This window comes from Ranitomeya variabilis, chromosome 2 (assembly GCF_051348905.1).
Source record: "Ranitomeya variabilis isolate aRanVar5 chromosome 2, aRanVar5.hap1, whole genome shotgun sequence".
Lineage (NCBI taxonomy): Eukaryota > Metazoa > Chordata > Amphibia > Anura > Dendrobatidae > Ranitomeya > Ranitomeya variabilis.
The window spans coordinates 113,041,400-113,185,578 of NC_135233.1; positions in this window are offsets into that span (position 1 = coordinate 113,041,400).

Sequence of the window (144,179 nt, forward strand, 5' to 3'; positions counted from 1 at the left end):
TTTGTGCCTATTTCAGCTGAAAGGTGAACATTAGAGATAAATCTTTGTTAATACACATTTGGCAATTTTAACAATTATTTAAAAAAAAATTTGACTTACAGAAAATCGGCTTGCTACAAATCCTAAGTATTGCAAAGCCTCCAAAGGCCCAGAAAAGATTTGTAACATTCTGAGTTCTCTTGGGGCTGTATCAAACCTCTGAAAAGATTTTTTTTTTTTTTAATTCTTTATTTAAGTTTTCAAGTACCAAGACAAATATAAAAAAAGAAACATATACTCACAAACAGATCTCAAATGTGTACTGAATTCAGTAGATAGAGACTAAAATGTACTTGAGAACAAATGTTATCGATACAGGCTTAGCTGAGAGAAAACTAGTGAGTATAATAACATTAGCAACATATTCAGGTCTAGAGAAAATAGCCTTAAATTCCAACAGCTACCAAAGAGAAAAAAGAAAGGCCAGGAGATGTGACGGTAGGACTTCAAGTAGGCAATTATTTGTTGCTGAGGATTGAGGAAGGATATGAGGCTCATATAGATGGTTAATCGGGCTAATCTCTGAAAAGATTTTTTTGCAACCAAGGGACTTCATTATGTGTAGAAATGATAAATGGATGGTAACTGGTAGTAACAAACAGATTCTTCCTCACACACTAATCTTCTTCACTGCTGTGCTGTCACATATTTTCTGCTCATTTTTTCCACTGCTTCATTGTTTTCTCTCCCCATCTCTGTGGTTAAGCTGTGAAGTTCTCTTACTGTCCAGATTCACCACAAAATGGCAGCTGCATTCTCTGCTTTTATACATAGAGGCAATTGCAGTCCTTCTAGATTAGTTGTGCAATACCATATGATGTGATAATTACGCACAGCCACAAGCAGTATACGCTCTTCACAGTGCAGTGATCTGAAGCATATCCCTCTGCAATCTGAGTTTAAAAAAGACCCATGTGTTAGGGTCAAAACGTTACACATTTTTGTTGGATTGCATCACAATCAAAGCATTTCTTCTGACATATTTGAGTGCCGAGTACTTTGCATTACTTCAAACAGAGACATATCATTCTTTTTTTTCATTTGTTGTATGATGCCAAATAGAAGCACCACATGGATAAACAATGACTCTACATGTCTGATGGTATTCACATAACACTCGTGGTGTAAGTACCGCGAAAAAAGGTGAGGCTCCATTAGTAAATGCATTGTGGTATTGCTGCCTCAGAAGTGAAGATCTATGCAGAAAACTTTTACATTTATGATGTTTAAACCAAAATGCAAAATATGACATGTATTCCGTGTGTCGTATACATAACTGGTATGTGTGCATTTCAAGTCTCTGATAAGGAAGAGGTATGCGTGCAATGTGCAATGTGCAGTGACCTCCGAGGCCTTGCCGTGACTGACCAAGCTAGAGCTATGATGGCAGAAAGAAGAGGCCCCGAGGGTCAGACGGCTTACTATTCGGTCCTCTTCTATCCACTAGTGCATCTTCAACCTGTTCATTTTAGGCTTCAGAGATCACTGTGCATTGCACATCAATGATGTTATGATGTGCCATGTGCAGTGACCTCTAAGATATGGTGGCGATCAGAAGCTCTGACCCAAAATCACAAATTTGTGTGTGGGTGGACACAAAGTCCTGATGCTGGTGAAGTACTGGAAGTCAAGAAAACTTATTAGAGGGTTTGGTTTCAACTTTGAATGAATAACGAGATCTAAATTAATATTACCAGATGGTGCTGCTGGATGCGTGTGACCAAAGATACACCAGCTGCACAATTTTGTGTCAGTCATGCAGCTATTGGCCTGTCATGGGTGGGTGATGAATCAACTGCACTGTTACCAGATCACAGACGCACCGCCTGATCTTACTCCTATTTTTTTTTACTGCATCTACTTCTCTCTCTCTTTCTCTCTCTCTCTCTATATATATATATATTTGCTATATAAGCCCAAGAAAATCCTAATGGCTGACTTGGCTGTGTGCATGAGGCCTTGCGGTGTTTTTCACACATATTTGTAAGCTAGAGATGAAAATATTAATACGCATACACCAACTGTCACTAAATTGGTCCTTTTGTTACCATACACAGTTTAATAGGAATTACGTAGTTGCTATATCAGATTAGATAAACAAGAGCAAATGTGTTAGCTTCATTTTATAAAGTGTTTTTCTTTTTTACATTTTTTTTGTATTAAAAATTATCACAAAATTCGGGCCTTGAAACCACTTGGTCATTTTATCTCCATGTTCTGCACAGAGATCATTTCCATAGTTCATTCTACCATCTCAGGTGCATAAAGGGATTCTGATTTCCCTTCAACAACGTTTAGCATAAAGTTCATTAAGTGGATACTTTCTACGATGCACAGAAGGCGAAAACACATCAACAAGATTTCCCTTTTATCTTGATGAGCTCACATGCTCCTGAGTCACTGGCTTCATCACTCTAATCCTGTAAACTGTGCATTATAAATAGTCAGGAGGTGGCCCAGAGGCTGCTGTGTGCATCTGTTTAGCAATGTGGTGATAATGTGAACTCATTATTTTATTTTCTGCTTTCCTTTATTAATATTATTTTTCTCACTTCTTAGAGTCTTGCAAATATGGCGCTCACTATCCAAGCACTAATAAATTAGAAAATATCTTAAACTTGTCCATACTGCATATAGTTGTTTACATAGTGCCAGCATTATCCCAGCACTAGGCAAAGATTGTCATCACCTACATTGGTTTTATCTACATCAGGGCTAACAATCTAAATTCCTAATAATTTACTTATTTTAATGGATATTTCTGAGCACATGGGGGAAACCACACAAACATGGCAGAGTGTACAAACTCCACGCAGACTCAAGATTAGGACTGAAGGGCAACAATGCTAAACACTGAGCTTCAACAACACCAGTTTGTTCTGTAAGTTCAACTCAAATTGGAGACCAAATATGTATATACAGTTATGTGAATATGTTTATGTCCCCTTCCTGAATTTCTATTCTTTAGCATGTTTGTCACACTTAAATGTTTCAGATCTCAAAACAAATTTAAAAATTAGACAAAGATAGCACAAGTAAACACAAAATGCAGTTTTTAAATGAAAGTCTTTATTATTAAGGGAAAAAGAAATCCAAACCTACAGGGCCCTGTGTGAAAAAGTGATTGCTTTCCCCCTTAAAACATGAATTAACTGTGGTTTATCACATCTTTGGGAAGCTGAGTTCAAATTCTCTAGCCACACCCAGGCCTGATTATGTCCACACCTGTTTTTAATCAAGAAATTACTTAAATAGGACTTGTCTGACAAAGTGAAGTAGACCAAAGGGTCCTCAAAAGCTAGACATCATACCACGATCCAAAGAAATTCTGGAACATATGAGAAACAAAGTAATTGAGATCTATCAGACTGGAAAAGGTTATAAAGCCATTCCTAAAGCTTTGTGACTCCAGAAAACCACAGTGAGAGCCATTATGCACAAATGGCAAAAACATGGAACAGTGGTGAACCTTCCCCGGAGTGGTCAGCTGATTAAAAAATTACCCCAAGAGCACAGCAATGACTCATCCAAGATGTCACAAAAGACCCCACAACAACATCCAAAGCTCTGCAGACCTCACTTGCCCCAGTTAAGGTTAGTGTTCATGACTCCACCATGAGAAAGAGACCTGGGCAAAAATGGCCTTCATGACCAAGTTCTGAGACAAAAACCACTCCTGATTAATAAGAACATAAAGGCTCGTCTCAGTTTTGCCAGAAAACATCTTGATGATCCCCAAGACTTTTGGGAGGATACTCTGTGAATTGACAAGAGAAAAGTTGAACTTTTCAAAGGTGTATGTCCTATTACATCTGATGCAAAAGTAACACAGCATTTCAGAAAAGGAATAGCATAACAACAGTAAAATATGGTGGTGATGCACCGGCGTGGGTTCAGATTAAATGCCATTCATAATAAACTATTAATGAGACTCAGCTGAGTAACTTACTTGGAGCTGTGGTCACATCGGATGCGCTGCTCACGTCGGACCGGAAGTGACATGACACCACTATGTACATCGTTTTCCAAGAGAGCAATAGAATCACACATGCACAAGAGGACCTTTCTTTCGCTATCAGGTTAGTGGTAGGTTGGTGGTACAGGAGTTTGAATGCTAGCTGTCGACTGAAAAGATAGACATCCTTCACCAAGATAAATTTGTCTAGTCTATTCATTCTATTTACTTGGTGATCTGAAGCATTTAAGTGTGACAAACATGCAAAAGAATAGGAAATCAGGAAGGGGCAAACACTTTTCACACAACTGTATATGCATTAAAATGACAATAAAAGAAAATATCTCCTAATAAAATGGGCATATTAAGTCTGACGATGGAGTAAGATGATATGCAACAGTAGGAACTTTGCACGGGAAGATTTCATCCTTTCATCTATGTATGTTATTTTATTAGGAGTTAGAATTATGTGGAGTGGGGATATGGAGTCTTAGCTGACACCTTGGATCTTGAATGAAAGTTGGCACAACATATCCCTGTGTAAGAAATAAGACGACCAGGACTTTAAATAACATGTCGTACTTAGGTGCTCTACAGTATTTTACATCGAAGGCCAAGAGTTTCAAGTTGCAAATTCTTGCAAAAATATTTGTATGGATCAGCTGACAGACTATTGTTTTAATGCTTATGGCATTCTATTTTATTTTTCATTAGTTACCCCTTAATGACACAGCCATTTGTTGCACTTTAGCTTTTTCTCCCTCTGCTCACTTTATTCAATTATTTTTTATAGCCATAGTCATAACATGGCTTGTTTGTTTAGAAGATGAGTTTGAATGACGTTTTTCACCCTTTCACACTCCATGATTAGGAACTTTGAAGGGGGATCAACAAAAGTCAGATACCAGCTATAGTATGGATCCCTGTGAGATGTCTCTCACTCAGCCAAACCAGATCTCCACTTTGCACTGACGAGGGGCAGTACCCCAAAACACAGTGTCTGCAAATTGAGATTCTAGTTTGGCTTTTATCCTAAGTCATGTGACAAGGCTCGTTAAAGGGTCGACATCGACTATTGGGATTGCTACTTCCAATAGGTGGCACTAGAGTTCTAGTTCTCTTCCTCTCTGAAGAGACAATTTGCAAAAAATATTATAAAATATAAACATTTGACTCTCACTGCTTTTCATTAAAAAATGTTTATATTTTATATTTTACAATTCTTTATTGCTATCACTCTGTCCAGTAAAGTCAAATCTATCAAACTATACATTAAATTAAGCCAATTTGGTAAATGCTGTAAATAGGAAAAAAAAAAGTCAAAACACCTGAATTGTGGTTTTAAAATTGCTTCAATATCGTAAAATAAAGTGAAATAATAAGCAATCAAAACATTGTTTTGAATGCCAAAATTATGAAAAAACACCAGCTCACCATGCAAAAAACAAATACCTACACAGCTCTATTGATGGTAATAGAAATACGTTATAGAAAGTCATAAAAAAAGGCAACAGAAAATAACTTTTTTAGCTAATAGAATAATAAAAAAATATAACCTTGATGTCTCAATTATCGTAATGACCTGATGAATCATGATTGCAGGTCATTTTACTGCACAATTAAAGCCGAAAAAAGAAACATCCAAAAAACAACTGCGGAATTGCAGGTTTTTTTTCCCCATTTCACCACACTTGGAATTTTTTTACCATTTTCCCTTACTTTATTTCGTAAAATGAATTTTTTCATTTAAAACTACAACCCTTTCAACAAAAAAACAAATCCTCACACATCTATGTCAGTGCAAATATAAAAAAAGTTACAGCTAATCGAAAAAGGAGAGGAAAAAAATGAAAAGGCATAAAAAAATTGGCTGCATCCTTAAAGGGCCACTGTCACCCCCTCCAGCCGTTATAAACTACAAGAGCCACCTTGTGCAGCAGTAATGCTGCATTCTAACAAGGTGGCTCTTTTAGTTTTTGATTCATTTATTACCTCAATAAAGCGTTTTAAAAATTGGCCACACATACCAGATATTGTCCCAGGAGGCGGTCCGAGGCGTCCTGTATGAATCCCCCAACTGCCGTCACTCTTCTCTTCAGGGCCGATGGTACCCGCCCCCTTCGCGTTGTTGCTTCTTAAATCCGGTGCCTGCGCTGTGCGTGCCTGCCTGGGGCCTGCGCAGTGTTCTTTGTCAGTCACATCTCAGATGCCGGGTGCCTGACTGCACCCTGTTACTGAATCCCCGCCCCGCACTGTGTTATTCATTATGCACAGTGTGGGGCTGGGGTTCCTGGGAAGGCGGGGGAGCGTCAGAGATGGGAGAGCGCCTGAACAGCGCAGTGTGCATGCCCAGGAATGCCAGCCCTGCACTGCGCATAATGAATAACACAGTGCGGGGCGGGGATTCAGTAACAGGGCGGCCGCACTGCCCGCACAGGCGCAGTCAGGCACCCGGCATCTGAGATGTGACTGACAAAGAATACTGCACAGGCCCCAGGCAGGCACGCACAGCGCAGGTGTTTGGAATGTGGGAGGAAACTGGAGTACCCGGAGGAAACCCACGCAAACACGGAGAGAACATACAAACTCTTTGCAGATGTTGTCCTTAGTGGGGCTTGAACCCAGGACTCCAGCGCTGCAAGGCTGCTGTGCTATCCACTGTGCCACTGTGTTAAACTATAACTGCACACAGCCTGCAGGATGCAGTGGAGAGAAATAGCTGACTTGATGCCAGAACTAGGCAGGGAAAAGTTAACCCTTGACATGGTCAGACCAGGAAAGAGAGACAGGATACAAAACCCGGTCTGGATCATGACAGTTTGTTAATGTAGAAGAAAAATATATAACCTAGTCTCATGATTCTTTAGGTCTGCACATTATCAAACTTGTATAGTTCTCTTATTATTTTGGTGTCTTATAAAAATTCTGAACTTTGGGAAAAAAAAATAACAATTGGTCTGCGTCTCCATTTTCTGAGAGCCATAAGATTTTATTTTTATTTTAATGGAATCGTGTTTGGGCCTATTTCTTGCAAAGCAAACTGAGAGCTTAACTGATACCCTTTTGGGTTACAATGTTTACATTTCATTTTTATTGCATTTTTTGGTATGCTGTAGTGACTGAAAATTGACAATTCTAGCATTCCTGATTTTTCTTCTTTACGATGTTTACGAGTTCGATTGCTGTTGTTAGTCTCAGATGCTGGCGCAGAGAGCATTGGTAACTATCATGCTCACTGAGTTTCTGACATTACTTACCAACATCTCTTTTTCATTTATTAAATACATCTATTTTCAATTTACTGTTTTTAAAATAATGTACTAGAGTCGTATACTTGAACATGATGCGGATCCTTAAATTAATTGGATTTATGTAAATGGGTAAGTATCTACCACTGAATTACTGCACCCAGCTAGAATAATATAAAGCTATTTCTTAATGCAACATTTTATGTTGCTGAAAATACATGGGAAAATAAAATATGCAATAAAACAAAATGTTCTTTTTCCCCGAATTTATGATTCCAAATCTTGTTTGCATCATGTATAATTCATTCAACAAAGCTTGTAATAAAAAGGGCACCTTGCAGTAAAACCAATAAATGATTTTAAAGGGAAGATGCGGTATCTAGTTGGATATCATATAAGCTTTTCCCAAGTGGCTACAATAAATGGAGAGATACTGATTTATTTGTATTGGCAGTCATGAGTCAATACATTTTATCTTCCTTTTGAAATGTTCTGTATCTGCCATGAAAGTGCCAAACCTTGGATGTCTCTGCTAATCTAAAACAAAAGAGAGGGCTAGCAAATTGAATTGTTTGTGCTTATATATATCATCCCTTTGTGATCCTTTGTTTTACTACAGGAAACAATTGAAAATCAGTTATTACTAGAGATGAGTGAATAAATGCGAGCAGAATTGAATATTGTACTTGAATCTTCCAAAAAAGTTTTTTGCAATTTGCTTCCACAAGGATTCAACAAACTGCCATTTTTCTGAGTCGTTAAAAGTCATCAAAATATTTTTTTTAAAAAGCAAAAAACCTATTACTCAACTCTCCAACACCTCTGCTTCTTACCATTCGGTCCTCATCGCATCTTTGAATCAGTGTCAGCAGTGGTGAATTCCGGGGATTTCACCGCTGCCGACATCGATCCAAAAAAATAAAGTTTATGTGAGTATAACAATTTTTTTTTTTTTTACATATTACATTTAGTGGGGATTGGAGAAAACCCACATAAAAAGGGACAGTAAATTAGGGGGAAGTTATTTTAAATTTTTTTTAGGAAGAACTGCGTGAACAGGTGAATTTGAATTTTACCTAGTCCACTCAACTCTAGTTTTGCCATCTTCATAGTAACAAAAGCAAGAGCAAAAAACACAGTTTGGAACAAAATTTAGGAAACGGCCTAGCTTGTTACTTAAAGACACAGCATGTTTCTTTTTATTTTTTGCTTTGTCATCTCTACATTTCGAAAGCCATTTTTTTAACATTTTCCGCCAACATAGCTGTAAAGCGGCTTATTTTTTGAAGAATACATTACTTTGTTAATGGAGCCATGTTGCACACAAGACATGTCATGCAAATATTTATTTATGTATTAACAGTTGTATATGCTTTTTTTCAGTTTTGCATATGAAAAACACTTTCTTTTACAGAACAATTCAAAACAGTATTAGATTTTCTAGCTTGGAGGTTTGCTTTTTAACTTGTGTTTTGCAGGATTACTTGTAGATTTTTATTATTATCATTTTAGAATTTGTAGTTAATTTCTATTTTTGCATGGTTCTTCTAGTCTAGTGCAGGGAGAAGCGAATAAAATAGGAATGCAAACAATAGGAAAAAGAACACCTGTAATGCCTCAAACGGACCATTTTGCATAGCATGCCGGATCATATTTATTAATTTGTTGTCCTGTCTGGCCATTTTTATCATTTTAGTGGCATCCTTTTTTCTCACATGCAAAAAAAAAATTGTAAGCTTTTCCTACCTGTTAAACAATAATTTACAGAATTTGGATGATATACAGATGGCATTCAAGTACTATCCTTTTTTTAACTGAACCGTACAATTGGATTTTGGGGTGTTTGATTCATAAACCGGATAATAAATGGACAGTCATTGCCTTTTGGGCTGAAAATAAGTCGATAAAAATGGTCATGTAAACATGACTCATAGACTACAAAGAGTATGCATTCTATCCATATAAAACATGAAAAGAACATGTACGTGAAACAAGTCATCTGAACAAGGCTTTGTACGCTGCCTTCTCAGAACTGGCACAGTTTTTAAGATGTGTCCAGTATTTTATTTGCTGTTAAAATTTTGCTGTTCATGACTTAAAAGTGCATTCATTGCATATTTTAAGAACATATGAGATGATTCACAAAGTTTAAGATTTGCAATAAATTAGAGTGATCCCTATTCTGGAAAATGGATGGATAGAAATCGAACATTGTTATTTAACCCCTTTCTGACATTGGACGTACTATCCCGTCGAGGTGGGGTGGGCCCGTATGACCACCGACGGGATAGTACGTCCAGCGCGATCGGCCGCGCTCACGGGGGGAGCGCGGCCGATCGCGGCCGGGTGTCAGCTGACTATCGCAGCTGACATCCGGCACTATGTGCCAAGAGCGGTCACGGACCGCCCCTGGCACATTAACCCCTGGCACACCGCGATCAAACATGACACGCTCCCTGCGTGCTTCCCCGAGACCCCCGGAGCAACGCGATGTGATTGCGTTGCTCCGAGGGTCTCTTACCTTCTCTCCCTGCAGTCCCCGGATCCAAAATGGCCGCGGGGCTGCATCGGGGTCCTGCAGGGAGTGGCTTACCAAGTGCCTGCTCAGAGCAGGCGCTTGGTAAGCCTGCAGAACTGAAAGTCAGATCGCTGATCTGACAGAGTGCTGTGCAAACTGTCAGATCAGCGATCTGTGATGTCCCCCCTGGGACAAAGTAAAAATTAAAAAAAAAAAATTTCCACATGTGTATAAAAAATAATAATTAAAAAAAAATCCTAAATAAAGAAAAAAAAAATATTATTCCCATAAATACATTTCTTTAAATAAATAAAAGAAAACAATAAAAGTACACATATTTAGTATCGCCGCGTCCGTAACGACCCAACCTATAAAACTGTCCCACTAGTTAACCCCTTCAGTGAACACCGTAGGAAAAAAAAAAAAAGAGGCAAAAAACGCTTTATTATCATACCGCCGAACAAAAAGTGGAATAACACGCGATCAAAAAGACGGATATAAATAACCATGATAACGCTGAAAACGAGCTGCCATACAGCGTCATCAAAGAAAAAATAAAAAAGTTATAGTCCTCAGAATAAAGCGATGCCAAAATAATTATTTATTCTATTAAATAGTTTTTATCGTATAAAAGCGCCAAAACATAAAAAAAAGATATAAATGAGGTATCGCTGTAATCGTACTGACCCGAAGAATAAAAATGCTTTATCAATTTTACCAAACGTGGAACGGTATAAACGCCCCCCCCAAAAAGAAATTCATGAATAGCTGTTTTTTGTCATTCTGTCTCACAAAAATCGGAATAAAAAGCGATCAAAAATGGTCACGTGTCCGAAAATGTTACCAAAAAAACATCAACTCGTCCCGCAAAAAACAAGACCTAACATGACTGTGTGGACCAAAATATGGAAAAATTATAGCTCTCAAAATGTGGAGACGCGAAAACTTTTTTGCTATAAAAAGCGTCTTTTAATGTGTGACAGCTGCCAATCATAAAAATCCGCTATAAAAAAATGCTATAAAAGTAAATCAAACCCCCCTTCATCACCGCCTTAGTTAGGGAAAAATAATAAAATTTAAAAAATTTATTTATTTCCATTTTCCCATTAGGGTTAGGGTTAGGGCTAGGGTTAGGGTTAGGGCTAGGGTTAGGGCTAGGGTTAGGGCTAGGGTTAGGGCTAGGGTTAGGGTTAGGGTTGGGGCTAGCATTGGAGCTAAAGTTAGGGTTAGGGTTGGGGCTAAAGTTAGGGTTAGGGTTTGGATTAAATTTACTGTTGGGATTAGGGTTGGGATTAGAGTTATGGGTGTGTCAGGGTTAAGGATGTGGTTAGGGTGACCATTGGGATTAGGGTTAGGGGTGTGTTTGGATTAGGGTTTCAGTTAGAATTAGGGAGTTTCCACTGTTTAGGCACATCAGGGGCTCTCCAAACGCGACATGGCGTCCGATCTCAATTCCAGCCAATTCTGCATTGAAAAAATAAAACAGTGCTCCTTACCTTCCGAGATTTCCCGTGCACCCAAACAGGGGTTTACCTCAACATATGGGGCATCAGCGTACTTGGGACAAATTGGACAACAACTTTTGGGGTCCAAGTTCTCTTGTTACCCTTGGGAAAATATAAATTTGGGGGGCTAAAAATCATTTTTGTGGAAAAAAAAGGATTTTTTTTATTTTCAAGGCTCTGCATTGTAAACTGTAGTGAAACACTTGGGGGTTCAAAGTTCTCACAACACATCTAGATAAGTTCCTTGGGAGGTCTAGTTTCCAATATGGGGTCACTTGTGGGGGGTTTCTACTGTTTGGGTACATCAGGGGCTCTGCAAATGCAATGTGACGCCTGCAGACCAATCCATCTAAGTCTGCATTCCAAATGGCGCTCCTTCCCTCCCAAGCTCTGCCATGCGCCCAAACAGTGGTTCCCCCCACTGGTTGAGTGGTTGAGTGGTTCTCTCAAAACACATCTAGATAAGTTCCTTAGGGGGTCTACTTTCCAAAATGGTGTCACTTGTGTGGGGGTTTAATGTTTAGGCACATCAGGGGCTCTCCAAATGCGACATGGTGTCCCATCTCAATTCCAGTCAATTTTGCATTGAAAAGTCAAACGGCGCTCCTTCCCTTCCGAGCTCTGCTATGCGCCCAAACAGTGGTTTACTCCCACATATGGGGTATCGGCGAACTCAGGAAAAATTGCACAAAAACTTTAGGGGTCCAATTTCTTCTCTTACCCTTGGGAAAATAAAAAATTGGTTGGCGAAAAGATCATTTTTTGTGAAAAAATATGATTTTTTATTTTTACGGCTCTGCATTATAAACTTCTGTGAAGCACTTGTTGGGTCAAAGTGCTCACCACACATCTAGATAAGTTCCTTAAGGGGTCTACTTTCCAAAATGGTGTCACTTGTGGGGAGTTTCAATGTTTAGGCACATCAGGGGCTCTCCAAACGCAACATGGCGTCCCATCTTAATTCGTCAATTTTGCATTGAAAAGTCAAATGGCACTCCTTCCCTTCCGAGCTCTGCTATGCACCCAAACAGTGGTTTACCCCCACATATGGGGCATCGGCGTACTCAGGACAAATTGCACAACAACTTTTGCGGTCCAATTTCTTCTCTTACCCTTGGGAAAATAAAAAATTGGGGGCAAAAAAATATGATTTTTTTATTTTTACAGCTCTTCATTATAAACTTCTGTGAAGCACTTGGTGGGTCAAAGTGCTCATCACACATCTAGATAAGTTCCTTAGGGGGTCTACTTTCCAAAATGGTGTCACGTGTGGGGGGTTTCAATGTTTAGGCACATCAGGGGCTCTCCAAATGCAACATGGCTTCCCATCTCAATTCCAGTCAATTTTGCATTGAAAAGTCAAATGGCACTCCTTCTCTTCCGAGCTCTGCCATGCGCCCAAACAGTGGTTTACCCCCACATATGGGGTATCAACTTACTCAGCACAAATTGTACAATAACGTTTAGGGTCAATTTTCTCCTGTTACCCTTGGTAAAATAAAACAAATTGGAGCTGAAATAAATTTTGTGTAAAAAAAAGTTAAATGTTCATTTTTAATTAAACATTCCAAAAATTCCTGTGAAACACCTGAAGGGTTAATAAACTTCTTGAATGTGGTTTTGAGCACCTTGAGGGGTGCAGTTTTTAGAATGGTGTCACACTTGGGTATTTTCTATCATATAGACCTCTCAAAATGACTTCAAATGAGATGTGGTCCTTAAAAAAAAATGGTGTTGTAAAAATGAGAAATTGCTGGTCAACTTTTAACCCTTATAACTCCCTAACAAAAAGAAATTTTGGTTCCCAAATTGTGCTGATGTAAAGTAGACATGTGGGAAATGTTACCTATTAAGTATATTGGGTGCCATATCTCTGTGATTTAAGGGCATAAAAATTCAAAGTTGGAAAATTGTGAAATTTTCAGAATTTTCGCCAAATTTTTGTTTTTTTCACAAATAAATGCAAGTTATATCGAAGACATTTTACCACTATCATGAAGTACAATATGTCATGAGAAAACACTGTCACAATCGCCAAGATCCGTTTAAGAGTTCCAGAGTTATAACCTCATAAAAGAACAGTGGTCCGAATTGTAAAAATTGGCCCGGTCATTAACGTGCAAACCACCCTTGGGGGTAAAGGGGTTAAAGATTCCCATCTTGAGAAATCTATCACATAATTGATCACTTTATTGTCTGATTCCTGTCTACACTCCCTTTAAATTTATAGGGTTAATGGTTTTCTACCAATTCGCAATTTATTTTTCAGCAAATTGAGATGTGGTATGAAAATAGGCAGGCTAGAACTAGCCTATAGGGGACCAGGTTAATTACCGAGGGGGCTCTGTTCAGTAGTGGTCTCCACACAAGCATATATGAGTAGCACTTGTCACAATACACTTGATTCACTATGCGCAGACAAGAGAAGCATCTTATCATTCATTTAACAAACTACTAGTTTATTATCATATAGAAGCATAGGCTAATTTGTGGTTGAGGGCAATGCAATATTTTAATGTAGCTGAACAGTGGCCCCCAGAGTCAATGTTACTGGTGGGCCCTTGACACTCTAATCCCCCGAGAGTAAATGTTACTGGTGGGCCCTTGACACTCTAATCCGACATTGAAAGTTGGATACATGATTCAATAGAGTAGGCCAACTTTTAAATCTATCTATCTCTCCATCTATCTATCCATCTATCTATCTTTAGGCCTTTTAGAGATCATATCATCTTCAACTTGCTTAACTGTTCACAATAACAGTTATTTTGACCACAGATGCGCAAACTTTTTCATCCCACTGTAACTATCTATCTAAGAGAAAAAGAATTAGAGGAGCACAAAGAAAGAGTCCAGGTGCAGAGCCCCCCAGGCAAATACCAAACCTCAATTATAAAAATTCAGAAAAATTGGAGAAAGCTTTCTTGGCTGATTAAATATCTCCTTTTCACTACAAACTGGTGTGCTGCCTCCAATTTTTCTGGATTTTTATCTATCTATCTATCTATCTATCTATCTATCTATCTATCTATCTATCTATCTATCTATCTATCTATCTATCTATCTATCTATTACCGATCTACTGTATCTATCTATGTACATATACCCTGTTTTTCCAGATTATAAGATGCACTTTTTTCCTCCAAAAATGTGGAGGAAAATGGGGGGTGCATCTTACAGTCCGGATATATTGGCTCTGGCTGTGGTGGGGAGGTGGGCGAGCGGTATTGGAGGAGCAGCAGGTCACAGAGGCAGGAGCCGGCAGCTCCGGCTAACTCCTGTGCCCGCTGCTAAAGAGAAATGAATATGCACTGCATTCCATGCCCATGGGCGTGGAGTACAATGAATATTCATTTCTTCCTGGCATCCTGGTATGATTGATTGGCCCCATCCCTTTGCTGGTATGATTGGCCCCATCCCCTTGTCGGTATGATTGACCCCATCCCAGTTCTGGTATCCATGGCCCCATCAGAAAAGATTAAAAAAAAAAAAACCTTTACTCATAGCGTCCTGCTCCGCTGCCAGCAGCTGCTTAATGCTTGTAAGCAGCGCATGGCAGGGACATCATGCGCTGCTCACAAGCAGAGCATAGCTGCCGGAATTCTCACCAGGTGTTCATAAGCGATCGTGGTGAGTATCCATTCCTCTTCAGTAGCGCGCACTGTCAGCCGCCTGCTGCCTGCTGCAGCTGGCGGTCACGTGTGCCGATACCTAAGAGAAATTAATATTTTGAAAATTCATTTCTCTTAAGTATCGGCTCACGTGACCAATCATACCAGCAAGGGGATGGGGCCAATCAATCATACCAGGAACTGGATGGGGCCAATCAATCATACCCGGAACTGGATGGGGCCAATCAATCATACCAGGAACGGGATGGGGCCAATCAATCATACCAGGGATGGGATGGGGCCAATCAATCATACCAGGACTGGGATGAGGCCAATCATACCAGAATAAGGATCATCCATACCAGAATAAGGATTGGGCCATGCATACCAGGATGGGGATGAGGGCCATGCATACCAGGATAGGGATGAGGGTACCATATTTACCAGGATAGGTGATCTTAAGCACAGAATTGGACACATTTTTTGCTTCAGTTTGTTTTCCCTAATTTTCTCCTCTGAAATCTAGGTGCGTTTTATGGTCCAGTGCCTCTTAGGGTACCGTTTCACAGTGGCACTTTTGTCGCTACGACGGCACGATCCGTGACGTTCCAGCGATATCCATATGATATCGCTGTGTCTGACACGCAGCAGTGATCAGGGACCCCGCTGAGAATCATACATCATAGCAGATCGTTTGGAACTTTATTTCGTCGCTGGATCTCCCGCTGTCATCGCTGAATCGGTGTGTTTGCCACCGATCCAGCGATGCATTCGCTTGTAACCAGGGTAAACATCGGGTTACTAAGCGCAGGGCCGTGCTTAGTAACCCAATGTTTACCCTGGTTACCATCGTAAATGTAAAAAAAAAAAAACAGTACATACTCACATTCCGGTGTCCGTCAGGTCCCTCGCCGTCCGCTTCCTGCACTGACTGACTGCCGGCCATAAAGTAAAAGCACAGCACAGCGGTGACTTCACCGCTGTGCTCTGCTTTCACTTTACGGCCGGCACTCAGTCAGTGGATGGCTTTGTACGTCATGGTTAGGGTTTTGTAGTGGAGTCTCTGGGCAATGGGGAGCAAGTGAAAGGATTGACAGAGGGGAGAGGCCGGGGAATAGCGGGGGGACAGGTGGATTAGTCGGGCAGCAGCGTTCAGAATAGATTGGAGGGGTGCAAGAGTGTTAGAGGGGAGGCCACAGAGCAAGAGGTTGCAGTAGTCAAGGCGAGAGATGATGAGGGCATGGACTAGGGTTTTTGCAGATTCATGGTTGAGGAATGTACGGATTTGTGAAATATTTTTGAGTTGAAGTTGGCAGGAAGTGGAAAGGGCTTGGATATGTGGTTTGAAGGAGAGATCAGCATCAAGGTTTACCCCAAGGCAGCGAGCTTGTGGGACTGGGGAGAGTGGGCAGCCGTTTACTGTAATGGATAGGTTCATTGGGGGGGTCGCGTGAGATGGGGGAAAGATGATGAATTCTGTTTTGTCCATGTTAAGTTTCAGACATCTAGCGGAGAAGAAGGATGAAATAGTGGACAGACATTGAGGGATTATGGTTAGTAGGGAGGTGATATCTGGTCCAGAGATGTAGATCTGTGTGTCGTCAGCATAGAGGTGATACTGAAAGCCATGAGATTCTATGAGCTGTCCCAGGCCAAAGGTGTAAATGGAGAAGAGCAGGGGCCCAAGGACTGAACCTTGCGGGACTCCAACAGATAGGGGGCGAGGTGAGGAGGTGGTGTGTGAGTGGGAGATGCTGAATGTCCGGTCTGTTAGGTATGATGAGATCCAGGATAGGGCCAAGTCTGTGATGCCAAGGGATGAGAGGATCTGTAATAATAGGGAATGGTCCACTGTGTCAAAGGCAGCCGACAGGTCGAGGAGGAGAACAGAGTAGTGTCGCTTGCTCTTGGCGGTTAAGAGGTCGTTGGTGACCTTAGTTAGGGCAGTTTCAGTGGAGTGGTGTGACCGGAAGCCAGATTGTAAGCGGTCAAAGAGGGAGCAAGAAGAGAGATGGGAGGACAGTTCAAGGTAGACGTGTTGTTCCAGTAGTTTGGAGGCATAAGGGAGAAGTGATATAGGGCGATAGCTAGATACAGAGGATGGGTCAAGAGAGGGCTTTTTGAGGATAGGTGTGATGGAGGCATGTTTAAAGCTTGAGGGGAAAACACCAGTTGTTAGTGATAGGTTGAAGAGATGGGTTAGGCTTGGGATGAAGACTGTGGTGAGGTTTAGGATGAAGTGGGATGGGAGCGGGTCAAGTGCACAGGTGGTGAGATGCGATTTTGAGAGTAGAGTGGAGAGTTGATCTTCTGTAATGGTGGAGAAGTTGGTTATATCAGGCCAGAAACCAACCCTGGTAGCATGGAGAGTTAAACTGAGGAAATAGACATGTGGATTTATGACTTGAGATAAAAGAGCAGCCCAAGGTTAAATAATATATTTAATTGCCTTCAGGTCACACTAGACAATACACTATATACACGATATTATTATTATTTATCATTATAGCTCCATTTATTCCATGGCGCTTTACATGTGAGGAGGGGTATACATAATAAAACCAAGTACAATAATCTTAAACAATACAGGTAACAACTGGTACAGGAGGAGAGAGGACCCTGCCCACGAGGGCTCACAATCTACAAGGGATGGGTGAAGATACAGTAGGCGAGGGTAGAGCTGGTCGTGCAGCGGTTTGGTCGATCGGTTGTTACTGCAGGTTGTAGGCTTGTCGGAAGAGGTGGGTCTTCAGGTTCTTTTGAAGGTTTTGATGGTAGGCAAGAGTCTGGTATGTTGTGGTAGAGAGTTCCAGAGTAGGGGTGATGCGCAAGAGAAATCTTGTATGCGATTGTGGGAAGAGGAGATAAAAGGGAGTAGAGAAGGAGATCTTGTGAGTAGGGTTGAGTGAAACGGATCGTTCATTTTCATAAGTCGCCGACTTTTGGCAAAGTCGGCGTCTCATGAAACCCGACCCGATCCCTGTGTGGGGTCTGCCATGCGGTACGCGACTTTCGCGCCAAAGTCGCGTTTCAATGATGCTAAAAGTGCCATTTCTCAGCCAATGAAGGTGGACGCAGAGTGTGGGCAGCGTGATGACATAGATCTCAGTCCCCACCATCTTGGAGAAGGGCATTGCAGTGATTGGCTTGCTTTCTGCCGCCTCACAGGGGCTATAAAGGGGCGTTCCCGCCGACCGCCATCTTACTGCTGCTGATCTGAGCGTAGGGAGAGGTTGCTGCCGCTTCTTCAGAAGCAGGGATAGTGATAGGCAGGGTACATAAAGCCACAAACCGCTTGTGCTGTAGCGATTTCCACTGTCCAACACCACCTTTTGTTTGCAGGGACAGTGGAAGCTACATTTTTTTTCCTCAGCGCTGTAGCTCATTGGGCTGTCCTAGAAGGCTCCCTGATAGCTGCGTTGCTTTGTGTGTGCGCCGCTGTGCAAACCAACTTCTTTTTTCAAAGCACAAATCCTGTTGTTCCTTCCTTTCTGCACAGCTATCTTGTGTGTTTGTCCCCACTTTTGTGTGCAGTCCTTTTTATAGCTGCCTGCCATACTTTCCTGAGATTACTACAGGGAGATAAAGATTGGCAAGTCTGCCTCTGTGCCAGTCCTGTGTGTGGCATCTGTCTCTCATTGTGTGCCACTGAAAACCACTGTGTAATACTGGGACTTTTTTTTTTTTTCTAAATTCTCCCTTTAAAAAAAAAATAATAATTAGTGGGAGATAAAGATTGGCAAGTCTGCCTCTGTGCCAGTCCTGTGTGTGGCATCTGTCTCTCATTGTGTGCCACCGAAAACCACTGTGTAATACTTGGCCATTTTTTTGGGGGGGGGTAAATTCTCCCTGTAAAAAAAAAATAATTAGTGGGAGATAAAGATTGGCAAGTCTGCCTCTATGCCAGTCCTGTGTGTGGGATCTGTCTCTCATTGTGTGCCACCGAAAACCACTGTGTAATACTGGGCCTTTTTTTTTTTTTTCTAAATTCTCCCTTTAAAAAAAAAAATAATTAGTGGGAGATAAAGATTGGCAAGTCTGCCTCTGTGCCAGTCCTGTGTGTGGCATCTGTCTCTCATTGTGTGCCACCAAAAAGCACTGTGTAATACTTGGCCATTTTTTTGGGGGGGGTAAATTCTCCCTGTAAAAGAAAAAAATTAGTGGGAGATAAAGATTGGCAAGTCTGCCTCTGTGCCAGTCCTGTGTGTGGCATCTGTCTCTCATTGTGTGCCACCGAAAACCACTGTGTAATACTGGGCCTTTTTTTTTTTTTCTAAATTCTCCCTTTTAAAAAAAAAATAATTAGTGGGAGATAAAGATTGGCAAGTCTGCCTCTGTGCCAGTCCTGTGTGTGGCATCTGTCTCTCATTGTGTGCCACCGAAAACCACTGTGTAATACTTGGCCATTTTTTTGGGGGGGTAAATTCTCCCTGTAAAAAAAAAAATAATTAGTGGGAGATAAAGATTGGCAAGTCTGCCTCTATGCCAGTCCTGTGTGTGGGATCTGTCTCTCATTGTGTGCCACCGAAAACCACTGTGTAATACTGGGCCTTTTTTTTTTTTTTCTAAATTCTCCCTTTAAAAAAAAAAATAATTAGTGGGAGATAAAGATTGGCAAGTCTGCCTCTGTGCCAGTCCTGTGTGTGGCATCTGTCTCTCATTGTGTGCCACCAAAAAGCACTGTGTAATACTTGGCCATTTTTTTGGGGGGGGTAAATTCTCCCTGTAAAAGAAAAAAATTAGTGGGAGATAAAGATTGGCAAGTCTGCCTCTGTGCCAGTCCTGTGTGTGGCATCTGTCTCTCATTGTGTGCCACCGAAAACCACTGTGTAATACTGGGCCTTTTTTTTTTTTTCTAAATTCTCCCTTTTAAAAAAAAAATAATTAGTGGGAGATAAAGATTGGCAAGTCTGCCTCTGTGCCAGTCCTGTGTGTGGCATCTGTCTCTCATTGTGTGCCACCGAAAACCACTGTGTAATACTTGGCCATTTTTTTGGGGGGGTAAATTCTCCCTGTAAAAAAAAAAATAATTAGTGGGAGATAAAGATTGGCAAGTCTGCCTCTGTGCCAGTCCTATGTGTGGCATCTGTCTCTCATTGTGTGCCACCGAAAACCACTGTGTAATACTTGGCCATTTTTTTGGGGGGGGTAAATTCTCCCTGTAAAAAAAAATAATAATTAGTGGGAGATAAAGATTGGCAAGTCTGCCTCTGTGCCAGTCCTGTGTGTGGCATCTGTCTCTCATTGTGTGCCACTGAAAACCACTGTGTAATACTGGGCCTCTTTTTTTTTTTTTTCTAAATTCTCCCTTTAAAAAAAAAAATAATTAGTGGGAGATAAAGATTGGCAAGTCTGCCTCTGTGCCAGTCCTGTGTGTGGCATCTGTCTCTCATTGTGTGCCACCGAAAACCACTGTGTAATACTTGGCCATTTTTTTTGGGGGGGTAAATTCTCCCTTTTAAAAAAAAAAAAATAGTGGGAGATAAAGATTGGCAAGTCTGCCTCTGTGCCAGTCCTGTGTGTGGCATCTGTCTCTCATTGTGTGCCACCGAAAACCACTGTGTAATACTGGGCCTTTTTTTTTTTTTTTTTTCAAAATTCTCCCTTTTAAAAAAAAAATAATTAGTGGGAGATAAAGATTGGCAAGTCTGCCTCTGTGCCAGTCCTGTCTGTGGCATCTGTCTCTCATTGTGTGCCACAGAAAACTTAGTGTGTAATATTGTTTTTTTGTTTGTTTGTTTGTTTTTTTAATTCTCCCAGAAAAAAAAAATAAAATAGTGGGAGATTAAGATTGGCATTTCTGCTTGAGTGCTGGTCCTGTGTGTGCCATCTGTCTCAAATTATTGGGGCACAGAAAACCTAGTGTGTAACAATGGGCCTGATTTTCCTTTCAGTGTCAGGCACCTATAAAGGTATATATAAATCCTACAGAAGTTTGAGTTCACCTTATAAGTTGTTTTACAGTAACAAATACTGTTACTTTGGTTACGTTTTGCAAACAATGAGGAAGTCTAGTGGAAGAGGTCGTGGCCGTGGGCGGTCATTGTCAGCTGGTAATGATGGTAGTGGTGGTGGAGCATCAGGTGGTCGTGGTAAAAGCAGTACAGCACCTAAGTCTCGAGTTGTTGAGCCAGGTTCGTCGTCTGGCTACACAAGGCCTCGAACGTTCTCTTTTCTGGGAGTAGGAAAACCACTTTTCAAGCCGGAGCAGGAGGAACAAGTATTGGCTTTCATTGCTGACTCTGCCTCTAGCTCTTTCGTCTCCTCCTCGGAAAGTGCCAAATGTCAGAGCAGTGCATCGTCAGTGGATGCTCCCAGTCAGGAACAAGTCGCTTCCTTGTGTCCTTCACCCAGAACAACAGTGAAGGATGTGTCAGTCGACAGAACAGGTTACTCCATGGAGCTCTTTACACATACCGTTCCTGGGTTAGACAGTGAAACAGCTAACAGGCCATGCCCATTAGAAGTTGAATCGGACATGGAGTGCACAGATGCACAGCCACAGCCAGATTACTATGCTGTTCCTTTGACTCAGACCAGAACATTGCCATCGCAGTGTACTGAGGCAGAATCAAACCCAGCGGAGACTATGGTGCCCCGTCACGAACGCTATACCACCGGCTTACACGGTGACACAGACGAAGTTGCACAAGACATAGAAGAGGAGGTCATAGATGACCCAGTTGTTGACCCCGATTGGCAGCCATTGGGGGAACAGGGTGCAGGCGGCAGTAGTTCTGAAGCGGAGGAGGAGGAGCCGCAGCAGGCATCAACATCACAACAGGTTCCATCTGCCGGGCCCGTATCTGGCCAAAAACGCGTGGCAAAACCAAAACCAGTTGGAGGACAGTGTGGCCATCCGGTTAAAGAAGCTCAGTCTGCAATGCCTGAAAAGGTATCCGATAGTAGAAAGAGTGCAGTCTGGCATTTTTTTAAACAACATCCAAATGATCAGCGCAAAGTCATCTGTCAGAAATGTTCAAGTACCTTAAGCAGAGGTCAGAATCTTAAAAGTCTAAATACAAGTTGCATGCATAGACATTTATCCACCATGCATTTGCAAGCCTGGACTAACTACCAAACGTCCCTAAAGGTTGCAGCACCCTCGGCCAATGAAGCTAGTCAGCAATGCTACATCCCTTCCCTCCCTGTAAGCCCACCATTTCCCGCGCCACCTGCAGTATCTGTGCAGCTTTCGTCGCCAGGCCAAAGCAGTCAGGGAATCACCAGGTTAGTAGTAGGAAACACTGCATGTAGGGCACCGGCAAGAATACCATCTCCAACCCTCTCTCAGTCACCCATGTCCATCGGCACCACCGCTAGTTCCACGATCTCCAGCTCTCCAGTCCAGCTCACCCTACATTAGACTCTTGTTAGGAAAAGGAAGTACTCATCCTCGCATCTGCGTACACAGGGTTTGAACGCCCACATTGCTAGACTAATCTCATTAGAGATGATGCCCTACCGGTTAGTTGAAAGCGAAGCTTTCAAAGCGCTGATGGACTACGCTGTACCACGCTACGAGCTACCCAGTCGGCACTTATTTTCTAGAAAAGCCATCCCAGCCCTCCAACAGCATGTTAAAGACCGCATCGTCCATGCACTCAGGCAGTCTGTGACTACAAAGGTGCACCTGACAACAGAGGCATGGACCAGTAGGCATGGCCAGGGACGTTACGTGTCCATCACGGCACACTGGGTGAATGTGGTGGATGCAGGGTCCACAGGGGACAGCAATATTGGGACAGTTCTGCCTAGCCCACGGTCAAGGAAAGAGTTGGCTGTAGGCGTTCGCCCCCCCTCCTCCTCTTCCTCCTCCTCCTGCAGAAGCGAGAGCTCGTCCACAGACCGCAGTCGCACATCCACTCCATCCGCAGCTGCCACTGTTGCACACCAGGTGTGCCATTATGGGACAGCTAGTGGCAAGCGTCAGCAGGCTGTATTGGCAATGAAGTGTTTGGGCGACAACAGACACACCGCGGAAGTTCTGTCCAAGTTCTTGCAGAAAGAAACTCAGTCATGGCTGGGCACTGTACATCTTGAGGCAGGCAAGGTAGTGAGTGATAACGGAAGGAATTTCATGGCTGCCATAGCCCTTTCCCAACTGAAACACATTCCTTGCCTGGCTCACACCTTAAACCTGGTGGTGCAGTGCTTCCTGAAAAGTTATCCGGGGTTACCCGACCTGCTCCTCAAAGTGCGCAGACTTTGCTCGCATATCCGCCGTTCGCCCGTACACTCCAGCCGTATGCAGAACTATCAGCGTTCTTTGAACCTTCCTCAGCATCGCCTAATCATCGACGTTGCAACAAGGTGGAACTCCACACTGCACATGCTTCAGAGAGTGTGCGAACAGAGGCGTGCTGTTATGTATTTGTGGGAAGATACACGGGCAGGCAGTTGGATGGCAGACATGGAGTTGTCAGGTGTGCAGTGGTCGAAGCTACAAGACCTGTGTCAAGTCCTTCAGTGTTTTGAGGAATGCACACGGCTGGTTAGTGCAGACAACGCCATAATAAGCGTGAGCATCCACCTAATGCGTCTGCTGATGCAAAGTTTGACGCACATAAAGGAGCAGGCGTCTGCAGCCGAGGAAGAGGAAAGCCTTGATGACAGTCAGCCATTGTCTGGTCAGGGCCGTGTAGAGGACGCGGTAGCGGGCGAAGAGGAGGAGGAGGACGAGGAGGATGATGGGGATGAGTACTTTATTAATGAGGAAGCTTCTCCTGGGCCAACAGAAATTAGTGGCGTTGCAAGGCCGGGTTCTGTTTTTTTAAGGGAGACAAGTGACGTAGATTTGCCTGTAACTGCCCCTCCAACCAGCACAACCGCAGATTTGACAACTGGAACTTTGGCCCACATGGCGGATTATGCCTTACGTATCCTCAAAAGGAACCCGCGCATTAGTAAAATGATGAGCGATGACGATTACTGGTTGGCCTGCATCCTTGACCCTCGCTATAAAGGCAAATTGCAAAATATTATGCCACATCAGAACCTCGAAGAAATATTAGCAACCAAACAAGCTACTCTTGTAGACCGTTTGATTCAGGCATTCCCAGCACACAGCGCCGGTGATGGTTCTCACACAAGCTGCAGGGGGCTACAGGGCAGAGGTGTTAGAGGTGCACAGATCAGAAGTGGCGTTGGACAGAGGGGTTTTCTGACCAGGTTGTGGAGTGATGTCGCAATGACCACAGACAGGACAGGTACTTCAGCATCAATTCAAAGTGACAGGAGACAGCATTTGTCCAGTATGGTTACTAACTATTTTTCATCCCTTATCGATGTTCTCCCTTGCCCAGCAGCTAGTGTGCTATCAGAAAGAGTATTCAGTGCTGCTGGTTCAATATTAACCGAAAAAAGGACTCGTCTGGCTACCCAAAATGTGGATGATCTCACCTTCATTAAAATGAACCACTCCTGGATTTCAAATTATTTTGCCCCACCTTTCCCGGCTGACACCTAGATTTCCTATAAAAAGGTCTTGCTTGTGGACTGGTTTTACTGAGTGTTCCAATCTCTTAATTTGCAGCAGCTGTTTGTCCAGCATACGACATGTTTACACCTCCCTCAATGGGAAAATTCCCCCCACGGGGCCGTGGTCTCGCCACTTGGCGCAAGCACCCGTTACAGTGCTGTTTGTCTGAAGAGGTGGGTGTGCCCGCTTTTGGTCGACGGCACTGGCACTGGGTCCCTCATAGTACAATGAAGTGTCTCTGGCGGTGGTGGTGCGCACCCAACGTCAGACACACTGTTGTAACATGAGGGGCCCTGGGACGGTACCGCCGGCCACAAGAGAGTTCACCCCCCCAGCTCAAACTGTGCTCTACCACGTGCAAAATTATCTCGCACAGCTCCACCAATGTTTAGTCTATGCGCTGACATCATTCAATGCCTGGCACTGACAATACCTATTTGTTGACATCTATGATGCTAGTTAAAGTAGTCTGGGTCAGTGTCCTATATTGACACCAGTAAATACTTACTGCCAAATTACTTTGTCAGAAACTCAGCAGATGAGCCCACCCCTGTACCTAAGTATGCCACACTTTTTTTGTTGTTGTTGTTTTGCGAGACATTAACATCTATTTATTTTTTGTGAGTGAGTACTAACTGTGTCAGACACTCCTTGCAATCCTCCTCCGCTGACCACAATGCTGCCTGTGTATCCATGTAACCGATTTAAAACTGCCTTGAGCCTATTTTTTGTTATTTTAGGCCTTCATTAGCCTGTCTGCGGGCCTTCATTAGCCTGTCTGCGGTCCCTCCTTGCAATACTCCTCCACTGACCACAATGCTGCCTGTGTATCCATGTAACCGATTTAAAACTGCCTTGAGCCTATTTTTTGTTATTTTAGGCCTTCATTAGCCTGTCTGCGGTCCCTCCTTGCAATACTCCTCCACTGACCACAATGCTGCCTGTGTATCCATGTAACCGATTTAAAACTGCCTTGAGCCTATTTTTTGTTATTTTAGGCCTTCATTAGCCTGTCTGTGGTCCCTCCTTGCAATACTCCTCCACTGACCACAATGCTGCCTGTGTATCCATGTAACCGATTTAAAACTGCCTTGAGCCTAATTTTTGTTATTTTAGGCCCTCATTAGCCTGTCTGCGGGCCTTCATTAGCCTGTCTGCGGGCCTTCATTAGCCTGTCTGTGGTCCCTCCTTGCAATACTCCTCCTCCGCTGACCACAATGCTGCCTGTGTATCCATGTAACCAAATTAAAACTGCCTTGAGCCTATTTTTTGTTATTTTAGGCCTTCATTAGCCTGTCTGCGGGCCTTCATTAGCCTGTCTGCGGTCCCTCCTTGCAATACTCCTCCACTGACCACAATGCTGCCTGTGTATCCATGTAACCGATTTAAAACTGCCTTGAGCCTATTTTTTGTTATTTTAGGCCTTCATTAGCCTGTCTGCGGGCCTTCATTAGCCTGTCTGCGGTCCCTCCTTGCAATACTCCTCCACTGACCACAATGCTGCCTGTGTATCCATGTAACCGATTTAAAACTGCCTTGAGCCTATTTTTTTTTATTTTAGGCCTTCATTAGCCTGTCTGCGGGCCTTTATTAGCCTGTCTGCGGTCCCTCCTTGCAATACTCCTCCACTGACCACAATGCTGCCTGTGTATCCATGTAACCTATTTAAAACTGCATTGAGCCTATTTTTTTTTATTTTAGGCCTTCGTTAGCCTGTCTGCGGTCCCTCCTTGCAATCCTCCTCCGCTGACCACACCAATGCTGCCCGTGTACCCCTGGAACCTATTTAAAAGTTCATAGAGCCTATTTATATATTTTATTTAATATTAATAAAGCCATGATGGACTACGCTGTACCACGCTACAAGCTAACCAGTCGACACTTCTTTTGCGAGAAAAGACATCCCAACCCTCCACCAGCATGTAAAAGACCGCATTGTCCATGCACTCTGGCAATCTGTGAGTACAAAGGTGCACCTGACAACAGACGCATGGACCTGTAGGCATGGCCACGGAAGGTTACGTGTCCATTACGGCGCAATGGGTTAATGTGGTGGATGCATGGTCCACAGGGGACAGCCTACTAAGTCTGTCTGCAGTCCCTAATTCAAATTGCCCTCCACTGTCTAAATCTCAGCTTCAACCTTCTGGCTCTCCTTAAGTGCTTTTTTAAAAAAAATTGGTAGTTGGGGCCTAATACCTCTGTTTGCCACTCCCTGGTGTTTGTCCTCAACTGTATGAAGCTGAGCTTCAACCTTCTGGCTTTCGGCCTATAGTATCAGATATTAAACAGCATTTGGCCTTCAACTTTGGTTGCGGCCTACTAACGGTGTCTGCCGCTCCCTGTTGTTTGTCCTCAACTGTATAAAGCTGAGCTTCAACCTTCTGGCTCTCTTTAAGTGCTGTTTTTTAAAAAATTGGTGGTTAGGGCCTACTAACGGTGTCTGCCGCTCCCTGGTGTTCTTCTCAACTGAATAAATCTGAGCTTTAACCTTCTGGCTCTCATTAACTGCTTTTTTTAAAAAAAATTGGTGTTTGGGGCCTAATACCTCTGTTTGCCGCTCACTGGTGTTCTCCTCAACTGAATAAATCTGAGCTTCAACCTTCTGGCTCTCATTAAGTGCTGTTTTTTAAAAAATTGGTGGTTAGGGCCTACTAACGGTGTCTGCCGCTCCCTGGTGTTTGTCCTCAACTGTATAAAGCTGAGCTTCAACCTTCTGGCTCTCATTAAGTGCTGTTTTTTAAAAAATTGGTGGTTAGGGCCTACTAACGGTGTCTGCCGCTCCCTGGTGTTTGTCCTCAACTGTATAAAGCTGAGCTTCAACCTTCTGGCTCTCATTAAGTGCTTTTTTTTAAAAAATTGGTGTTTGGGGCCTAATACCTCTGTTTGCCGCTCACTGGTGTTCTCCTCAACTGAATAAATCTGAGCTTCAACCTTCTGGCTCTCATTTTTTTCTTTTTTAAATTGGTGGTTGGGGCCTAATACCTCTGTTTGCCGCTCCCTGTTGTTTGTCCTCAACTGTATAAAGCTGAGCTTCAACCTTCTGGCTTTCGGCCTATAGTATCAGATATTAAACAGCATTTGGCCTTCAACTTTGGTTGCGACCTACTAACGGTGTCTGCCGCTCCCTGGTGTTTGTCCTCAACTGTATAAAGCTGAGCTTCAACCTTCTGGCTCTCATTAAGTGCTGTTTTTTAAAAAATTGGTGGTTAGGGCCTACTAACGGTGTCTGCCGCTTTCTGGTGTTTGTCCTCAACTGTATAAAGCTAAGCTTCAACCTTCTGGCTCTCATTAAGTGCTGTTTTTAAAAAAATTGGTGGTTAGGGCCTACTAACGGTGTCTGCCGCTCCCTGGTGTTTGTCCTCAACTGTATAAAGCTGAGCTTCAACCTTCTGGCTCTCATTAAGTGCTTTTTTTAAAAAAATTGGTGTTTGGGGCCTAATACCTCTGTTTGCCGCTCCCTGGTGTTCTCCTCAACTGAATAAATCTGAGCTTTAACCTTCTGGCTCTCATTAAGTGCTTTTTTTAAAAAAAATTGGTGTTTGGGGCCTCATACCTCTGTTTGCCGCTCCCTGGTGTTCTCCTCAACTGAATAAATCTGAGCTTTAACCTTCTGGCTCTCATTAAGTGCTTTTTTAAAAAAAAAATTGGTGTTTGGGGCCTAATACCTCTGTTTGCCGCTCCCTGGTGTTCTCCTCAACTGAATAAATCTGAGCTTTAACCTTCTGGCTCTCATTAAGTGCTTTTTTTTAAAAAAAATTGGTGTCTGGGGCCTAATACCTCTGTTTGCCACTCACTGTTGTTTGTCCTCAACTGTATAAAGCTGAGCTTCAACCTTCTGGCTTTCGGCCTATAGTATCAGATATTAAACAGCATTTGGCCTTCAACTTTGGTTGCGGCCTACTAACGGTGTCTGCCGCTCCCTGGTGTTTTCCTCAACTGAATAAAGCTGAGCTTCAACCTTCTGGCTCTCATTAAGTGCTGTTTTTTAAAAAACTTGGTGGTTACGGCCTACTAACGGTGTCTGCCGCTCCCTTGTGTTTGTCCTCAACTGTATAAAGCTGAGCTTCAACCTTCTGGCTCTCATTAAGTGCTGTTTTTTAAAAAACTTGGTGGTTACGGCCTACTAACGGTGTCTGCCGCTCCCTGGTGTTTGTCCTCAACTGTATAAAGCTGAGCTTCAACCTTCTGGCTCTCATTAAGTGCTGTTTTTTTTAAAAACTTGGTTGTTACGGCCTACTAACGGTGTCTGCCGCTCCCTGGTGTTGTCCTCAACTGTATAAAGCTGAGCTTCAGTCTTTAGGCTTTCGGCCTAAAGTATCAGATATTAAACTGCATTTGGCCTTCAACTTTGGTGTCTACCGCTCCATGGTGTTGACCTCAACTGAATAAAGCTGAGCTTCAACCTTCTGGCTCTCTTTAAGTGCTGTTTTTTAAAAAGCTTGGTGGTTACGGCCTACTAACGGGGTCTGCCGCTCCCTGGTGTTGTCCTCCACTGTATAAAGCTGAGCTTCAGTCTTTAGGCTTTTGGCCTATAGTAGCAGATATTAAACTGCATTTGGCCTACTAGTGTGGTTGGGCCCTTAAAACAGTGTCTGCTGCTCCTGGGTTTGCTACTCCACTGAACAAAGCAATGCCGCCTGTTTAGTCCTGTTACCAATTTTATACTGCATTTAGCCTACTTCATTCTTTGGCCCTATATCTGTGTTTCCTCCTCATCCTGCCCATTGCCCAGCCACTGCTAGATGAGTCTGCTGGTACATTGACCTAGACCACTACATTCCCCTTGCACTCTACACAGCCAGAATCTGACCCTGCTGAAAGTAAGGTTCCCTTTCCCGCATGTTATATCACCTTACACAGGGACAAAGAGGAAGGTGCAGATGAAAGTGCAGGTTCCTTCATCAGGTGGGGGGGCATACTCGTTGGCGACATCACTGGCACAGGCCCCTCAGAGGACGCAAAAGTGTCGCTGCTGGTGGGAGGCGCCCCCGCCGTGCAAACACACCGCTGTACTTTGAGGGGCCCTGTGCCAGTGCCAATGCCAACGAGTGGGCCCCCCCTGCTTGCTTAGGATCACAGCACTTGCAAACTTGACATACTTACCTCTCACTGCTCCACCGCCATGACGTAGTCCACGTTTCCTGGGCCCACTAAAACCTTGAACCAGCCCTACCCCCCACAACTTTTGCCAAATGACCCCCAATTTCCAATGCCCAACTATTATTATAAAGTTAATTAAGATTGACAAGCTTCAGAAACAAGAATGGATGTTTTTGGCATTAAAATGGGCACTGTAGGTGTTTTCCTGGCCTCCACTCACTGTCGACTATGCTTCCCCATTGACTTGCATTGGGTTTCATGTTTTGGTCGATCCCCGACTTTTAGCGATAATCGGCCGACTGCACTCGACTCGACTCTGGACAAAGTCGGGTTTCGCAAAACCCGACTCGATCTTAAAAAAATGAAAGTCGCTCAACCCTACTTGTGAGGATCGGAAGTTGCATGCAGGAAAGTACTGGGAGACGAGGTCACAGATGTATGGAGGAGACAGGTTGTGGATGGCTTTGTATGTCATGGTTGGGGTTTTGTACTGGAGTCTCTGGGTAACAGGGAGCCAGTGAAGGGATTGACAGAGGGGAGAGGCCGGGGAATAGTGGGGGGACAGGTGGATTAGTTGGGCAGCAGCAGAGTTTAGAATAGATTGGAGGGGTGTGAGTGTTAGAGGGGGGCCACAGAGCAGGAGATTACAGTAGTCGAAGCGGGAGATAATGAGGGCTTGGATTAGGGTTTTTGCAGATTCTTGGTTTAGGAATGTACCGATCCGTGAAATATTTTTGAGTTGAAGGCAGCAGGAAGTGGAAAGGGCTTGGATATGTGGTTTGAAGGAGAGATCAGTGTCAAGGATTACTGTCATGATTCCCCAATGGCATGGGAACATCAGAAACGCAAAATAACAGACTAGCCCTCGGGTGATGGAAACTCAAGCTGACTGTGACCTAAATCTACCACACAACTAACAGTAGCCAGGAAGCATTCCTACGGCTGCCTAGATGCCATGCGCCAGCCGGAGAACTAACTACGCTTGGAAGAGGAAGGAACAGACCTGGCTTACCTCTAGTGAAATTCCCCAAAGATGATAGTAGCCCCCACATATATTAACGGTGAGTTCAGAGGAAAAGACATACACAGTATGAAGGTAGATTTAGCAAAGCGAGGTCCACTTACTAGATAAAGGAAGGATACAAAAGAGGACTTCACGGTCAGCTGAAAAACCCTTTCAAAAACCCATCCTGAAATTACTTTAAGACTCCTGTGTCAACTCATGACACAGAAGTGGCAATTTCAGTCCACAAGAGCTTCCAGTAACAGGAAATGACAAACTGTAAACTGGACAAAAAATACAAAACAAAAAGGACAAAGTCCACTTAGCTGATCAGCAGACTGGTAGCAGGAACATGCACCTGAAAGACTCAGGTTACAATGATGACCGGCAAGGAAGTGACTGGAGAGCAAGGCTAAATAGGGAACTCCCAAAACTGATGGAAGCAGGTGAGCTGAGGCAGAAAAGAACACACAAGTCTCCAGTACCACCAGCCACCACTAGGGGAGCCCAAAAAGCGGATCACAACAGTACCCCCCCCTTAAGGAGGGGGCACCGAACCCTCACAAGAACCGCCAGGGCGACCTGGATGAGCCCTATGAAAGGCACGAACCAAATCCGAGGCATGAACATCAGAGGCAGTTACCCAAGAATTATCTTCCTGACCATAGCCCTTCCATTTAACCAGATACTGGAGTCTCCGCCTGGAAATACGGGAGTCCAAGATCTTCTCAATAACGTACTCCAATTCACCCTCAACCAGCACAGGAGCAGGAGGCTCAGCAGAAGGAACCACCGGCACCTTGTATCTCCGCAACAACGACCGATGGAACACATTATGGATAGCGAAAGATGCCGGGAGGTCCAAACGAAAGGAAACAGGGTTAATAATCTCCAAAATCCTATAGGGACCGATGAACCGAGGCTTAAATTTAGGAGAAGAAACTCTCATTGGGACAAAACGGGAAGACAACCACACCAAGTCCCCAACACGAAGGCGAGGACCAACCCGACGCTGGCGGTTAGCAAACCGCTGAGTCCTCTCCTGGGACAAATTCAAATTGTCCACCACTTGTTCCCAAATCCGATACAACCGATCCACCACAGCATCTACTCCAGGACAATCCGAAGACTCCGCCTGACCAGAAGAAAAACGGGGATGAAACCCCGAATTGCAAAAGAAAGGGGAAACCAAAGTGGCCGAACTAGCCCGATTATTAAGAGCAAACTCCGCCAACGGCAAAAAGGCAACCCAATCATCCTGATCCGCAGACACAAAACACCTCAAATACGTCTCCAAAGTCTGATTAGTTCGCTCCGTCTGGCCATTAGTCTGAGGATGGAAGGCAGACGAAAAAGACAAATCAATGCCCAACCTGGCACAGAATGCCCGCCAAAATCTAGAAACGAACTGGGTACCCCGATCAGAAACGATATTTTCAGGAATACCATGCAAGCGAACCACATTTTGAAAAAACAAAGGAACCAACTCAGACGAGGAAGGCAACTTCGGCAATGGCACCAAATGAACCATCTTAGAAAAACGGTCACACACCACCCAGATAACAGACATCCTCTGAGAGACAGGAAGATCAGAAATAAAGTCCATCGAGATGTGCGTCCAAGGCCTCTTCGGAATAGGCAAGGGCAACAACAACCCGCTAGCCCTAGAACAACAAGGCTTGGCCCGAGCACACACATCACAAGACTGCACAAAAACACGCACATCTCGAGACAGAGATGGCCACCAGAAGGATCTAGCCACCAAATCCCTGGTACCAAAAATTCCAGGATGACCCGCCAGCGTAGAAGAATGAACCTCCGAGATGACTCTACTGGTCCAATCATCAGGAACAAACAATCTATCAGGTGGGCAGCGATCAGGTCTATCCGCCTGAAACTCTTGCAAAGCACGTCGCAGATCTGGGGAAATAGCGGATAATATCACCCCATCCTTAAGGATACCTGTAGGTTCCGAATCGCCAGGGGAATCAGGCTCAAAACTCCTAGAAAGGGCATCCGCCTTCACATTCTTAGAACCTGGTAGATATGAGACCACAAAATTAAACCGAGAGAAAAACAACGACCAGCGCGCCTGTCTAGGATTCAGGCGCCTGGCAGACTCAAGATAAATCAGATTCTTGTGATCAGTCAAAACCACCACCTGATGTCTAGCACCCTCAAGCCAATGACGCCACTCCTCAAATGCCCACTTCATGGCCAAAAGCTCCCGATTACCGACATCATAATTTCTTTCGGCGGCAGAAAATTTTAGAGAAAAGAACGCGCAAGGTCTCATCACTGAGCAATCGGAACTTTTCTGCGACAAAACCGCCCCCGCTCCGATCTCGGAAGCATCGACCTCAACCTGAAAGGGGAGAGAGACATCAGGCTGGCGCAACACAGGGGCAGACGAAAAGCGGCGCTTAAGTTCCCGAAAGGCCTCCACAGCGGCAGAGGACCAATTGGCAACATCAGCACCCTTCTTAGTCAAATCCGTAAGAGGCTTAGCAACACCAGAAAAACCAGTTATAAATCGACGATAAAAATTAGCAAAGCCCAAGAACTTCTGAAGACCCTTTAGAGAAGTAGGCTGCGTCCAGTCACAAATAGCCCGAACCTTGACAGGGTCCATCTCAACAGAAGAAGGGGAAAAAATGTACCCTAAAAAGGAAATCTTTTGAACCCCAAAAACACACTTAGAACCCTTTACACACAGAGAATTCTCCCGCAAGACCTGAAAAACCCTCCTGACCTTCTGAACATGAGACTCCCAGTCCTCAGAAAAAATCAAAATATCGTCCAAATACACAATCATAAATTTATCCAGATATTCACGGAAAATATCATGCATAAAGGACTGAAAAACTGAAGGTGCATTAGAAAGGCCGAAAGGCATTACTAAATACTCAAAGTGGCCCTCAGGCGTATTAAATGCGGTTTTCCACTCATCCCCTTGCTTAATTCGCACCAAATTATACGCCCCACGGAGATCAATCTTGGAGAACCACTTAGCCCCCCTTATGCGAGCAAACAAATCAGTAAGCAGCGGCAACGGATACTGATATTTGACAGTGATTTTATTCAGGAGTCGATAATCAATACAAGGCCTCAGCGAACCATCCTTTTTAGAGACAAAGAAAAACCCAGCTCCTAAAGGTGATGAAGAAGGACGAATATGTCCCTTTTCCAGGGACTCCTTAACATACTCTCACATGGCAGCATGCTCAGGTACAGATAGGTTAAACAAACGACCCTTTGGAAATTTACTGCCTGGAATCAGATCTATGGCGCAATCACACTCTCTGTGGGGAGGGAGAGAACTAATTTTAGGCTCTTCAAAAATATCCCCAAAATCCGACAAAAATGCCGGAACCTCAGAGGGAATAGATGACGAGATAGAAACCAAAGGTATGTCCCCATGAGCCCCCCGACATCCCCAGCTTAACACAGACATAGTTTTCCAGTCCAGTACTGGGTTATGAGATTGCAACCATGGTAATCCAAGCACTAACACATCATGTAAATTATGCAACACGAGGAAGCGAATCATCTCCTGATGGTCTGGAGTCATACGCATAGTCACTTGCGTCCAGAACTGTGGTCTATTACAAGCCAGAGGTGTAGAATCAATACCCTTCAGAGGTATAGGAACTTCCAGAGGCTCCAAATCAAACCCACAGCGCCTGGCGAAGGACCAATCCATGAGACTCAGAGCGGCGCCAGAGTCCACATAGGCATCCACGGTAATAACTGATAATGAACAAATCAGAGTTACAGACAGAAGAAATTTAGACTGTAAAGTGCCAATAGAAACAGACTTGTCAACCTTCCTAGTACGTTTAGAGCATGCTGATATAACATGCGCGGAATCACCACAGTAGAAGCACAAGCCATTTTTGCGCCTATAATTCTGCCGCTCGCTTCTTGACAGAATTCTGTCACATTGCATTTTCTCTGGCGTCCCTTCAGAAGATACCGCCAAATGGTGCACGGGTTTGCGCTCCCGCAAACGCCGATCAATCTGAATCGCCATTGTGATGGACTCATTCAGACCTGTGGGCGTAGGAAACCCCACCATGACATCCTTAACGGCATCAGAAAGGCCTTCTCTGAAAATTGCCGCTAGGGCACACTCATTCCACTGAGTAAGCACAGACCATTTACAAAATTTTTGGCAGTATATCTCAGCTTCATCTTGCCCTTGAGACAGGGCTATTAAAGCTTTTTCAGCTTGAATCTCCAAATTAGGTTCCTCATACAGCAACCCTAAAGCCAGAAAAAACGCATCCAAGACTCAGGTTACAATGATGACCGGCAAGGAAGTGACTGGAGAGCAAGGCTAAATAGGGAACTCCCAAAACTGATGGAAGCAGGTGAGCCGAGGCAGAAAAGAACACACAAGTCTCCAGTACCACCAGCCACCACTAGGGGAGCCCAAAAAGCGGATCACAACAGATTACCCCGAGACAGCGAGCTTGTGGGACTGGGGAGAGTGGGCAGCCGTTTACCGTAATGGATAGGTTTGTTGGGGGGTCACGTGAGATGGGGGAAAGACGATGAATTCCATGTTAAGTTTTAGAAATCTAGCGGAGAAGAAGGATGAAATAGCAGACAGACATTGAGGGATTCTGGTTAGTAGGGTGGTGATATCTGGTCCAGAGATGTAGATCTGCGTGTCATCAGCATAGAGATGATACTGAAAACTGTGAGATTCTATGAGCTGTCCCAGGCCAAAGGTGTAAATGGAGAAGAGCAGGGGCCCTAGAACTGAACTTTGCGGGACTCCGACAGATAGGGGGCGAGGTGAGGAGGTGGTGTGTGAGTGGGAGGTGCTGAATGTCCGGTCTGTTAGGTATGATGAGATCCAGGATAGGGCCAGGTCTGTGATGCCAAGGGATGAGAGAATCTGTAGTAATAGGGAATGGTCCACTGTGTCAAAGGCAGGGGACAGGTCCAGGAGGAGGAGGACAGAGTAGTGTCGCTTGCTCTTGGCAGTTAATAGGTCATTGGTGACCTTAGTTAGGGCAGTTTCAGTGGAGTGGTGTCACCGGAAGCCAGATTGTAAGTGGTTAAAGAGGGAGCAGGAAGAGAGATGGGAGGACAGTTCAAGATGGACGTGTTGTTACAGTAGTTTTGAGGCATGAGGGAGAAGTGATATAGGGCAAAAGCTAGATACAGAGATGGGTCAAGAGAGGGATTTTTGAGGATAGGTGTGATTGAGGCTTGTTTAAAGCTTGAGGGGAAAACACCAGTTGTTAGTGATAGGTTAAAGAGATTGGTTAGGGTTGGGATGAAGACTGTGGCGAGGTTTGGGATGGAGTGGGATGAGATCGGGTCAAGTGCACATGTGGGGAGATGCGATCTTGAGAGTAGAGTGGAGAGTCAATCTTCTGTAATGGTGGGAAAGTTGGTTTTGGAGGTGGAGGGCTGGGCAGTTGGGATGAAGGGCTCTGGGGGTTGTCAACTAAAACTGTCTGATGTTATCAATCTTCAGCTTGAAAAATGAGGCAAAGTCTTCAGCTGAGATAAGTGGGGAGGGAGGAGGTGCTCGGGGACGGAGGAGAGAATTGAAGGTGTTGAATAACTGTTTGGGGTTGTGAGACAGGGAGGATATTAGAGATGAGAAGTAGGTTTGTTTCGTTGTGGCAAGTGTGGTCTTGAAAGTAGTGAGGGACTGTTTGAATGCAATGAAGAGCTCATTGGAGTGGGATCTTTTCCATCTCCGCTCAGCAGCCCTGGAAGCTTGCCTCAGTTCTTTGGTCAGGCTGGTGTGCCAGGGCTGTCTGCTGATTTTATGAGCTTTGGAATGTGTGAGAGGAGCAAGAGATTCCAAAGCTACAGCTACTGTGGTGTAATATAAAGCGGCAGCATCATCCGCATTGTGTAGGGAACTTATGTCTGTGAGAGGGAGGAGGGATTCAGAGAGTGAGTGTAGATCAAGGTGTTTTCTGTGTGGTGCAATCCCCATTAGGAAATGTGCTCCACTATTATTAATGCCATCCAGTGCACATCTTGCCACATGTATGCAATCCTTGATTAGTCGGTCGAGGGTGCATTCTGCTGTGCGAGATGTGAGCACGTTGAGCATTTGGAAGCCCAGATTCTGGATCTAAATGTGCAGCTGGCAACACTGAGATCTATTGACAACATGGAAAGGAGTCTTCTGCTCACTGAGCAGACGCTCAATGGGATAGATGAGAGGGGGGATGGTAGGATGCGGGCTTTGATGCGGGCTCACCGCGGAGCCCTGCATCAAAGCAGGGGACCTGACGTCGGACGTACTATCCCATCTGACGTCAGGAAGGGGTTAATGGGGATAAATGTAAGGTCATGCACTTGGGTAGAAGTAATAAGATGTATAACTATGTGCTTAATTCTAAAACTCTGGGCAAAACCGTCAATGAAAAAGACCTGGGTGTATGGGTGGATGACAAACTCATATTCAGTGGCCAGTGTCAGGCAGCTGCTACAAAGGCAAATAAAATAATGGGATGCATTAAAAGAGGCATAGATGCTCATGAGGAGAACATAATTTTACCTCTATACAAGTCACTAGTTCGACCACACTTAGAATACTGTGCACAGTTCTGGTCTCCGGTGTATAAGAAAGACATAGCTGAACTGGAGCGGGTGCAGAGAAGAGCGACTAGGGTTATTAGAGGACTGGGGGGTCTGCAATACCAAGATAGGTTATTACACTTGGGGCTATTTAGTTTGGAAAAACGAAGGCTAAGGGGTGATCTTATGTTAATGTATAAATATATGAGGGGACAGTACAAAGACCTTTCTGATGATCTTTTTAATCATAGACCGGTGACAGGGACAAGGGGGCATCCTCTACGTCTGGAGGAAAGAAGGTTTAAGCATAATAACAGATGCGGATTCTTTACTGTAAGAGCAGTGAGACTATGGAACTCTCTGCCGTATGATGTTGTAATGAGTGATTCATTACTTAAATTTAAGAGGGGACTGGATACCTTTCTTGAAAAGTATAATGTTACAGGGTATATACACTAGATTCCTTGATAGGGCGTTGATCCAGGGAACTAGTCTGATTGCCGTATGTGGAGTCGGGAAGGAATTTTTTTACCCAAGGTGGAGCTTACTCTTTGCCACATGTTTTTTTTTTGCCTTCCCTGGATCAACATGTTAGGGCATGTTAGGTTAGGCTATGGGTTGAACTAGATAGACTTAAAGTCTTCCTTCAACCTTAATAACTATGTAACTATGTTTAAGATTTCTGCGAGGGTGTGCAAGTTTGTGGGGTGGGGATTGTAGACAAGGAGTGGAGAGGGAAGAGAATGTAAGTAGATTGTGGTCAGACAGAGGAAGAGGTGAGTTAGAGAGGTTAGATAGGGAGCAGAGGCGGGTGAAGATGTATAGAAAAAGGTGAGGGGAAGAAACCTCCAGCAATGAAATCAAGAAGGAAAGTTATCTTTTTTGTAAAAAAAAATGAAAAACCTTTTATTTGGTACAGTAGTACATTAACCCCTTAACGACCGCTGATACGCCTTTTAACGGCGGCCGCTAAGGGTACTTAAACCACAGCGCCGTTAATTAACGGCTGTGGAAAAAGTGAATAGCGCCCCCCAGAGTCGGATTTTCTCTGGGGTCTCGGTTGCTGGGGGTAGCCGAGACCCCAGAGAACATGATTCGGGGTTTTTTTACCGACCCCCGAGTTGCGATCGCCGGTAATTAACCGTTTACCGGCGGTCGCAAAAAAACCCAAAAACGCGATTTGTCATTTAATTTCTCTGTCCTCCGATGTGATCTCACATCGGAGGACAGAGAAATGTGGTCCCCGATAGCCCCAGATAGCCCCCCAATACTCACCTACCTCCCCCGGAGCTCCTCGTGGCTCCCGATGGGCGCCGCCATCTTTTTCCGGGGAAATAATGGCGGGCGCATGCGCAGTGCGCCCGCCGCCCAGCACCCGGATGTTCTTTGGGGTCTCGGCTGCCGGGGGTAGCCGAGACCCCAAAGAACATGATCGGGGTCGGTTTTTACCGACCCCTGTTTTGCGATCGCCGTTAATTAACTGTTTACCGGCGACCGCAAAAAAAAAAAAAAAAGCGATGTCATTTTTCTGTCCTCTGATGTGATCGCACATCAGAGGACAGAGAAATAGGGGGATTCGGGGACCCTGTTATACTTACCGGTGTCCCTGGGTCCTCCTGCTTCTTCTGCTGGCCGCCGGCTTCTTGCTTCGGTAAGAAAATGGTGGGCGCATGCGCAGTGCGCCCGCCATGATCTGCCGGCCGGCAGAAGAAAATTCTTCCTCTTTTTTTATTTTGGTCACTGTGAGATCCTATCACAGTGATCAAAATAAAAATATAGTAAATAACCCCCCCCCCCCCCTTTATCACCCCCTTAGTAAGAAAAAAGTAATAAAATAAAAAAAATGTATGAATTTCTATTTTCCAAATAGGGTTAGGGTTAGGGGTAGGGTTAGGGGTAGGGTTAGGGTTAGGGTTAGGGTTAGGGGTAGGGTTAGGGGTAGGGGTAGGGTTAGGGTTAGGGGTAGGGTTAGGGTTAGGGGTAGGGTTAGGATATGTGCACACATAGAATGGTTCTCTGCAGATTTTTCCGCAGCGGATTTGATAAATCCGCAGGACCAAAATGCTGCGTTTTTCCTGCAGATTTATCACGGATGTACCGCGGTGTTTGTGCGGATTCCACTGCGGTTTTACACCTGCGGTTTTCTATTATGGAACAGGTGTAAAACCGCTGCGGAATCAGCAGAAAGAATTGACATGCTGCGGAATGTAAACCGCTGCGTTTCCGTGTGTTTTTTTCCGCAGCATGGGCACAGCGTTTTATGTTTCCCATAGGTTTACATTGTACTGTAAACTCATGGGAAACTGCTGCGGACCCACAGCTGCGGAAACGCTGCGGATCCGCAGCAAAATCCGCAACATGTGCACATAGCCTTAGGGTTAGGGTTAGGGCTTGGGTTAGGGTTAGAGCTAGGATTAGGGTTAGAGCTAGGGTTAGGGCTAGGGTTGGGGCTAAAGTTAGGGTTAGGGTTGGGGCTAGGTTTAGGGCTAAAGTTAGGGTTTGGGCTAAAGTTAGGGTTAGAGTTGGGATTAGGATTTGGATTAGGGTTGGCATTAGGGTTACATTTGGGATTAGGGTTAGGTTTGGGATTAGGGTTAAGGCTAGGGTTGGGATTAAGGATAGGGGTGTATTGGGATTAGGGTTAGGTTTTGAGGTTAGGGTTGAGATTAGGATTAGGGGGGTGTTGGGTTTAGGGTTTTGATTAGGGTTATGGTTAGCTTTGGGATTAGGGGTAGGGGTGTTTTGGGGGTTAGGGTTGTGATTAGGATTATGGATTGGGTTGGGATTAGGGTTAAGGGTGTGTTGGGGTTAGGGTTGGAGTTAGAATTGGGGGTTTCCACTGTTTAGGTACATCGGGGGGTCTCTAAACGCCACAGACAATTTTGTGCTCAAAAAGTAAAATGGTGCTCCCTACCTTCTGAGCTCTGCCGTGCGCCCAAACAGTGGTTTACCCCCACATATGGGGCATCAGCGTACTCGGGATAAATTGGACAACAACTTTTGGGGTCCAATTTCTCCTGATACCCTTGTGAAAATAAAAACTTGGGGGCTAAAAAATCTTTTTTTGTGGAAAAAAAAATATTTTTTATTTTCACGACTCTGCATTTTAAACTTCTGTGAAGCACTTGGGCATTCAAAGTTCTCACCACACATCTAGATAAGTTCCTTGGGGGGTCTAGTTTCCAAAATGGGGTCACTTCTGGGGGGTCTCTACTGTTTAGGTATATCTGGGGCTCTGCAAATGCAACATAACGCCCGCAGACCATTCTATCAAAGTCTGCATTCCAAAACGGCACTCCTTCCCTTCCGAGCTCAGCCATGCACCTAAACAGTGGTCCCCCCCACACATGGGGTATCAGTGTACTCAGGACAAATTGGACAACAACTTTTGTGGTCCAATTTCTCTTGTTACCTTTGTGAAAATAAAAATTGGGGGGCTAAAAAAAATCTTTTTTGTGAAAAAAATATATTTTTTTGTTTTCACGACTCTGCATTATAAACATCTGTGAAGCACTTGGGCATTCAAAGTTCTCACAACACATCTAGATAAGTTCCTTGGGGGGTCTAGTTTCCAAAATGAGGTCACTTGTGGGGGGTTTCTACTGTTTAGGTACATCGGGGGCTCTGCAAACGCAACATAATGCCTGCAGACCATTCTATCAAAGTCTGCATTCCAAAACGGCGCTCCTTCCCTTCCAAGCTCTGCCATGCACCCAAACAGTGGTTTATCCCCCACATATGGGGTATCAGCCTACTCAGCATAAATTGCACAATAAATTTTGGGGTCCAATTTCTTCTGTTACCCTTGTGAAAGTAAAAATTTGGGGGTGAGAAGATCATTTTTGTGGAAAAAATATGATTTTTTTTATTTTCATGGCTCTACATTATAAACTTATGTGAAGCAGTTGGGGGTTCCTAGTGCTCACCACACATCTAGATAAGCTCTTTGGGGGGTCTAGTTTCCAAAATGGAGTCACTTGTGGGGGGTTTCTACTGTTTAGGTACATCAGGATCTCTGCAAATGCAACATGACACCTGCACCTCCATCCCATCAAAGTCTGCATTCCAAGCGGCGCTCCTTCCCTTCCGAGCCCTGATGGGTGGCCAAACAGTGCCCTCCCCCCACATATAAGGTATCAGCGTACTCAGGACAAACTGGTCAACAGATTTTGTGGTCCAATGTCTCCTGTTACCCTTGATAAAATAAAAAATTGCAGGCTAAAAAATCATTTTTGAGTGAAAAAAAAGGATTTTTTATTTTCACGGCTCTACGTTCTAAACTTCCGTAAAGCACCTGGGGGTTTAAAGTGCTCACCACACATCTAGATAAGTTCCTTAAGGGGAACTTGTTGTCTAATTTCTCCTGTTACCCTTGTGAAAATAAAAATTTGGGGGCAAAAAGATCATTTTTGTAGAAAAAATGCGACTTTTTTATTTTCACGGCTCTACGTTATAAACTTCCGGGAAGCACCTGGGGGTTTAAAGTGCTCACCACACATCTAGATAAGTTCCTTAAGGGGTCTAGTTTCCAAAATGGTGTGATTTGTGGGGGGTTTAAACTGTTTAGGCACATCAGTGGCTCTCCAAACGCGACATGGCATCCGATCTCAATTCCAGCTAATTCTACATTGAAAAAGTAAAACGGCGCTCCTTCTCTTCCAAGCTCTGCAGTGAGCCCAAACAGTGGTTTACCCCCACATATGGGGTATCAACGTACTCAGGAGAAATTGCACAACAACTTTTGTGGTCTAATTTCTCCTGTTACCCTTGGGAAAATAAAAATTTTGGGGCGAAAAGATCATTTTTGTAGAAAAAATGTGATTTTTTATTTTCACGGCTCTACGTTATAAACTTCCGTGAAGCACCTGGGGGATCAAAGTGCTCACCACACATCTAGTTAAGTTCCTTATGGGGTCTAGTTTACAAAATGGTGTCACTTGTGGGGGATTTCCACTGTTTAGGCACATCAGGGGCTCTCCAAACGCGACATGGCGTCCGATCTCAATTCCAGCCAATTCTACATTGAAAAAGTAAAACGGCACTCCTTCTCTTCCAAGCTCTGCGGTGCGCCCAAACAGTGGTTTACCCCCACATATGGGGTATCGACGTACTCAGGAGAAATTGCACAACAACTTTTGTGGTCTAATTTCTCCTGTTACCCTTGTGAAAATAAGAATTTGTGGGCGAAAATATCATTTTTGTGTAAACAAATGCGATTTTTTATTTTCACGGCTCTACGTTATAAACTTCTGTGAAGCACTTGGGGGCTCAAAGTGCTCACCACAAATCTAGTTAAGTTCCTTAAGGGGTCTAGGTTCCAAAATGGTGTCACTTGTGGAGCGTTTCCACTGTTTAGGCACATCAGGGGCTCTCCAAACGTGACATGGCATCCGATCTCAATTCCAGCCAATTCTGCATTGAAAAAGTCAAACGGCGCTCCTTCTCTTCCAAGCTCTGCGGTGCGCCCAAACAGTGGTTTACCCCCACATATGGGGTATCAGCGTATTCAGGAGAAATTGCACAACAAAATGTATGGTTAAATTTCTGTTTTTACACTTGTGAAAATAAAAAAATATGGTTCTGAATTAAAGTGTTTGCAAAAAAAGTTAAATGTTCATTTTTTCCTTCCACATTGTTTGAGTTCCTGTGAAGCACATAAAGGGTTAATAAACTTCATGAATGTGGTTTTAAGTACCTTGAGGGGTGCAGTTTTTAGAATGGTGTCACACTTGGTTATTTTCTATCATATAGACCCCTCAAAATGACTTCAAATGTGATGTGGTCCCTAAAAAAAAATGGTGTTGTAAAAATGAGAAATTGCTGGTCAAATTTTAACCCTTATAACTCCCTAACAAAAAAAAATTTTGTTTCCAAAATTGTGCTGATGTAAAGTAGACATGTCGGAAATGTTATTTATTAACTATTTTGTGTGACATATCTCTCTGATTTAAGGGCATAAAAATACAAAATTTGAAAATTGCTAAATTTTAAACATTTTCACCATATTTCCATTTTTTTCATAAATAATCGCAAGTAATATCGAAGAAATTTTACCACTATCATGAAGTAAAACATGTCACGAAAAAACATTCTCAGAATCAGCAGGATCCGTTAAAGTGTTCCAGAGTTATAACCTCATAAAGTGACAGTGGTCAGAATTGTAAAAATTGGCTCTGTCATTAAGTACCAAATTGACTCTGTCACTAAGGGGTTAAAAAAGGCATCAATCCTGGTCACCACAACCTGGGATGAGCAACCAACATTTTTCAGCTAAGAGCCTTAATCATGGTATGAAAATCATGGTATTGAAACATGTTGCTTGTTCATCCCAGGCTGTGGTGACCAGGATCCATGTCTTTTTTAATGTACTACTGTACCGTATAAAAAAAGTTTCATTTTTTTACGAAAAAGACAACTTTCCTTCTTTATTTAATCGCTGGAGGTTTCTTCCCCCCACCTTTTTCTATTTCGCAGACGTCCAAGACTGAGACGGCTCCTGGTGATGTTACTTCATCCGGTAAGGTGCTGCAACAGATGGTGAGCTGACTTTTTTCACCTCTATTTTCCCTCCATTGTTTTCAATATATACATGATGTTTACACATAAACAATGGTCAGATATGCAAATACAGATAGTGGTAGAACAAAAGATATAAGCAAAATATATGGGCAAGTCTCTTTAATGTTTAGGGTACTCACAAACAAAAAACAAATGGTATCCTCTGGATTGCTGCAGGGAAACAAGACAATCCGTTGCCTTTGGCGACTGGGCCGCCGATTACGCTGAAGGGTGCCAGGCCTTTTGGCTCTGATTTACTCCATGTTACTTCACACAGGCTGAAGCATTGCAGAGCCACCTACTCTGCAGTTTGCTAAACAAGGTTGACACACTCAAACCCTTTACTGCAGGATTTTCAGCTGGAAAATGTGGCCATGGGCCACTTGTAAGCCTCAGATTGAAGGGAGTGAACTGCCCCACTACCATCCTGTAGTTCACTACAAAAATAAAAGCCTTTAATGGGTTTTCCTAGATCTTCTTTGGGCAAATAGTTTGCCCAAGATCAAACTTACTTTTATTTTGCACTGCAATCACAGCTATATCTGTGACTGCAATGCACTCCAGCGGTCTTAATACGCTTCCATCCTGGGGGACACATAGCGACCCTTGCATATAATACCTACCACTGCCTCATCCATGTCAGACAGGATACAAACAATTGGCATGAAATTATATCTCCAATATTCTTCACAATATGTATTATCTATCTATCTTTTCATATCTTAAAAAAAAAATCTCTTTTGACAGAATTTAATTCTGGCCTGTCATTTTTCTTGATTTAAATTAATTTGGACATAAGGTTTACACATTGTAAAGTTTTCATTTCCTAGCTTTCCAATCCATATTTAATCTCCTATAGTCTATGCGCCAAAAGCAAAACATGTTCCAATCTTATATTCGGCCTTCAAGAAATTATGCATACCCAAGAGCTCAACATTCTGCTGACTCAGCAGAATCATTCTCTGACACCAGCATTACAAAGTACTTTAATATCATATTTTATTGGTATATAATATAGCATTATTCATTTAATATAATTTGTACTCAGGTTTGTATTGTATTTTGGTTTTGTACAAACTTACAAACTGTAATATGGTTTAGTACAATGTGTAAATAATTGTAGCAAGAAATGGCTTCAAGTGATTGGTGAAAGTCTAATTGTGCTGCAGTAACTGCTCAGGTTTTGGATTCATCCATACACCATTATACTGTAACTGAATGTTACCATAATAGAGTGACTACATTGTAAAAGCAGGCCATTATTAAATGATCTGCCATAAAATGATTGAATAATATGTCTATACAGTGTTAATATCAACAAATAATGACTAGCTATTAACACCATAGCAATACAATAATAATCAAATGCAATCATATATAGAATGAGCAATTATATTTCCTAATCCCCATTCTGGTCCTTTCCTTAATAGTCTCATCTTAGTGCACCCCATAATAGTGCAAGCCTGGTACCCTGATACACTGCCTATTGATATTGTTCCCAGTTTTAAGCCATAGATTACATTGTTGCAACCCACATATTACTCCCAGTAAAAGGCACAAATTTTCTTCAGACACATATTAACCCTAATCATATGTCCTTCATAACAGATGCCGATTCATTCAAGTCAGCCCCAATGTCTCAACTGAAAATATGTAAGTCTGAGAACTCTCATCACTTTCTTCTTAATTTCACCTAGAGGAACAAGGAAAAAGAAATCTATTGTTATTACCTGTGTCATGTGCAGAGTGCTGGGAAGAAAGAGGAAGAGCAGGAGATCTGTGGAGTGCAGCTTTAACAATTAGCTGCAGAGGAGGAAGTATGTGGGGTTTAGCTTCAGCCAATAGCTGTGGAGGAGGAAACCTGTGGGGTGCAGTTTCAGCCAATAGCTGCAGAGTAGGAAGTCTCTGGGGTTCAGCTTCCACCTATAGCTGCAAAGCAGGAAGTCTGTGGGGTGCAGCAGCAACCAATAGTTGCAGAGGAGAAAGTCTGTGGAGTTCAACTTTATGAATAGATGTAGAGCAGGAAATAATGTACAAAAAGAAGTGCAAGCCAGCATTCCACAGCACTGGTTGTTATTTCCTATAGTGCACGGAACATTTTGGAAACTTTCATTTAAGGAATTTCAATGAAAGAATTAATGGCCGGATTCATATTATATAAATCCCAATAGTAATAATGTAAATGCTTTTGGGAGACATCAGTATTTAAAAATGCAAGATAAATTAGTAGTCATGGGGAAGGAGGAGTTACCATTTGCCTTGACTAACGTCACATCAACCTGTTCAATGAAAATTCACCGCACACTCTATTTTTGTGGTGATGCCAAAAAATAATATTTATTAACAGTTCGTGGGAACAGAAAAGGTAGAAATAGGTAAATCGCAGGAGAAAATTCTAAAGCGACTATTTATAATATAATTGCTTTAGAATATTCTCCTGCGCTTTACCAATATCTACTTTTTCTGTTCCCACAAACTGCTAATAAATATTATTTTTTGTCATCGCCACAAAAAATACAGAGTGTGCGGTACGGTGAATTTTCATTGAATGGATTAAGGGTCATTTGGCCCATTACACCAGCACCCCGCCTTACAACAGAGCACTGGTTAATACCTTTACTACATCAACCTGTAATAGGCTACAATAGATTACATCTAACTACAGAATAGATACAGGACGCAGAGAGCAATTTCTGAGAATTCACTATATGAACAAATATTATATAATGGATTTTCATGATAATATTGCCACTTAGTGTAACTCTACCTCTTGCTGGCTGTTTCTGAGAACTGTTGAACTGTGTCCTAGCAGGAACGTGGAAAAAGAGTAACACATAATAATGTTGTTGTTCTCTGACTGCTACTGAAATGGGAAGCGGAGCCTTGAATCAGCCATTCAGATTGTTGCTATACGTCAAATAGGTTCTCTGATGTTTCCCCATGTTTGACCATGTTATTATTCTGTATCAGTATGCATCGAATATAGACTGAAACGGAGACAATGCCATCCATCAGACTAAAAGGATCTATTTTATATCGATGTGCATAGAGTACGCTATGTCTATATCAGTAGTAATTAACAATTGGTACAAATTTACTGACAAATATTACATGTAGCCCTTAAATGGGTTGTCCGGACCAAAACTACAAGTCTGCAGTCACTATGTAACTGCAGACTTATGAATCCTCACATCGCATGCTATGAGGATTCTCCAGTGTCTATGCCAGGAATGGCAGTAATGTAACCGCAAGTATGTGATATGCATATTCCCAGCCACAATCTGACTAGAATGTATCCTGACCCCCTTAATATACTTGTGGTGAGCGATGCCCCCTCCATCTAGTAGGGTTGTTGCTAGGAGTTTCATTCCAAGTGTTGACACCAGAGAATCCTCACAATGGACAGTGCACGCAATGTGAGGATTCACAAGTCTGCATTCACATAGAATGACTGCAGACTTGTAGATTTAGACTGGACAACCCCTTCAACTGTGTTTGAAGGTAGAATCCAAGTTATACAATGTAACATTGCCAGCTTCTGCAGTGCCTTAAAGCCATTCATCATAAAACATATCCATTAGTATATTTCACAAACATGCAGTAGGTGCTGTCTAGAGATTAGCAAAGCTACCGAGATTCAAATCTCTTGAGTTTTACAAAGAAATTCAAAGTTCTTCTATGCCATTTGAATATCCCTTATTATGCTCTCCAGATATCAGAGCATAAACAAAATATGATGAAAAAAATGGAATACTTCACTATTCACCTGTCTCGGCAAACCCACCTCCCTGCTGCCCGCGGTCCGATCCTCCATGCGTGTTCTTTTCCCTCATCCCATTATGTGGATTGTTTTCAGCCTGCTTTACTCAGACTAGGCCTGTGACATCACCATACACTGTGCTGTAGTAATGCGCATCGTGACAGCATGATGTGCACCATGACAGCATGCTGCACATTGACTTTCAAAAGTTTACTCGTCGTCGTATAAGGCGGCCAGGGTAGTAGTCATGGCAATGGGCTGTAGTGTTCCCACACCCTGGTGCCCCATACATAAAATACAATGTCCCTTCTGCTGAATGTGCAGCTTGCGCACCAGTACACTCACATTCACCGCTAGAGTTCCCTCAGCTTCTTTTACTCCGGCTCCATATCCGCGAGCTCCAAAATCATTTCAGAGACAATGGCCTTTTTCAACAGTTCAACTGTACTTAGCTGTAGGGTTTCCATCACAAATGCAGCACAGTGTACACAGAGTGACATCTCTCAGGCTTCCCCTGCCTTCCTGGCAACTAGGGTTGAGCGAATTTTCCTTTTTTGGGATCGAGTAGGGTTTTGCGAAACCAGACTTTGTCAAAAGTCGAGTCGAGTGAAATCGGCCGATTATCGCGAAAAGTCGGGGATCGACCAAAACATGAAACCCAATGCAAGTCAATGGGGAAGCATAGTCGGCAGTGAGTGGAGGCCAGGAAAACACCTACAGTGCCCATTTTAATGGCAATAACATCCATTCTTGTTACTGAAGCTTGTCAATCTTAATTTACTTTATAATAATAGATAGGCATTGGAAATTGGGGGTCATTTGGCTAAAGTTGTGGGGGGTAGGGCTGGTTCAAGTTTTTAGTGGGCCCAGGAAACATGGACTATGTCATGGCGGTGGAGCAGTGAGAGGTAAGTATGTCAAGTTTGCAAGTGCTGTGATCCTGAGCAAGCAGGGGGGGGGCACTAGTTGGCATTGGCACTGGCACAGGGCCCCTCAAAGTACAGCGGTGTGTTTGCACGGCAGGGGCGCCTCCCACCGGCAGCGACACTTTTGCGTACTCTGAGGGGCCCTGTGCCAGTGACGTCGCCAACGAGTATGCCCCCCCACCTGATGAAGGAACCTGCACTTTCATCTGCACCTTCCTCTTTGTCCCTGTGTAAGGTGGTATAGCATGCGGGAAGGGGAACCTTACTTTCAGCAGGGTCAGATTCTGGCTGTGTAGAGTGCAAGGGGAATGTAGTGGTCTGGGTCAATGTACCAGCAGACTCATCTAGCAGTGGCTGGGCAGTGGGCAGGATGAGGAGGAAACACAGATATAGGGCCAAAGAATAAAGTAGGCTAAATGCAGTTCAAAATTGGTAACAGGACTAACCAGGCGGCATTGCTTTGTTCAGTGGAGAACAACTGTAATGAGAGGCTGACACAGTTAGTAGGCCCAAGTAATAAAGTGGGCCAAATGAAGTTCAAAATTGGTAACAGGAGTAAACAGGTGGCACTGCTTTGTTCAGTGGAGGAGAACACCAAGGAGCGGCAGACACCGTTACTAGGCCCCAACCAAAGTAGTAGGGCAACTGCAGTGTGACATTAAAAAATACTCAATGAGAGCCTGAAGGTTGAAGCTCAGACAAGGAAACCGGGAGGAGAACACCAAGGAGGAGGAGAACACCAAGGAGCGGCAGACACCGTTACTAGGCCCCAACCAAAGTAGTAGGGCAACTGCAGTGTGACATTAAAAAATACTCAAAGAGAGCCTGAAGGGCGAAGCTCAGGCAAGGAAACCGGGAGGAGAACACTAAGGAGGAGGAGAACACCAAGAAGCGGCAGACACTGTTACTAGGCCCCAACCAAAGTAGTAGGGCAACTGCAGTGTGACATTAAAAAAAACTCAATGAGAGCCTGAAGGTTGAAGCTCAGACAAGGAAACCGGGAGGAGAACACCAAGGAGGAGGAGAACACCAAGGAGCGGCAGACACCGTTACTAGGCCCCAACCAAAGTAGTAGGGCAACTGCAGTGTGACATTAAAAAATACTCAATGAGAGCCTGAAGGTTGAAGCTCAGACAAGGAAACCGGGAGGAGAACACCAAGGAGGAGGAGAACACCAAGGAGCGGCAGACACCGTTACTAGGCCCCAACCAAAGTAGTAGGGCAACTGCAGTGTGACATTAAAAAATACTCAATGAGAGCCTGAAGGTTGAAGCTCAGACAAGGAAACCTGGAGGAGAACACCAAGGAGTGGCAGACACCGTTACTAGGCCCCAACCAAAGTAGTAGGGCAACTGCAGTGTGACATTAAAAAATACTCAATGAGAGCCTGAAGGTTGAAGCTCAGACAAGGAAACCTGGAGGAGAACAGCAAGGAGCGGCAGACACCGTTACTAGGCCCCAACCAAAGTAGTAGGGCAACTGCTGTCTTATATAAACAACTTCTTAATGAGAGCCTGAAGGTTGAAGTTCAGCTTTTCCAGTGGAGAACAGTGTGATTGAGTGGCGCCGCAGACAGACAAAGGTAGTATGTGTTAACTAAAAAAGTTGGCTCTATGCATTTTTACATTAGTTACAGGGGTACACAGGCGGCATTGGTGTGGTCAGTGGAGGACAATTGGAAGGAGGGACCGCAGACAGACTTCCTAGGCCTAAAATAATAAAATAGGCTCTATGTAGCTTCCATTAGGTGGCAGGGGTACACAGGCAGCATTGGTGTGGTCAGTGGAGGACAATTTGAAGGAGGGACCGCAGACAGACTTCCTAGGCCTAAAATAATAAAATAGGCTCTATGCAGCTTCCATTAGGTGGCAGGGGTACACAGGCAGCATTGGTGTGGTCAGTGGAGGACAATTTCAAGGAGGGACCGCAGACAGACTTCCTAGGCCTAAAATAATAAAATAGTCTCTATGCAGCTTCCATTAGGTGGCAGGGGTACACAGGCACCATTGGTGTGGTCAGCGGAGGACAATTGGAAGGAGTGTCTGACACACTAATTACTCCCAAAAACAAAATAGATGTTAATGTCTCCCCAAAAAAACAACCCCCCCCAAAAAAAAGGGTGGCATACTTAGGTACAGGGGTGTGCTCCTATCCTGACTTTCTGACATTGTAATTTGGCGCAAAGTATTTACTGGTGTAAATGTAGGACAGGGCCCCTGACTATTTTAACTAGCATCATACATGTCAACAAATTGTTATTGTCTGTGCCAGCCATTGAAGGATTTCAGCGCATAGACTAAACAGTGGTGGAGCATCGAGAGATAATTTTGCAAGTGGTAGAGCACAGTTTGATCTGGGAGGGGAAACTCTCTCCTGGACGGCGGTACAAGCCCAGGGACCCTCATGTTACAACGGTGTGTCTGACGTTGGGTGCGCGCCACCACCGCCAGAGACACTTCATTGTACTATGAGGGACCCAGTGCCAGTGCCGTCGACCAAAAGTGGGCACACCCACCTCTTCAGACAAATGGCACTCTGACGGGTGCTTGCGCCAAGTGGCGAGACCACGGCCCCGGGGGGGGGGAGTTAGGCCATTAAGGGAGGTGTAAACATGTCGTATGCTGGACAAACAGCAGCAGCAAATTAAGAGATTGGAACAGTCAGTAATACCAGTCCCAAAGCAAGACCTTTTTAGAGGAAAGCTAGGTGTCAGCCGGGAAAGGTGGGGCAAAATAATTAGAAATCCATGTGTGGTTAATTTTAGTGAAGGTTAGATCATCAACATTTTGGGTAGCCAGACGAGTCCTTTTTTTCAGTCAGTATAGAACCAGCAGCACTGAATACTCTTTCTGATAGCACACTAGCTGCTGGGCAAGCAAGCTCCTGCAATGCATATTCGGCCAATTCAGGCCAGGTGTCTATTTTGGATGCCCAGTAATCAAAGGGGAATGACGGTTGAGGGAGAACATTGGTAATGGAGGAAAAATAGTTAGTAACCATACTGGACAAATGCTGTCTCCTGTCACTTTGAAATGATGCTGCAGTACCTGTCGTGTCTGCGGTCATTGCGAAATCACTCCACAACCTGGTCAGAAAACCCCTCTGTCCTACGCCACTTCTAATTTGTGCACCTCTAACACCTCTGCCCTGTTGCCCCCTGCAGCTCGTGTGAGAACCATCACCGGTGCTGTGTGCTGGGAATGCCTGAATCAAACGGTCTACAAGAGTAGCTTGTTTGGTTGCCAATATTTGTTCGAGGTTCTCATGTGGCATGATATTTTGCAATTTGCCTTTATAGCGAGGATCAAGGAGGCAGGCCAACCAGTAATCATCATCGGTCATCATTTTTATAATGTGTGGGTCCCTTTTGAGGATACGCAAGGCATAATCCGCCATGTGGGCCAATGTTCCAGTTGTCAAGTCAGTGCATATGCTGGGTTGAGGAGCACTTTCGGGCAAATCAATGTCACTTGTCTCCCTCAAAAACCCTGAACCCGGCCTTGCACCGCCAGCACTTTCTATTGCCCCCTGAGAAGCTTCCTCATCCAAAAAATACTCATCCCCATCATCCTTCTCGTCCTCCTCCTCTTTGCCTGCCACCTCGTCCTGTACACTTCCCTGAGCAGACAATGGGTGACTGTCATCAAGGCTTCCCTCGTCCTCGGCTGCAGACGCCTGCTCCTTTATGTGCGTCAAACTTTGCATCAGCAGACGCATTAGGGGGATGCTCATGCTTATTACGGCGTTGTCTGCACTAACCAGCTGTGTGCATTCCTCAAAACACTGAAGAACTTGACACAGGTCTTGGAGCTTCGACCACTGCACAGCTGACAACTCCATGTCTGCCATCCAACTGCCTGCCCGTGTATGTGTATCCTCCCACGAATACATAACAGCACGCCTCTGTTCGCACAGTCTATGAAGCATGTGCAGTGTGGAGTTCCACCTTGTTGCAACGTCGATGATTAGGCAATGCTGGGGAAGGTTCAAAGACCGCTGATGGTTCTGCATACGGATGTAGTGTACGGGCGAACGACGGATGTGAGAGCAAAGTCTGCGCACTTTCAGCAGCAGGTCGGGTAACCCCGGATAACTTTTCAGGAAGCACTGCACCACCAGGTTTAAGGTGTGAGCCAGGCAAGGAATGTGTTTCAGTTGTGAAAGGGCTATGGCAGCCATAAAATTCCTTCCGTTGTCACTCACTACCTTGCCTGCCTCAAGATGTACAGTGCCCAGCCATGACTGAGTTTCTTGCTGCAAGAACTCAGACAGAACTTCCGCGGTGTGTCTGTTGTCGCCCAAACACCTCATTGCCAATACAGCCTGCTGATGCTTGCCACAAGCTGTTCCATAATTGGACACCTCGTGTGCAACAGTTGCAGCTGCAGATGGAGTGGTCGTGCGACTGCGGTCTGTGGACGAGCTCTCGCTTCTGCTGGAGGACGAGGAGGAGGAGGGGGGACGAATGCCTACAGCCAACTGTTTCCTACACCATGGGCTAGGCAGAACTGTCCCAATATTTCTGTCCCCTGTGGACCCTGCATCCACCACATTAACCCAGTGTGCCGTGATGGAGACGTAACGCCCCTGGCCATGCCTACTGGTCCATGCATCTGTTGTCAGGTGCACCTTTCTACTCACAGATTGCCTGAGCGCATGGACAATGTGGTCTTTTACATGCTGGTGGAGGGCTGGGATGGCTTTTCTCGAAAAGAAGTGTCGACTGGGTAGCTTGTAGTGTGGTACAGCGTAGTCCATCAGGGCTTTGAAAGCTTTGGTTTCAACTAACCGGTAGGGCATCATCTCTAACGAGATTAGTCTAGCAATGTGGGAGTTCAAACCCTGTGTACGCGGATGCGAGGATGAGTACTTCCTTTTCCTAATGAGAGTCTCATGTAGGGTGAGCTGGACTGGAGAGCTGCATACGGTGGAACTGGGGGGGTGCCGGTGGACATGGGTGACTGAGAGAGGGTTGGTGATGGTATTCTTGATGTTGCCCTACATACAGTTTTTCCGACCACGAACCTGGTGATTCCCTGACTGCTTTGGCCTTGAGACGAAACCCCCACATTACCTGCAGGTGGTGTGGTAAACGGTGGGCTTACAGTGAGGGAAGGGATGTCGCGTTGCTGACTAGCTTCATTGTGAGAGCGTGCTACAACGTTAAGGGACGTTTGGTAGTTTGTCCAGGCTTGCAAGTGCATGGTGGTTAAATGTCTATGCATGCAACTTGTATTTAAATTTTTAACATTCTGACCTCTGCTGAAGGTCCTTGAGCATTTCTTACAGATGACTTTGCGCTGATCATTGGGATCTTGCTTAAAAAAATTCCAGACTGCACTCTTCCTATCGGATACCTTTTCAGGCATTGCACACTGAGCTACTTTAACCTGATGGCCACGCTGTCCTACAACTGGTTTTGGTTTTGCCACACATTTTTGGCCAGATACGGGCCTGCCAGATGGAACCTGTTGCGATGTTGATGCCTGCTGTGGCTCCTCCTCCTCCGCTTCAGAGCTAATGCCGCCTGCACCCTGTTCCCCCAATGACTGCCAATCGGGGTCAACAACTGGGTCATCTATGACCTCCTCTTCTATGTTCTGTGCACCTTCCTCTGGGTCACCGTGTAAGCCGGTGCTATAGCGTTCGTGAGTGACGGAGCTCCATAGTCTCATCGGGGTCAGATTCTGGAACAGTACACTGCGAGGGCAATGTTCTGATCTGAGTCAAAGGAACAGCATAATAACCTGGCTGTGGCTGTGCATCAGTGCACTACATGTCCGATTCACCTTGTAATGGGCATGGCCTGTTAACAATTTCCTTTTCTAACCCAGGCACGGTATGTGTAAAGAGCTCCATGGAGTAACCAGTTGTGTCGCCTGACGCATCCTTCACTGTTGTTCTTGGTGAAGGACACAAGGAAGCGACTTGTTCCTGACCTGGAGCATCCACTGACGACGCACTGCTCTGACATTTGGCACTTTCCGAGGAGGAGGCGAAAGAACTAGAGGCAGAGTCAGCAATAAAAGCCAATACTTGTTCCTGCGGCTCCGGCTTCAAAAGCGGTTTTCCTACTCCCAGAAATGGGAGCCTTCGAGGCCTTGTGGAGCCTGATGATGACGCAGGCTCAACAACTCGAGACTTAGGGGCTATATTGCTTTTCCCACGACCACCTGATGCTCCACGACCACCACCACTACCATCATTACCAGCTGGCAATGAACGCCCATGGCCATGACCTTTTCCACCAGACTTCCTCATTATTTGAAAAATGTAACCTAACTAACAACCGTTAGGTGGTCCTGTAAAACCAGGTAGAAGGTGTACATGAACTTGTTGTGAATGTAAATCTCCCTTTTTTATGTGTGGCAGAATGCAGTGAAAAATCAGGCACACTGTTATACAGTAGGTTTTCTGTGGCAGAAAAAGAAAGACAGATGCCACCCACAGGACTGGCACTAATGCAGATTTGCCAATCTTAATCTCCCACGTTTTTTTTTAATGGGAGAATGAGGAAAAAATCAGGCGCACAGTTATACAGTAGGTTTTCTGTGGCAGAAAAAGAAAGACAGATGCCACACACAGGACTGGCACTAATGCAGATTTGCCAATCTTAATCCCCCATTTTTATTTTTTTTATGGGAGAATTAGGAAAAAATCAGGCCCACAGTTATACAGTAGGTTTTCTGTGGCAGAAAAAGAAAGACAGATGCCACACACAGGACTGGCACTAATGCAGATTTGCAAATCTTAATCTCCCAATTTTTATTTTTTTTTATGGGAGAATGAGGAAAAAATCAGGCACACTGTTATACAGTAGGTTTTCTGTGGCAGAAAAAGAAAGACAGATGCCACACACAGGACTGGCACTAAAGCAGATTTGCCAATTTTAATCTGCCCCTTTTTTTTTTTTTTCAGGGAGACTAGTGAATAAATCTGGGCCACTGTATTACAGTATATTTCTGTGGCAGAAAGTGGCTTGAAGAGATATACCAAAAAAAAAAAAAAAAAAAAAAGGACTGTACTACAATTACTATCTCCCTATAGTAATCTCAGAAAAGTGTGGCAGGCAGCAATAAAAAGGACTGCTGCACACAAAAGTCAAAAGTGTGGACAAACAAACAAGATAGCTGTGCAGAAAGGAAGGAGCAACAGGATTTGTGCTTTGAAAAAAGCAGTTGCTTTGCACAGCGGCATACACACAGCAATGCAGCTATCAGGGAGCCTTATAACCTACAGAGCTGATGAAGAGAAATCTAGCCTCCACTGTCCCTGCAAAGAAAAGGTGGTGTTGGACAGTGGAAATCGCTACAGCACAAGCGGTTTTGGGGTCAATTTACCCTGCCTAATGCTATCCCTGCTTCTGGCGAAGTGGCAGCATCCTCTCCCTACGCTCAGATCAGCAGCAGTAAGATGGCGGTCGGCAGGAACGCCCCTTTATAGCCCCTGTGACGCCGCAGAAAGCAAGCCAATCACTGCCATGCCCTTCTCTAAGATGGTGGGGACCAGGGCCTATGTCATCACGCTGCCCACACTCTGCGTGCACCTTCATTGGCTGAGAAATGGCGCTTTAAGCATCATAGGAAACGCGACTTTGGTGCGAAGATCGTGTACCGCATGGCCGATCCCACGCTGGGATTGGATCGGGTTTCATGAAACCCGACTTTGCCAAAAGTCGGCGACTTATGAAAATGAACGATCCGTTTCGCTCAACCCTACTGGCAACCTCTATTCTTCCTGGCAGTCTCTGCCTCACTTCTGGCAATCACTGCCTTGCTTCTGGCAATCCCTGCCTCGCTTCCCAGACAATCTCTGTCCCATCCTAGCAATCTCTGCTCTTCCCGGACAATCTCTGTCCCATCCTAGCAATCTCTGCTCTTCCCGGAAAATCTTTGTCTCATTTGTGCTAGAGTTGAGCGACTTTTATTTTTTTCGGATCGAGTGGAGGACAACTGTAATGAGTGGCAGACACAGTTAGTAGGCCCAAATAATAAAGTGGGCTAAATGCAGTTCAAAATTGGTAACAGGACTAAACAGGCAGCATTGCTTTGTTCAGTGGAGGACAACAGCAATGAGTGGCAGACACAGTTAGTAAGCCTAAATAATAAAGTAGGCTAAATGCAGTTCAAAATTGGTAACAGGACTAAACAGGCGGCTTTGCTTTGTTCAGTGGAGGACAACTGTAATGAGTGGCAGACACAGTTATGAGGCCCAAATAATAAAGTGGGCTAAATGTCTGCCAAAAAATTGTTCATAAATAAACAGGTGGCATAGCTAGGTGCAGGGGTGGGCTCCTCTGCTGAGTAGCAGGCAGTGGTAGTAGGTGCAAAGTATTAACTGGTCTAAATGGAGGCCAGGGCCCCTGTATATTTTAACTATCATCTATCATTTCAACAAATTTGTATTGGCAGTGCCATTGAAGGATTTAACAGCCCAGACTACACAGTGGTTGAGCAGGGAGAGGTAAGTATTGCAAGTGGTAGAGCACTGCTCGAGCTGGGGGGAACACTCTCTCGAGGGCGGTGGTACTGGCACAGGGCCCCTCATATTACGACAGTGTGTCTGACGTTGGTTGTGCACCACCACCATCAGAGACACTTCATTGTACTATGAGGGACCCTGTGCCAGTGCCGTCGCCCAAGAGTGGGCACACCCACCTGTCCAGGCAAACGGCACTCGCAAGGGTGCTTGCGCCAGGTGGTGACCACGGCCCTGTGGGGCGAGTCAGCCCATTTAGGGAGGTATAAAAATAGCCTATGGTGGACATTCAGCAGCTGCAAATGGAGGAATTGGAGCAGTCAGTAAGAGGAGGCCAAAAGCATTGGATTGGAACAGTCAGTAATACCAGTCCCAAAGCAAGACCTTTTTAGAGGAAAGCTAGGTGTCAGCCGGGAAAGGTGGGGCAAAATAATTAGAAATCCATGAGTGGTTCATTTTAATGAGGGTTAGATCATCAACATTTCGGGTAGCCAGACGTGTCCTTTTTTCGGTCAGTATTGAACCAGCAGCACTGAAGACTCTTTCTGATAGCACACTAGCAGCAGGGCAAGCAAGCTCCTGTAATGCATATTCTGCCAATTCAGGCCAGGTGTCTATTTTGGATCCCAGTAATCAAAGGGGAATGACCTGTGAGGGAGAACATCGATAAGGGAGGAAAAGTAGTTCGTAACCATACTGGAGAAATGCTGTCTCCTGTCATTTTGAATTGATGCAGCAGTACCTGTCGTGTCAGCGGTCATTGTGAAATCACTCCACTATCTGGTCATAAAACCCCTCTGTCCAACGCCACTTTGGATCTGTGCACCTCTAACACCTCTGCCATGTTGCCCCCTACGGCTCGTGTGAGAACCATCACCACCGCAGTGTGAAGGGAATGCCTGAACCAAAAGGTCTACAAGAGTTGCTTGTTTGGTAGCCAATATTTTGTCAAGGTTCTCATGTGGCATGATATTTTTTAATTTTCCTTTTTATCATGGATCCAGATGGCAGGCCAACCAGTAATCGTCATTGGTCATCATTTTGATAATGTGGGGGTCCGTTTTTAGGATACGCAAGGCATACTCAGCCATGTGGGCCAATGTTCCAGGTGTTAATTCACTGCTTGTTTTGGGTTGAGGAGCACTTTCTTGCAAATCAACATCACTTGTGTCCTGCAAAAACCCTGTACCTGACCTTGCAACGCCACCAGTTTCTATTGCCCCATGAGAAGCATCCTCCTCCCATAAATATTCAGCCCCATCATCCTCCTCCTCCTCCTCTTTATCCGCCACCTCGACCAGGACAGTTCCCTGAGCAGACAATGGCTGACTGTCATCAAGGTTTCCCTCCTCCTCGGCTGCAGACGCCTGCTCCTTAATGTGCGTTAAACTTTGCATCAGCAGACGCATTAGTGGGATGCTCATGCTTATGATGGTGTCGTCTGCACTTACCAGCCATGTGCATTCCTCAAAACACTGAAGGACTTGACACAGGTCTTGTAGCTTTGACCACTGCACAACAGACAACTCCATGTCTGCCATCCAAGTGTATCCTCCCACAAATAAATTACAGCACGCCTCTGTTCACACAGCCTCTGAACCATGTGCAGTGTGGAGTTCCACCTTGTTGCAACGTCGATTATTAGGCGGTGCTGGGGAAGATTCAGCGATCGCTGATGGATCAGCATGCGGCTGGAGTGTACGGGCGACCGGCGGATGTGCGAGCAAAGTCTTCGCACCTTCAGGAGCAGGGCTGGTAACCCCAGATAATTTTTCAGGAAGCACTGCACCACCAAGTTCAAGGTGTGAGCCAGGCAAGGTAAGTGTTTCAGTTCTGAAAGGGCTATGGCAGCCATAAAATTCCTTCCGTTATCACTGACTACCTTGCCTGCCTCAAGATGTACACTGCCCAGCCATGACTGAGTTTCTTGCTGCAAGTACTCAGCAGTACTTCCGCGGTGTGTCTGTTGTCACCCAAACACTTTATTTGTAACACAGCCTGCTGAAGCTTACCACTAGCTGTTCGATAATGGGACACCTCCTGTGCAACACTGGCAACTGCGGATGGAGTGGTCATGCGACTGCGCTCTGTGGACGAGCTTTCGCTTCTGGAGGAGGAGGAGGAGGAGGGGTGGCGAACGCCTACATCCAACTGTTTCCTAGACCATGGGCTAGGCAGAACTGTCCCACTATGGCTGTCCCCTGTGGACGCTGCATCCACCACATTAACCCAGTGCGCCGTGATGGACATGTAACATCCCTGGCCATGCCTACTGGTCCATGCATCTGTTGTGAGGTGCACCTTTCCACTGACTGATTGCCTCAGTGCATGGACAATGCGGTCTTTGACATGCTGGTGGAGGGCTGAGATGGCTTTTCTCGCAAAGAAGTGCTGATTGGGTAGGTCATAGCGTGGTACTGTGTAGGCCATCAGGTCTTTGAAAGCTTCACTTTCAACCAACCGGTAGGGCATCATCTCTAACGAGATTAGTATAGCAATGTGGGCGTTCAAACCCTGTGTACGCGGATGAGAGGATGAGTACTTTCTTTTCCTAACGAGAGTCTCTTGTAGGGTGAGCTGGACTGGAGAGCTGCATATGGTGGAACTAGCGGTGGTGGTGGTGGTGGACATGGCGGATTGAGAGAGGGTTGGTGATGGTATTCTTGATGTTGGCCTAAAAGTATTTCCTACCAAAAACCTTGTGATTCCCTGACTGCTTTGGCCTTGCGACGATACCTCCACATTTGCTGCTGGTGGTGTCCTAACCAGTGGGCTTACAGTGAGGGAAGCAATGTGGCATTGCTGACTACCTTCATTCTGAGCAGGTGCACCAACGGTACAGGAAATTTGGTAGTTAGTCCAGGCTTGCAAGTGCATGCTGGTTAAATGTCTAAGCATGCACGTTGTATTTAAATTTTGAAGATTCTTCCCTCTGCTAAAGGTCTTGAGCATTTCTTACAGATAACTTTTGACTGATCATTCGGATCTTGGTTAAAAAATTGCCACACTGGACTCTTCCTACTATGGAATACCTTTTCAGGCATTGCACGCTGTGCTACTTTCACCGGATGGCCACACTGTCCTATAACTGTTTTTGTTTTTGACAACCGTTTTTGGCCTGATACGGGCCTGCCAGATGACAGCTGTTGCGATGTAGATGACTGCTGCGGATCATCCTCTTCCACTTCTGAGCTACTGTCAGCGGCACCCTCTTCTCCCAATGGCTGCCAATCTGGGTCAACAACTGGGTCATCTATCACCTCCTCTTCAATGTCATGTGCACCTTCCTCTGTGTCACCGTGTAAGGTGCTATAGCATTCGGGACGGGGCACCATAGTCTCATCAGATTCAGATTCAGGCTCAGTACACTGCGAGAGCAATGTAGTGATCTGAGTCAATGGAACAGCATAATAATCTAGCTTTGGCTGTGCATCAGTGCACTCCATGACTGATTCATCTTGTATTGGGCAGTAAACAATTTCCCTTTCTAACCCAGGCACTGTATGTGTAAAGAGCTCCATGGAGTAACCTGTAGTGTCGCCTGACGCATCCTTCACTTTTGGTTTGGGTGAAGGACACAAGGAAACGTCTTGTTCCTGACAGGGTGCATCCACTGACGACTCACTGCTTTTATATTTGGAACTTTCTGAAGAGAAGGCGAAAGAACTAGAGGCTGAGTCAGCAAGGAAAGCCAAAACTTTTTCCTGCTGCTTTGGCTTTAAAAGCTGTTTTCCTACTCCCAGATAAGGGAGCCTTCGAGGTCTTGTGTAGCCAGATGATGATGCTGGCTCAACACCTCCAGCCTTAGGTGCTATTGTGCTTTTGCCACTACCACCAGATGCACCACCATCACCACCACCATCAGTACCAGCTGGCAACGACTGCCCATGGGCTCTTCCACCAGACTTCCTCATTTTTTGGAAAATCTAACCAAAATAACAACCGTTATATGGTACTGTAAAACAAGGTAGAAGGTGTATATAAACTTGTTGAGAATTTAAATCTCCCTTTTTTTTGGGAGACTGAACCAAAACTCAGGCCCTGTGCATAAAACAACACAATGTAAGTGGCAGAAAGTGGCTGGCTGATATACGACAAACTAACAGGACTGTAGTATATCCACTTTGTGAGAATTTGAATCTCCCTTTTTTTGGGGGGAGACTGAACCAAAACTCAGGCCCAGTGTATAAAACAACACAATGTAAGTGGCAGAAAGTGGCTGGCTGATGTACGACAAACTAACAGGACTGTAGTATATCCACTTTGTGAGAATTTAAATCTCCCTTTTTTTTGGGAGACTGAACCAAAACTCAGGCCCAGTGTATAAAACAACACAATGTAAGTGGCAGAAAGTGGCTGGCTGATATATGACAAACTAACAGGACTGTAGTATATCCACTTTGTGAGAATTTGAATCTCCCTTTTTTTTGGGAAGACTGAACCAAAACTCAGGCCCAGTGTATAAAACAACACAATGTAAGTGGCAGAAAGTGGCTGGCTGATATACGACAAACTAACAGGACTGTAGTATATCCACTTTGTGAGAATTTGAATCTCCCTATTTTTGGGGGGGAGACTGAACCAAAACTCAGGCCCAGTGTATAAAACAACACAGTGTAAGTGGCAGAAAGTGGCTGGCTGATATACGACAAACTATCAGGACTGTAGTATATCCACTTTGTGAGAATTTGAATCTCACTTTTTTGGGGGGGAGACTGAACCAAAACTCAGGCCCAGTGTATAAAACAACACAATGTAAGTGGCTGGCTGATATACGACAAACTTACAGGACAGAAGTTTATCCACTTTGTGAGAATTTGAATCTCACTTTTTTGGGGGGGAGACTGAACCAAAACTCAGGCCCAGTGTATAAAACAACACAATGTAAGTGGCTGGCTGATATACGACAAACTAACAGGACAGAAGTTTATCCACTTTGTGAGAATTTGAATCTCCCTTTTTTGGGGGGGAGACTGAACCAAAACTCAGGCCCAGTGTATAAAACAACACAATGTAAGTGGCAGAAAGTGGCTGGAAGATATATGAAAAAATACAAGGACTGTAGTACAATTTCAATCTCCCGACAATGATCTCAGGACAAGTATGGCGGCAATAAAAAGGACTGCTGCACACAAAAGTGTGGACAAATAAACAAGATAACTGTGCAGAAAGGAGCAACAGGATTTTTGCTTTTAAAAAAGCAGTTGGTTTGCACAGCAGTGTGCTAACAGCAATGCAGCTATCAGGGAGCCTTATAAGGCAGCCTAATAAGCTACAGAGCTGATGCACAAAAATATAGCCTCCACTGTCCCTGCAAAAAAAAGGTGGTGTTGGACAGTGGAAATCGCTACAGCACAAGCAGTTTTGGGGTTAATCTTCCCTCCCTAGCTATATCCCTTCTTCTGATGAAGCTGCAGCATCCTCTCCCTATGCTAAGATCGGCAGAAGTAAGATGGCGGTCGGCATGCACGCCCCTTTATACCCCCCCGTGACGCCGCAGAAAGCAAGCCAATCACTGTCATGCCCTTCTCTAAGATGGTGGGGACCGAGACCTATGTCATCACGCTGCCCACACTCTGCATCCTCCTTCATTGGCTGAAAAATGGCAGTGAAAGTTTCATATGAAACGCGACCTTGGCGCGGAGATCGCCAACCTCATGGCCGATCCCACACTAGGATCGGGTCGGGTTTCATGAAACCCGACTTTGCCGAAAGTTGGCGATTTTTTAATTTGTCCGATCCGTTTTGCTCAACCCTAGTTTGTGCTTTTAGGCCCACCAGCTTTCTGCCATTCAGCTGGTCTGGCTTCAAATTATAGGGTAACAGGCTAGCTGTCTCAGCTTCACCTAATCCCTGCTGTAAGCTTCGGATCCTCTTTAGAACGGTCCTGATTAAGCTGATGACCACCTGAACGACACTCAGCCAGGGACCCCTTCTTGCGGCAGCAACCTTATACCCATGGCGGTCAGACTGTCTCAGTCCCCTGCTGCTACTCAACTGCTTCTTGCCCTGGGCAAGGCAGCCCGGGCTCTGCTGCCTAACCAGGAAGTTTCTTCTCTATATCCCACTGCTCTATGCTGCACTCACTGTGACTCCTCCCCATCTGGAAAACCCCTATGCTGCCTATACCTAAGCTAATGTTCCTTTTCCTTATCTCTAGTATACCCCCTCTATTCTAATCCTACTATTGTCCTATACTATTACCCTACACTATCCTTAATCTTTTAAACACTACATATCAAATACATACACAACACATCAAAATTACATGAATATATTAACATTAGTAACAAGGTACCGCATGTGATACATGTGAACAGTGTCCAAAGAAGGGAAGGCATGTGATGGCCTTGGTCACTTCCTTACAGTCAGACAACCAGGCACCAAGTGAACAGGCTGAAAAGGATGCACTCAACATGGTAAGATAAAAAGAAAAGGTACAGAGGATCAGCTGGCAGACTGTGGAGGTGCAGGGACATAAGAGTATTCCTTTTTTTACCTTCTGGCAGCCCTCTAAAATTGAGCAAAATGGCAATTATCTAGCCACTAGATTGTAGAATTTGCAGAGCAAATTGCAAAAAAAATGAGGAGAATTAAATTCTACTTGAACAAATTCCCTCATCTCTATTCAGTTAGATACATTGACATTAAGCAAACTCTGCTGAAGCAGCTCTTGTCCCACCAACTATACATTCCCCTGAGCAAAAATCATTTCATAAAAAGAGAAAAGTCTGTTTTTTTTCTCCAAGAAATAGTGCTATACTTAAATATGGGCTGTGCAAGGTGTTATAGAATTCTGGGGATGGCACCAAACTAGTCTTGTCGACTCTTATAGTCCCCTATGCAGCCATCTTGTGGTTCATGCTGCCTGTGGTTTGGCCAGCATAAAACAGTTGTTCCTTTTAAGCATCTACTGAGACATGTAGTCTTAAGAGTATGTTTGGACATAATTTGTTACGTAAATTTTTCTGGCTGATTGATCCACATTTAAAAAAACAAAAATGAAAGACACATTTTTTTTATTGCTTTGTAAGAGTATAACATTTTTGATGCAACTTTGGTGCTTTATTGGAAATGTTTCCTGGTTTTCCATGAGTTTTTAATTGTAATATGGAGTGAAGCAATATTGTGTGCTTTTTGGTATGTTTCTAGTGCAAAAACGCTGAAAAGTAAAACATAAAATATCACGATATAAAAGCACCAAAGATATGACATGACATTTTTTTTAACCCACGTTAATACTGTAAATGTGACGTGCACTATATGGCTTTCTTAGTTTTCATATTGGCACTTTATTATGATTTTATATGCACTTTATTACCTATATTTTATGGGAAATCATTTATTTATAAACCTTTTAGTGATGCAGATTTCTCCCTTTATGTGATATTGTGGATAAGTATTACGTTATTAGATAATGGTGAATATGTATAATTTGAGGTCTCCATTACCTATTGGATCTTTGTTCTGGCTTGGTGGAATCACATGAATTTTGGTGTGAAGCCCTTAATTTTCAAAATGTTAAACATTTTTATCTGACTTTATATTCACTGTTTCTAATAAAGAATGCATTACTTATGTGTGCATAAATCTTTATTTGTAGCTGTGTTTCTTTTTAAGTCTTAACAGCAGACACAGCCTATGGCCTCCTTCACTTGCCGGTGTTTCCAGTATGTTTGATAGTATTATTATTTATTATTATAGCATAATTTACTCCATGGCACTTTACAAGTGAAAAGGGGTTTACACAATAAAAACGAGTACAATAATCTTAAACAATACAAGTGACCGACTGGTACAGGAGGAGAGAGGATCCTGCCCGCGAGGGCTCACAATCTACAATATATGCATTTTATAAACACAGATACCACATGTACCCATAATAACCTATGGTGCTACTCATCCATCATCTGGATGAAACAATGATGAAAAACAATGATGGTGCTGGTACCATTTTTTCAAGTACGTGTTTAAAAACGGATGTCAGAATGAGGCCTAATATTCAGATCTAAGAAAAACTATGTAAACATATGACCCAAACCCATTACCTCACACTCTGGATGGGTAACCCTCTATACAAACTATAAACATACTGACCAACTATGCACTTATTAAACTGCGTGTTGAATCAAAGAGTGTTGTTTCTTTTTTTTATAAATGTTATAACTTTATTGACACAGACAATACACACATTTAATTAAAATAATGCCTCTAAGCCGTAGAAAAATTGTAATAACAGGTAAGCGTAGAGAAAGTTTACAATAATAGCAGGTAAGCACTAAATAACATTACAAAACAGCTTGATTTGTTAGTATTAATGATAGAGCATGCTGAGATAATATCTCAATTCAATTAAAGCATACTAAGAAAATATCTCAATTAGATTAGAGCATGCTGAGAAAATATCTCAATTCAGGTAAGCATTAGATAAGGTAAGCACTAAATAACATTACAAAATAGCTTGACTTGTTCGTATTGATGATAGAGCATGCTGAGATAATATCTCAATTCAATTAAAGCATGCTGAGGAGATATCTCAATTAAATTAGAGCATGCTGACAAAATATCTCAATTAAGGTAAGCACTAAATAAGATAAGCACTAAATAACATAATATCTCAATTCAATTAAAGCATGCTGAGAAAATATCTCAATTAAATCAGAGCATGCTGAGAAAATCTCTTAATTACGGTAAGCACTGAATAAGATAAACACTAAATAACATTACAAAACAGCTTAATTTGTTAGTATTGATGATAGAGCATGCTGAGATAATATCTCAATTCAATTAAAGCATGCTAAGAAAATATCTCAATTAAGATTCCCTGTCTGGAAACATTGCACCATTTTTGTAAAAAGCATGCTAAGAAAATATCTCAAACATTTTTAAAGCGATTGTGTTTTGTTATTGGTTGTCAAAAGAGCATGCTGAGAAAATTCTCAATTGTGCTGAGGGCAACTTTGCTGATACCATGGACATAATTTATAAAGAATGCAGAAAGCTGCATATCAAAACACAGTATATTAATGCAAAGAGTGTTAAGCGCTCAGTCAAAAGATCAATACCTTCATTTCATAATATGCGCTGCATAAATTTTAATGTGCAAACCCCATATATCAAAACATAAATAAAGCTATTATACTGGCTCAAATGACCTATCAAAAACTGGACAATAAGATCTCCACAAGAATTTATGCCGACTCAATTACCCTATCAAAAATGAGCAATAAAGCCGCAGCTATATTTAATGCTACTCACAGCCATGCAAGGATTATATCCATTTCATTGCCCAGTCGGAGTAAATACTATGACCGCACCTATATTTAGTGCAGATAGAAACCATGGATTCCAAGAGCCCTATATACCAGCTTTAACCAGATCAATGCGCTCCAAGAGCTACTGCTAGCCTGGATCCACTTATATCAAAATACATCAACTGTAAAAACTGAAAATGTACGTATTACCTAAATAGGTGGTGCTCCCTGCTTACTGCCACACATGGCCGAACCCCAACGCGCGTTTCGTGACAGCTTCTTCCTGGGGGCGTGTCTATAGCGAGGCATCATAGAGTATTTAAGCAACCATGAACCAATCTAAACACAGTGGGGTGGGACTTTCTGTCTCTACATCATTCAATCCAGCTTGCTGGTTGCCATAGTGGCAATAAACACTACCACTACGTTCTCATGTGTATATTAGTGATCCCCATGGCAACCATACCAGATGAGACTCTAGCAGTGTATATTTAGAGGGTTCTCATTTTCTTAACAGCAAGGGACCCCGCAGACTCCTCAAAAACATGACCGCTTTTAGATCCATATATATACCACAACACATACTTTAAGATGGTCAAAGCTATTGTGGAGTAGCTCTCCCTAGAGCTGCGTAACCCTATACAACCAAGCAATTTAAGGTAGTGGGAAAAAAAAAAAAAAGTGATTCCACTAAAATATGTGCACATATAAACACAATATCCTAATAACGTATAATACCACAATAATCAAAATAATATGAAAACAGTGTTATACACAAAATTTATTATATTAACACCATACTATAATCTTACTTGATAAAGTGCAATTACAGAGACTAGCCAAATAGATTATAAGTGTTGAAAACTATCTGTAGAACTTATACTATACTTGAATAAGAATAGTGAAAAACATTATTATACCATAAGCAGGATAGGTAAGGAGTGACTGGGAACTCCCCCTGCAGGTTGGGGCCACCAGCCACAACCCTAAGCTCCGCCCAGGTGTGATAGATGACTAAATAGGACAGTAAAGTCCGGAAAATGTGAAAAGAAAAAGGAAATGTGCCCAAAGGAAATGTGATGGGTATACAAATGTCCAGTTACTAACAAGAATAAAAGCAGAAAATACACACATATATATATATATATATATATACATACACACATATACATATACATGCATATAACAGATCATAACCAAGAGTAGCCAGGACCAACAGAGGGCTCACCTGCAGGATGAGACCATCTGCCGATACCTGCACCACCAGCATGATCAGTGTAATATACTAAAGTGAAAAATAAAGGAATGCAAGAAAAAGATTCAAACAGTGAAGACTATTTTTAATCGTGTTATAAAAACAGGTGGAAATTCTATATTAATGTATTTCTCAATATATATAGAAAGATTTTAACCCTACGAAAATATGAATGACCCATGTATCTCTATTTTGGCTAGCCTAAGTTTAAAAAAAAAAAAAAATTATATATATATAAATTTGAATTATCTCACTATAACACAGAAGTATGCTATATAACTTAGAATCCATATTAGATCTTTATTAGTCCACTTAAAGATCATTTGAATGGATTGACGGGTCACCTAACGAACACCAATGGAAGTGAGGAGTCTCTTGCTGTCAATGTAAATAGATCTAGTCTTGAAAAAACCACAATCAAGGTCCCAACGTAACTTCTGAACATTTCCAGATCAGTTCTTGTATAGAAAGGATCTTTATTTGATAGGAATCCACCATCACAGAAAATATTTTTGTATCTTGCCAAAATAAATTGGAATCCTTCTCGCAGATGGCTACATATATGATGCCTTGCTAAACAAGTCCTTTTTGATAAAAAAAATCTTCAGGCTCTGAATTCGAAGATGGCAAATTAAATTGCCTCCAAACCCCAACATAAACCGGAGTCCTAATGGACAGGATTTAGACATGTAACACGCTTCACCCAATGGTTAGATGGAATAAAGATTTTGGCAATAGAGTGTTGAAGTCATCTCATATCTGAAGTATGAACCAAAATTTCAAAGGTGAACAGATAAACACGTGGCACACATCATCTCATGGTTGGATGGAACAAAAACTCTATGAGAAAATAAAACTGAATTAAAACATGTTAAAAATACAAATACAAAATAACCCCAAAGACACAAAAACTAAAAAAACTGAATAAATGACCGATGTAAATGATTAAATATTAAAGGAGAATCATGTAAGTCACAAAAAGGCCCCAAATCCCAAGTTCTCATTAAGGACCTGAGGTGCTAGGGTCCCTAGGCAATAGATCCATCTACTTTCAACCTGAGCCAATCTTTTGGCTAGATCCATCATTAATACTAACAAATCAAGCTGTTTTGTAATGTTATTTAGTGCTTACCTGCTATTATTGTAAACTTTCTCTACGCTTACCTGTTATTACAATTTTTCTACGGCTTAGAGGCATTATTTTAATTAAATGTGTGTATTGTCTGTGTTAATAAAGTTATAACTTTTTATAAAAAAAAGAAACAACACTCTTTGATTCAACACGCAGTTTAATAAGTGCATAGTTGGTCAGTATGTTCTAAGAAAAACTATACCTGAACGCAGGTTGGACTGGGTCATCCTGCAGCTCCATGGATAGCTCCATGCTAAGATATATGCAAACATTGAATATCTGAAATTTGGACTACTTTACTGTTATATAGAATAAACTTCTAAAAATGAAGGTACTTAGAGCAGTGACCACTTCATGAGACCCAAGCAGTCGCAAAAAGATATACGGTACCTTTCTTTGAGGGGACCCTAACCTAAAATGTATCAAATGTAAAGTTAAATTTATTAAATTTAAAGTTAAAGGGATATTGCCATCTCAAAGATCCTATTTCAATATGTACAAGCTGTAATATTAATAATATTAGTAATTATCTCCACTTAGGTATGCTGTGTAGTTTTTTTGTTATTGTATTGCTTACCCCATATGCAGGGTATTGCAGTCACACAGGTATCCATGTGTACCACCACTATGGTACTCCTGGCAATGCTTGTTAGTAATAAGTTTATAATTATCACTGGCCGGGTTCTCGCTAGCACACGTAGTTAAAGCCTGTGCAGTAGCTACCTGTCCGGCCACCTCACTCCCACTGCACATTATTAGAGATGGGCCAACCCGAACAGTAAAGTTCTACGTCCGTATCGAACAGGTACTGTTTGGGCACGGACACCGAACACGCATTTCAACAGGAAGTCTGAGTCTTAATGTTTGGGTTCGGTCCCCCGAACACCGGGTGTTTGTCGCTCTGTCATGTGCATGACAGCGCAGCAAACACTGCTTCTGTTTGGCAGGTAAACTTTTTACCTCTGATCACAGCTGCGGGCTCATGATGTCATTTGACAGCGCCCATCTCTACACATTATCAATGACCGGGTTCTTGGTAGCATGCATAATAATGTTAATATTAATTATTTTGAAAGACCACTGCGGGTCATTACCTGTTTGAATACTATATAACAACACCCAATGTTTAGTTACTTATGCCATACTATGACTAAGAACGCATAGTTCGAAACGCATCAATTTGGTGCACTTCCCAGAGACCTGGATTTTTTAAACATCATGAAACTTTTACAATTATTTTTTAATTAATATTTTGTTTTTAATATAACCCTACCAGACTTGCTGCTGGACACCTTCTCCCATTAAATATTTAATTCAAGTATTCTAGAAAATAGTTTAGATTATGCACTAATCAGATAGGGATTTAGGAGAAAAATTACTTTTGACTCGGACCAGCCCTTTAATGCAAACTATTTTCTAAGTCACTCACCTTTTCATGTAGCTTCTATGCAGTATATTGACTACCTGTTTTATAATGCTTTTTTTATGTCAATTATTCTTTCAAGAGATGAAAGCAGCAGCATCATTCACATATTCTTCTTTGGTTTTCATATAAACATAACCTGATTAGCTATTAATCTTCTCAGAGTCTTGCATTTATATTTATTCAATTCAAGGTTTAAAGTTTGACTTACAAAACTTTACACAAAGTAATAACCCTACATATGAAATATAGGTTGATATTTATCTTGACATGTCCACGAAACCGTTAACGCATGGAAAGTTCTATGTAATGCAAAATTTAACTGCATCTTAATATGAAAGAGGGATTGGTTTGAGTTGGTTGTGGAAGATTAACAATGGTTCAGTAGGTTTTTTAGTGCTGCATAGCAATTTTATTTACTTTGGATAGCAGGTTATTTTGATGTTATATGACTCACCTTGCCTACAGCAAAATATCAGTAGGATGCATTTTTATTGCCTTGAACATATCAATTGAAGAGCTGTGGGAGCACGTTAAGTGGCAAATTCTATTCACATTTCAGATTTATGTTATTCTAATAACATACCAAGTTGTTCGCACACCATGTATTACTACAGAAACAGGGTTAGAAAGCTAATTAAAATAGAAATTACAGTTCCATGTCAAGGCATTTCTCATGCATGGCATGACATTAAAGTTGGCACAGAGTTTGGGTGATGAATGGCAAATAAGAATGACTGACCTTAACTAAACTGATTTAAGCACCCTCATTTTTTTTTCCACAAAGCATGTGGGAAAAATTCTGAAAATTCATATGTCTTATTTTAAAAAATAAATGACAAGTTAAAAATATATTCTTGCCAGGGGCTAAAAATGAAATGAACACACTTCTACATAATGTAACGTTTTCCATTAGAAATTGATTTAAAGGGACCGAAAACTTAGAAATGATTGCAAAAAGGAAAAACACATTTTTTTGTGTTGCAGAACATAGGAGATAAAAACAATGTCATGTCATCCCAATCCAATTCCTTTCTGACAAGGGCCAAGTAGGACATAATGATAATATAAGAAACTTTCTAGACCAATTTCCATCAACATCTAATAAGATGTTCTGATGACGTCTCTTAGCAGAGTGATTGGTTACCAAGGACGTGTTAGGTGCTACAATGAAAATTCAGAAATCAAATGAAAATCCAGAATCTAGAAACAAGCAGATCTTTTGAAATTCAAAGTGGCTGGCTTTGCCAAATTTTCACCAAAAATTGAATTTGAGATGAGTAAATCCAAGTGGATCTCAATACTGGAAAGCTTGTAATTGTTCGGAAAATGCACATGAGGGACAGAGAGTGTCCCTCTGACCACAAGAGTATACACGACTAAAGAGAGAGTATTACCCACTGACTCTGACGATGAAAAACGTACAAACTGTGATACACTTGGAACCCCTGAATGTGATAACTCAGGTACTGACTACCACTGTGAGCAGCTACAGACAGCCATATTATCGGTCCGAGTGTGATCCGACAAAACATTGGATTGCACCCAAACCAATGTTATGATATGGGGTTGTGCATATGTCCAATTTTGTTTCTCGGCCAGAGTTAGTCAAACAAAAAAATTAATTGCTGCATGTACAAGTTTGATCTAATATTCGGATGACACATGGCCATGCAAGTCAGCGAGTGCGTGGAAGTGATCAGACTGGATTCAGATGACATCTGAGTGCAATCTTATTTCCACGCACTGACACAATTGAGAATATGGAGAAATTTTGTTCTCCATCTTCTCCTTACAGTGTCCTCCAATTCTTTTATCCAACAGAATAGGATCATACTATGCTCACAATGTGATAGAGTTTGATCAAAGTGTCATTAACATAATTAGCCTAGTTCTAATGGAGGATAAAATCTGTAAGGGTCCTTAGAGGAATGATAATCCGCTAGATGTCATAGTTGAAAGGCATTATGGGAAAGTCCGCACAGCCACATAAAAAAACATTAGCCCGCTCTCTGATGCTTCAGCAGTGTGGAAAATGGTGCCATGCAAATGTGGCGTTTTTTTTTTGCAAACTTAGAATTGAATCTCAAAGTATTTGAATTAGTGTGGAACCACAAATTTCAGCAAATTCAACTCAAACTCAATCCTCCGCATATTGATTCACTCAACTCTACCAGAAGCCTTTATTTGCACTTTATTAGCTATGTTAGTGACAAATTTGCAGATTTGTGTTGGTCAGTCTGGAGCCCAGCGTAGATTTTCAACTATTTGCAATGGTAAGTGTTGAAAAAAATATTTTGAACACAGATACATATTTCAGTGCATGTTTCCTCAAAGTGGAAAATTCATCACTGCTCACATAACCTTTACAGTACTCAGACAGTGGGAGGTCTGCAGTATACAGTACAGACCAAAAGTTTGGACACACCTTCTCATTTAAAGATTTTTTTGTATGTTCATGACTATGAAAATTGTACATTCACACTGAAGGCATCAAAACTATGAATTAACATATGTGGAATTATATACTTAACACAAAAGTGTGAAACAACTGAAATTATGTCTTATATTCTAGGTTCTTCAAAGTAGCCACCTTTGGCTTTGATGACTGCTTTGCACACTCTTGGCATTCTCTTGATGAGCTTCAAGAGGTAGTCACCGGGAATGCTTTTCACTTCACAGGTGTGCCCTGTCAGGTTTAATAAGTGGGATTTCTTGCCTTATAAAGGGGGTTGGGACCATCAGTTGTGTTGTGCAGAAGTCTGGTGGATACACAGCTGACAGTCCTACTGAATAGACTGTTAGAATTTGTATTATGGCAAGAAAAGAGCAGCTAAGTAAAGAAAAACGAGTATCCATCATTACTTTAAGAAACTAAGGTCAGCCAGTCCGAAAAATTGGGAAAACTTTGAAAGTGTTCCCAAGTGCAGTGGCAAAACCATCAAGTGCTACAAAGAAACTGGCTCACATGAGGACCACCCCAGGAAAGGAAGACCAAGAGTCACTTCTGTTTCTGAGAATAAGTTTATGCGAGTCACCAACCTCAGAAATCGCAAGTTAACAGCAGCTCAGATTAGAGACCAGGTCAATGCCACACAAAGTTCTAGCAGCAGACACATCTCTACAACAACTTTTAAGAGGAGACTTTGTGCAGCAGGCCTTCATGGTAAAATAGGTGCTAGGAAACCACTGCTAAGGACAGGCAACAAGTATAAGAGACTTGTTTGGGCTAAAGAACACAAGGAATGGACATTAGACCAGTGGAAATCTATGCTTTGGTCTGATGAGTACAAATTTGAGATCTTTGGTTCCAACCACCGTGTCTTTGTGCGACGCAGAAAAGGTGAACAGATGGACTCTACATGCCTGGTTCCCACCGTGAAGCATGGAGGAGGAGGTGTGATGGTGTGGGGGTGCTTTGCTGGTGACACTGTTGGAGATTTATTCGAAATTGAAGGCATATTGAACCAGCATGGCTACCACAGCATCTTGCAGCAGCATGCTATTCCATCAGGTTTGAGTTTAGTTGGACCATCATTTATTTTTCAACAGGACAATGACCCCAAACACACCTCCAGGCTGTGTAAGAGCTATTTGACCAAGAAGGAGAGTGGTGGGGTGATACGCCAGATGACCTCCACAGTCACCAGACCTGAACCCAATCGAGATGGTTTGGGGTGAGCTGGATCGCAGAGTGAAGGCAAAAGGGCCAACAAGTGCTAAGCATCTCTGGGAACTCCTTCAAGATGGTTGGAAGACCATTCTCGGTGACTACCTCTTGATGCTCATCAAGAGAATGCCAAGAGTGTGCAAAGCAGTCATCAAAGCAAAAGGTGGCTACTTTGAAGAACCTAGAATGTAAGACATATTTTCAGTTGATTCACACTTTTTTGTTAAGTATATAATTCCACATGTGTTAATTCATAGTTTTGATGCCTTCAGTGTGAATGTACAATTTTCATAGTCATGAAAATACAGAAAAATCTTGAAATGAGAAGGTGTGTCCAAACTTTTGGTCTGTACTGTATATCACATAGGAGATACCAAGATTGCTGTAAATGCATCGAATAAGATACACTGATACTGCGGTACAAGTTACATAGGAGACATTGCAACTGCTGTATACATCACATAGGACAGAATGATATTCTACTGTTTACATCACATGAGACACAGACTGCTGTGTACATGACATAGTAGATACTGAGACTCTGCCACATACATCACATAGGATACACTAAGACTGCTTTGTAGATCAAATAAGATATATTGATACTGCTTTATACATCGCATAGAAGACACTGCGATGGCTGTATAATCATTTAGGAAACACTGACACTGCTGTTACATTACATAGGATACACTGAAATTCTGCTATATACATCACATAGGGGACACTGAAACTGATGTATGCATTACATAGGAGACACTTCAACTGCTAAATACATCACATGACATAAAAGCACAGGAGCACATAGTGTACTAACTCAACTCACAAGAATGTCCTGACAGTGGCATGATCCAGAGATGGATTAATGCAGCACTGCATGTGCTATGGTGGTTTTCAGTAGTCAACGTGTTTGTATGCACTCTGCAGAGGCATTAAAAGGTCACAGATTGAAAAATTTAGCCGGTTGCCAAAGCACTGTGGTCCCCCTGAAATCTGCTTAAAGGCTGTAACAAATAAAATTCCCTACCCCTGGTTTAGAGCAATATAAGTAACATAACAAATCATCATCCATATTATAAACAGTAGTACAGTTGCAATCAAACCTATTCTACCCCCATTACAAATTAAATATATTAGAAAAATTTACAAACTTTCGGGTGTTTGCAATAAACCAATCTATTCAAAATGCAACTTTTAATGACTACTGCAGCTTAATAAGTTTCAACCCCTTTATGGCAAGTGTAACCGTTATGACTTGTTGCAAACGTAATGCATAGCCAGACACAAGATTCTGGCAGTGTTCCTGAGTAAAGATGGGCAAACCCGAACAGTAAAGTTCGGTGTCCGTACCGAACGCCTACTATTCGGGCACAGACACTGAACACGGACGTCACCAGGAAGTCTGTGTTACTGTTCAGGTTCGGCCCCTGAATACCGGGTGTTTGTCACTCTGTCATGACAGTGTGGCAAACACTGCTTCTAATCGGCGGTAAAATCATTAGCAGCGGTTCCCACTCTGTCATTTGACAGCGTGAGCCTGCAGCTGTGATTGTAGGTGAAAAGTTTACTTGCGGTCACTGGCATTGGCTGAAGGGACTACTGCTCCATTCAGCCGATGTCTGCTGCCGTTAACAGTGAGAGCAGGTGGTGGCTGATGGGAGTATTCATCAGCTGGCACTGTAAATAAATAATAAAAAAAACAGCTTGGGTTCACCTGTATTTTTGATAACTAGCCAGGCAAAGTTCACAGCTGGGGGCTGCAACCCTCAGCTGTCAGCTTAGCAAGGTTGGTTATCAAGAATAGAGGGGTAACCAGGCTAAATTTATTTAAATAAATCATTTACAAAAATGACTTGGGGTCCCCCCATTTTTAACAACCAACCTAGACTGCTTTGTGCTGGTATTCTTAGGCTGGTAAGAGGCCATTGATATTGTGCCCCCAACCTAAAAACAGCAGCCCGCAACCACTTTTCCCACTTTCCCTGTAGAGGTAGCAAGTGGGGTTCATATTTGTGGGGTTGATGTCACCTTTGTATTGTCCAGTGACATCAAGCCAAAGGCTTAGTAATGGAGAGGCTTCTATAAGACACCCATCCATTACTAATCCTACATTTCTATTGTAAATAAACACTCAGCCAGAATAAAGTCCTTTAACTGAAAGAATGACACAGACTCCTTTAATTATTCTAAATTAAACCATACTCACGTCATAGCCCATTCCATTGAAAGGCTTGTCTCCTGCTATAAAACAAAAATAAAAAACAACCATATCCCTAACCTGTCTGTCGTTCTGTCCCACACCGTAATTCATGTCTGGGGGATAAATCATTTTCAACCTGGACGGTGCCAAGATGTGACCATCCAGGCTGACAACCACTGGGAGAATGAGCTTCTGCAGCATCAGTGACTAGCGGTGACTTCATAGAGGTTACCACCAGTCACTGAGACTGCATTCTTAGTGCCTGGGTTCGAGTTCGGGTCCAGGTATTGTTCCGGTACCTGAACCCTAAATTTTTTAACCGTTCTGCCAAACCTGCCGGACCCGAACATCCAGGCGTCTGCCAATCTCTAGTAGTGAGTCCACCGGTAAGTCGTCACCCTTTTGTGACGCGTATGGTTACCATCCACAATTCTGTACCTTCAGTAAAGTTGAGTCCTCTGGGGTTCCTAGGGAGAAACAATTGTCTTCTTTGTTCTCATCTGTGTGGGAAGGGGTTCAGAGTAATTTAAAGATCGTGGGTGACGAATACAGATGTACGGCTGATAAGAAACAATTGTCAGGTCTGGACCTGTGTGTGAATAATTTAGTGAGACTATCCACATTGATTAAACTGAAAGTTTCTTCTTGGAAATTAGGTCCTAGGTTAATTGGTCCTTAAAAGGTGGTCACCATGATCAACCCTGTAGCTTTTTGTCTCAAGCTTCCGCTGACACTCCAGATCCATAATGTTTTTCACAGGTCTTTGCGCAAAAAATTTGTCAGGGCCGTGAAATCTTGTCTTTACTGCCACCACCGATTATTGTGGATGTCAATTTAGAATTTCAGGTAGCGAAAATCATAGGTTAATAGGTAATTGCTTTGTACAGTACCTGGTACATTGGAAAGGATATGATGCGGAGGAGCGGATGTGTGTGCCGGCATCTGAGGCAAATGCCAGTAGATTGATGTGTTCCTTTCATTTGATTCTTCCAGGTAAACCTGACCTCAAGGGTCTTGGGGCCCCTTGTAGTAGGAGGGGTACTGTCACAAGTGTGTCACGCCAACCTGGGAGATCTGTGGGTAGAAGATCACAGTGTATTGTGAATCACAGACATTCCATTTAGCCTGTGTGCTTAGCTCCAATATTAAATTAATTTGGTATCCTTTGGTGCTGAGAAGGTTAATGACCCTTCTATGCTGGTCAGAAACATGCAGCTCCATTTCAGCAGATTCTGATCTGGTGGTTAACTCTTCCTATAAAACCTGGCCAGACTCTCTCTGCCTTTCCAGTGAAAGCTCTGCTTCCTTGCCCTTAGGAGACGCTGTGCTGAATAGGAGTTCATTGTTGCTATTGGAGATTTGACCTCATTCCTTAACTATTCTGACTCATGGCTTGTCCATGACAAGTGACTCAGCATCACAACCCTTATATACCCAACCCGGCTTAGCATACCTCTTCCCCTAATCCCCATGGGAGCATGCAGTCCGGACTGTTGCTTGACTTCTGTAAGGAACCTAAAGCTTTGGTATAATTTGACTTTCTAACAGGACAATAATCCTAAGCTTACCTAAAAGTCCACTAAATTGCCTGTTTGTGGCCGCAGGGACTCATTATGCGAGCATGCCCAAGATACTCAGGTAACACCCGAGCATGCTCAGATAATATATTATGTGAGCATGTTCGCTCATCACTACTAAACACGCATGTCATGAAAGGATTGAATAATTGTGAGACTGTAAGGGAGCAGTTAACTGGCTGTATTGATCAGAACGTGATCGGACCACAATGTTCACACTTGCCAATGGCTTCCCCTATCCAAGCATGACAGCTTTATATATTTCTGTGCAGCTGTCATGCTTAGGTAAAGAGAACCATGCCAGTCCAAGCATTGCGGTCTGATCTCGGTCCGGTTTAGGCTACTTTCACACTAGTGTCGGGCTCGGCCCATCGCGGTGCGTCGGGCCGAGGTTCCCGACGCTAGCGTTGTCTCCGCCGCACAACGGGGGCAGCGGATGCATTTTTCCAGCGCATCCGCTGCCCCATTGTGAGGTGCGGGGGAGTGCGGGGAGGTGGGGGCGGAGTTCCGGACGCGCATGCGCAGTCGGAAAAAGCGGACCGTCGTGAGCAAAAAACGTTACATGTAGCGTTTTTTGGTCCAGACGGTCCGCCACAACACGACGGTTGCGACGTGTGTCAATCCGACTCAATACGTCGCTTAATGTTAGTCTATGGGGAAAAAACGCATCCTGCAAGCACTTTTGCAGGATGCGTTTTTTTGGCAAAACGATGCATTGTGGCGGATTGCAGTTAACGCTAGTGTGAAAGTAGCCTTATACCACTGTCTGACTGTGCCCTAATAGTCATAAAAAGAGGCATTTTGGGTTGATTTTGAAACCACTTGTTATATTAGTTGTGTTGGGCTATATGAAATGTTTGTTTTTTATTTATTGCAAAAATAAGAATGTTTGCAAGTTTTGCTAATAAACCTAACTTGCAATTAGGGGTTGTATAGTTTTTATTGCAGTTGTAGGTATGAATGGTGACTGAAGGAAAAACACTGACATACAGAAAAGGTCATTGTACATAGCAAATGACATTTTAATGAATTAGAGAGACAGAACTGTTAGTTTCTCTTTTCGCCTCATGCAGTCAGGTGACAGAAAAAGCTAAATAATTTAAGGCAGCAGATTGCCTCAGAACTAGGACCTTACAATTTATAATCAGGAATGGCAGTTGTTGGCACAGATTCACAATGGTCAAAAAACTAAAACCCCTCTTCTGTTTGCAGGGCTGCCACTAGGAAGTTTGCGTCCCCATTCTGGCAAAATTTTCGGGCCCCCTTGAGACTCCGCCCAGGCTCCACCGCAGCTCAGCTTCTACCCTTCAAACCTTCCACAGTCCCATGCCCACTCTTGGAAAAGCTCAACTTCTGCACCACATCCTCATTAATTAGATATTAACAGTTCCCATCAAACACCAGATCACATACATAGCCAGCAGCTTTTGTTCTGGCCAAAATAATTTTTAAACCGCCACTACGACACGGTAGACTCTTTTGGCCGGGCCCTACTCTACTCTAACCTAGTAAATATAAATATATTTATATGTATTTTTCTTTGAGGGAATGAGTCACATATATTTTTTTTTTAAATGACCATTAATGCAACATACAAGGGACAAATAGTGATTGAATAATTCCCCATACAAGGAACAAATACCACCATACCATGACCAGACCACATATTACCTTCACACAGTGACTGAATACTACAATACTGATCATTAATAAAAAAAAACAAACACAATACTAAGTGACATTATACACAGGAACTCTGTATATAGAGTAAGTGTACAGGTAACACAGCGATCACCAATGACATTGTACACAGAAGCTTTGTACATAGTATACAGTGTCAGTGTACAGGTACAGGTAATACAGTGATCACTGGTGACATTATACACAGGAGCTCTGTATATAGTGTACAGGTAATACAGTGTTCTGTACATAGTGTACAGTTATTACAGGGATCACCAATAACTAGTATTGAGCATTCCGATACCGCAAGTATCGGCCGATATTTCCGGTATCGGAATTCCGATAACGAGTTCCGATATTTTCCGCATATCGGATACCGGAATCGGAAGTTCCCAGAATTCAAACTGCCCGAATTCAGCCAATGAGGACTGATTAGAATTGTGGGCACATCCTGTTCTGCATGGTGGGCATGGAAGTACTGGCATGGCTGTGATTGGCTGCTGAAATGATGTCATGATGCACTATAAAAGTCGCTGCCACCATTTAGGGCTCACTCTGCTGTGAATTCAGTTAGGGACAGGATGCTGTGTTCTGACTGAGGGCCAGTTTAGAGATAGCGATTTGCTTCATTGTGCTTTACCCAGGCAAATTTAGCAACCGCTGTGTGAGAACCTTGCTTTTGCCTTGCAGCGCTGTTCACAGCTGTCTGCAAGGTCTCTGTGTGAGTGCACATCGCTCTGTAGTCTGTGTGCAGCCACAGCCGGTTGTATTCAGCTCAGGGTGCGTCACTGCCTCATACCATTCTATCCATTGTCCTTTTTTGCTATTAGTGCAGCCTGCTGCACTTTTTTTCAAATATTTCCTATTAGTGGCTTTCCACCCATATCCAGCTACATTGTGAAAAACAATACATAGGATAACATAGAGGAGGTTTTTTGGCCTTGCAGCGCAGTTTACGGATGTCTGCACGGTCTCTGTGTGAGTGCACATCGCTCTGTAGTCTGTGTGCAGCCACAGCCGGTTGTATTCACCTCAGGGTGCGTCACTGCCTCATACCGTTCAATTCATTGTCCTTTTTTGCTATTAGTGCAGCCTGCTGCACTTTTTTTCAAATATTTCCTATTAGTGGCTTTCCACCCATATCCAGCTACATTGTGAAAAACAATACATAGGATAACATAGAGGAGGTTTTTTGGCCTTGCAGCGCTGTTCACAGCTGTCTGCAAGGTCTCTGTGTGAGTGCACATCGCTCTGTAGTCTGTGTGCAGCCACAGCCGGTTGTATTCACCTCAGGGTGCGTCACTGCCTCATACCGTTCAATTCATTGTCCTTTTTTGCAATTAGTGCAGCCTGCTGCACATTTTTTTAAATATTTCCTATTACTGGCTTTCCACCCCTATCCAGCTAAATTGTGGAAAAACACTACATAGGATTACATTGAGGAGCTTTTTTTGGCCTTGCAGAGCCGTTTACGGCTGTCTGCACGGTCTCTGTGTGAGTGCACATCGCTCTGTAGTCATTTCTGCAAAAAATAAAAAATAAATAAATAATAAAGTTCACCAAACACACCACTTTACAGTTGTGTAGGCCACATTAGCTCTTATTAAAGTCTAGTCCACACTTTAGAAAATTAGTGTTTCTTATACCTGTTAGGAGCTGTTCAGGAATAAGCACACTAAGCCCTTAGTACTTTTCTGCTTATCTTTATCAGTCAACCAAGATGAAGAGGGCAGGGAGTAAGGCACGTGGGCATGGGCGTGGGCGCGGAGCAGGGAGAGGACGTGGGGATTCTGTGCCTGCTGCGGGCACCGGTGACTCATCATCACCCAGTTTCAGGAGGGAACAGTCCTTCATGCGCAGCTTTGTCGGAGAGCGCCGTACACCGCTGCTGCGTGAAGACCAAATTGAAGCCGTTGTCAGTTGGATGGCAGCTAACGCATCGACTTCAATTAGTGCCACATGCTCTCAGGCACAGAGCACTGGAGAGCACCCATCTGTCTCTTCACCACCTGTCAAATTGCCCAGGCAGTCAGAGAGCCCAGGACAGGAGCCATCTCTACTTCTGTTCTCTGAATCTCTTGGCTTGGAAACAGGGGGCCAGCCAAGCAGCATTGGAGAAATGGAAGAAGAGGCAGTGTGCAATGATGCCCAACAGCTTTGTCTCTCTGACTCTGAAGAGGCGGGTGGGCCAGTGCCTCCGGTCACCACACCGCAGTACGCATCTGATGATGAGACTCAGGTGCCACTTTCTGGTGCGTACTGTGCTGCCGAAACTACCCAAGAGGAGCAGTTGGTGGCAGAGGGTAGTGTAGATGATGAGGTCCTTGACCCATCGTGGCGTGAGGTACAGGAAGGTGTTGGGAGCAGCTCTGAAGAAGAGATTCTCTGAACGGGCCAAAGAGGGAGGGGGAAGACTGCAGTTCCTGTAGCCTCCACTTCGACATCCGTTAGGAGCATGCCTCTTCCAAAAGCCAAAACGGGCACTCCCAAGACTTGCAGTGCCTGGTCCTTTTTTGACACAGTTGCAGATGACATTTGCTTTGTCAAATGCAAGGTGTGTCATCAGAAAGTCAAAAGAGGGAACAATGTCAGCAACCTCAATACCACAAATATGTGGAAACATGTGCGGACCAAGCACGCGGTGGAGTTACAAAAACACACTGAAGACCTAGGTCAACCAACAGCGGCACCTACCACCTCTTCAGCTCATGTTGTTGCCTCTTCCTCCAGCTCACACACAGCTGGTTAGGTTCGGCTTCCTCACAGGATCACCATGGAAGAACCTCTGGCACTGTTGTCCAGAGACCCACAGTAATTCCACCCGCAGCACCACATTCCCAGTCATCCTCACACTCCCAGCCCAGTCTACAGCCATCGGTAGCACAGGCATGGGAGAAAAGGAGGCCATTCTCGGCAAACCACCCCCGAGCACAGGCTCTGAATGCTGGCATTGCAAAACTACTGTCCCTTGAAATGCTCTCATTCAGGCTGGTGGAGACTGACAGCTTCCGTAACTTGATGGCATTGGCAGTCCCACAGTACAATGTGCCCAGCCGCTTTTATTTCAGCAGGCAAGCCGTCCCTGCCCTGCACAAGCATGTGGAGGGACACATAAAACAAGCGCTACTGAACGCCATCAGTAGCAAGGTCCACCTCACCACCAATGCATGGACCAGTCACCATGGACAGGGACGATACCTTTCCCTCACTGCCCATTGGGTTAATGTTGTTGAGCCGGGTACAGATCGTGCGAGTGGCACAGGACGTGTCCTGCCCACTCCAAGGATTGCAGGAATCCAGTCTGTACGCATTGACTCCTCCTCATACACAAGTTCCTCAGAATCATCTCTGCAGGAGCCGTCACAGTCCACCTCCACATGGACCCGTGAACATTTACCTGTTATGACCGACGTGAGCACAGCTGTGGCTAAACGTCAACAGGCCGTCTTGAAATTAATTTCTTTGGGGAATCGAAGCCACACAGCGCAGGAGCTCTGGAATGCCATCACGCAGGAGAGCGACGTGTGGTTTGTGCCAGCGAATCTCCAGCCAGTCATGGTAGTGTGTGACAATGGCTGAAATCTGGTGGCAGCTCTGGCCTTAGGCAACCTCACTCACATCCCATGTCTGGCACATGTGCTCAACTTGGTCGTGCAGAGTTTTTTGAGGGACTATCCAGATCTTGATGCACTGCTGCACAAGGTCCGCCTAGAGTGTGCTCACTTGCGGCGTTCCAGCATGGCAAGATCTCGCATTGCAGCTCTGCAGTGCCGATTCCGCCTTCCGGAACATCGCATCATATGTGACCTACCCACCAGGTGGAATTCCACGTTACATATGTTGGAGCGGTTGTGTGAGCAGCAGCCAACAGTAATGGAGTACCAGCTGCATCAGGCGCAAAGAAGTCGCACTCTGCGCCGTTCAGACTTCACAACCACTGAGTGGGCCACTATGAAGGACGTCTGCCAGGTTTTGCATTCCTTCGATGATTCCACATGGATGGCGAGTGCAGATGATGCACTAGTCAGCATAACTGTCCCCCTTATCTGCCTGCTTCAACAAACACTGCAAGCGCTAAGGGATGATGTTGTGGAGGAGGTGGAGGATGAGGAGTATGGGCATGCGCAGTGCATATCTTCACCTCAGGCTCTCACTCATCTCCCTCTGCCTTCTTCAGACTGTGCGCCGTCAGCTGATCCCTAATAGCATGCCATGGCCGTGACGCCGCACAGTCTAAAGAAGCCGGAAGGAGGGGGTGAGAGGCGAAGATATGTACTGCGCATGCCCATGGATCCCAGGCCCGCAGTGTGATTACATTAGACGACACTGCGAGGTGGGATCTCGGGCAGCGCGGCCGCACAGGCGCAGCCAGAATGACACCAAATGATGTCAGAAGACGGGCAGCACTAACTGCGCATGGCCAAGGGATAACATAACAGCGCAGGCTCCGGGACAGAATCAAACAACGCTGAGGAGGCAGCGCACGTCACCAAGGGGGTAGGAATGATGGCTGTGCTGCGTCCCATTACGAAGGAAAGTCCCACCTCCGGGACGGTCTCACAGTGTGAGGGGACACATTTCATAAGTGTCTAGTTCTGCGTTTGCAAGGAACATAATTAAAAGAGCCACCTTTTCCTTTTGCAGCATTAGTGCTGTACAAGATGGCTCTTTCAGCTACAAACGCCTGGTGGGGGGGTTAAAGGATCCCTTTCAAATTGCTCCATTTAGGCCTTGGCCTACACTCTGCTCCTTCTTGATTCCCTGGGCTCTAACACTGCCAGTTGGTGCTTGGAAGTGCTGGCTGCACAGAGAAAAACATTCACCACTGTGTCAGTGGGGTTCAGTAACGTCAGCTGTTCCCCTGCTGTGTAGCCAGGAACGTGTCCTGCAAACGTCATGCAGACACAACAGACAATAAGCTGCCTCCAGTGCAGGCTTCGGCCTACACTCTGCTCCTCTGCTCCTCCTTGATTCCCTGGGTTCTAACACCGCCAGTTGGTGCTTGGAAGTGCTGGCTGCACAGAGAAAAACACTCACCAGTGTATCAGTGGGGTTCAGTAACGTCAGCTGTTCCCCTGCTGTGTAGCCGGCAACGTGTCCTGCAAACGCCACGCAGACACAACAGACAATAAGCTGCCTCCAGTGCAGGCATCGGCCTACACTCTGCTCCTCCTTGATTCCCTGGTCTCTAACACCGCCAGTTGGTGTTCGGAAGTGCTGGCTGCGCAGAGAAAAACACTCGACACTGTGTCAGTGGGGTTTAGTAACGTCAGCTCTTCCCCTTCTGTGTAGCCAGCAACGTGTCCTGCAAACGCCACGCAGACACAACAGACAATAAGCTGCCTCCAGTGCAGGCTTCGGCCTACACTCTGCTCCCCTTGCTGTCCTCGGCTCTAACACCGCTAGTTGGTGCTCGGAAGTGCTGGCTGCACAGAGAAAAACACTCGCCACTGTGTCAGTGGGGTTCAGTAACGTCAGCTGTTCCCCTGCTGTGTAGCTGGCAACGTGTCCTGCAAACGCCACGCAGACACAACAGACAATAAGCTGCCTCCAGTGCAGGCTTCGGCCTACACTCTGCTCCTCCTGCTGTCCCTGGGCTCTAACACTGCCAGTTGGTGCTCGGAAGTGCTGGCTGCACAGAGAAAAACACTCACCACTGTGACAGTGGGGTTCAGTAACGTCAGCTGTTCCCCTGCTGTGTAGCCGGCAACGTGTGCTGCAAACTCCACGCAGACACAACAGACAATAAGCTGCCTCCAGTGCAGGCTTTGGCCTACACTCTGCTCCTCCTTGATTCCCTGGGCTCTAACACCGCCAGTTGGTGCTCGGAAGTGCTGGCTGCACAGAGAAAAACACTCACCACTGTGTCAGTGGGGTTCGGTAACGTCAGCTGTTCCCCTGCTGTGTAGCCAGCAACGTGTCCTGTAAATGCCACGCAGACACAACAGACAATAAGCTGCCTCCAGTGCAGGCTTTGGCCTACACTCTGCTCCTCCTTGATTCCCTGGTCTCTAACACCGCCAGTTGGTGCTCGGAAGTGCTGGCTGCACAGAGAAAAACACTCACCACTGTGTCAGTGGGGTTCAGTAACGTCAGCTGTTCCCCTGCTGTGTAGCCAGCAACGTGTCCTGTAAACGCCACGCAGACACAACAGACAATAAGCTGCCTCCAGTGCATGCTTTGGCCTACACTCTGCTCCTCCTTGATTCCCTGGTCTCTAACACCGCCAGTTGGTGCTCGGAAGTGCTGGCTGCACAGAGAAAAACACTCACCACTGTGTCAGTGGGGTTTAGTAACGTCAGCTGTTCCCCTGCTGTGTAGCCGGCAACGTGTCCAGCAAACGCCACGCAGACACAACAGACAATAAGCTGCCTCCAGTGCAGGCTTCGGCCTACACTCTGCTCCTCCTTGATATCCTGGGCTCTAACACCGCCAGTTGGTGCTCGGTAGTGCTGGCTGCACAGAGAAAAACACTCGCCACTGTGTCAGTGGGGTTAAGTAACGACAGCTGTTCCCCTGCTGTGTAGCTGGCAACGTGTCCTGCAAACGCCACGCAGACACAACAGACAATAGGCTGCCTCCAGTGCAGGCTTCAGCCTACACTCTGCTCCTCCTTGATTCCCTGGTCTCTAACACCGCCAGTTGGTGCTCGGAAGTGCTGGCTGCACAGAGAAAAACACTCACCACTGTGTCAGTGGGGTTCAGTAACGTCAGCTGTTCCCCTGCTGTGTAGCCAGCAACGTGTCCTGTAAACGCCACGCAGACACAACAGACAATAAGCTGCCTCCAGTGCAGGCTTTGGCCTACACTCTGCTCCTCCTTGATTCCCTGGTCTCTAACACCGCCAGTTGGTGCTCGGAAGTGCTGGCTGCACAGAGAAAAACACTCGCCACTGTGTCATTGGGGTTCAGTAACGTCAGCTGTTCCCTTGCTGTGTAGCCGGCAATGTGTCCAGCAAACGCCACGCAGACACAACAGACAATAAGCTGCCTCCAGTGCAGGCTTCGGCCTACACTCTGCTCCTCCTTGATATCCTGGGCTCTAACACCGCCACTTGGTGCTCGGTAGTGCTGGCTGCACAGAGAAAAACACTCGCCACTGTGTCAGTGGGGTTAAGTAACGACAGCTGTTCCCCTGCTGTGTAGCTGGCAACGTGTCCTGCAAACGCCACGCAGACACAACAGACAATAGGCTGCCTCCAGTGCAGGCTTCAGCCTACACTCTGCTCCTCCTTGATTCCCTGGGCTCTAACACCGCCAGTTGGTGCTCAGAAGCGCTGGCTGTACAGAGAAAAACACGCAACACTGTGTCAGTGGGGTTCAGTAACTTCAGCTGTTCCCCTGCTGTGTAGCCGGCAACGTGTCCTGCAAATGCCACGCAGACACAACAGACAATAAGCTGCCTCCAGTGCAGGCTTCGGCCTACACTTTGCTTCTCTGCTCCTCCTTGATTCCCTGGGCTCTAACACCGCCAGTTGGTGCTCGGAAGTGCTGGCTGCACAGAGAAAAACACTCGCCACTGTGTCAGTGGGGTTCAGTAACGTCAGCTGTTCCCCTGCTGTGTAGCCAGGAACGTGTCCTGCAAACGCCATGCAGTCACAACAGACAATAAGCTGCCTCCAGTGCAGGCTTTGGCCTACACTCTGCTCCTCCTTGATTCCCTGGGCTCTATCACCGCCAGTTGGTGCTCAGAAGCGCTGGCTGTACAGAGAAAAACACGCAACACTGTGTCAGTGGGGTTCAGTAACGTCAGCTGTTCCCCTGCTGTGTAACCGGCAACGTGTCCTGCAAATGCCACGCAGACACAACAGACAATAAGCTGCCTCCAGTGCAGGCTTCGGCCTACACTTTGCTCCTCTGCTCCTCCTTGATTCCCTGGGCTCTAACACCGCCAGTTGGTGCTCGGAAATGCTGGCTACACAGAGAAAAACACTCGCCACTGTGTCAGTGGGGTTCAGCATTGTCAGCTGTTCCCCTGCTGTGTAGCCGGCAACGTGTCCTGCAAATGCCACACAGACACAACAGACAATAAGCTGCCTCCAGTGCAGGCTTCGGCCTACACTCTGCTCCTCCTTGATTCCCAGGGCTCTAACTCTGCCAGTTGTTGCTCGGAAGTGCTGGCTGCACAGAGAAAAACACTTGCCACTGTGTCAGTGGGGTTCAGTAACGTCAGCTCTTCCCCTGCTGTGTAGCTGGCAACGTGTCCTGCAAACGCCACGCAGACACAACAGACAATAAGCTGCCTCCAGTGCAGGCTTTGGCCTACACTCTGTTCCTCTGCTCCTCCTTGATTCCCTGGGCTCTAACACCGCCAGTTGGTGCTCGGAAATGCTGGCTGCACAAAGAAAAACACTCACCACTGTGTCAGTGGGGTTCAGTAACGTCAGCTGTTCCCCTGCTGTGTATCCGGAAACGTGTCCTGCAAACGCCACGCAGACACAACAGACAATAAGCTGCCTCCAGTGCATGCTTTGGCCTACACTCTGCTCCTCTGCTCCTCCTTGATTCCCTGGGCTCTAACACTGCCAGTTGGTGCTCGGAAGTGCTGGCTGCACAGAGAAAAACACTCGCCACTGTGTCAGTGGGGTTCAGTAACGTCAGCTGTTCCCCTGCTGTGTAGCCGGCAAAGTGTCCTGCAAACGCCACGCAGACACAACAGACAATAAGCTGCCTCCAGTGCAGGCTTTGGCCTACACTCTGTTCCTCTGCTCCTCCTTGATTCCCTGGGCTCTAACACCGCCAGTTGGTGCTCGGAAGTGCTGGCTGCACAGAGAAAAACACTCGCCACTGTGTCAGTGGGGTTCAGTAACGTCAGCTGTTCCCCTGCTGTGTAGCCAGGAACGTGTCCTGCAAACGCCATGCAGTCACAACAGACAATAAGCTGCCTCCAGTGCAGGCTTTGGCCTACACTCTGCTCCTCCTTGATTCCCTGGGCTCTATCACCGCCAGTTGGTGCTCAGAAGCGCTGGCTGTACAGAGAAAAACACGCAACACTGTGTCAGTGGGGTTCAGTAACGTCAGCTGTTCCCCTGCTGTGTAGCCGGCAACGTGTCCTGCAAATGCCACGCAGACACAACAGACAATAAGCTGCCTCCAGTGCAGGCTTCGGCCTACACTTTGCTCCTCTGCTCCTCCTTGATTCCCTGGGCTCTAACACCGCCAGTTGGTGCTCGGAAATGCTGGCTACACAGAGAAAAACACTCGCCACTGTGTCAGTGGGGTTCAGCATTGTCAGCTGTTCCCCTGCTGTGTAGCCGGCAACGTGTCCTGCAAATGCCACACAGACACAACAGACAATAAGCTGCCTCCAGTGCAGGCTTCGGCCTACACTCTGCTCCTCCTTGATTCCCTGGGCTCTAACTCTGCCAGTTGTTGCTCGGAAGTGCTGGCTGCACAGAGAAAAACACTTGCCACTGTGTCAGTGGGGTTCAGTAACGTCAGCTCTTCCCCTGCTGTGTAGCTGGCAACGTGTCCTGCAAACGCCACGCAGACACAACAGACAATAAGCTGCCTCCAGTGCAGGCTTTGGCCTACACTCTGTTCCTCTGCTCCTCCTTGATTCCCTGGGCTCTAACACCGCCAGTTGGTGCTCGGAAATGCTGGCTGCACAAAGAAAAACACTCACCACTGTGTCAGTGGGGTTCAGTAACGTCAGCTGTTCCCCTGCTGTGTATCCGGAAACGTGTCCTGCAAACGCCACGCAGACACAACAGACAATAAGCTGCCTCCAGTGCATGCTTTGGCCTACACTCTGCTCCTCTGCTCCTCCTTGATTCCCTGGGCTCTAACACTGCCAGTTGGTGCTCGGAAGTGCTGGCTGCACAGAGAAAAACACTCGCCACTGTGTCAGTGGGGTTCAGTAACGTCAGCTGTTCCCCTGCTGTGTAGCCGGCAAAGTGTCCTGCAAACGCCACGCAGACACAACAGACAATAAGCTGCCTCCAGTGCAGGCTTTGGCCTACACTCTGCTCCTCTGCTCCTCCTTGATTCCCTGGGCTCTAACACTGCCAGTTGGTGCTCGGAAGTGCTGGCTGCACAGAGAAAAACACTCGCCACTGTGTCAGTGGGGTTCAGTAACGTCAGCTGTTCCCCTGCTGTGTATCCGGCAACGTGTCCTGCAAATGCCACTCAGACACAACAGACAATAAGCTGCCTCCAGTGCAGGCTTCGGCCTACACTCTGCTCATCCTTGATTCCCAGGGCTCTAACAGCGCCAGTTGGTGCTCGGAAGTGCTGGCTGCACAGAGAAAAACACTCGCCACTATGTCAGTGGGGTTCAGTAACGTCAGCTCTTCCCCTGCTGTGTAGCCGGCAACGTGTCCTGCAAACGCCACACAGACAAAACAGACAATAAGCTGCCTCCAGTGCAGGCTTCGTCCTACACTCTGCTCCTCTGCTTCTCCTTGATTCTCTGGGCTCTTACACCACCAGTTGGTGCTCGGAAGTGCTGGCTGCACAGAGAAAAACACTCGCCACTGTGTCAGTGGGGTTCAGTAACGTCAGTGTCATGTTGGACTCTGTTCAGACCAGGTCGTTCGACAGACAGCGGTTATTCTGCTTTTGACCACTATTTGCTCATTGGCGTCGGTTAGATTTTATCTAGCTGTTCCGGGGTTAATTTACTTGATCCTCGGATTGGAAGCTGGGCCATGCCCATTGCCTTTAAATAGCTCTCCTGATCATTGGGCGTCACCGATTATAGCTTCTGTCTTGTGCGTTGTTATCTCGGTCTGGAGTGGAGAGCTGGTTGCTGGAGAGTCATTGCTGGTGGTGTATTTTCCTTTGTCTTATTTACTCCTACCTATATTTGTATTTATTTTGCCCTGCACATTTATAGTGTATTCCTGAGTGTTTGCGGCGTGGTGTATATTTTCCTTTATCCTTGTCTGTGCTAAGTGTGGGTATTGGGGAATTACATCTTCACTGAGTGGTGGGCAGAGGTTTCAGCCTAGGGTTGAAACAGGAGACAGGGCGAGGGTCGAGGCCTGGACATGCACACCATCAGTGTAAACTCCAGGTAGAGTGTCAGTCAGGTTTTCCCTAGTCTGGGGTAAATTGCAGGGGCCCGGTTTATTAGCTCTCGCTCACCTAGTTCCCCCGTGACATTATAATCGGCCCGACAACAACAACAAAAAAAAGGGGTTTCTTTTTTTTTTGTGTTTGTCATCTATCCCATGACTTCCACAACCCGCCAGTTGGAGGTGCTGTCCCTACAGGTCACTGAGTTGAGGGGGGCAGTACAGCAACAGGGACTAGCAGTATCTAATGTGCAAGCTGGAGCGACAGGAAGAGTTGCTGAGCCTAAATTTCCTTTGCCTGAAAAATTTGCTGGGGAACGCAGTAAATTTGTTTCTTTTCGTGAAGCTTGCAAACTATATTTCCGTATGCGCCTGATCTCCTCGGGTAATGAGGCTCAGCGTGTGGGCCTGGTGTTGTCATTGTTAAGCGGGGATCCCCAAGCATGGGCGTTTTCTTTGCCATCTAATTCTGCTGCATTTGACTCTGTGGAGAGGTTTTTTTCCTCTCTTGGAAAAATCTACGATGAACCTGACAGAATGGCTCTAGCAGAATCTAAGATACGCACTATTCGCCAGGGGGAGTTAGTTGCAGAGGATTACTGTTCTGAATTTCGTCGCTGGGCAATCGATGCACAATGGAATGATCCAGCATTGCGAAGTCAGTTTATACATGGGATTTCTGGAAGGGTAACAAAGCCCTTCTAATGTACGAGACTCCTACTTCTCTAGATTCCGCTATGAGTCTGGTTGTCCACATTGATCCCCGTTTGTGTCAGGAGGAGCATGAGACATCGCCTATGCGAGAGGGTTTAGGTTCACGTGTGGTTGCTGCAGGTGAGCCCACGGAGCCTATGCAAATCGCAGGGGTGTCACATGTTAAGCATCGAGTCCCTGAGCTCAGGAAGCAGGGAGCCTGTTTGTACTGTGGTAAAACTGGTCATTTTGTTAACATCTGTCCTCTGCTGTCTAAGAAAAACACAACGGTGGAAAACTTCTAAGCTCAGAGGGTGTGGAGGAGACCAATCTGAGCTTATGTATATCCTCCATGGTGGTTTCTCAATGCATGCTCCCTGCTAAGGTTTTTATCGTTGGCAGTGAGCTGCCAATTACTGTTTTTGTGGATAGTGGTTCAGCCACAAATCTCATTGATGAGGAGTTTGCGCGCACAGCAGGTTTTAGGATTGAAAAACTCTCTCATCCTATCCGTGTGGTCACCATCAATGCTGCTCCTCTCTCTCAGGGGGAGATTACTGAATTTGTGGCTGAGGTGAAACTCCACATTGGAGTTCTACATTCCGAGCGGGTTACATGTAACGTGCTCAGGAATCTTCCTGCTCAGGTGGTTTTGGGTTTTCCTTGGTTGTCTATGCACAACCCGGTAATTGAATGGAAAACTCAGGACATAATTCAGTGGAGCGAGTTCTGCCAGGAGAATTGCCTGGCCACATGTGTGGCTGCGGTGACTTCAAGCGTTCCGGAGTCACTTTTGGATTTTGTGGATGTGTTCTCTGAGAAGGGTTGTTCAGAGTTGCCGCCACATCGTCCCTATGACTGTTCTATCAGGTTTAAACCAGGGGCCAAATTGCCTAAAGCAAGGATGTTTAACATCTCCAGTCCGGAGAGACAAGCGTTAAAAGATTACATTGCTGAAAGCCTGAGCAAAGGGCACATCAGGCCGTCATCCTCGCCGGTGGCAGCAGGGTTCTTCTTCGTGAAGAAGAAAGATGGCGGATTACGCCCGTGTTTGGATTTCAGGGAGTTGAATCAGATTACGGTTCGTGATCCATACCCTATGCCACTGATACCAGATTTGTTCAACCAGGTGGCATGTGCTAAGTGGTTTACCAAGCTTGACCTCAGGAGGGCATACAACCTCATAAGAGTCCGTCAAGGTGATGAGTGGAAGACGGATTTTAATACCCCTGAGGGTCATTTTGAAAATTTGGTGATGCCATTTGGGTTGACTAACGCACCTGCAGTGTTCCAACATTTCATCAATGATGTGTTCTCGCATGTTTTGGGGAAATTCGTTATCGTGTACCTAGATGACATTCTCATATATTTTTGCGACCGTGATACTCATTTAGATCATGTCAGGCAGGTGTTACAGCTTCTCAGAGAGAATAAGCTGTATGCTAAACTTGAGAAATGTGTATTTTCTGTTCAAGAGTTGCCTTTCTTGGGTTATATTGTGTCTGCTTCTGGTTTTAAAATGGACGCCGCTAAGGTGCAAGCGGTGCTGCATTGGGAACGTCCTGATAAGCTGAAATTACTTCAGTGGTTCCTTGGGTTTTCTAACTACTATAGGAAATTTATCAAGGATTTTTCCATCATTGCTAAACCGCTAACTGATATGACTAAAAAGGGTACCAATTTCTCAGTTTGGCCTGAGGCTGCTGTGCATGCATTTGAATTTCTTAAGAACAGTTTTGTTTCAGCCCCCATTCTTGTGCAGCCAGATGTATCAAAACCCTTTGTTGTGGAGGTCGATGCGTCTGAGGTTGGTGTGGGGGCGGTACTATCTCAAGGCTCATCTTTGAGTGGTTTGCGTCCGTGCGCCTATTTCTCCAACAAACTGTCGTCTGCCGAATGTAACTACGATATCGGCAATAGGGAGTTGTTGGCAATTAAGTTGGCCTTTGAGGAATGGCGACACTTCTTGGAGGGGTCGGTACATCAGGTAACTGTTATTACCGATCATAAGAATCTGCTGTATTTGGAGTCAGCCAAGCGTCTGTCTCCCAGGCAGGCTCGCTGGGCATTGTTTTTCACGCGGTTCAATTTTGTAGTCTCTTATAGACCGGGGTCTAAAAACACTAAGGCGGATGCTGTGTCCAGGTGTTTTCCGGAGGGAGAACCTCGGGAGCATCCAGTACCCATCCTCCAAAAGGGTGTTGTGGTTTTGGCTCTCACTACCGAGGTTGAGGCTGAGATTGCCGAGGCTCAGGAGGAGGTACCATCTGAGCTTCCCATCAACAAATCTTTTGTACCGCTTCATCTCCGCTTAAAGGTTTTGGCAGAGCATCATGATGCTGTCCTGGCTGGCCACCCAGGGGTTAGAGGTAACTTGGAGTTGGTGTCACGTCGGTTTTGGTGGCCCAAGATCCAACAGGACGTGGTCTCATACATGTCAGCTTGTACCACGTGCGCTAGGGCTAAGACGCCCCGCTCCCGTCCTGTTGGCACACTATTTCCTCTTGAGGTACCTAGTAAGCCATGGACGGAAATCTCCATGGATTTCATCACTGATTTGCCCTCATCAGCTGGGAACACGGTCATCTTGGTGATTGTTGATCGGTTTTCTAAAATGTCGCACTTTGTGTCTTTGCCTTCGTTGCCTAACGCTAAGACTCTGGCTCAGGTATTTGTGCAGGAGGTGGTCAGACTTCATGGGGTTCCGTCTGACATCGTGTCTGATAGGGGGTCTCAGTTTGTGGCAAAATTTTGGAAAGCATTTTGCTCACGGCTGGGGATCAAGTTGTCTCATTCTTCGGCGTTTCATCCTCAGTCAAATGGTCAGACGGAGCGTATGAACCAAAATTTGGAACAGTACTTATGCTGCTTTGTCTCTGATAAACAGGAGGAGTGGTCTACCTTTCTTCCTTTGGCTGAGTTTGCCATCAATAATCACCGCCAGGAGTCGTCTGGGGAGTCTCCGTTTTTTTGTGTTTACGGGCTACATCCTCAATTTTGTATCTTGAGTCAGAGGGGCTCTTCCGGCGTTCCGGGGGAGGACCAGTTAGGAGCACAATTGTCATCAGTCTGGAGGAGAGTTAAACAGCGCCTGTTGAGTGTGCGTGCTAGGTACAAACGTGTGGCTGACAGTAGGCGTGTGCCAGGTCCGGACCTGAGTGTGGATGACTGGGTGTGATTATCCACAAAAAACATAAGACTCAAAATACCATCCATTAAATTGGGTCCACGGTTTATTGGTCCATTTAGGGTCACCGCCGTCATTAACCCAGTAGCGTTCCGATTGGAGCTCCCTATGGTGTATAAGATACACAACGTGTTCTACAGGTCTCTTCAAAAGAAGGTGGTGGGTTCTGTGGACGCGCCACCTATTCCACCTCCAGTCTTGGTGGATGGTAATTTGGAGTTTGAAGTCTCCAAGGTGGTTGACTATCGTGTAGTGCGCCGCACTTTACAGTACTTGGTACACTGGCGTGGTTATGGGCCTGAGGAAAGGTCCTGGGAACCAGCCTCGGATATTCATGCGGATCAGCTGGTCAGGTTTTTTCTTCGTCGCCATCCAGACAAGCCGGTTCCTTTAAGCCGTGAGGGCCCTGGGGTCCCTCGTAGAAGGCGGGGTACTGTCATGTCGGACTCTGTTCAGACCAGGTCGTTTGACAGACAGCGGTAATTCCGCTTTTGACCACTATTTGCTCATTGGTGTCGGCTAGATTTTATCTATCTGTTCCAGGGTTAATTTACCTGATCCTCGGATTGGAAGCTGGGCCATGCCCATTGCCTTTAAATAGCTCTCCTGATCATTGGGCGTCGCCGATTATAGCTTCTGTCTTGTGCGTTGTTATCTCGGTCTGGAGTGGAGAGCTGGTTGCTGGAGAGTCGTTGCTGGTGGTATATTTTCCTTTGTCTTATTTACTCCTTCCTATATTTGTATTTATTTTGCCCTGCACATTTATAGTGTATTCCTGAGTGTTTGCAGCGTGGTGTATATTTTCCTTTATCCTTCTCTGTGCTAAGTGTGGGTATTGGGGAATTACATCTTCACTGGGTGGTGGGCGAAGGTTTCAGCCTAGGGTTGAAACAGGAGACAGGGCGAGGGTTGAGGCCTGGACATGCACACCATCAGTGTAAACTCCAGGTAGAGGGTCAGTCCAGATTCCCCTAGTCTGAGGGAAATTGCAGGGGCCCGGGTTATTAGCTCTCGCTCACCTAGTTCCCCCGTGACAGTCAGCTGTTCCCCTGCTGAGTAGCCGGCAACGTGTCCTGCAAACGCCACGCAGACACAACAGACAAAAAGCTACCTCCAGTGCAGGCTTCGGCCTACACTCTGCTCCTCTGCTCCTCCTTGATTCCCTGGACTCTAACACCGCCAGTTTTTGCTCGGAAGTGCAGGCTGCACAGAGAAAAACACTCGCCACTGTGTCAGTGGGGTTCAGTAACATCAGCTGTTCCCCTGCTGTGTAGCCGGCAATGTGTCCTGCAAACGCCACGCAGACACAACAGACAATAAGCTGCCTCCAGTGCAGGCTTCGGCCTACACTCTGCTCCTCTGCTCCTCCTTGATTCCCTGGGATCTAACACCGCCAGTTGGTGCTCGGAAGTGCTGGCTGCACAGAGAAAAACACTTGACACTGTGTCAGTGGGGTTCAGTAACGTCAGCTGTTCCCCTGCTGTGTAACCAGCAACGTGTCCTGCAAACGCCACGCAGACACAACAGACAATAAGCTGCCTCCAGTGCAGGCTTCGGCCTACACTCTGCTCATCCTTGACTCCCTGGGCTCTAACACCGCCAGCTGGTGCTCGGAAGTGCTGGCTGCACAGAGAATAACACTCGCCACTTTGTCAGTGGGGTTTAGTAACGTCAGCTGTTCCCCTGCTGTGTAGCCAGCAATGTGTCCTGCAAACGCCACGCAGACACAACAGACAATAAGCTGCCTCCAGTGCAGGCTTCGGCCTACACTCTGCTCCCCTTGCTGTCCTGGGCTCTATCACCGCCAGTTGGTGCTCGGAAGTGCTGTCTGCACAGAGAAAAACACTCGCCACTGTGTCAGTGGGGTTCAGTAACGTCAGCTGTTCCCCTGCTGTGTAGCCGACAACGCTTCCTGCAAAAACCACGCAGAAACAACAGACAATAAGATGCCTCCAGTGCAGGCTTCGGCCTACACTCTGCTCCCCTTGCTGTCCTGGGCTCTAACACCGCCAGTTGGTGCTCGGAAGTGCTGTCTGCACAGAGAAAAACACTCGCCACTGTGTCAGTGGGGTTAAGTAACGTCAGCTGTTCCCCTGCTGTGTAACCGGCAACGTGTCCTGCAAACGCCACGCAGACACAACAGACAATAAGCTGCCTCCAGTGCAGGCTTCGGCCTACACTCTGCTCCTCTGCTTCTCCTTGATTCCCTGGGCTTTAACACCGCCAGTTGGTGCTCGGAAGTGCTGGCTGCACAGAGAAAAACACTCACCACTGTTTCAGTGGGGTTCAGTGACGTCAGCTGTTCCCCTGCTATGTAGCCGGCAACGTGTCCTGCAAACGCCACGCAGACACAACAGACAATAAGCTGCCTCCAGTGCAGGCTTCGGCCTACACTCTGCTCCTCTGCTTCTCCTTGATTCCCTGGGCTCTAACACCGCCAGTTGGTGCTCGGAAGTGCTGGCTGCACAGAGAAAAACACTCACCACTGTTTCAGTGGGGTTCAGTGACGTCAGCTGTTCCCCTGCTATGTAGCCGGCAACGTGTCCTGCAAACGCCACGCAGACACAACAGACAATAAGCTGCCTCCAGTGCAGGCTTCGGCCTACACTCTGCTCCTCTTGCTGTCCTGGGCTCTTACACCGCCAGCTAGTGCTCGGAAGTGCTGGCTGCTCAGAGAAAAACACTCACCACTGTGTCAGTGGGGTTCAGTAATGTCAGCTGTTCCCCTGCTGTGTGGCCGGCAACGTGTCGTGCAAACGCCACGCAGACACAACAGACAATAAGCTGCCTCCAAGGCAGGCTTCGGCCTACACTCTGCTCCTCCTTGATTCCCTGGGCTCTAACACCGCCAGTTGGTGCTCGGAAGTGCTGGCTGCACAGAGAATAACACTCGCCACTGTGTCAGTGTGGTTCAGTAACGTCAGCTGTTCCCCTGCTGTATAGCCGGCAAGGTGTCCTGCAAATGCCACGCAGACACAACAGACAATAAGCTGCCTCCAGTGGAGGCTTCGGCCTACACTCTGCTCCTCCTGCTGTCCTTGGGCTTTAACACCGCCAGTTGGTGCTCGGAAGTGCTGGCTGCACAGAGAGAAACACTTGCCACTGTGTCAGTGGGGTTCAGTAACATGAGCTGTTCCCCTGCTGTGTAGCCGGCAACATGTCCTGAAAACGCCACGCAGACATAACAGACAATAAGCTGCCTCCAGTGCAGGCTTCAGCCTACACTCTGCTCCTCCTTGATTCCCTGGACTCTAACAGCGCCAGCTGGTGCTCGGAAGTGCTGGCTGCACAGAGAAAAACACTCGACACTGTGTCAGTGGGGTTCAGTAACGTCAGCTGTTCCCCTGCTGTGTAGCCAGCAACGTGTCCTGCAAATGCCCCGCAGACACAACAGGCAATAAGCTGCCTCCAGTGCAGGCTTCGGCCTACACTCTGCTCCTCTTGCTGTCCTGGGCTCTAACACCGCCAGCTGGTGCTCGGAAGTGCGGGCTGCACAGAGAAAAACACTCGCCACTGTGTCAGTGGGGTTCAGTAACGTCAGCTGTTCCCCTGCTGTGTAGCCGGCAACGTGTCCTGCAAACGACACGCAGACACAACAGACAATAATCTGCCTCCAGTGCAGGTTCATCCTACACTCTGCTCCTCCTTGATTCCCTGGGCTCTAACACCGCCAGTTGGTGCTCGGAAGTGCTGGCTGCACAGAGAAAAACACTCGCCACTGTGTCAGTGGGGTTCAGTAACGTCAGCTGTTCCCCTGCTGTATAGCCGGCAACGTGTCCTGAAAACGCCACGCAGACATAACAGACAATAAGCTGCCTCCAGTGCAGGCTTCAGCCTACACTCTGCTCCTCCTGCTGTCCTTGGGCTCTAACACCACCAGTTGGTGCTCGGAAGTGCTGGCTGCACAGAGAAAAACACTTGCCACTGTGTCAGTGGGGTTCAGTAACATCAGCTGTTCCCCTGCTGTGTAGCCGGCAACGTGTCCTGAAAACGCCACGCAGACATAACAGACAATAAGCTGCCTCCAGTGCAGGCTTCAGCCTACACTCTGCTCCTCCTTGATTCCCTGGGCTCTAACACCACCAGTTGGTGCTTGGAAGTGCTGGCTGCACAGAGAAAAACACTCGCCTATGTGTCAGTGGGGTTCAGTAACGTCAGCATTTCCCCTGCTGTGTAGCCGGCAACGTGTCCTGCAAATGCCACGCAGACACAACAGACAATAAGCTGCCTCCAGTGCAGGCTTCGGTCTACACTCTGCTCCTCCTTGATTCCCTGGGCTCTAACACCGCCAGTTGGTGCTCGGAAGTGCTGGCTGCACAGAGAAAAACACTCGCCACTGTGTCAGTGGGGTTCAGTAACTTCAGCTGTTCCCCTGCTGTGTACCCAGCAACGTGTCCTGCAAACGCCACGCAGACACAACAGACAATAAGCTACCTCCAGTGCAGGCCTCGGCCTACACTGTGCTCCTCTGCTCCTCCTTGATTCCCTGGGATCTAACACCGCCAGTTGGTGCTCGGTATTGCTGGCTGCACAGAGAAAAACACTCGCCACTGTGTCAGTGGGGTTTAGTAACGTCAGCTGTTCCCCTGCTGTGTAGCCGGCAACGTGTCCTGCAAATGCCACGCAGACACAACAGACAATAAGCTGCCTCCAGTGCAGGCTTCGGTCTACACTGTGCTCCTCTGCTCCTTCTTGATTCTCTGGGCTCTAACACCGCCAGTTGGTGCTCGGAAGTGCTGGCTGCACAGAGAAAAACACTCGCCACTGTGTCAGTGGGGTTCAGTAACATCAGCTGTTCCCCTGCTGTGTAGCCAGCAATGTTTCCTGCAAACGCCACGGAGACACAACAGACAATAAGCTGCCTCCAGTGCAGGCTTCGGCCTACACTCTGCTCCTCTGCTCCTCCTTGATTCCCTGGGCTCTAACACCGCCAGTTGGTGCTCAGAAGTGCTGGCTGCACAGAGAAAAACACTCGCCACTGTGTCAGTGGGGTTCAGTAACATCAGCTGTTCCCCTGCTGTGTAGCCAGGAACGTGTCCTGCAAATGCCACGCAGTCACAACAGACAATAAGCTGCCTCCAGTGCAGGCTTTGGCCTACACTCTGCTCCTCCTTGATTCCCTGAGCTCTAAAACCCCCAGTTGGTGCTCAGAAGTGCTGGCTGCACAGAGAAAAACACTCGCCACTGTGTCAGTGGGGTTCAGTAATGTCAGCTGTTCCCCTGCTGTGTAGCCGGCAAAGTGTCCTGCAAACGCAACACAGACACAACAGACAATAAGCTACCTCCAGTGCAGGCTTCGGCCTACACTCTGCTCCTCTGCTCCTCCTTGATTCCCTGGGATCTAACACCGCCAGTTGGTGCTCGGTATTGCTGGCTGCACAGAGAAAAACACTCGCCACTGTGTCAGTGGGGTTTAGTAACGTCAGCTGTTCCCCTGCTGTGTAGCCGGCAACGTGTCCTGCAATTGCCACGCAGACAAAACAGACAATAAGTTACCTCCAGTGCAGGCTTCGGTCTACACTGTGCTCCTCTGCTCCTCCTTGATCCCCTGGGATCTAACACCACCAGTTGGTGCTCGGAAGCGCTGGCTGCACAGAGAAAAACACGCAACACTGTGTCAGTGGGGTTCAGTAAAGTCAGCTGTTCCCCTGCTGTGTAGCTGGCAACGTGTCCTGCAAACGCCACGCAGACACAACAGACAATAAGCTGCCTCCAGTGCAGACTTCGGCCTACACTCTGCTCCTCTGCTCATTCTTGATTCTCTGGGCTCTAACACCGCCAGTTGGTGCTCGGAAGTGCTGGCTGCACAGAGAAAAACACTCGCCACTGTGTCAGTGGGGTTCAGTAACATCAGCTGTTCCCCTGCTGTGTAGCCAGCAATGTTTCCTGCAAACGCCACAGAGACACAACAGACAATAAGCTGCCTCCAGTGCAGGCTTCGGCCTACACTCTGCTCCTCTGCTCCTCCTTGATTCCCTGGGCTCTAACACCGCCAGTTGGTGCTCAGAAGTGCTGGCTGCACAGAGAAAAACACTCGCCACTGTGTCAGTGGGGTTCAGTAACATCAGCTGTTCCCCTGCTGTGTAGCCAGGAACGTGTCCTGCAAATGCCACGCAGTCACAACAGACAATAAGCTGCCTCCAGTGCAGGCTTTGGCCTACACTCTGCTCCTCCTTGATTCCCTGAGCTCTAAAACCCCCAGTTGGTGCTCAGAAGTGCTGGCTGCACAGAGAAAAACACTCGCCACTGTGTCAGTGGGGTTCAGTAATGTCAGCTGTTCCCCTGCTGTGTAGCCGGCAAAGTGTCCTGCAAACGCCACACAGACACAACAGACAATAAGCTACCTCCAGTGCAGGCTTCGGCCTACACTCTGCTCCTCTGCTCCTCCTTGATTCCCTGGGCTCTAACACCGCCAGTTGGTGCTCAGAAGTGCTGGCTGCACAGAGAAAAACACTCACCACTGTGTCAGTGGGGTTCAGTAACGTCAGCTGTTCCCCTGCTGTGTAGCCGGCAATGTTTCCTGCAAACGCCACGCAGACACAACAGACAATAAGCTGCCTCCAGTGCAGGCTTTGGCCAACACTCTGCTCCTCTGCTCCTCCTTGATTCCCTGGGCTCTAACACTGCCAGTTGGTGCTCGGAAGTGCTGGCTGCACAGAGAAAAACACTCGCCACTGTGTCAGTGGGGTTCAGTAACGTCAGCTGTTCCCCTGCTGTGTAGCCGGCAACGTGTCCAGCAAATGCCACTTAGAAACAACAGACAATAAGCTGCCTCCAGTGCAGGCTTCGGCCTACACTCTGCTCCTCTGCTCCTCCTTGATTCCCTGGGATCTAACACCACCATTTGGTGCTCGGAAGTGCCGGCTGCATAGAGAAAAACACTCGCCACTGTGTCAGTGGGGTTCAGTAACGTCAGCTGTTCCCCTGCTGCGTAGCCGGCATCGTGTCCTGCAAATGCCATGCAGACACAACAGACAATAAGCTGCCTCCAGTGCAGGCTTTGGCCTACACTCTGCTCCTCCTTGATTCCCTGGGCTCTAACACCGCCAGTTGGTGCTCGGAAGTGCTGGCTGCACAGAGAAAAACACTCGCCACTGTGTCAGTGGGGTTCAGCAACGCCAGCTGTTCTCCTGCTGTGTAGCCGGCAACGTGTCCTGCAAACGCCACGCAGACACAACAGACACTAAGCTGCCTCCAGTGCAGGCTTTGGCCTACACTCTGCTCCTCTGCTCCTCCTTGATTCCCTGGGCTCTAACACCGCCAGTTGGTGCTCGGAAATGCTGGCTACACAAAGAGAAACACTCGCCTCGCCACTGTGTCAGTGGGGTTCAGCAACGCCAGCTGTTCCCCTGCTGTGTAGCCGGCAACGTGTCCTGCAAACGCCATGCAGACACAACAGACACTAAGCTGCCTCCAGTGCAGGCTTCGGCCTACACTCTGCTCCTCCTGCTGTCCTTGGGCTCTAACACCACCAGTTGGTGCCCGGAAGTGCTGGCTTCACAGAGAAAAACACCCGCCACTGTGTCAGTGGGGTTCAGTTACGCCAGCTGTTCCCCTGCTGTGTAGCCGGCAACGCGTCCTGCAAACGCCATGCAGACACAACAGACAATAAGCTGCCTCCAGTGCAGGCTTCGGCCTACACTCTGCTTCTCTGCTCCTCCTTGATTCCCTGGGCTCTAACACCACCAGTTGGTGCTCGGAAGCGCTGGCTACACAGAGAAAAACACTCGCCTCGCCACTGTGTTAGTGGGGTTCAGCAACGCCAGCTGTTCCCCTGCTGTGTAGCTGGCAACGTGTCCTGCAAACGCCATGCAGACACAACAGACACTAAGCTGCCTCCAGTGCAGGCTTCGGCCTACACTCTGCTCCTCCTGCTGTCCCTGGGCTCTAACACCGCCAGTTGGTGCTCGGAAGTGCTGGCTGCACAGAGAAAAACACCCGCCACTGTGTCAGTGGGATTCAGTAATGCCAGCTGTTCCCCTGCTGTGTAGCCGGCAACGTTTCCTGCAAACGCCACTCAGACACAACAGACAATAAGCTGCCTCCAGTGCAGGCTTTGGCCTACACTCTGCTCCCCCTTATGACCCTTGGCTCCAGCACCGCTAGTTGGAGCTCTAGGAAGACAATCTTGAATAGGTCCCCCTGGTTCCAGTACCGTCAGCTGGTTCGGGCAGAGCATTTGGCTTAGGTGCCTCCTTCTGGGTATCCGAGTTCCACCAATGTCAGGTGGTTCTTGGTAGTGCTTTCTGGCATGGGTATCTCCTGCTTAGTAACCGGGTTCCAGTAACGTCAGCTGGTTCTCGGTAGTTCCATTGGCTCTTGTACCTTCGGCTACCCATCCAGGTTCCAGTACCGTCAGCTGGTCCTCGGTAGTTCCATTGGCTCTTGGACCTTCGGCTACCCATCCGGGTTCCAGTACCGTCAGCTGGTTCTCGGCAGTGTCTTTTGCTCTTGTACCTTCTGCTCCCCATCCTGGTTCCAGTACCGTCAGCTGGTTCTGGGCAGAGCCATTGGCTTAGGTGCCTCCTTCTGGGTATCCGAGTTCCACCAACGTCAGGTGGTCCTTGGTAGTGCTTTCTGGCACGGGTACCTCCTGCTTAGTAACCGGGTTCCAGTAACGTCAGCTGGTCCTCGGTAGTTCCATTGGCTCTTGGACCTTCGGGTAGCCATCCGAGTTCCAGTTCCATCAGCTGGTTCTCGGCATTTTCTCAGCCTTCTTGTACCTTCTGCTACATTTCCAAGTTCAAGACCCTAAAGACGACAACCCGGAAGACTGAGAAGCAGAAGAACAAGAGGCTGCAGAACAAAGAGCAGAAGAACATTAAGCACAAGACTAAACATTAGAGCAAAAGATACTATCTAAATTATAAGCAGAAGAAGACTAAGCAGTGTATGGGGGTGAGTCCGTTCCTCCTCGTGGTGCCCCTGGAAAAAGCTTGCTGCTGCAGGCCTAACTGAACCGCGGACAAATCCTGTTGTAACTCTTTTGTGACAGGCAGAATGGAAGGTGTAATCTTCTAACTGTTATAGATAACAATTACAGGAATGCCTGTCACAAATAAGAATATGATGAAGAAGTAGAATATGAAGAAGAATAATAGTTTAATAAAAAGAATATGAAGAATGTAACAAAAAAATAATAGGTAGAAGATGAAGAAGAAGATGAATAAGGTGAAGAAGTTGATGTCAAAGATGCTGCTGCTGAGGATGATGAAGAAGAAAGTGTAGGAGAAGTAAAAAAGAAGGTGACGGCCATGGAAGTAGTGAAACATCAATATCTGACAAAATAAAAAATCTTAACATAGTCAATATCTTTGTAACTCCGAACGTCTTAAAAAAAAAATTAAATTCCTGCTATTCTATTTGATTGGGCTAAACCTCTATGCCTTTAATGTCTCCGCCACCTCCCCCAATACATCCTACATTATTCTTAGTTGTTTTCCTTCATGTAGAATGAACCTACAAGGAAAGAAAGGGTTTATTTTAATTCCGATATTTTGGTCCCATTGACTGGCATTGGCATCGGGTATCGGTATCGGCGATAGCCGATATTTTTTTAATATCGGCTGATCCAATCCGATACCGATACTTTCCGATATCGGAAGGTATCGCTCAACACTACCAATAACATTATACACAGGACCTCTGTGTACAGAGTTAGAGTACAGATAAGATAGTGATCACTGGTGACATTATACACAGGAGCTCTGTACAGAGTATACAGTGTATACAGTGTCAGTGTACAGGTAACACACTGATTCACCAGTGAAGTCTCTAGCTGAAGTCCTTCATCTTTGCTTTTCTTTTTCATGCAGCGCAGACCGCCATCACTTCTTCCAGCCAGGACTCATTCCTGCATAAAATAACAGTTACCTAGAGCACAAATTCAAGAGCACATTCCCCTCTTTTCCCTTTCTTCTACACTACACATCTTAATATAGATATGCACACACCATTAATACATAATTGGTTATTATGCAACCCACCATTCCAAATTTAAATCATAATATGCCACTGAGCCCCTTCCAGCTATACATAGCCACTTTCCTCACCTAATAAATATATAAATTAATTAGCACCTGTACACTTTCCCCCAATTCATTACCAGTCACTGCATACTCAACGCCCCCCACTATGTACCTCCATCATCATACATCATTTACTCCCCCACCCTCAAAATTCATTATTATTTGCTCTCTCCTGATCATCATTTGCTCTCTCCACCTTCAATTCAATTGCTGTCCCTCTTCCCTCACTCTCAGTTTATCATTTGCAGTCTCCCTTCCCCTCCCTTACTTCATCATGTACAGTCCCCCTCCCCCCACTTCATCATGTGCAGTCCCCTTCCCCCCACTTCATCATGTGCAGTCCCCTTTACCCCATGTCATAATTTGCAGTTCCTTTTAACCCCCCACTTAATGTGCAGTCCACTTTTAACCCCCTCCCCACATCATCATGTGCAATCCCCCTTTAACCCCCCACATTATCATGTGCAGTCCCCTTTACCCCCATGTCATTCTTTGCAGTTCCATTTAACCCCCCCACTTCATGTGCATTCCCCTTTAATCCTATTCTCACATCATGTGCTGTCCCCCTTTAACCCCCACATCATCATGTGTAGTCCACCTCACTCCTTCCCCTGTCACCATGTGCAATTCCTCCTCCCCTCATCCATTTAATTCATTTTGTACAGAAAACAAAAACGTTTTGCATACTTACCTCACAGTCACTCCCCAGCAGCGCGGCTCTGCCTCCAGCGTCTGGTACATACATGTTGGGCGGCATGTATGCGATGATGTAATCGCGTACGTGCCGTCACCTGACACAGAAGATGGAGGGAGCAGCAGGAGCTGCACAGCCGTCAAGGTAAGACAGAAGTGCACTGCTCCGGGAAAGCTCCTGGGCCCAAGCGCCGATGTGTGCGCCACAGTGCGCACCACTTTTCTGCACAATGGGGCCTGATGAACAGTAGCACATAAGCGGGGCCCCGGACCTGCGGGCCCCTCTGTGTACTGCTGTTCACTGGGCCCCATACAGCAGTAAAGGCAGTAATGCCCTGATGGCGGCCCTGTGTGTATGCATTAGCTATAAATGACACACACACACGGATCATTTGGATAAATGGCCATAGCACTGCTTCCATGAGGAAATAAATGTAATGCTGTTAGTTTACCTGGAATGAAGGCTAGAGGAGTACAATATTACACCCTACACCATAAATCACAGGAGTAAAATCGGTGTGAGGTTGCTTTGTGAATTACTATTTATGGTGTTGTCCACTTGGTCTCATGACCGCGTATAGCCCATTTGGGATCTCTTTCTTCTCAACATCCTTCCCCCAAACCAGACACTTGTGACGAAACAAATATTCCGCCATCCCCCAACTTACACTACTGTTGTGAATTCCGTTCTCGAACTCCCTCCTGTGGTCATAAATGGTGCTTCGGTGAGTTCTGTCCTTGGACTCCCTCTGGTGGCTGTGAGGGGAGCTGCTGGTTCTGAGATTCCTTCCCCAGCTGCCCTCGTTTAGGGCTAGGCTAGGATTCTCTATTTAAGTCCACTCAGATCGTTACTCCATGCCAGCTGTCAATGTTCTAGTACTGGTTCAGATCTCTCCTGGATCTTTCTGAGGACCTGTCTACTCCAGCAAAAGCTAAGTTCTGGCTTGTTCATTTGTTACTTATGGTTTTTCTTGCTAAGTTCTAGTCCAGCTTGCTATCATGAAACTGCCTGGCTAGCTGGAAGCTCTGGGGGTGCAGAGTGGCACCACCGCACCGTGAGTCGGTGCGGGGGTATTTTTTGCACACTCTGCGTGGTTTTTGTAGTTTGTTGTGTTGACCGCAAAGATCCCTTTTCTATCCTCAATCTGTTTAGTTAGACTGGCCTCTCTTTGCTAAAGCCTATTTCATCCTGTGTTTGTGATTTCCTCTTAACTCACAGTCAATACTTGTGGGGGGCTGCTTTTACCTTTGGGGAAATTTCTCTGAGGCAAGTGAGGCTTTGTTTCCTTTCTTTAGGGGTAGTTAGCTCTTAGGCTGTGAAGAGGCATCTAGGCAGAGTCAGGCACGCTCCACGGCTATTTCTAGTTGTGTTGTAGGAGTAGGGTTTGCGGTCAGCAGAGTTCCCATTTCCCCAGAGCTCGTCCCGATTCTGTGTTTAACTATCAGGTCATTCCTGGTGCACCTAACCACCAGGTCCATAACAGTACAGCTGGCCCACAAAGTGTTAATGCATCTCAATAGAGGGAAAAGAGAAGTTCTGAGACCATTTTTTTTTTCTCTGCAGTGTGTTTTGCCTTTCTTTTCCCCTTAAACTCTGGGTGGTTCAGAACTCAGGTGTGGATATGGACATTCAAGGTCTGTCCTCTAGTGTAGATCAACTTGCTGCAAGGGTACAAAACATTCAAGATTATGTAGTTCAGAATCCTATGTTGGAGCCTAGAATTCCAATTCCTGATTTGTTTTCTGGGGATAGATCTAAATTTCTGAATTTCAAAAACAATTGTAAACTGTTTCTTGCTCTGAAACCCCGCTCTTCTGGTGACCCTATTCAGCAAGTGAGAATCATTATTTCTTTGTTGTGTGGCGACCCTCAAGACTGGGCATTCGCCCTGGCGCCAGGAGATCCTGCATTGCGTAATGTAGATGCGTTTTTTCTGGCGCTGGGATTGCTTTATGATGAACCGAATTCTGTGGATCAGGCAGAGAAAGTTTTGATGGCTTTGTGTCAGGGTCAGGATGAAGCGGACGTATATTGCCAGAAGTTCAGAAAGTGGTCTGTGCTTACTCAGTGGAATGAGTGTGCCCTGGCAGCAATTTTCAGAAAGGGTCTTTCTGAAGCCCTTAAGGATGTTATGGTGGGGTTCCCCACGCCTGCTGGTCTGAATGAATCAATGTCCTTGGCCATACAGATCGATCGGCGCTTACGTGAGCGCAAAACTGTGCACCATTTGGCGGTGTCCTCTGAGCGGAGGCCTGAGCCTATGCAGTGTGATAGGACTTGGACCAGAGCTGAACGGCAAGAACATAGACGTCAGAATGGGCTGTGTTTTTACTGTGGTGACTCCGCTCATGCTATCTCTGATTGTCCTAGGCGCACTAAGCGGTTCCCTAGGTCTGTCACCATTGGTACTGTACAGCCTAAATTTCTTTTGTCCGTTACTCTGATTTGCTCTTTGTCATCCTATTCTGTTATGGCATTTGTGGATTCAGGCGCTGCCCTGAATTTGATGGACTTAGAGTTTGCCAGGCGCTGTGGTTTTTTCTTGGAGCCCTTGCAGCATCCCATTCCTTTGAGGGGAATTGGTGCTACACCTTTGGCCAAGAATAAGCCTCAGTACTGGACCCAGTTGACCATGTGCATGGCTCCTGCGCATCAGGAGGATATTTGCTTTTTGGTGTTGCATAACCTGCATGATGTGGTCGTGTTGGGTTTGCCATGGCTGCAGGTCCATAATCCAGTATTGGATTGGAAATCAATGTCGGTGTCCAGTTGGGGCTGTCAAGGGGTACATGGGGATGTTTCATTGTTGTCAATTTCTTCCTCCACTCCTTCTGAAGTCCCTGAGTTTTTGTCGGATTACCGGTGTAACAGGCCAGATTATACCCCCAGGCCAGACTATACCCGGGGTTAAAGTGGCCTAGGCTAGATTATACCCCGGGTATACTTTGGCCTGGGCCAAACTATACCCCGGGGTATAAAATAGCCTAGGCCAAAGTATACCCCTCCAGGCCAGATTATACCCCCCAGGGTAAGCTGAGGGAAAGCTGCTCATTCTTCTAGGTCACAGCTCCCCCTCCCATCGGGCACTGCTCCTTTTCAAGCTCCTCCACCTCTGGTGACGCCAGGGATCTCCCTTTCTAAGCCCCACCCCCTCCCTATAGTCACATGTGACATGAAATCTTCAGCCCTGCTCGTGCCAGCTCGTTGTCTTGGCGCCTTGGATATGCTTGGAAAAGGGCTTTGTATACCTAGGGGGCACTGACGAGCACTGAGGGGTGGGTGGGGAACCCCTTTACTGGTTGCTATGGGATATAGCATGATCACTCTATCCTAGCAACACCTTGGATACGCTTGGAAAAGGGGTTTATCTATCTTGGGGGCACCATTGCAGCACTGCGGGTGGGTGGGGAAACCTTTTACTGGTTGCTATGGGATTTTACATGATCACTCTATCCTAGCAACGCCTTGAATACGCTTGAAAAAGGGGTTTATCTACCTTGGGGGCACTCTCGCAGCACTTAAGGATAGGTGGTTAACCCCTTAGGTGGTTGCTATGGGATTTTACATGACCACTTTATCCTAGCAACGGCTTGTATACGCTTGGAAAAGGGGTTTATCTACCTTGGGGGCACCCTTGCAGCACTGTGGGGAAGCCGGGGAACCCTTTTACTGGTTGCTATGGGATTTTACATGACCAATTTATCCTAGCAACGCCTTGTATACGCTTGGAAAAGGGGTTAATCTACCTTGGGGGCACCCTCACAGCACTGCGGGGTGGGTGGGGAACCCTTTTACTGGTTGCTATGGGATTTTACATGGCCATTCTATCCTAGCAACGCCTTGGATACGCTTAAAAAATGGGTTTATCTACCATGGGGGCACCCTCGCAGCACTGCGGGGAAGCCGGGGAACCCTTTTACTGAGGAAGGAAACAGCACAAAAATTCAAAAGCTGACTTAGGCCATAGTATACCCCCGGGGGATAAACTTTATACCAGGGGGTATAAAATAGTTTTTATAGTATTTCTCTAGGCCATAATGTTATCACTTCACTGTTTTTCTCACCCTATTGCTTATTTGTTGAAAAGTGTGCAGATCTGAACTGACAGTAGATGGCGCTGTCCTGTCAGTGCATAGTTAATGATAACTTGTTTTGTATGTTCTCTATGACACCTCTCTGCTCTCTATGACACCAAATCTTTTCCAATTTTGACAACCATGGAAGATCAATTGTATGACCAGCTTTTGAGATTCTACACTGCAACAGAACAAAGGTACCCTCAGTATACCTACGATCTACCTCCTGAGAAACGTGCAAATGCCAAGTCCCAGTTTAGACAAACAGCAAAGCCATATCGAGCCCAAGGAGGAATTGTTTATCATAGGGAAAAGGAGGTTCTTACTAAAAGTCGACTGCCAAATATCCTGAAGGCCTGTCATGACAACCCAATATCTGGGGGCCATTTTGGCAGAGATAAAACTTTAGCCAAAATCTCTGACCGGTTTTACTGGAAGGGAATGAAAAATGACGTTCACCAGTATGTGAAAGCCTGTTAAAAATGTTTTGTTATAAATCCCAAAATCACAAAGGAAGCTCCACCACTCAACAGTATATCAGTGCCTGGAAAAGTATGGAGCTTAGTTGGGATTGATATGATTGGCCCTCTTCAGGAAACATCAAATGGCAACAAATATATAGTTGCTGCCACTGATCATTTCTCCAAATGGACTGAAGCAACAGCTGTCCCAGATAAGAGTGCCAAGTCAGTGGCAAATTTTTTGTACTCCGTTATCTGTCGCCTTGGCTGTATGGAGACTCTGATTAGCGACCAGGGACGAGAGTTTGTAAACTCGATCATTGACAACCTGATGGAACATTTTCAAACAGATCACCGTATTTCATCTGCATACCACCCACAAACAAATGGCCAGCGGGAACGTGATAATCGGACACTTAAAGAAGCTCTTAGTAAGCTTGTCAATGACCAAGGAAACAACTGGGATCAATTCATCCCTGGTGTTCTGTTTGCCTATCACACATCTGTGCATGCTTCAACCAAGGTTACTCCATTTGAGGTCATGTATGGACGGAAGGCCAAGCTTCCCATGGACCTTAATCCCTCAAAAGATGATACGGTGGATCCCATGCCCATTTCAGATCATGCCACCCCTGATGTGCTAAATACACTGTCAAGCATTCTTAAAAAGCTGCACTCAGACGTCAGTACCAACATCCACTCTGCTCAAGAACACCAGAAGTGTGCCTTTGATCGCCGACACAAAAGCAACAAAGAAATCACTGCTGGTACCATAGTTTATATCAAGAATCAGCGCCGTATTCAACGCATAGGTTCAAAGATGGAACCACGCTGGATTGGACCTTATTTAGTTGTGGAATCCTTGACCAAGGGACGAGTAAAACTTAAGAACAACAAAACTGGCAAGATATTAAGCAACACATACCACACCAGCAACCTAAAGATTTACCAGGATAAAGAGGCTTCTCCACCATCCGATGATGATTATTCCAGTGACTCTGCCACACAGAAAAATAAGCAAACTAAGGCTTTCAACCTACTACCAAGTTCAAGAAGGAAGTATCTTAGCACCACTCTTGGCCTTACGTTTAGTAAGGTTGTATACTGTGGATGCAGACGAGACCTTGAACAACCACGGCGTACATATAAAACCAAAGGTGATGGAAACTGCTTCTTCCGGGCCATCAGCTACATCTTGACAGGAACAGAGGACAACCATTCCCTTCTCAGAGATAAAGTCATCCACCATATGAAAACTGACTTGACAAAAAAACTACAGGACTACTTGAACCAAAATGTGAATGAATATGTGAACATCTCTGGAATCTCTCGTGATGGAGTCTGGGCAACTGATGCAGAGATCATGACCACGGCGAATCTGTTGAGTTGCGACATAATAATCTACACAAACGTCGGTGACTCCATGGATTGGTTGACATATCCTGCAAGCTTCAATCTGCAGTCAACAACTGAACATGCACTGTATCTTGAAAATAAGCACGATCATTTCAATGTTGTTATCAGTGTTTAGCTTTAAACGTTAATTTGGTAGCAAGGACATGCTAGACTAAATGTCATAATACACAGAATGACTGTTGGGCGATTTGTTGCCCCAGATAATTGCATTGCATGATAAGTGACTTATAGCTAATGAGAAATTATTGCCCCCCCTCCCACCGCTAGGTGGTGCTGGCTCTGCTTCTACAAGCTCCAACGGCACTAGCCAGGTGCCGCTCTCCTCTATGGCGCCTGGCTGTGACGTCGGCGCATGGAGAGGCAGCGCCACCTAGCGGCAGGAGGGGGACCCCGTCTACCAGGAGACGGGCAGCGGCGGTTAGCGAGGGGGGGTAATCGGGCAGCCCCCCTAAGGTAACTATAAAATGGGGGGGTATTTGTAATGCATATGCATTACAAATACCCCCCTTTACAACTACTTTTGCCATGGGCAAAAGTTTTGTATAGTGGGAGGTACTCTTTAAGAATTGTCAGTTTGGTTTCTCAATAAAATGTTGAAGCATTAAGTAATTCTTGTGTATATCACTCAATGCAAATGATTTCATTGGGGTATAATATGAGCTGAGAGGTATAAATTGGGCTAGGCAACTTTAACCCCAGATTAGTTACATAATCTGGCCTGGAGGGGTATAGTTTGGCCTAGGCTATTTTACACCCCGGGGTATAGTTTGGCCTAGGCCAGTTTATGCCCGGGTATACTCTGGCATAGACCAAATTATACCCGGGGTTAATCTGGGACAGGGTTACTTTGGCCTGTTACACCGAGGAACCCTTTTACTGGTTGCTATGGGATTTTACATGACCACTTTATCCTAGCAATGCCTTGTATATGCTTGGAAAAGGGGTTTATCTACCTTGGGGGCACCCTGCTTGCTATAGGGTTTTACATGGTGTAAGTACCTTAGATTGATCATTTGAAATCGCTTAGCAACCAGGAAAAGAGTTCCCCAGCCTCCATGCAATGCTGCGACAGTGCCCCCAAGGTAGATAAGCCCCTTTTCCAAGCGTATCCAAGGCGTTGCTAGGATAAAGTGGCCATGTAAAATCCCATAGCAACCAGTAAAAGGGTTCCCCGGCTTCCCCGCAGTGCTGTGAGGGTGCCCCCAAGGTAGATAAACCCCTTTTCCAACCGTATCCAGGGCGTTGCTAGGATAAAGTGGCCATGTAAAATCCCATAGCAACCAGTAAAAGGGATCCCCACCCACCCCGCAGTGCTGTGAGGGTGTCCTCCAAGGTAGATTAACCCCTTTTCCAAGCGTATACAAGGCGTTGCTAGGATAAATTGGTCATGTAAAATCCCATAGCAACCAGTAAAAGGGTTCCCCGGCTTCCCCGCAGTGCTGTGAGGGTGCCCCCAAGGTAGATAAACCCCTTTTCCAACCGTATCCAGGGCGTTGCTAGGATAAAGTGGCCATGTAAAATCCCATAGCAACCAGTAAAAGGGATCCCCACCCACCCCGCAGTGCTGTGAGGGTGCCCCCAAGGTAGATTAACCCCTTTTCCAAGCGTATACAAGGCGTTGCTAGGATAAATTGGTCATGTAAAATCCCATAGCAACCAGTAAAAGGGTTCCCCGGCTTCCCCGCAGTGCTGTGAGGGTGCCCCCCAAGGTAGATAAACCCCTTTTCCAACCGTATCCAGGGCGTTGCTAGGATAAAGTGGCCATGTAAAATCCCATAGCAACCAGTAAAAGGCTATAGTCTGGCCTGAGGGTATAGTGTGGCCTGTTATAGTTTGGCCTAGGCTGTTTTACATCCTTAGGTATAGTTTGGCCTAGGCCAAAATATACCCAGGGTTAAATGTAGCCTAGGCCACTTTAACCCTGGGGGGTATAATGTGGCCTGGAGGGGTATAGTTTGGCCTAGGCTATTTTACACCCCGGGGTATAGTTTGGCCTAGGCCATTTTATGCCTGGGTATAGTTTGGCCTAGGCCAGTTTATACCCCGGGGTATACTCTGGCCTAGGCCAAATTATACCCGGGGTTAATCTGGGACGGGGTTACTTTGGCCTGTTACACCGGGATGTATTTGATGAGCCCAAGTCTAGTACCCTACCTCCTCATAGGGATTGTGATTGTGCTATTAATTTGATTCCTGGTAGCAAGTTCCCTAAGGGACGACTTTTCAATTTGTCTGTGCCAGAACACGCCGCTATGCGGAGTTATATAAAGGAGTCCTTGGAGAAAGGGCATATCCGCCCGTCGTCGTCACCATTGGGAGCAGGGTTCTTTTTTGTGGCCAAGAAGGATGGTTCTCTGAGACCTTGTATAGATTACCGCCTTCTTAATAAAATCACGGTCAAATTTCAGTACCCTTTGCCTCTACTGCCTGATTTATTTGCTCGGATTAAGGGGGCTAGTTGGTTCACCAAGATAGACCTTCGAGGGGCATATAATCTCGTGCGTATTAAACAGGGCGATGAATGGAAAACAGCATTTAATACGCCCGAGGGCCATTTTGAGTACCTGGTGATGCCATTCGGCCTTTCTAATGCTCCCTCTGTGTTTCAGTCCTTTATGCATGACATCTTCCAAAAGTATCTGGATAGATTCATGATCGTATATTTGGATGATATTTTGGTCTTTTCGGATGATTGGGAGTCCCATGTGAAGCAGGTCAGAATGGTGTTCCAGGTCCTTCGTGCTAATTCCTTGTTTGTGAAGGGATCTAAGTGTCTCTTTGGAGTTCAGAAGGTTTCCTTTTTGGGCTTCATTTTTTCCCCTTCTACTATCGAGATGGATTCTGGTAAAGTCCAAGCTATTTATGATTGGACTCGGCCTACATCTGTGAAGAGCCTTCAGAAATTTCTGGGCTTTGCCAATTTTTACCGTCGCTTCATCGCTAATTTTTCTAGTGTTGTTAAACCGTTGACTGATTTGACCAAGAAGGGTGCTGATGTGGTGAATTGGTCCTCTGCAGCCGTTGAGGCTTTTCAGGAGTTGAAACGTCATTTCTCTTCGGCTCCTGTGTTGTGTCAGCCAGATGTTTCGCTCCCTTTTCAGGTCGAGGATGATGCTTCTGAAATTGGAGCAGGGGCTGTTTTGTCTCAGAGAAGTTCTGATTGCTCTGTAATGAAGCCATGTGCTTTCTTTTTGAGAAAGTTTTCGCCTGCTGAGCGTAATTATGATGTTGGCAATCGGGAGTTGTTGGCTATGAAGTGGGCATTCGAGGAGTGGCGACATTGGCTTGAAGGAGCCAAGCATCACGTGGTGGTCTTGACAGATCACAAGAATCTGACTTATCTCGAGTCTGCCAAGCGGTTGAATCCTAGACAAGCTCGTTGGTCGCTGTTTTTCTCCCGTTTCAATTTTGTGGTTTCGCACCTTCCGGGTTCTAAGAATGTGAAGGCTGATGCCCTTTCAAGGAGTTTTGTGCCTGATTCTCCTGGGGTTCCTGGGCCGGCTGGTATTCTCAGAGAGGGGGTAGTTCTGTCTGCCATCTCCCCTGATTTGCGGCGGGTGCTGCAGGAGTTCCAGGCTGATAGACCTGACCGTTGTCCAGCGGAGAAACTGTTTGTCCCTGATAGATGGACTAATAGAGTTATCTCTGAGGTTCATTGTTCGGTGTTGGCTGGTCATCCTGGGATTTTTGGTACCAGAGATTTGGTGGCTAGGTCCTTTTGGTGGCCTTCCTTGTCGCGGGATGTGCGTTCTTTTGTGCAGTCTTGTGGGACTTGTGCTCGGGCTAAGCCCTGCTGTTCTCGTGCCAGTGGGTTACTTTTGCCCTTGCCGGTCCTGAAAAGGCCCTGGACGCATGTTTCCATGGATTTTATTTCAGATCTTCCTGTTTCTCAAAGGATGTCGGTCATCTGGGTGGTTTGTGATCGCTTCTCTAAAATGGTCCATTTGGTACCCTTGCCTAAATTGCCTTCTTCCTCTGATTTGCTTCCATTATTTTTCCAACATGTGGTTCGTTTGCATGGCATTCCGGAGAACATCGTGTCTGACAGAGGTTCCCAGTTTGTTTCAAGGTTTTGGCGGTCCTTTTGTGCTAAGATGGGCATTGATTTTTCCTTTTCTTCGGCTTTCCATCCTCAGACAAATGGCCAAACCGAACGAACCAATCAGACTTTGGAAACTTATCTGAGATGTTTTGTTTCTGTGGATCAGGATGATTGGGTGACCTTCTTGCCATTGGCTGAGTTCGCCCTTAATAATCGGGCCAGTTCGGCTACTTTGGTTTCGCCTTTTTTTTGTTATTCTGGTTTTCATCCTCGTTTTTCTTCAGGGCAGGTTGAGCCTTCGGACTGTCCTGGTGTGGATTCTGTGGTGGACAGGTTGCAACAAATTTGGACTCATGTGGTGGACAATTTGACCTTGTCCCAAGAGAAGGCTCAACGTTTCGCTAACCGCCGTCGCCGTGTTGGTCCCCGACTTCGTGTTGGGGATTTGGTTTGGTTATCATCTCGTTATGTTCCTATGAAGGTTTCTTCTCCTAAGTTTAAGCCTCGTTTCATTGGTCCTTATAAGATTTCTGAAATTCTTAATCCTGTATCATTTCGTTTGGCCCTTCCTGCTTCTTTTGCCATCCATAATGTGTTCCATAGGTCGTTACTGCAGAGATATGTGGCGCCTATGGTTCCCTCCGTTGATCCTCCTGCTCCGGTGTTGGTCGAGGGGGAGTTGGAGTATGTGGTGGAGAAGATTTTGGATTCTCGTATTTCGAGATGAAAACTTCAGTACTTGGTCAAATGGAAGGGCTATGGTCAGGAGGATAATTCCTGGGTTGTTGCCTCTTTTGTCCATGCTGCCGATTTAGTTCGTGCCTTTCATTTGGCTCGTCCTGATCGGCCTGGGGGCTCTGGTGAGGGTTCGGTGACCCCTCCTCAAGGAGGGGTACTGTTGTGAATTCCGTTCTCGAACTCCCTCCTGTGGTCATGAATGGTACTTCGGTGAGTTCTGTCCTTGGACTCCCTCTGGTGGCTGTGAGGGGAGCTGCTGGTTCTGAGATTCCTTCCCCAGCTGCCCTCGTTTAGAGCTAGGCTAGGATTCTCTATTTAAGTCCACTCAGATCGTTACTCCATGCCAGCTGTCAATGTTCTAGTACTGGTTCAGATCTCTCCTGGATCTTTCTGAGGACCTGTCTACTCCAGCAAAAGCTAAGTTCCGGCTTGTTCATTTGTTACTTATGGTTTTTCTTGCTAAGTTCTAGTCTAGCTTGATATCATGAAACTGCCTGGCTAGCTGGAAGCTCTGGGGGTGCAGAGTGGCACCACCGCACCGTGAGTCGGTGCGGGGGTATTTTTTGCACACTCTGCGTGGTTTTTGTAGTTTGTTGTGTTGACCGCAAAGATCCCTTTTCTATCCTCAATCTGTTTAGTTAGACTGGCCTCTCTTTGCTAAAGCCTATTTCATCCTGTGTTTGTGATTTACTCTTAACTCACAGTCAATACTTGTGGGGGGCTGCTTTTACCTTTGGGGAAATTTCTCTGAGGCAAGTGAGGCTTTGTTTCCTTTCTTTAGGGGTAGTTAGCTCTTAGGCTGTGAAGAGGCGTCTAGGCAGAGTCAGGCACGCTCCACGGCTATTTCTAGTTGTGTTGATAGGAGTAGGGTTTGCGGTCAGCAGAGTTCCCATTTCCCCAGAGCTCGTCCCGATTCTGTGTTTAACTATCAGGTCATTCCTGGTGCACCTAACCACCAGGTCCATAACACACTACCCATGCAATAAAAAACATAATAAGTTAAATTCTTTGGAAAAATTTTGGCCACAGCGGTCAGTTTATTAACAAACAACAATTAATTATTATAATTATAACAAAACATATCTGAAAACTTGAGGTGGAGGGTTCTTGGAGCTAAAAGATCTGGCATCATATATATAGGCAAAAATTGCCCCAAACTTTTAAACCAACACTTTTTTACCCTCAGCCGTGATCACCAGCTCGAGGGCACCATGTAACCCTTTTCAGGGCAGACCAAAAACCCCAAAGCTCCCGAGGACAATCCCCGTCCAGAACCCGTAACCACAAGCCAGATCCACCCCCATCGAATTGACCTTCCTCCAATAAAACATCACCAACTCCAAGAACCCCACCCCCCCACCAACCACGAACAGCCCTAACCACCTCAGGCTCGTGAGTGCCCCACCACAGCCAACGCCCTTTCGACTCCCTCTTGTAGGGCGAGTGCCCACAAATCAATACCGATATCTCTCTCCAAAAATTACCGACCCCATCCTCCAACTCAAAATGCCTCACCGCAATTCCCCCATTCCTGAAGATAAACTTCGCCACCACCCTATTAAGATTTATCCTGGCCCTATTAATGCCTTTCAAGGATCGAAGCAACCTCCAGTGTTTCCTAGGCACTATGTCAGACCACACCGTCAGAACTCCAGGATAAGAGACCCACAATCTCAAAAGATCAAAACGGATGTCCCTAATTAACTCCCGAACCGGTTTCGTACCCAAATCATTCCCCCCCATGTGCACTAGTAAAATATCCGGAGCTCTATCCAAACGTACGGCCCGGGAAAATTCTGGCAACACCCTGTTCCATAGCATACCCCGAACCCCGACCATCGAATCACTACCGTATCGCGGCCGAAACCTAACTGCCTGCCGTCCGGTCTGGCATCGGCCCACGCTGCACCCCAATACACAAACGAATGTCCGAAAATCCAAGTCAATAATGGGGACCAACCTACAAAACAGAACAACGGTTACATACCAGCATAACTCATTACCCCCCAAGAAAAACTTAATGACGTGCGTAAGTCAAGTAACGATTAGAATTCCATTGCCCGATCCGTTTAATCACTTCGACCCCTAGACCCAAACCATCTGCCTCGGTAGCGGCACCAATTCTAAAAGAATGAGACCCGTAGGACCCAGAATCAAATCCCAACTCAACCAAAACCTTTTTCAAAACCGCCGAAAATTGAAAACGGGACAAGAATGTACCATCTAGATGACAAAGTAGCGGGCCCAGTCTACCAGACCATAGACTCCAGTACTCCTCCAAACAACTTTGCGGGCACATCAAACATCCATTTACACTCCCTAAAACCACCCGCTTATCCATACCGTACCGATCTGTTTTCGACCGACGAATCAAAAAGGAAATACCTCCTGCCCAAAATTCAACGTCTTCTGCCAACAAACCTCCTGCCCTAAGTTTGTTAGGGGATACCAGCTCACCCAATCTCAAAGCCCCAAAGAACGCCCAAGAAAAAGCCAACCGAAACAGGGAAGCTTCGAACTGGGAACAACAAATTCTCCCAACAACGTCTCCCATCCTAACTAACAAACTAAACGAAATGGGTCTGCGCTTGTCGACGCTAACATTTCCGCTACAAAAACCCTTCTGGGCCTGCGTTATCAAAAAGTTTTTGGTAATGTCGACCGATCCTCGCAGCTTGAAACCAAAAGTAAAGCCTGCCATAAACTTATTCACTTTAGATACGGACCAACACCACTCCGCCGCTTTTCCCACCAAAAACAATACCGCCATTGTCCTGTCACTATCGGATTCAGCGCCTCCCCAGTGACCAGACCAGCTCTCCCAGATTTCCCAAGCCGATTTGTAAGCTAACCACGTTGACCTCGAGACCGAGGACTGAATCAACTGACCTCGTCCGCAACAATTTTCCACAAATGTGAAGGGCATACCACTCCTGAGGCGTCCGCGTCTGGCGCCAACTCCCGGAAACGTTCCAACTTTGAACGAGACAAAGCATCTGCTATAAAATTTTGGACACCCGGTACGTGTACCGCCGAAATGTATGCATTCAAATCCAGGCATCGCAACACCAGCTCCCTAACCAATCTAATCACCGGGGGAGAGAAAGAAGTTAGACTATTGATAATAGAGACCACGCTTAGATTATCACAGTGAAACCTGACCTTCCGATTTTGAAAGATGTCACCCCAAATCGCAACTGACACCACAATTGGGAACAATTCTAGCAGTGCAAGATTCGTGTTTAAACCCTGTCTCCGCCATACCTCTGACCACTGTTATGACCCCAATGGCAGAGGGTCTCAGAAATAATTACTAAGTCTGCAAACACAAAAAACCAGCTAATAGGGCAGTGGTAACTGAGCTGACCATATATCTAATCCTAGCACCACAAATAGCAGCAGCCGGGGAACGTGCCTACGTTGGTTCTAGACGTCTCGCGCCAGCCGGAAAACTAACTAACCCTAGAAGGGAAAAGAAAGACCTTTCTTGCCTCCAGAGAAAAGACCCCAAAAGTTGGATACAAGCCCCCAACAAATAATAACGGTGAGGTAAGAGGAAAAGACAAACTTAAGAATGAGCTAGGTATTTAGCAAAGAGAGGCCCACTAGCTAATAGCAGAATATAGTAAGATGACTTATATGGTCAGCAAAAACCCTATCAAAATATCCACGCTGGATATTCAAGAACCCCGGAACCGTCTAACGGCCCGGGGGGAGAACACCAGCCCCCTAGAGCTTCCAGCAAAGTCAGGAATCACATTTAGTACAAGCTGGACAAAAATAAGAGCAAAGCAAATAACCAAAAAACAAAGAAGCAGGACTTAGCTTAATTTTGCACAAACCAGGATCAGCAGACAGGAGCAAACAGAAAGGATCTGATTACAACGATGCCAGGCACTGGACTAAGGATCCAGGAAGTTTATATAGCAACACCCCTGGACTAACGACCCAGGTGGGTGCCAAACTGAGGAAAGACAATCCCAGAGTCATATCACTAGTAACCACAAGAAGGAACCAAAAAGTCTAATTCACAACAGTACCCCCCCCTTAAGGAGGGGTCACCGAACCCTCACCAAGACCACCAGGGCGATCAGGATGAGCAGCATGAAAGGCACGAACTAAATCGGCCGCATGTACATCAGAAGCAACCACCCAGGAATTATCCTCCTGACCATAGCCCTTCCACTTGACCAGATACTGAAGCCTCCGTCTGGAGAGACGAGAATCCAAGATCTTCTCCACCACGTACTCCAACTCGTTCACAACCAACACCGGAGCAGGAGGCTCAACAGAAGGAACCACAGGTACAACGTACCGCCGCAACAAAGACCTATGGAACACGTTGTGAATGGCAAACGACACCGGAAGATCCAAGCGAAAGGACACAGGATTAAGGATTTCCAATATCTTGTAAGGACCGATGAAGCGAGGCTTAAATTTAGGAGAGGAGACCTTCATAGGAACAAATCGAGAAGACAGCCATACCAAATCCCCAACACGAAGTCGGGGACCCACACCGCGGCGGCGGTTGGCAAAACGCTGAGCCTTCTCCTGTGACAACTTTAAGTTGTCCACCACATGATTCCAGATCTGCTGCAACCTATCCACCACAGAATCTACCCCAGGACAGTCAGAAGGCTCCACATGTCCCGAGGAAAAACGAGGATGGAAACCAGAGTTGCAGAAAAATGGCGAAACCAAAGTAGCGGAACTAGCCCGATTATTAAGGGCAAACTCAGCCAACGGCAAGAAGGTCACCCAATCATCCTGATCTGCCGAAACAAAACACCTCAAATAAGCCTCCAGAGTCTGATTAGTTCGCTCCATTTGTCCATTAGTCTGAGGATGAAAGGCAGACGAAAACGACAAATCAATGCCCATCCTAGCACAAAAGGATCGCCAGAACCTGGAAACAAACTGGGATCCTCTGTCAGACACAATATTCTCAGGAATGCTGTGTAAATGAACCACATTCTGAAAGAACACAGGAACCAGATCGGAAGAGGAAGGCAGCTTAGGCAAAGGCACCAAATGGACCATTGTAGAAAAGCGATCACATACCACCCAGATGACAGACATGCCCTGAGACACCGCGAGATCTGAAATGAAATCCATGGAAATGTGTGTCCAAGGCCTCTTCGGGACAGGCAAGGGCAAGAGCAACCCGCTGGCACGAGAACAGCAAGGCTTAGCTCGAGCACAAGTCCCACAGGACTGCACAAATGACCGCACATCCCGTGACAAGGAAGGCCACCAAAAGGACCTAGCCACCAGATCTCTGGTGCCAAAAATTCCCGGATGCCCTGCCAACACCGAGGAATGGACCTCGGAAATGACTCTGCTGGTCCACTTATCAGGAACAAACAGTCTGTCAGGTGGACAAGAGTCAGGTCTACCAGCCTGAAATCTCTGCAACACACGTCGCAAATCAGGAGAAATGGCTGACAGGATAACTCCCTCTTTGAGAATACCAACTGGTTCTGCGACTCCAGGAGAGTCAGGCACAAAGCTCCTTGAAAGAGCATCAGCCTTCACATTCTTTGAACCTGGTAAATACGAGACCACAAAGTCAAAACGGGAGAAAAACAATGACCAGCGGGCCTGTCTAGGATTCAGGCGTTTAGCAGACTCGAGATACATCAAATTTTTGTGATCAGTCAAGACCACCACACGATGCTTAGCACCCTCGAGCCAATGACGCCACTCCTCAAATGCCCACTTCATGGCCAGCAACTCCCGATTGCCAACATCATAATTCCGCTCAGCAGGCGAAAACTTCCTAGAGAAGAAAGCACATGGTCTCATTACCGAGCAACCAGGGCCTCTCTGCGACAAAACGGCCCCTGCCCCAATCTCAGAAGCATCCACTTCGACCTGAAAGGGAAGTGAGACATCAGGCTGGCACAAAACAGGCGCCGAAGTAAACCGGCGCTTCAACTCTTGGAACGCCTCCACGGCTGCAGGAGCCCAGTTAGCAACATCAGAACCTTTCTTGGTCATATCCGTCAAAGGTTTAACAACGCTAGAAAAATTAGCGATAAAACGACGGTAGAAGTTAGCAAAACCCAAGAACTTCTGAAGACTCTTAACTGACGTGGGTTGAGTCCAATCATGAATAGCTCGGACCTTGACTGGGTCCATCTCCACAGCAGAAGGGGAAAAAATAAACCCCAAAAAGGGAACCTTCTGTACTCCAAAGAGACACTTTGAGCCCTTAACAAACAAAGCATTCTCACGCAAAACCTGAAACACCATCCTGACCTGCTCCACATGTGAGTCCCAATCTTCAGAGAAAACCAGAATATCATCCAGATAAACAATCATAAATGTATCCAGATACTTCCGGAAAATATCATGCATAAAGGACTGAAACACTGAGGGAGCATTAGAGAGCCCAAAAGGCATCACCAAGTACTCAAAATGACCTTCGGGCGTATTAAATGCTGTCTTCCATTCATCTCCTTGCTTAATGCGCACAAGGTTGCACGCACCACGAAGATCTATCTTGGTGAACCACTTGGCACCTTTAATCCGGGCAAACAAGTCCGACAACAGAGGCAAAGGATACTGAAATTTAACAGTGATTTTATTCAGAAGCCGATAGTCAATACAAGGTCTCAAAGATCCGTCCTTCTTGGCCACAAAAAAGAATCCCGCACCAAGAGGGGAAGAGGATGGACGGATATGCCCCTTCTCCAGACAGGTACAGACAGATTAAATAGCCTTCCCTTAGGAAATTTACTACCTGGAATCAAATCTATGGCGCAGTCACAGTCCCTATGAGGAGGCAGAGCACTGGACCTGGACTCGCTGAATACATCCCGATAATCAGACAAATACTCAGGAACTTCCGAAGGAGTAGAGGAAGCAATAGACACCGGCGGGGAATCAGCATGAATTCCCTGACAGCCCCAACTTGACACAGACATTGCCTTCCAATCCAAGACTGGATTGTGGGTCTGTAACCATGGCAGACCCAAAACGACCAAATCATGCATTTTATGCAGAACAAGAAAACGAATCACCTCCCGATGTTCAGGAGTCATGCACATGGTTACCTGCGTCCAAAACTGCAGTTTATTTTCCGCCAATGGCGTAGCATCAATACCTCTAAGAGGAATAGGATTTACCAACGGTTCAAGAACAAAACCACAGCGCTTGGCAAATGACAGATCCATAAGACTCAGGGCAGCACCTGAATCCACAAACGCCATAACAGGGTAAGAAGACAATGAGCAAATTATAGTCACAGACAAAATAAATTTAGGTTGCAAATTACCAATGGCGACAGGACTAACAACCCTTGTTAGGCCTTTAGAGCATGCTGATATAACATGTGTAGAATCACCACAGTAAAAACACAACCCATTCTGACGTCTATGATTTTTCCGCTCATTTCTAGTCTGAATTCTATCACATTGCATTAAATCAGGTGTTTGTTCAGACAACACCACCAGAGGATTAGCGGTTTTGCGCTCCCGCAAACGCCGGTCAATTTGAATAGCCAGCGCCATGGAATCATTCAGACTTGTAGGAATGGGGAAACCCACCATCACATTCTTAATGGCTTCAAAAAGGCCATTTCTGAAATTTGCGGCCAGAGCACACTCATTCCACTGAGTACGCACGGACCATTTCCGAAATTTTTGGCAATACACTTCAGCTTCATCCTGGCCCTGAGAAATAGCCAGCAAGGCTTTTTCTGCCTGAACTTCAAGATTGGGTTCCTCGTAAAGCAATCCGAGCGCCAGAAAAAACGCATCAATATTTGCCAATGCCGGATCTCCTGGCGCTAGCGAGAAAGCCCAAATCTGAGGGTCGCCCCGTAAAAAAGAGATAACAATTTTAACTTGCTGAGCTGAATCTCCAGATGAGCGGGGTCTCAGAGATAGAAACAATTTACAATTATTCCTGAAATTTCTAAACTTAAATCGGTCTCCAGAAAACAGTTCAGGAATAGGTATTTTAGGTTCAGACATTGGACTACTGGTAACAAAATCTTGTATGCCCTGCACACGAGCAGCAAGCTGGTCTACACTTGTAATCAAGGTCTGGACATTCATGTCTGCAGCAAGCACAAGCCACTCAGAGGTAAAGGGGAGGAAGAGAGGAAAAAAAAAAACTCAGAATTTCCTTTCTTACTATCCCACTTCTGCAATGCATTAAACATTCAATGTTGGCCTGGCATACTGTTGAAGATCTTGGATTCTCGTCTCTCCAGATGGAGGCTTCAGTATCTGGTCAAGTGGAAGGGCTATGGTCAGGAGGATAATTCCTGGGTGGTTGCTTCTGATGTGCATGCGGCCGATTTAGTTCGTGCCTTTCACTCTGCTCATCCTGATCGCCCTGGTGGTCTTGGTGAGGGTTCGGTGACCCCTCCTTAAGGGGGGGGTACTGTTATGACCCCAATGGCAGAGGGTCTCAGAAATAATTACTGTCTGCAAACACAAAAAACCAGCTCATAGGGCAGTGGTAACTGAGCTGACCATATATCTAATCCTAGCACCACAAATAACAGCAGCCGGGGAACGTGCCTACGTTGGTTCTAGACGTCTCGCGCCAGCCAGGGAACTAACTAACCCTAGAAGGGAAAAGAAAGACCTTTCTTGCCTCCAGAGAAAAGACCCCAAAAGTTGGATACAAGCCCCCAACAAATAATAACGGTGAAGTAAGAGGAAAAGACAATTGTAAGAATGAGCTAGGTATTTAGCAAAGAGAGGCCCACTAGCTAATAGCAGAATATAGTAAGATGACTTATATGGTCAGCAAAAACCCTATCAAAATATCCACGCTGGATATTCAAGAACCCCCGAACCGTCTAACGGCCCGGGGGGAGAACACCAGCCCCATAGAGCTTCCAGCAAAGTCAGGAATCACATTTAGTACAAGCTGAACAAAAATAAGAGCAAAGCAAATAACCAAAAAACAAAGAAGCAGGACTTAGCTTAATTTTGCACGAACCAGGATCAGCAGACAGGAGCAAACAGAAAGGATCTGATTACAACGATGCCAGGCACTGGACTAAGGATCCAGGAAGTTTATATAGCAACACCCCTGGACTAACGACCCAGGTGGGTGCCAAACTGAGGAAAGACAATCCCAGAGTCATATCACTAGTAACCACAAGAGGGAGCCAAAAAGTCTAATTCACAACAGACCACCCACCGGCGCTCCACCGACCTCCACAATATGCACGGTATCCGACCGAACCGGCTGCGTCCGTGTAAACCTCGCAATCAAAATCATTCACGGTTTCTAACTGAATCAGTGATCGACCATTATAATTTGACAAAAAACACTGCCAAACCATCAAATCATCTCTGTGCTTCTTAGTCAAACGAACGAAATGATGTGCTGCCCTGATTCCGGCCGTCGCCAACGACAGCCTGCGGCAAAAAATCCGACCAATGGGAATAATCCGGCACGCAAAATTCAAACGTCCCAACAGGGACTGCAACTCTTTCAATGTCACCTTGCGCAATCGACCAATCCTGTAAACCTCCTGCCCCAGAAACAAAAGCTTGTCCTCCGGCAACCTGCACTCCATTCTCTCTGAATCAATAAGGATGCCCAAAAAACTCAACACTTTGCCTGGTCCCTCTTTCTTCTCTTTTGCCAATGGGATGCCAAAGAGCCCAGCCATCCACTCCATGGTAGCCAACAAATTCCTGCATACCGCCGAGTCCGGGGGGCCAATAAACAAAAAATCATCCAAATAATGAATGGCGGAAGGATCTCCAGTAATGTCCCTAATCACCCATTCAAGAAAAGTGCTGAACGTCTCAAACAGAGAACAAGAAATCGAACAGCCCATAAGCAAACATCTATCTAGATAAAAACCACCATTCCAAAAACAACCCAGCAAAGGAATGCTATCCGGGTGAACCGGGAGCAACCGAAAGGCCGATTCTTCAATGTCCGTTTTGGCTAATAAAGCCCCTTTGCCATACTGACGTACCCACCGTACTGCTGCGTCAAAAGAAGTATATACCACCGAACATAACTCCTCATCTATGCCATTATTAACTGACCTACCCCGTGGATACGACAAATGGTGGATCAACCGAAACTTGTTCGGCTCCTTCTTAGGCACCACCCCCAGTGGTGAAACAATCGTGCCTTCAATCGGCAAAGAACTAAATGGCCCAGCCATCCTACCCAGTTCCACCTCCTTCGCCAACTTACTGCTGACCACCGCAGCATGCAGGTCTGCTGACCTCAAATTCTTGGTAGAAAAAGAAACCGAATGAGTAGGAGCCGGAATCCGAAAACCCTCAGAAAACCCGCTTAAAAGAATGCCCGCCTTTTCCTGATCCGGGTACCTATTTAGATAAGGGGCCATCTTTTGAAGCTTCACTGGGGTCTCCCCCTTGACTGCCACCCATTCCTGGCTTACCCCTGGCTTTCTTGAAACATTTTGACGCTCCGTGGGAGGCTCCGTTGCAATGGGAACAAACATTTTTAAATTTGCAGGAGTTCCCATACTTACATTGGCCGTCATTAAACTGCCAACAGGTTCCTGACTTCTCTTTCCCACCCTGGGCCCCATGTCCTCCGCTGGCATGCCCTGACTGTTGGTTGCTGGCGCTGCCGCTCCCGTGAAAGGGCTGCCCATACCTCACCGGGGCCATGACTTTCAACCAAAGCCCAATGTCCTTTTGGTCCCATTTGATTTCTGGCCTAACCACCTTTTCTCTGACGGAACTGCTCATCATAACGCAGCCACGCCTGACCCCCATAAGTACGATATGCCTCCCCTCTTGAGTCGAAGTAACAAAACAGGCCCGAACAGTTGTCTCGAAATTTCTCACCTATTACACTAGCCAGTATCGCAAAAGCCTGCTGCCAATTAACGAAGGTTTGCGGGATCAACTGCCACCTTCTCTTCTCCTCCTCCTCCTTTTTACTATCCTCCTTCTTATTCTTGTCCAAGTTAAACTTTTCTAAAGGAATGAGGGAGAAAATCTCCACATATTCATCCTTCCAAATTTTTTCCTTCACCTCCTTCTTTAAATGCGCACCCAGCGGACCCTCAAAGCATACATACACCTCCCCTTTCGCTCTGTCATCCAATTTCACCGTATCCCCCATATCCTTCTCCGTCTGCACCGACACCGATACGCCGGCCAAAGATGCCTGCGCTGACCCGCCCAGCCTGGCTGTGTCACTCGCCAACCGCGATCTGATACCCAAACCCTGTAACCAGGCTCCCAGAGGTGACCCCCCAGCCCCCTCCACCACTCCCCCATCCAGACTTTTCAAAAAATGCGACACCCCAGCCAGAATATCACTAATTCCCGACACCCCGGAGCCCCCTACCCGTGCCAGCGCGCTGCCGACAGCTGCCGCACATTGACTACCCCCAAATTAAACTAACCGACCCCCCGATGCAGACAAACGAGACATGGACATATACTCACGAGGCTGCGCAGGTGCTGTGTCCCCGCCAGCTGGACATCCGGACTCCTGCCGTGCTCCGTCCTCCGGCTGATCGCTCCCAGACTCGCTCCTGATGTCGTCCCTGTGCTGCTCCAGGCCCGTGCCACTGGCCTCCTCATCACCAGGGGGACTGGAGCAGGGGATTTTTGGCGTTCCCTTGACCGTCTCCCGGACCTGGATCTGTAGTCGGTAGCCACCTCCCGTAGCCTGCTGCCCCTCAATGTGCCTCTGCCCTTACCATCTGCGGAGCCAGGAGACGCATTTGAAGGCTGCCTGCCCTGCAACCTGCTCTGCCTGCCATTCCGGATGTCGGGTGCCTTCCCTACTGCTCCTCTTCGGGTGCCTGCAGCTGCAGACACCGCCGTGCTCATGCCTGCAGCCGTCGCAGCTGCCTGCCTCCCTCTTCCGGCCGCTGGCCGGGCCACGCTCTCTGGTGCTGTGCCGCGGCTGCAGGTTCCTCTCCTGGCCTGAGCCGTCCCCCGGCGCGCAGGCGCAGGCCGAACTTCCTGTGCGGCCTGCATTTCCGGTGAAGCCTGCCTAGACACTGTGCTCCTCACTTCAGTGGTGCGCCGCCGGCCCGCGCCGGCAGAGCGGGTGCCTGGAATCCTGTCGGAGGCGGCACCAGGCAGGTCGGCTGCATCGCTGCACCTGTCCTCCGCAGGGTCCCGGGAGGGGCTCCGCGGCCTCCGCCTGCCGTGCATGGAGATCTCCGGGGACAACCGCTCTGGGGGCCTGGTCCTCCGCGTCCTGCTGCCCTGCTTCTCACCGCTGCCCAGTAAGGAAGCAAGCTGCTCCTGCAGCCATCCATCCCTGCACGATCTCGCCATGTCCCGCAGCGTGTCCACTAAGCCCTCGACAGAATCCATGGTAAGTCTGTCAAGGAGGGGGGATGAAAGGCCTTCTCTGCTGATTGTCTCACTTGAGTCCTTTTCCGGCCGTCTTCTCCTCATGAATGGCCTTTTTCCCGCACTTTTTCCACCCTTGTCACCCATCCCCAGCCCCAAACTCCTCCCCCATTCCCCTACGGCCAATCCCCTTACGAAATTTCAAAAATAATTTGGAAGAAACCCTCCCTTGGCAACGCAGTCATGGGGGGCCTCCATCTAGCTGCGCCCATTCCAGCCCCCATCTGGTACAATCTACAGCAATCATTGCTTCCAAGAGAAAAGAGGGACTCAATACAGTAAAGGATAGACCTTCATTCCAGTCTCCTAATTACTCCATTCCATCTGGAGACCAAGTGGACAACACCTTGACGAAGCTTTCACGAGAGAACGTCACGCCAGCAAAACTTGTGAGATCATGGTGTGGGGTGGCATAATGTACAGTAGATGGACCCTTTTATTCTTCATTCCAGGTATTCTAACTGCTCGGCATTCCATTTATTTTGTGGTACAGCCAGTGGTACAGCCATTTCTCCAATGTATCCTATGAGCCAGTTTTCAACGTGACAATATTATGCCACATGTTTCTCGTGTTACTGTGAGCAGCATGTGTGGTCTAAGCATACTATCATAGCTTGCAGCATATCTGGACTTGTCTTCCATTGAGCACGTCCGGGACATTGGCAATAGCAAAATGGAAATGCAGGCAGTGTATCTTGATGATTTTTATGCCCAAGCACATTCAGTGAGGGAAAATCTTCCTCAGGCAACAATTAGTAATCTCATTGACAGCAGCCAAGATGTGTAAGTGTGTGTAATTCTGTGCTTAGAGCTCACACTTGACACTGAATAAATCAAGATCTTTTGAAAATGTTGCTGTTCCTTATTGATACTATAATTTCAATGTTGAAGAAAGTGGAGTATAGTTTAAGTCAGAGGTGGGAAATTATTTTCCTGAGGGGTCACATGAGAGATTGTGCCTGTTGTGGAGGGTCGAAACAATAGGCTGAAATTAATTCTACTCAATATTAATATTAACATATTAATTATAATTATTTTATATTAATATTAATTGTATCATTTAATATTGAGCAGAATTAAGAATGGTGACATCCCCTATATACCATTAGCCCGCACACAGTACACTATATACCACATGAGACACACACAGACCCCTATATGCTGTAAGAGCCACTATATACAGTATGAGCCACCACATAGCTTCCTACTGTATATAGCATCCCATATACAGCATGAGCCCCACATAACCTTCCACGTACAGTATGAGCCCCACATAGCCCCAAATAGCTTCTTATTGACATAGAAAAATCCCATACATGTAAAATGTCTGTATCCCAGGGAGGGCACAATGAGGCCCATGGGTCACTGTTTGTTTAGCCCTTTGGCTATCTCGGTTCGTGGGCCAGACAGGAACAGCTAGAACCCGGATGTGGCCCACGGGCCGCCCTTGGCCCAGGTATGGTATAAGCGCTCATTAAAATGTAAACATTTTTTAAAAAATCTAAAAAATATAGTCATCCTTTATCCAGCTTAAAAAATGAAAATGCTTTTTTTTTTTTTTAAATAAACTTCTGTGTAATAGTCATGTCAGAAAACTCCGATCTATGAAAACATAATTATTTGAACTATATGATAAACGCAAAAAAATAAAGAAAACTGAAATGCCAGTATCGCCATTTTTGTTTGTTACTCTTCTAAAAAACATACAATGAAATGCAAAGAAAATGTCATGTGCACCACAAATTATATCTATAGAATTTCAACTACGGTAAGTGCCCAAAACATAAGCCCCCTTCCATCTCTATGGACAGAAAAATAAAAAAGTCTCAAGGCCCAGAAAATGGCAACTTTACCATTTTTCACAAGGTTCAGATTTTTTTTCATAAGTTTGTCATCGTCGTAATCGTACTGACATAAAGAAATATATTACTAGGTTAACGTTTTTGCAGAATGAACATATATAATAAAACATATTTGGGTTATGTTACTTTTTTTTTTTTTGTGCTTGTTTTTTGCATGACAAGCTGATGTTTTTATTGATGCCATATTGCAATAGCTATGAACTTTTTATAGTTTATAGTTATTTTTCTAGTGTGCTGTGGCAACCAAAAATGGCAATTCTGGCATCTTAATTTTTACCATATATTTAAACTAGGAAAAATGGAAGGTGATTTGAATTTTTGAATGTTTTTTAACCTCTTCAAGACCTTGCCCTTTTCCGATTTTGCGTTCTTGCTTTGCACTCCCCTCCTTCTCAGAGCCATAACTTTTTTATTTTTCCGTCAATATGGCCATGTGAGGGCTTGTTTTTTGCGGGACAAGTTTCACTTTTGAATGACATCATTGGTTTTAGCATGTCATGTACTAGAAAACAGGAAAAAAATTCCAAGTGCGGTAAAATTGCGAAAAAAGTGCAATACCACACTTGTTTTTTGCGTGGCTTTTTGATAGGTTCACTAAATGCTAAAACTGACCTGCCATTATGATTCTCCAGGTCATTATGAGTTCATAGACACCAAACATGTCTAGGTTACGTTTTATCTAACTGGTAAAAAACAATTGCGCAATTTTCCAATACCCTTAGCGTCTCCATTTTTCGTGATCTCAGGTTGGGTTAGGGCTTATTTTTTGCGTGCAAAGCTAACGTTTTTAATGATACCATTTTGGTGCAGATAGATACTTTTTTTGACCGCCCATTATTGCATTTTAATGCAATGTCTCAGCGACCAAAAAAACGTAATTCTGGCATTTCAAATTTTTTTCTTCCTACGCTGTTTAGCGATCACGTTAATGCTTTTTTTATTAATAGATTGGGCGATTCTGAATGCGGCGATACCAAATATGTGTAGGTTTGATTTTTTTATTGTTTTATTTTGAATGGGGCGAAAGGGGGGTGTTTTAAACTTTTATATTTTCTTATTTTTTTCATATTTTTTTTAACTTTTTTTTCTTACTTTTGTCATGCTTCAATAGCCTCCATGGGAGTCTAGAAGCTGGCATAGCTTGAGCAGTTCTGCTGCATAGCAGCGATCATCAGATCGCTCCTATATAGCTGAATTGCAGGCTTGCTATGAGCGCCGACCACAGGGTGGCGCTCAAAGCAAGCCGGCATCAGTAACAATAGAGGTCTCAAGGAGACCTCTGGTTACTATGCCGACGCATTGCTGACCCCCATCATGTGACAGGGGTCGGCGATATGCGCATTTCCGGCCCGATGGCCAGAAGCGCCGGTTAAATGCTGCTGTCAGCATTTGACAGCGGCATTTAACTAGCTAATAGCGGTGGGTGAATCGCAATTTCACCCGCCGCTATTGCGGCACATGTCAGCTGTTCAAAACAGCTGACATGTCCCGGCTTTGATGCGGGCTCATCGCCAGAGCTCACATCAAAGCAGGGGATCCGACCTCTGCAGTAATAGTACGGCGGAGGTCGGTAAAGGGTTAATATTTTTTAAAACATTAAGAGACTAAAAAATAGTTCTATTTCCTACATTTTGATAGAGAAGCAGAAAATATCATACTTATGAGGACCAAGATGCCAGATGGCATTAGCATTACAACTAGAGAAGGCATAATTAAAATTTTTGCACTGAATCTCTCAGGAAATTCAATTCACATAGATCCACATAAATAACCCCTTATTGACTACCGATACTCATCTGCAATATAAAAGACCAGCATCCACCAACAAATGACAATCCTGTAGCTGTCAGCTGTACACTATAGCTGACAACTTGCTGCATCATCCAAGATGAGTGTTGGCACCAACTATGGTTGTTCAACCCTTTAAATGCTTCTGTCAATAGTGACTACAGCATCTAGATGGTTAACAGGCATGTGGGGGCCTCCTCTTTAACCCCATTGGCACCCTGAGATCTTGATTGTGTGGTCCTGATGTTTGTCATGGCAGTTCATGACCAAATATCAGCCTTAAAGTCTGCCAGCTATAGAGGCATGTTCAAAAGTTATCAAAATTTAGGTTTCAAAAATAAACTTTTTCATTCCTTTCATTCCTCTCATACCACTTTACATTAATCCCTGCAAAACACCTGTAGATTTAATGAACTACCTGAAATCAATTTTGATTACATTACAGGGTAAGCAGGCGCCCTAGTCTACTAACCAAAAACTCATGGACCAGGGATCATCCCACCGAACGCCTACTCTCCTTTAACCCTGGACATAATACTACTCAGACAGCACAAGGTGAGGGTAAAACAGTGTGACAATACTTTATTGAAACACAATACAGGCAAATAACACATAGAACATCCCTAGCAAAACACCCAAGATGGTACAAAATTACTGAGTCTCAACCTTCCACTGACTCATCGGGACTAGGGTTGAGCGAAACGGGTTGTTCATTTTCATAAGTCGCCGACTTTTGGCAAAGTCGGCGTCTCTTGAAACCCGACCCGATCCCTGTGTGGGGTCGGCCATGCAGTACGCGATCTAGGTGCGAAAGTCGCGTTTCGTATGATGTGTTTAGCGCCATTTTTGCAGCCAATGAAGGAGCGGTAGAGTGCTGACGTAGGTGTTAGGGGGCGTACACAACAACAGGCATTTTTTTTCGCGTGCATTACAGCGATATGCAAAGTGTAAAATGAGCGTTCTGGGAGCGATGTGGAAAATCAGCGTTTAGGGAGAGAGAGAGAGAGAGAGAGAGAGATTTAAAAAATAATATTAAAAAAATTTCTTCATTGGGTTTCGTGTTTCGGCCGAAACCCGACTTTTCACGGTGGTCGGCCGATTACACTCGACTCGACTTTTAAGACAGTCGGGTTTCACAAAACCCGACTCGACCCTAAAAAACTAAAGGTCGCTCAACCCTAATCAAGACAAGAGCAGCTGTGACTTGAGGGCTGACTACCCCCACCTGTAGCAAGCACAGAGAGGAGGTAACAACAAGCTTAGGAATCTGACAGTCCATTGAGGTAAAAGGCTAGGTGACTGAAGGGTCACAACTAGTGTTGAGCGATACTTTCCGATATCGGAAAGTATCGGTATCGGAAAGTATCGGCCGATACCGTCAAAATATCGGATCCAATCCGATACCGATACCCGATCCCAATGCAAGTCAATGGGACGAAAATATCGGAATTAAAATAAACCCTTTATAAACTTGTAGGTTCATTCTACATGAAGGAAAACAACTAAGAATAATGTAGGATGTATTGGGGGACGTGGCGGAGATATTAAAGGGACAGAGGTTTAGCCCAATGTAATAGAATAGCAGGATTTTTAATTTTTTTTTATGAAGTTCGGCGTTAGAAAGAATTTGACTATGTTATTTTTTTTTTTTTTTATGTCAGATATTGATGTTTCACTACTTCCACGCCCTTCACCTTCTTTTTTACTTCTCCCACGCTTTCTTCTTAATTATCCTCATCATCAGCTTCTTTGACATCAACTTCTTCACCTTATTCATCTTCTTCTTCATCTTCTACCTATTATTTTTTGGGTTACATTGTTCATATTCTTTTTATTTTACTATTATCTTCATCATATTCAACTTCTTCATCATATTCTTATTTGTGACAGGCATTCCCGTAGTTGTTATCTATAAAAGTTTGAAGATTACACCTTCCGTTCTGCCTGTCACAAACCAGTTACATTTGTCCGCGTTCAGTTTGGCCTGCAGCATCAGGCTTTATCCAGGGGCACCACGAGGAGGAACGGACTCACCCCCATACACTGCTTAGTCTTCTTCTGCTTATAATTTACATAATATTTTTTTGCTCTGATATTTTGTGTTATGCTTAATGTCCTTCTGCTCTTTGTTCTGCAGCCTCTTGTTCTTCTGCTTCTCGGTCTTCCAGGTCGTCGTCGTCTCCAGGGTCGTCGTCTCCGGGGTCGTCGTCATCGGGGTGGTCTCCGGGGTCGTCGTCATCGGGGTGGTCTTCAGGGTCATCGTCTCCAGGGTCGTCGTCATCACGGTGGTTGTCGTCTCTGGTGTCGTCGTCATCTTAGGGGTGTTCTTCCGGGTCATCGTGTTTAGTCTCTTGAACTTGGAAATGTAGCAGAAGGTACAAGAAGGCTGAGAAAATGCCGAGAACCAGCTGATGGAACTGGAACTCGGATGGCTACCCGAAGGTCCAAGAGCCAATGGAACTACCGAGGACCAGCTGACGTTACTGGAACCCGGTTACTAAGCAGGAGGTACCCGTGCCTGAAAGCACTACCAAGGACCACCTGACGTTGGTGGAACTCGGATACCCAGAGGGAGGCACCTAAGCCAAAGGCTCTGCCCGGAACCAGCTGACGGTACTGGAACCAGGATGGGGAGCAGAAGGTACAAGAGCAAAAGACACTGCCGAGAACCAGCTGACGGTGCTGGAACCCGGATGGGTAGCCGAAGGTCCAAGAGCCAATGGAACTACCGAGGACCAGCTGACGTTACTGGAACCCGGTTACTAAGCAGGAGGTACCCGTGCCTGAAAGCACTACCAAGGACCACCTGACGTTGGTGGAACTCGGATACCCAGAGGGAGGCACCTAAGCCAAAGGCTCTGCCCGGAACCAGCTGACGGTACTGGAACCAGGATGTGGAGCAGAAGGTACAAGAGCAAGTGTCTGCGTGGCTTTTGCAGGACACGTTGCCGGCTGCACAGCAGGGGAACAGCTGGCGGTGCTGGACCCCACTGACACATTGGCGAGGTGTTTGGCTCTGTGCAGCCAGCACTTCCGGACAGCAACGAGCGGTGTTGTAGCCCGGGCTCTGCAGGGGGAGCAGAGTGTAGGCCGAAGCCTACTTGAACCAATTTCAAAGGTAACCTTTAACCCCCCCTCAGGGGTTAGAAAGTAGAAGAGCCACAGCTTATGCAGCAGTAGTGCTGCACAAGTCAAAGGTTGCTCTTTTAATTTCGCTCCTTGCACACGCTGAATGAAACACGTATAACATTTAGCCCTTTATACAGTCAAACTGTGTTGGAGGCGCGAGTTCCCTTTGTAATGAGACGCAGCACAGATGTCAAGAATCCCACCTTGGTGCTGGGTGCAGCCTCCTGAGCGTTGTTATTTGCTGTACAGGAGTCTGCGCTGTCGTGTTATCCCCTGGCCTAGCGCTGTTAGCGCTGCCCATCTTCTGACCTCATTTAATGTTGGCCGGTGCGGTTCGCGATGCCCATGAATCACAGCCCCGCAGTGTATTGACATAGTTTAAACACTGCGGGGCTGGGATTCATGGCCTGGCGCAGTACATATGTTCGCCTCTCGCTTGGGTTCTTACACCTGCTTCAGACTGTGTGGCGTCAGCTGATCCCTTATCGCATGCCACGGCCATGAAGCCGCACAGTCCGAAGAAGGCGGAAGGAGAGGAGGGACAGGCGAACTGATGCACTGATCCTGCCCATCAATCACACCCTCGCAGTCCCAATAAATAAGACACCGAGGGGCGTTGTGTGGGTCAGGGCGGCCGCAGAGGCGCAGGCAGCCAAACAATGATGCCAGAAGACGGGCAGCGCTACCAAGGGGGTTGCAGCGTGTCATTACAAAGGAAAGTCACACCACCGGGACGGTTAAATGGTCACACAGAGGACACATTGCAGACGTGTTTTCAGTTCCACATGTGCAAGGAGAATACGTTTCTGAGCCACCTTGCACACATGCAGCATTACCGCTGTACAAGGTGGCTGGATAACGTAAAAACGCCTGGGGGAGGGGGGACAGGTTCCCTTCAATTTCAGTTCTTGTGTCTGCGTGGCTTTTGCAGGACACGTTGCCGGCTGCACAGCAGGGGAACAGCTGGCGGTGCTGGACCCCACTGACACATTGGCTGGTGTTTTTCTCTGTGCAGCTAGCACATCTGGGCAAAAACTGGCGGTGTGTTAGAGCCCAGGGACAGCAGGAGGAGGAGCAGGAGGAGGAGGAGCAGGGGGAGGGGAGTGTAGGCCGAAGCCTGCACAGGCGGCAGCTTTGGGTGTGTTGTGTCTGCGTGGCTTTTGCAGGACACGTTGCCGGCTACACAGCAGGGGAACAGCTGGCGGTGCTGGACCCCACTGACACATTGGCGAGGTGTTTGGCTCTGTGCAGCCAGCACTTCCGGACAGCAACTAGCGTTGTTGGAGCCCGGGCTCTGCAGGTGGAGCAGAGTGTAGGCCGAAGCCTAATTGAACCGATTTCAAAAGTCACCTTTAACCCCCCCTCAGGGGTTACAAAGTAGAAGAGCCACAGCTTATGCAGCAGCAGTGCTGCGCAAGTCAAAGGTTGCTCTTGTAATTTTTCTCCTTGCACACGCTGAATGGAACACGTATAACATTTAGCCCTTTATACAGTCAAACTGTGTAATGGAGGCGAGAGTTCCCTTTGTAATGAGACGCAGCACAGGTGTCAAGAATCCCACCTTGGTGCTGGGTGCAGCCTCCCGAGCGTTGTTATTTGCTGTACAGGAGTCTGCGCTGTCGTGTTATCCCCTGGCCTAGCGCCGTTAGCGCTGCCCATCTTCTGGCATCATGTAATGTCGGCCGGTGCGGTTCGCGATGACCATGAATCCCAGCCCCGCAGTGTCTTAACATTGTTAAAACACTGCGGGGCTGGGATTCAGGGCCTGGCGCAGCACATATGTTCGCCTCTCACACTCGGGTCCTTACACCCGCTTCAGACTGTGCGGCGTCATCTGATCCCTTATCGCATGCCACGGCCATGAAGCCGCACAGTCCGAAGAAGGCGGAAGGAGAGGAGGGACAGGCGAACTGATGCACTGATCCTGCCCATCAATCACACCCTCGCAGTCCCAATAAATAAGACACCGAGGGGCGTTGTGTGGGTCAGGGCGGCCGCAGAGGCGCAGGCAGCCAAACAATGATGCCAGAAGACGGGCAGCGCTACCAAGGGGGTTGCAGCGTGTCATTACAAAGGAAAGTCACACCACCGGGACGGTTAAATGGTCACACAGAGGACACATTGCAGACGTGTTTTCAGTTCCACATGTGCGAGGAGAATACGTTTCTGAGCCACCTTGCACACATGCAGCATTACCGCTGTACAAGGTGGCTGGATAACGTAAAAACGCCTGGGGGAGGGGGGACAGGTTCCCTTCAATTTCAGTTCTTGTGTCTGCGTGGCTTTTGCAGGACACGTTGCCGGCTGCACAGCAGGGGAACAGCTGGCGGTGCTGGACCCCACTGACACATTGGCTGGTGTTTTTCTCTGTGCAGCTAGCACATCTGGGCAAAAACTGGCGGTGTGTTAGAGCCCAGGGACAGCAGGAGGAGGAGCAGGAGGAGGAGGAGCAGGGGGAGGGGAGTGTAGGCCGAAGCCTGCACAGGCGGCAGCTTTGGGTGTGTTGTGTCTGCGTGGCTTTTGCAGGACACGTTGCCGGCTACACAGCAGGGGAACAGCTGGCGGTGCTGGACCCCACTGACACATTGGCGAGGTGTTTGGCTCTGTGCAGCCAGCACTTCCGGACAGCAACTAGCGTTGTTGGAGCCCGGGCTCTGCAGGTGGAGCAGAGTGTAGGCCGAAGCCTAATTGAACCGATTTCAAAAGTCACCTTTAACCCCCCCTCAGGGGTTACAAAGTAGAAGAGCCACAGCTTATGCAGCAGCAGTGCTGCGCAAGTCAAAGGTTGCTCTTGTAATTTTTCTCCTTGCACACGCTGAATGGAACACGTATAACATTTAGCCCTTTATACAGTCAAACTGTGTAATGGAGGCGAGAGTTCCCTTTGTAATGAGACGCAGCACAGGTGTCAAGAATCCCACCTTGGTGCTGGGTGCAGCCTCCCGAGCGTTGTTATTTGCTGTACAGGAGTCTGCGCTGTCGTGTTATCCCCTGGCCTAGCGCCGTTAGCGCTGCCCATCTTCTGGCATCATGTAATGTCGGCCGGTGCGGTTCGCGATGACCATGAATCCCAGCCCCGCAGTGTCTTAACATTGTTAAAACACTGCGGGGCTGGGATTCAGGGCCTGGCGCAGCACATATGTTCGCCTCTCACACTCGGGTCCTTACACCCGCTTCAGACTGTGCGGCGTCATCTGATCCCTTATCGCATGCCACGGCCATGAAGCCGCACAGTCCGAAGAAGGCGGAAGGAGAGGAGGGACAGGCGAACTGATGCACTGATCCTGCCCATCAATCACACCCTCGCAGTCCCAATAAATAAGACACCGAGGGGCGTTGTGTGGGTCAGGGCGGCCGCAGAGGCGCAGGCAGCCAAACAATGATGCCAGAAGACGGGCAGCGCTACCAAGGGGGTTGCAGCGTGTCATTACAAAGGAAAGTCACACCACCGGGACGGTTAAATGGTCACACAGAGGACACATTGCAGACGTGTTTTCAGTTCCACATGTGCGAGGAGAATACGTTTCTGAGCCACCTTGCACACATGCAGCATTACCGCTGTACAAGGTGGCTGGATAACGTAAAAACGCCTGGGGGAGGGGGGACAGGTTCCCTTCAATTTCAGTTCTTGTGTCTGCGTGGCTTTTGCAGGACACGTTGCCGGCTGCACAGCAGGGGAACAGCTGGCGGTGCTGGACCCCACTGACACATTGGCTGGTGTTTTTCTCTGTGCAGCTAGCACATCTGGGCAAAAACTGGCGGTGTGTTAGAGCCCAGGGACAGCAGGAGGAGGAGCAGGAGGAGGAGGAGCAGGGGGAGGGGAGTGTAGGCCGAAGCCTGCACAGGCGGCAGCTTTGGGTGTGTTGTGTCTGCGTGGCTTTTGCAGGACACGTTGCCGGCTACACAGCAGGGGAACAGCTGGCGGTGCTGGACCCCACTGACACATTGGCGAGGTGTTTGGCTCTGTGCAGCCAGCACTTCCGGACAGCAACTAGCGTTGTTGGAGCCCGGGCTCTGCAGGTGGAGCAGAGTGTAGGCCGAAGCCTAATTGAACCGATTTCAAAAGTCACCTTTAACCCCCCCTCAGGGGTTACAAAGTAGAAGAGCCACAGCTTATGCAGCAGCAGTGCTGCGCAAGTCAAAGGTTGCTCTTGTAATTTTTCTCCTTGCACACGCTGAATGGAACACGTATAACATTTAGCCCTTTATACAGTCAAACTGTGTAATGGAGGCGAGAGTTCCCTTTGTAATGAGACGCAGCACAGGTGTCAAGAATCCCACCTTGGTGCTGGGTGCAGCCTCCCGAGCGTTGTTATTTGCTGTACAGGAGTCTGCGCTGTCGTGTTATCCCCTGGCCTAGCGCCGTTAGCGCTGCCCATCTTCTGGCATCATGTAATGTCGGCCGGTGCGGTTCGCGATGACCATGAATCCCAGCCCCGCAGTGTCTTAACATTGTTAAAACACTGCGGGGCTGGGATTCAGGGCCTGGCGCAGCACATATGTTTGCCTCTCACACTCGGGTCCTTACACCCGCTTCAGACTGTGCGGCGTCATCTGATCCCTTATCGCATGCCACGGCCATGAAGCCGCACAGTCTGAAGAAGGCGGAAGGAGAGGAGGGACAGGCGAACTGATGCACTGATCCTGCCCATCAATCACACCCTCGCAGTCCCAATAAATAAGACACCGAGGGGCGTTGTGTGGGTCAGGGCGGCTGCAGAGGCGCAGGCAGCCAAACAATGATGCCAGAAGACGGGCAGCGCTACCAAGGGGGTTGCAGCGTGTCATTACAAAGGAAAGTCACACCACCGGGACGGTTAAATGGTCACACAGAGGACACATTGCAGACGTGTTTTCAGTTCCACATGTGCGAGGAGAATACGTTTCTGAGCCACCTTGCACACATGCAGCATTACCGCTGTACAAGGTGGCTGGATAACGTAAAAACGCCTGGGGGAGGGGGGACAGGTTCCCTTCAATTTCAGTTCTTGTGTCTGCGTGGCTTTTGCAGGACACGTTGCCGGCTGCACAGCAGGGGAACAGCTGGCGGTACTGGACCCCACTGACACATTGGCTGGTGTTTTTCTCTGTGCAGCTAGCACATCTGGGCAAAAACTGGCGGTGTGTTAGAGCCCAGGGACAGCAGGAGGAGGAGCAGGAGGAGGAGGAGCAGGGGGAGGGGAGTGTAGGCCGAAGCCTGCACAGGCGGCAGCTTTGGGTGTGTTGTGTCTGCGTGGCTTTTGCAGGACACGTTGCCGGCTACACAGCAGGGGAACAGCTGGCGGTGCTGGACCCCACTGACACATTGGCGAGGTGTTTGGCTCTGTGCAGCCAGCACTTCCGGACAGCAACTAGCGTTGTTGGAGCCCGGGCTCTGCAGGTGGAGCAGAGTGTAGGCCGAAGCCTAATTGAACCGATTTCAAAAGTCACCTTTAACCCCCCCTCAGGGGTTACAAAGTAGAAGAGCCACAGCTTATGCAGCAGCAGTGCTGCGCAAGTCAAAGGTTGCTCTTGTAATTTTTCTCCTTGCACACGCTGAATGGAACACGTATAACATTTAGCCCTTTATACAGTCAAACTGTGTAATGGAGGCGAGAGTTCCCTTTGTAATGAGACGCAGCACAGGTGTCAAGAATCCCACCTTGGTGCTGGGTGCAGCCTCCCGAGCGTTGTTATTTGCTGTACAGGAGTCTGCGCTGTCGTGTTATCCCCTGGCCTAGCGCCGTTAGCGCTGCCCATCTTCTGGCATCATGTAATGTCGGCCGGTGCGGTTCGCGATGACCATGAATCCCAGCCCCGCAGTGTCTTAACATTGTTAAAACACTGCGGGGCTGGGATTCAGGGCCTGGCGCAGCACATATGTTCGCCTCTCACACTCGGGTCCTTACACCCGCTTCAGACTGTGCGGCGTCATCTGATCCCTTATCGCATGCCACGGCCATGAAGCCGCACAGTCCGAAGAAGGCGGAAGGAGAGGAGGGACAGGCGAACTGATGCACTGATCCTGCCCATCAATCACACCCTCGCAGTCCCAATAAATAAGACAACGAGGGGCGTTGTGTGGGTCAGGGCGGCCGCAGAGGCGCAGCCAGCCAAACAATGATGCCAGAAGACGGGCAGCGCTACCAAGGGGGTTGCAGCGTGTCATTACAAAGGAAAGTCACACCACCGGGACGGTTAAATGGTCACACAGAGGACACATTGCAGACGTGTTTTCAGTTCCACATGTGCGAGGAGAATACGTTTCTGAGCCACCTTGCACACATGCAGCATTACCGCTGTACAAGGTGGCTGGATAACGTAAAAACGCCTGGGGGAGGGGGGACAGGTTCCCTTCAATTTCAGTTCTTGTGTCTGCGTGGCTTTTGCAGGACACGTTGCCGGCTGCACAGCAGGGGAACAGCTGGCGGTGCTGGACCCCACTGACACATTGGCTGGTGTTTTTCTCTGTGCAGCTAGCACATCTGGGCAAAAACTGGCGGTGTGTTAGAGCCCAGGGACAGCAGGAGGAGGAGCAGGAGGAGGAGGAGCAGGGGGAGGGGAGTGTAGGCCGAAGCCTGCACAGGCGGCAGCTTTGGGTGTGTTGTGTCTGCGTGGCTTTTGCAGGACACGTTGCCGGCTACACAGCAGGGGAACAGCTGGCGGTGCTGGACCCCACTGACACATTGGCGAGGTGTTTGGCTCTGTGCAGCCAGCACTTCCGGACAGCAACTAGCGTTGTTGGAGCCCGGGCTCTGCAGGTGGAGCAGAGTGTAGGCCGAAGCCTAATTGAACCGATTTCAAAAGTCACCTTTAACCCCCCCTCAGGGGTTACAAAGTAGAAGAGCCACAGCTTATGCAGCAGCAGTGCTGCGCAAGTCAAAGGTTGCTCTTGTAATTTTTCTCCTTGCACACGCTGAATGGAACACGTATAACATTTAGCCCTTTATACAGTCAAACTGTGTAATGGAGGCGAGAGTTCCCTTTGTAATGAGACGCAGCACAGGTGTCAAGAATCCCACCTTGGTGCTGGGTGCAGCCTCCCGAGCGTTGTTATTTGCTGTACAGGAGTCTGCGCTGTCGTGTTATCCCCTGGCCTAGCGCCGTTAGCGCTGCCCATCTTCTGGCATCATGTAATGTCGGCCGGTGCGGTTCGCGATGACCATGAATCCCAGCCCCGCAGTGTCTTAACATTGTTAAAACACTGCGGGGCTGGGATTCAGGGCCTGGCGCAGCACATATGTTCGCCTCTCACACTCGGGTCCTTACACCCGCTTCAGACTGTGCGGCGTCATCTGATCCCTTATCGCATGCCACGGCCATGAAGCCGCACAGTCCGAAGAAGGCGGAAGGAGAGGAGGGACAGGCGAACTGATGCACTGATCCTGCCCATCAATCACACCCTCGCAGTCCCAATAAATAAGACACCGAGGGGCGTTGTGTGGGTCAGGGCGGCCGCAGAGGCGCAGGCAGCCAAACAATGATGCCAGAAGACGGGCAGCGCTACCAAGGGGGTTGCAGCGTGTCATTACAAAGGAAAGTCACACCACCGGGACGGTTAAATGGTCACACAGAGGACACATTGCAGACGTGTTTTCAGTTCCACATGTGCGAGGAGAATACGTTTCTGAGCCACCTTGCACACATGCAGCATTACCGCTGTACAAGGTGGCTGGATAACGTAAAAACGCCTGGGGGAGGGGGGACAGGTTCCCTTCAATTTCAGTTCTTGTGTCTGCGTGGCTTTTGCAGGACACGTTGCCGGCTGCACAGCAGGGGAACAGCTGGCGGTGCTGGACCCCACTGACACATTGGCTGGTGTTTTTCTCTGTGCAGCTAGCACATCTGGGCAAAAACTGGCGGTGTGTTAGAGCCCAGGGACAGCAGGAGGAGGAGCAGGAGGAGGAGGAGCAGGGGGAGGGGAGTGTAGGCCGAAGCCTGCACAGGCGGCAGCTTTGGGTGTGTTGTGTCTGCGTGGCTTTTGCAGGACACGTTGCCGGCTACACAGCAGGGGAACAGCTGGCGGTGCTGGACCCCACTGACACATTGGCGAGGTGTTTGGCTCTGTGCAGCCAGCACTTCCGGACAGCAACTAGCGTTGTTGGAGCCCGGGCTCTGCAGGTGGAGCAGAGTGTAGGCCGAAGCCTAATTGAACCGATTTCAAAAGTCACCTTTAACCCCCCCTCAGGGGTTACAAAGTAGAAGAGCCACAGCTTATGCAGCAGCAGTGCTGCGCAAGTCAAAGGTTGCTCTTGTAATTTTTCTCCTTGCACACGCTGAATGGAACACGTATAACATTTAGCCCTTTATACAGTCAAACTGTGTAATGGAGGCGAGAGTTCCCTTTGTAATGAGACGCAGCACAGGTGTCAAGAATCCCACCTTGGTGCTGGGTGCAGCCTCCCGAGCGTTGTTATTTGCTGTACAGGAGTCTGCGCTGTCGTGTTATCCCCTGGCCTAGCGCCGTTAGCGCTGCCCATCTTCTGGCATCATGTAATGTCGGCCGGTGCGGTTCGCGATGACCATGAATCCCAGCCCCGCAGTGTCTTAACATTGTTAAAACACTGCGGGGCTGGGATTCAGGGCCTGGCGCAGCACATATGTTCGCCTCTCACACTCGGGTCCTTACACCCGCTTCAGACTGTGCGGCGTCATCTGATCCCTTATCGCATGCCACGGCCATGAAGCCGCACAGTCCGAAGAAGGCGGAAGGAGAGGAGGGACAGGCGAACTGATGCACTGATCCTGACCATCAATCACACCCTCGCAGTCCCAATAAATAAGACACCGAGGGGCGTTGTGTGGGTCAGGGCGGCCGCAGAGGCGCAGGCAGCCAAACAATGATGCCAGAAGACGGGCAGCGCTACCAAGGGGGTTGCAGCGTGTCATTACAAAGGAAAGTCACACCACCGGGACGGTTAAATGGTCACACAGAGGACACATTGCAGACGTGTTTTCAGTTCCACATGTGCGAGGAGAATACGTTTCTGAGCCACCTTGCACACATGCAGCATTACCGCTGTACAAGGTGGCTGGATAACGTAAAAACGCCTGGGGGAGGGGGGACAGGTTCCCTTCAATTTCAGTTCTTGTGTCTGCGTGGCTTTTGCAGGACACGTTGCCGGCTGCACAGCAGGGGAACAGCTGGCGGTGCTGGACCCCACTGACACATTGGCTGGTGTTTTTCTCTGTGCAGCTAGCACATCTGGGCAAAAACTGGCGGTGTGTTAGAGCCCAGGGACAGCAGGAGGAGGAGCAGGAGGAGGAGGAGCAGGGGGAGGGGAGTGTAGGCCGAAGCCTGCACAGGCGGCAGCTTTGGGTGTGTTGTGTCTGCGTGGCTTTTGCAGGACACGTTGCCGGCTACACAGCAGGGGAACAGCTGGCGGTGCTGGACCCCACTGACACATTGGCGAGGTGTTTGGCTCTGTGCAGCCAGCACTTCCGGACAGCAACTAGCGTTGTTGGAGCCCGGGCTCTGCAGGTGGAGCAGAGTGTAGGCCGAAGCCTAATTGAACCGATTTCAAAAGTCACCTTTAACCCCCCCTCAGGGGTTACAAAGTAGAAGAGCCACAGCTTATGCAGCAGCAGTGCTGCGCAAGTCAAAGGTTGCTCTTGTAATTTTTCTCCTTGCACACGCTGAATGGAACACGTATAACATTTAGCCCTTTATACAGTCAAACTGTGTAATGGAGGCGAGAGTTCCCTTTGTAATGAGACGCAGCACAGGTGTCAAGAATCCCACCTTGGTGCTGGGTGCAGCCTCCCGAGCGTTGTTATTTGCTGTACAGGAG